We start from the raw sequence: 118,987 nt of genomic DNA, 5'->3' as shown, positions 1-118,987 counted from the left end.
TCTCCCTTCCACCATCCCCTGCTCCCTTCCACCATCCCCTGCTCCCCTCCACCAGCCCCATCTCCTCACCACCAGCCCCTGCTCCCCTCCACCATCCCCATCTCCCTTCCACCAGCCCCTGTTCCCATCTATCAGCCCCTGCTCCCCTCTATCAGCCCCTGCTTCCCTCCACCAGCCCCTGCTCCCCTATACCATCCCCATCTCCCCTCCACCATCCCCATCTCCCTTCCACCAGCCCCTGTTCCCATCTATCAGCCCCTGCTCCCCCCGCAGCCATTTCGCCCATCCTGGGAGCCACCGGCTGCAAGTCCGGGCAGGCAGGGCCGCCTTCCCTCGCTCGCCGTGCTGGTTAAACATTCTGGCGGTGTCCTCGCCCGCAGTGCTTGGCTGCTGCTCTCGCAGCCTCTCCCCCGTGCCCCCCTTCCCTCCCCGGCTGCCCGGGCTCAGCCCTGACCTTCGCTGCTCTGCTCTCCTCCAGAGCCGGGCAGGGGCTCCCGGAGCTCCCGGTGCCTGGGGAACGTGCTCAGTCTCATTGCAGGGAAAGGATACCGTGGATATTTTTTTTTTTCCAATGAACTTATTTAACGTGTTTCCTTTGGAGTCCCTGCCCTGGAGGGGCTCTGGGACCGAGCTGCCTGGCAGGGCAGATGCAGCTGCCCCGGGTCAGGTTTCACTGCTGTTGGATTTCGGGGGTGCTTTCTTCTCTTCCTTTTTAAACAAAGCCTTGAAGTGGAAGTGGATCCGATGTTTTTATTACTGTATTAACATTCATTTTAATTCACTTCAGAAACTAACCCATTTTTCTTCCTGATTAGAATGTCATAGAATTAGACATGCTGTAACCCCTCCTGAAGTGCCTTATTTTCCTACATGATATAAATATATTTATAAGAGTAATTATTCCACTTGTATCTTAGGGGTTTATTGCTGAGCAGGAGACAAGGTGGGAGAGGAGGGGTGGGAAGTGCCCTCCACAGACCCAGCCAGGCTTGGTGGATACTCTCAGGGTGCAGGGGGCTCCTCCCTTCAGACCAAAGGAGTTTCAGCAGTGAAACTGCTTAGAAAGAAGAAAAAAGGACGAAAAACCCCAAACATGTGAGCAAAATGCCATAGATCTATCAGGTTTGTTTTTTACCCCTGCAAAATAAACACTGCTGGGCCGGGCTCTGCAGGGAGGCAGTGGGGTGGGACCAGAGCCCGGCCCTCGTCCCTCCTGGCACCTCCCCGTGCAGGTCCCTGCCTCCGGTATTCCCGGGAAATGTCTGTGCTTCTTTCTCCTGTCGGTTGCTGTATAAGCCAGATTTCCTGCTGCTTTGTTTTGTTGTTTTTAATAATCAGCTCAGTAACCCCTGGATGAAGATCCCAACTGCAAATATTTTGTAATGTACATGTATAAAAAAAAAAAGTAATAATTTTTTTGATTCTTTTTTAAAACTTGATAAAACCTTTCTATCCACTCGGTGCCTGTGTGTGTCACTGGGGGTGTGAGCTGGGCCTGGCACAGGGGCTGCAGTGCCTTCCTGTGTGACTTTTGGGCTGGAAGGGACCTCAAATCTCATCTCCTTCCATGGCAGGGGCACCTCCCACTGTCCCTGGGTCCTCCAAGCCCTGTCCAGCCTGGCCCTGGACAGGAATGGGGCAGCCACAGCTGCTCTGGGCAAACCCAGCTCGTTCCTGGGAGCTCTGGGGCCACCTGAGCCGCCCGTGCCTGTCCTTGTGTCCTTAGTGCCACCAGGGTGTCCCTTGGGCAGCCTGTCCTTGTGTCCTCAGTGCCACCAGGGTGTCCCTTGGGCAGCTCAGGGTGTCCCTTGGGCAGCGTGTCCTTGTGTCCTCAGTGCCACCACGGTGTCCCTTGGGCAGCCTGTCCTTGTGTCCTCAGTGCCACCACGGTGTCCCTTGGACCGCCTGTCCTTGTGTCCTCAGTGCCACCACGGTGTCCCTTGGGCAGCCCAGTGTCCGTGGAGGCTCCTCCTGCCCGGGTGGAGGCCAAGGGGAGCTGGTGCATCCCGAGCTGCCTGGCAAACACCTTTGGCACCTTCTCCATGCCTGGGTGGGCTGAGGGCTGTTCACAGCGAGACTTTGAGGGTCACAGCACCGAGGAAGCCGCAGGCAGGAGCAGCCTCCAGCCTCCCTGCCATAGGAAACGAGCCCAGGCTCCATCTTGCAGAGCAGAGTGCTGCAGCTGGGCTGGGCAGGGGCTGCTGCAGCTCTGCCTCCATTTCGCAGCTCCAGGTCCCCGTGCAGTGACTGCCTGGCAGCGGTGGCTGCTGGCCCCGAGCTCAGGTGCCTCGTCTGGCCCCGCTCGGTGGGGCTCTGTGCTCTGGCTGGTTGGTGAAAAGCAACAAAAGGCTCTGTCCCTGCTGCTCCTCGCCCCTGCTTTTACCGCGGGCTTTGCTCTGCCAAATTCCCTTGGCTTTAGGAGACACCGGTGCCTCGCTCCGCAGCGCTGTGCCTTTCTTGGCTGACAATGGTCCCTGGCTGCAAAACCTCATTAGATTAATTGGCCTTGCCAGCTCCTGAACAAGCAAGGCCTTTAGTCATGCTGGGGCGCAGAGGGCAGGGGAAGGAGGGAGCTCTGTGCCTTCCACACTCCCTGGAGCCGCATGTCCCAGCTCCGGGCTCCAGCTGGAGCCTGGGGGAGCAACTGGAGCTGCTGGCTGCCTTGGATGGGTGTGGCTGTGGCCAGGTGCTGCCTCTGCTTTTCTGGGGCGCAGGACAGCACACAGCCTTGTGCTTTTGCAGTGACAGCCCTTGGAAGTCATCACCAGAGTTCAGGGGTGTTGGTGAGTTCTGTGCTGGTAAACAACAGGGAAATCTTGGTCCCAGATCCGCCTTCCTGGGCAGCCCCCAGAGCCCCACGCTCCCACCTCCAGGGAGGCAGAGCTGAGGTTCAGCTGGGTGCAGGGAGGAGAAGCCCAGCAGTGATGGATGGATGGATGGATGGATGGATGGATGGATGGATGGATGGATGGATGGATGGATGGATGGATGGATGGATGGTGTGAGCCCCAGCCTGTCCCTGAGCTGCCCTGTGCTGCTGCAGCTGGGGCAGCATCTCCACGGCTCCGCAGCCCTGGCACACCGACCTTGGCCTGGCCTTTGATCCCTCTCCGTGCCCGTCTGTCTCTGCCACAGCACTCGGCGCAGGATCACAGCTGGCCAGGCTGTGCCTTCGCAGGAGCCCCCGTCTCCAAAGACTTATTTAATTTTCTCCTTCAAGGTGGTGTTAGCAACACCCAGAAGATGCTGCCGGCTGCCTTGGACGAGTGGGCTGTGTGTCCTTTCCACCACTGACGTCAGCTTCTCTCCCTTAATTCCCCCTCTGGGACCGAAGCAAGTGCAGGCGCTGCCAGCTCGGATCAGCGTTAGCAGCCTGCTCTCCCAGTGTGTGGCAGCTCCGCCGTGCCAATGTCACCCCCGGCTGGCGCTGCCATCCCTGCCCAGGCAGCCATGGGTGGTGGGAGAGCGCTCCCCTCTTCTGCACCCCGGGAAGGGCCCCGTGCCAGCAGAAAGTCCCCGTTGCTGGCACGTAGGTGTGCTGAGATGGCAGCTCAGCCCCTCAGAAATGGCTGACTCCTCTCTCTCCTCTCTGCTGCCTGGTGGGTTTTTTCTCTCCTCCTCCCTGCCTTTGCCGTTGCCTACGCGGGTGTGTGGGGAAGGCAATCGGCTCCCGTGCTGCGGATGGCTTTATCTGTAACTCTTCCATCTGCTCACAGCAGCTCACAAATAACCACGGGGTGCCAGAGGAATTATGTTATTTGGAGCTCAAGTTTCTGCAGTCTGGCAGGGCAGCAGCTCTGCGCCGGGCTCAGCCGCTCTGCAAAGGCCAGCGCCGGCATGGCCGGGGCTTAAGGCAGGAGCTGGGGATGTGGCCAGGGCCGAATTTCTGTCCCCATCCACTTAGACAAAGCCCCAGCCCTGAGCCAGCATGGCAGCCTGGTCCTCTGGGAGCCTCCCATGCAGAGCAGAGGGTCCTGCTGGCCCCGGGTCCCTGCACAGCCTGGGCTCATGGCACGAAGCCCTTCTGCATCAGCAGGGATGGAATGGGAGGCTGCTGACCCCCTCTCCTTGAACTGTGCTGTTTCCCACCAAGCACAGCCCTTCAGACAGGCTTCCCTCCCTGGGAAGCACCATCTGATGCCGCCAGAGCCATGGCTTGGTGGTGGCTGGGGATGATGCTCGAGGCTGAGCTGTGCTGGGAAATGCCTCCTGCTGCCTCCGGCATTTGGTAAAACACTTACAGCAGGGCCGTGTTTTCTTCATTTCCTGCCTGCTCCTGCTTCCAAGGAAACAAAATCCCCCAAGCCAGGGCTGAGGTTTCTCATTTAGATGTAACCCAGGCCCATAGCTGGGGCTGCCAGCCCTCCCCACGGCCCGGCGGTCCCAGGGTGGGGCAGGAGGAGCGTCAGGACTCGTGGTCCCACCGTGGGCACTCCAGAAAGGCAGAGAGCAGAGACTGGGATGGGGTGTGGGGAAGGACAGCTCTCAGCTGTGCCCCAGGCAGGGAACTTGGGGTTCAGGGTGCCAGGGAGAGGTTTTGGGGTAGCAGCAACCTCCTTCCCTCCTCCCATCTGGCAGAACCCCGGTGGTTTTGGCACCAGGGCTGGAGCAGGGGTTCTGGAGCGGGAGGTTTGGGGCCAGCCCTGGCTCTGTGTGGGTGCTGCCAGCTCTCTCACCTGCACGGTGGCCAAGGGCAAGTGCTGGGAGCCAGATCTGGGCTCCACTGCTGCCAGCAGGACCAGGGCTGCTCACAGGGAGAAGGGGAGCAAACCCCAGCCCTGCCCCTGCCTGCACTGCAGCACGGGAGGCAAGAGCTGCCTGAGCTTGCGGCATCTGCTGGGAGCCTGGGAAGGGCTGGCCCTGCCAGATGTGCGAGCACAGCTGGGGTGAGGCCGTGCCCACGTCTCTCAGCTCATATTTTAACCCCAAAGTTGGGCTGAGCCTCTCCTGCACATCCCTGGCGTGGGGGTGGCTGCTCAGCGCTCCGGCTCCTTCTTGGATGGGTTTGACTCTTTTTTATAGCTTCACTTTCTGCATCTTTCTGCACCGGAAAAGGGAGCAGGCTGGGCCCTGCTGCATCTCCCCACCTGCTCCATCGTCCCCCAAAGGCCTGGAGCACCGGGAATGTCCCTGGGAGAGCGACCAGCACTAGCAGGGCCGGGGTCGTGGCTTCCCCCTTCCAGACACAGGTAGGAGCCAAAGGGGGCATTTCCCACCTGGGCAGGGGCACACGGAGCCACCGTGGTGGCAGCAGGGGATGGGGCTGCGAGGGTGACATTTTTGGAGTGGTGGTGACAAGAATTTACTGAGGGCTCAGCTCCCACAGCTCCCGAATTTCTGGTCCTGGGGAAATGCCTGGCTTGAGCTGTGATGGCTTTTGAAGCCACGCTGTCACCGTGGGTCACCGCAGCTGCTGAGCCCTCTGCATGATCTGGGAATCTCATCAACCACGGCACAGCCCTGCCAGGAGCTGGGAGGGGGGGCTGCAGCCCCGTGCCCACCCCCACGGCCGGCCCGGGTGGGTGGGAGCCTGAGCAGGGGCTGCAGAGACCTGAACCGTGCTGCCTTTGTGCCCTGCACACTCCGGTGTGTCACCCTGTCCCCAGGGGGAGTGACAGCCACCCCAGGGACGGGAGGAACTGGATGGGTTTGCTCACCGTGGAGAAGCTCCCTCTGAAGACATCAGCAGGGGAGGCACGAGGGACAGAAAAGCTGTTTCAGCTGCCATGTGATGTTGACATAAGAATCACCAGGTAAAACCTGCCCCTGAATACAGCAGAGCTGGAATTAGGGGATTTTTCACTGCTGGGGGAGGCAGGCTGGGGAATTATCCCATCTGAGCCCTGGGGTGGAATGAACACCGCCAGCCTCTGGCTTAACCTCGGTGAGGACAAGGGAGCCCAAAATTTGCCATCCCCAGCACCGAGCCCAGCCCTGGGAGAGCAGGGCACGATCTGTGGGTCCTTCAGCCCTCCCGGCCCCCTCTGCCCTCATCCCTTGCTAACACAGCCCCTTGACAGCGCCCAGCCCAGGGGAATCTCCATTTCCTTTGCAACAAACAGCCCCGGCCCTCGGGGCTGCCACCAGGTCCCGAGCAGGGACCTGCACAGACCCCCGGGCCCCGAGCCAGCCCCGGGCTCTCTACACCCCGAACTCTCTGCACCCCCGGGCTCTGCACCCCGAGCTCTCTGCACCCCGAGCCAGCCCCGGGCTCTCTGCACCCCGAACTCTCTGCACCCCGAGCTCTCTGCACCCCGAACTCTCTGCACCCCGAACTCTCTGCACCCCAAGCTCTCTGCACCCCGGGCTCTCTGCACCCCGAACTCTCTGCACCCCGGGCTCTCTGCACCCCGGGCTCTCTGCACCCCGGGCTCTCTGCACCCCGAACTCTTTGCACCCCGGGCTCTCTGCACCCCGGGCTCTGCGGATGCACAAAGCCTGGAGGGTCCTGCTGCTCCCCGAGCGGGGTGGGCAGCGGTGCGGGGGCTCTGGGGGTGCTGCTCCGGAGGGGCCGAACTGCCCTAATTAGCTCTGCCATCATTAACCCCAGCGGGCAGCTCCTGTGTGAGCGTGGCAATCAGTGTGGGGGTGCTGGGCACGGTCCCCCTGTGCCCCCTCACCAGGAGAGGACTGGGGGCAGGGATGGAGGCAGAGGGGCCGTTCCTGCTGCACGGAGCCCAGGCTGCACCCCCTCGGACGGGAGCCCACGGTGGGAACGAGTCCTCGCCATCCCGGGGCGGGGGGACGCGCCAGATGTCACCAGCAGCGCTGGATGCAGCCCCTGTGCCTGCTGGGCTGTGAGGATGAGGATGGCCGGGGCCTCGCTGCTGCTCCCCCCGGGCCAGCTCCTGCTAACAGGATGTGAAGGGTGGGGGCAGCGCTGTCACTCGGCATCTCCTGCCCGCAGCAGGGAAATGGAGCAGGGGGTGGCCCTGGTGGGGCTCGGAGCCTCAGCCTCGTCTGCCCCCCGGGAAACGCCGTCCCACCCCCTCCCCAGCATCAAACAGCAGCGCCTCGTACCACAAATTAATTTATTCCCCTACCAGACTTGTAAACAAGAAGCTCCCCCCACCCTGACCCAGAGGGGTCCTGTCCTGATGGATCCCATCCCAGGGATCCCATCCCAGGGATCCCATCCCGGGGATCCCATCCCAGGGTCCCCTTCTCATCCATTCCCCAGCCCAGAAATGTGCAAACCCAACCCCAGTGCAAAGAAAGGCTTTGGCAGGGGGAGCCCTGGGTGCCGTGAGGGGGTCCAGCACACAGGGAACCCCAGAAGTTGTGGGTTTGGGGGCGCAGAGCCTCCGGCAGCCCCTCCTGAAGGCAGCGAGCACTAGAGGGCAGCAGGGCCCAGCGCTGGGCGGCGGGAGGGAGGCATGGAAATCAAATAAAATAATAATTAAAATACCAAAATACCAATAAATAAATAAATGGATGGATGGCCAGGTGAAGGGGGCGGGGGGAGCAGGGGGTGTTGAGTCCCTTCTCCTCTGACAACGAGTCTCTCCTCCCCTACCCAAATGTACAAAATATATTTTGGCTATCTGAGGTAAATAACAAGGTAGTAAAAAAAACAAGAGAGGGATGAACGTTCCTGGTGTTTCCTCGCCCTTAAAAAAATAAAGCATCATAAATAGTTTTAAAGAAAATATGAGGATGTCCCCCCTCTCTCTCACTCATAAATATAGATTATATTATGGATAAAAAATACGTTTTTCTCTCTATTCAAAAAGTGGAAAAATAGAGGAAAAGAAGGGGTTGTGCCCAAAAGGATGAGGCTGGGAAGAGCTGCCTGGTTCCAGGAGCTCCTGCAATGTGCCTCTGGGAATGAAAAGGGAGAACCGAGCACACCCCCCTGCCATGGGTGAGTGAGAGATGCGGGGGGGGCACCTCAGACGTCACTGGGGGAGCGGGAGCGGAAAGGCAGCGCGGAGGAGAAGCAGCCGCAGCACACGGCCCACAGCACTTTCTGGATCTCCTGGTTCCGGAAGGCGTAGATGACGGGGTTCAGCAGCGAGTTGTAGGTGGCGGGCAGCAGCGTGGCGTAGGTGTAGAGGGCCGGGGAGCTGGCGTCGCCCAGCAGCCCGTACACGGCGAAGGGCAGCCAGCAGGACGCGAAGGTGCCCAGGATGACGGCCAGGGTGGCGATGCCCTTGCGGGTGGTGACATCGTGGGAGCTGGCCAGCAAGTGCCGCTGCACGGCGATCTGCTGGGCGTGCCGGCACACGATGCGACAGATCTGCACGTAGAGCTGGAGCATGACCGCGAACACCGCCAGGAACGACACGGACAGCAGCGCCAGGTGGCTCCTGGTCAGCGGCCGCACGATGCTGCAGGCCGAGGGCTCCTGCAGGCAGTTCCAGCCCAGCACGGGCAGCAGCCCGTAGCAGATGGAGGCTCCCCAGGTGAGGATCAGCATGATGTAAGTCCTGGTGACCGTCCTGTCCGAGTAGTAGGTCAGGGCGTTGCAGAGGGACAGGTAGCGGTCGATGGTGATGGCCAGCAGGCTGCCGACGCTGGCCGTGAAGGAGGTGACCAGCAGCCCCACGGTGAGCAGGCTGACCGCCTCCGACGGGATGAAGTACACGAAGGCAAAGTGCAGGATCAGCCCCAGACCTGCCAGCAGGTCGGCTGTGGCCAAGCTGCCGATCAGGAGGAACATGGGGGCGTGGAAGGCCGGGGTGTAGAAGATGACCACCACCACGATGGCGTTCTCACAGGAGATGACGGTCCCCGAGACGCAGAGGACAACGTCCCACGGGTTCAGGGCGAGGGGCTGCACCACGGACTCCAGGTCCAGGGAGCTGCCACTGCCGTTCCTGGCTGAGAACCAGCCCTGCTGGCCTTCGCTGGAGTTGGGGGGCTCTTTCTCCAACATGATGGCAGAGGGTGACCTGCAGTCCACGAGCTGCCCCTGCGCCACCCAGACGGGACAGGACTGCCTCCCCACAAAAGTTGTCTTCAGGAGGGTGGGCAGGGCAGTGCAGGTTGTTGTGCTCGCTGTTTGCTCCGAGGGGATTTTTCTGGATGAGATGGTTTAGTTTTAAAATAAATAGGTGAATAAAGGGGACGGAACACACACACACTCACACACACACACACACTCACACACACACTCTCACAGCATCCCTGCTCCTTCCTGCCTGAGCTGCTGGGGGTTGGGCACTGCCTGATTTTGATGGATAAATCCAGGGGAGCAGGTCTGGCAGTGGAAAACACCCTCCCCCGCGAGGAGTTCGGGGCCGAAGTGAGGGGATCCCAAGCCGCAGGTAAAGGGGGTGACCCAGCCCCCCGATCAGCCCCAGCGGGAGCAGCCACCCGCCCACCCCCACCGCGGCATCCCTGCTTACCTTGGGGGTCCGCCTCTCCCTGGACGGGCTTTGGGGGGCCCGGCCGCCCCTCGCCACCCTCCCCACAGCGCCAGAGCGGGCTGGCCCCGGTGCCGGTGCCCCCCCAGTGCCGGTGCCCCCCCGGTGCCGGTGCCCCCCCGGTGCCGGTGCCCCCTCGGTGCCGGTGCCCCCCGGTGCCGGTGCCCCCCCGGTGCCGGACACTCACCTGCCGGGATGCCGGGCCCGGGCTGCGCTGGGCTGCCCGGCTGGGGCCGCGCTGCCATGGGCGCTGCCGAGTTATAGTGGCCGGGGTCCGGGGGGGCCGGGGGCCGGGGGTGACTCACGGCCCCCAGCCCCGCTCGCCCCGCCGTGACGTCAATGGCGCGCCGCAGCCAATCAGCGCCCGCCCTGCTGCGCGGGAGCGCGCGCGCCGCATCGTAATCGCGGCTCATTCATAAAAACATCCCCCCCCCACGCCCCCCAAAAACTCCCACGCCCCCCATGGGACCCCCCCTACCCAGCCCGGGTCACCGCCGTGATGAGGTCAGGGGGAGGGGGAGCGGAGCGCCCCTGATCCCCGCAATGCGGAGCTGCCTTGGGGGCTGCGCTGGGGAGGGGGCGGCCCGGAATTTTGGGGGGATGTGGGGTGGTCGGGGGTGGGTCCTGTCCTGCCCCCGCACAGCCCGGGATGCGCTGCCCCCTCCCCTCTCCCGGTGGGTCCCCGCGGCCCGGCTTCCCCGCACCGGGCAGGATGAGTCACGGCCGGGAGAAGCGGGAATGCCCGGCCGGGGGTGCGGGAGGGGCTGCGGGGAGCGCTGGGGGCAGAGGAGGAGGAGGAGAGGAGGAAGGAGAGGAGGAAGGAGAGAAGGAGGAGGAGAGGAGGAAGGAGAGGGCTGCGCTCCCCGAGACTCTCCCCGCGCTGGTCCCTCGAAGCCCACGCGTTTTGCCGGCGACCTGTCCCCGCCGAGGGGAGAGGGGGTCCCGGAGAGCCCGGGCCGGGCTGCGGCTCTGCTGGGACCCGCGGGAGCCGGGACACCCCGGTGGTCCCGGGAACGGCTGCGGCCGCCCCCTCGGAGCCCGGGGGCTCGGTTCGGTTCGGTTCGGCCCAGCCGCGGCCCCGGGAAATGTCCAAGTGACCCGGGCCGGGCACTGGAGCGGGCAGTGAGCGCGGTGCGTGCGGGGTGTGCAGTGTATACAGTGTGTGCGGGTGTTATAGGTGTGTTCAGGTGTGTGCGGGTGTTACAGCTGTGTACAGATGTGCACAGGTATGTACAGGTGTGCACAGGTATGTACAGGTGTGTTACAGGTGTGTTACAGGTGCGTTCAGGTGTTACAGGTGTGCACAGGGGGTGCAGTGCGAGCAGCCCCGGGTTTCCCGAGGCCGATTCGGGGGTGTGCGTGTGACGGGGGGTGACGCAGCCCGGGGAGCCCCCACACCCCCGGCCGGGGCTGCCGGGGCGGGGCGGGGCGGGACGAGGCGGGGCCGCCCCCCCTCCCCCGCCGCCGCCGGGGCCGCCTCCCGCGGGCGCGCATCTGCTCCGCTCCGCTCTCCCGGGAGATCCGCGGACACACCTCCCGCTGGGACCGTGCCGAGCCGGGCCGAGCCGAGCCGGGCCGGGCCATGGCCCCGCCGGGCCCCGGGGCGCTGCGCTGCGCGCTCCTGTGCGCGCTGCTGTGCGCGCAGGGACCCGCTCCCACCCGCGCAGGTACGGCCGGGGGCGGGAGGGCAGCTCGGGCCTTCGCAGCTTTGGGGCACCTCAACTTTGTTGTGGGGGTTGGTTTTCTCCCAGGGGCTCCTCTCGCCCCCGCCGCGCTCGGTCGCTGTGGTCGGGGGGAGAGGGACCCCCTGCCCCCGCTCCAGCCGTGCTCGGGGGGCTGCGACCCCCGAGGGGCAGGGGGCTGCAGCGGGATAAACAGGGTCCCAGCTGCTCCCCAAAAAGTGTGGGGATCTCGTGGGGGAGAGGGAACGGAGCCGTCACCTCCTTCCCGAGGTGCTGCAACTCCGGGCATTAATTATGCAAACCCCAGGCTTCCTGCTGCTCCCCCTCTCCCATCCCCCGGCTGCTGCAGGGACACATTCCCACCCCGGCTGATCCCGGCGGGACCCACGCGTGTTCCCGGAGCAGCCGTGGGAGGGGGGCTGCCCTGAGCTGCCCCCTCCATCCCCCTCCCTCCCCACACCTGCCGCCAGCAGCGGGAGTTGACAGCGCTGCGCTCAAACGCCTGTTCCTGCGCCTGCCGCGATAAAAATAAATTATAAACCTGCCTAAACCCTTGCGAACAAAGTCCTACTTTCCCATTGGCTCCCGGCAGGTCTCCAAATGCCGGAGGGGGGGCCAGTGGCGTGCCCACCTCCCCCTCCGTAGCCATGGCAATGGGGCCGCAGCATCTCCACTTCCTCCTCCGACACCAGTTACCCCCCCGGCTTTTCCTGGAAAAGGAGGAAAGGGGCTTTTCTGCCAGCCGGGCATGGATTTTAGGGATCCCTTAAAGCTGGGGGAGGCTCCAGCAGGTCCCTCCAAAGGGAAGTGGTGGGGTGGGAAGCGCTGCCTTGTGCTCGTTTGGTGCCCTGGGGACCCAGCCCGGGGGAACGAGTGCCAGCCCGGGAGAGGAGGGTTTGCCCCCGAGAGCCTGGAAACGCACCCAGCGAGGGGAGCGGCTCCGGCTCTTCCCGGGATGGTGCGGGCAGGCCCGGCTCAGCTCCCCGCAGCCGACAGCCAGCGCTGTAAATTAATGATGAGCGTGTGTGGGGGAAGAGCAGCTCCGCGAACACCAGGGTGACTCACGGCCGGGGGGAGCGGGGGTCCCGGGGGTGGGCAGAGGGGCGGCACCGCTCAGGGAGCCCCGACCAGGCTGGTGCTGCCTCCTCACCTCATTTCAACCTCCACCAAAAGCTCCCAGCGCTGGGGCTGGGGATGTTTCATGTGCTCTGGGTGCTGGGTGAGCCCTGGGTGGGCGCTGGGGGCTGCGGGGTCCCCTGGCTGCGGGGCTGGTGATGAACACCCCATGGGGACGGGGCTGCTGGGGGTCCAGCCCCCACCCCAGTGCCCGAGGGACGGGTGCTGGCCCTGCCCTCATCGCTTTTCCCTTTTTGGCAGGCGAGTGCGGCAAGCTGAGGTCCTGCGAGATGTGCACGGGCAGCAGCCACCCCCACAACGGCACCGAGTGCGTCTGGGTGGGCTGCGGGACCCCCGAGGAGCCAGGTGAGGGGCTGGGCTGGGTGGGCTGCGGGACCCCCGAGGAGCCGGGTGAGGGGCTGGGCTGGGTGGGCAGCGGGAGGGGCTCTCACCAGCCCCCAGCCGCTGTCAGTGGCCCGGGGCCGTGCCCGGATGGTGTCGGCACTCGCACCCTTGGGTGCCCAGCCCCAGCTGCTCTCACTGAGCTGGTCCAGGTCCAGCTCGGCTGTTTGGGGCTCTGCCCAGCGGGGGTGCAGCTCTGAGCCCCTATCCCCGGGGTCTCAGATGGGTTCCCACCCCTGGGAGTGAAACCTCCTCATCCCCAGCCCTCGGGGCAGCCCTGGGCCTGGTTTGGGGTCCTGGGGACAGCTCTGCTCCTGTTCCCGCAGAACCCGGGAGCTGCGTGCGGAGAGGCTCGGCCGTGCGGGAGAGCTGCGCCCTCTTCAACAGCAGCAGCCTGTGCAGAGGTAACTGCAGAGACCCAAATACCCCCAGAGCCCTGAAACCCCAGAGCCCTGAAACCCCAGAGCCCTGAAACCCCAGAGACCTGAAACCCCAGAGCCCTGAAACCCCCAGAGCTCTGACCCCTCAGAGCTCTGAAATCCCCAGAGCCCCGAGCCCCCAGAGCCCCGAAACCCCCCGAGCTCCAAACCCTCCTGAACCCCGAACCCCCAGAGCCCCGAAACCCCCAGAGCCCCAAACCCCCGGAGCCCTGAAACCCCAGAGCTCCAAACCCTCCTGAACCCCGAACCCCCTGAGCCCCGAACCCCCCAGACCCCCCCCAGACCCTCTGACTGCGGGACAGGGGTGCTGCTGCGGGTGCCAGGGCCATGGCGATGAAACCCCAGCACCAGGGCAGGGCCATGGCTGCAGGGCTGTGTGGCACTGTCCCCTGACACCCCTTTCACCCCCTTCCCTCTGTCCTGCCCTCTCCAGCACTGAAGTCCCACACGGAGGAGCCTCCACGATCCCATAGCAAGGAGCCAGTGACACACCCCACAAGTGAGTGGGTCTGGGGAGGGGTGGGAGGCAGTGGGAGGGGGGTCCTGGCTGTCCCAGGGGTCAGTACTGTCCCATCAAGGCTCTTCCCTCTCTGTTCCACATCCCTTTGGGAGGGGTGAGCAGAGCTGGACCGATGGCTGTGCCCAGGTCCCAGCTCTGTCCCTGTCCCCTCTCTCTGCACTGGGCCGTGCAGTGACTCATGGCACGCATCCCCCTCCAGGAACAAGCCCTGGTTCTGTCCTTGCTGGGAATTGCCCCCTCCAGCCTGGCTGGGAGTGAAGGAGCCTCTTCCAGTAAGAGGGAACTGGAGAGCTCTGGGCTAATTGCAGCGAGTAACCGGACCCGGAGCCTGCTGAATTATTGATCCTGCTGGGATCCTTTTGCCACTGGCTCCTTTCCTGCAGCTCCAGCTGCTCTGGCATGGCAAGGGGCTGAGCCCATCCCAACATTCACTGGTGGGGACATCCCAGCCCCAAGCTGGGAGCTTCCATTCCTCCCGAGCAGCCGCTGGTTCCTTCACAGACCCCAGATCCCCTCTTTGCTGGGCACATCTGTGCTCGGGGGTAACTCCCCAAACCTGCCCTTTTCCCTGGGCCCCAGGGACCACCACCACCAGCGCCCCGCTGACGGGCAGCCCCGAGTTCCACCCGCCCGGCTTCGACACGGCGAGTTTCATCGGGGGCATCGTGCTGGTGCTGTGCGTCCAGGCCGTCGCCTTCTTCATCATCAAGTTCATCAAGTCAAAGGACAGCACCTACCAAACGCTGTAAGAGCAGGATCTGGGCTGGAGGGGCTCCCGGGGCAAGCCCACCCTTAGAGTCAGCACTGGGGTCACCCTGGGGTGTCCTGTCCCTGTCCCTGTCCTGTTCTGTCCCTGTTCCTGTCCCTGTTCTGTCCCTGTCCTGTTCTGTCCCTGTCCTGTCCTGTTCTTTCCCTGTCCCTGTCCCTGTCCTTGTCCCTGTCCTGTCCCTGTCCTGTCCCTGTCCCTGTCCCTGTTCCCTCTCCCTGTCCCTGTCCTGTCCCTGTCCCTGTCCCTGTCCCTGTCCCTGTCCCTGTCCCTGTCCCTGTCCTGTCCTGTCCTGTCTCTCCGCTGTCCCGTGGCTCTTTGTGCCAGCCCACGCTGCAGGGGATGATTTGGGAGATGGAGGGGTGGGTTCCTGTCCCCCTGCCTGTCCCCTTGTCCCTGTCTGTCTGTCCTGCACCTCTGTCTGTCAGTGTCCGGCCGGATCCTGGCTCTGACCCCGCAGGATGTCCCCAGGTTTGTCCCCAGGGCTGGCTCAGGGGGTGCTCCGTGCCCTGCCCGTCCCGGGGGTCGCTCTGTCTAACGTGGGGTCCCTGCCCCGTCTCTCTTTCCTTCCACGCTGCCAGAGAGGACAACCAGTAGGTTCTGGGAGCAGTGGGGAGGGGGTGTCCCCCCGCACCCCCGGAGCTTCGCCCTTCCCTGGCACCTCCCCGGGCACGGGGGGATCCTGGACCCTCCCTCCCGGTTTGCATGGCGGCTCTTGGGTGTTCCCAGCTGGTTTTGCTGTTCCCTGCGAGCTCTTAGGGATGGAAAGGAAGGGGATGCCCCCAGGAGATCAGGGGTGCAGCCCCTAGAGCCCCTCCTGCCACCTGGGTGAGGCGTCCCAGTGTCCCCAGTGTCCCCAGCCTCACACAGCGGGGTGCAGCCCCCTCACCCTGAGCCTCCTTGACAGCACAGCCTGCAAGGCTCCCAGTTTGGCCCCAGTTTGGCCCCAGTTTGGCCCCAGTTTGGCTCCTAGTTTGGCCCCAGTTTGGCTCCCAGTTTGGCCCCAGTTTGGCCCCAGTTTGACCCCAGCAGCCCCTGCCCCCCTGCCTGCCCACAGCCTTTGGGGGTCCCCTCGTCCCCTCAGGGACCCTCGGGTGCTTTTCCCTCTGGCAGAGCACCCACCCTGCCCTGCCAGCCCCAGCCCCCGGGGAGAGGAGCCAGGGCCCTGCTGTGTGCTTTTGCTGTGCCTCTGTGTGCTCTGGGGGGGTCCCCTCTCCCCCACCCTCTTTCCGTGTGCTGTTTTGGGGAGGGGGCTGCGTGTCGTGTGCCGTGGGGTGACACTTGTAGCTCGGGCTGCCCCCCATTAAACTCTGCGAGGTGGTGTCCGTGTTGTGTCCGGGGGGTTGCTGTGCTGGGGGGTGCAGGGGGGGTCCAGCGCAGCCCAACCCTCCCCCAGGGGTGGGTGGGCACTGGGACAGTCCCTGGGGGCTGTGAGGGGCTGGGACCCGCGGGGTGAAGCCCCCCAGGACCTTTCCTGCTACGTCTCCTCTCTGTCCAACGCACCAGGATCTGAGGTCCCCAGGCTGGGGTCGCTGTCCCCGCCCTGCCCCGGTGAAGAGGACACTGCTGGTGTCACCCTGCCCACAGCCGGACTGTCCCCCTGCCGGCCCCCACACCACGACTATGCAAAGCTGGGGACACCGGGGTGGGGCAGCAGGGACCGCACCCAGGGCTGCCCCAGCCCCGTCCCTGGGGTCGCTCCGGGGGTCTGCACCCTCGGGCAGGGGGATCCAGCCCTGAATTCCACCCTCAGCCCAGGGCACCCAGGGGTCACAGCACACCCGGCCATGGGGACCCTTTGCTGGCCCCAGCCCCACTCTGGGCAGAGCCCAAGCTGGAACAGGGGGGACAGAAAACAATAAAGGATTTTCCTGTAATTTCTGGTGTCTGTGTCATTGTCACCAACCTCCTGTCACCCCGGGGCCCCAGCAGTGGGTGCAAAGAACCCTCTGGGGATTTGGTGGCTCCTGCCCACAGCGTGTCTTGGGTGGCCCCAGTGCTCCCAGTGCTCCCAGTGCTCCCAGTGGCCAGGGAAAAGGACCCAGTGGGGGTGTCCCAGTGGGATGGGGAAGTGGGGTACCCAGTGTGGGGTATCCCGGTGAGAACAGGGGGATCCTGGCAGGGCAGTGACCCCCCCACCCCACCCAGAGCTGTGACAAGGCCCCTGGGGCTGGCAGGACGGTGATGGGGACACGGCCCCACACTGGGAACAGTGGGACACAGCAGCCCCACAGCGGGGGGAGAAGTCAGGGTATGGTGGCCAGAGCAATAAACAGCCCCCAGATGTGCCCCCAGCAATAAAAAGCTGCCAGATGTGCCCTCTGGTGCCACTTCATTGCTGCCGAAAGGGGAGGGCACAGACCCCAGCGCGGCGCCCCAGGTCTGCACCCCTCAGGTGCCACAGTCCCGCCGGCCCCAGCCTCTCCCGGGGGGCTCGGGGCTATGCCCGGGGCACCAGGTTGGTCCGCAGGGGCAGCAGAGCCTCCACCCAGTGCCCGGGCTGCTGCAGCAGCTGCCTCCACACCCCCTGCTCCTCCGCCGTGGAGTCCATCCAGCCCACGGGCAGCCCATAGCTGCTCCCTGCAAAGACAGCGCCCTGTCACCCGGGCTGTGACAGCGGGGACAGCCTGAGGGGCTGGGGGCCCTCCTCACCCCATGAGGGGCTGGGGTCCCTCCTCACCCTCCAGGGGCTGGGGTCCCTCCTCACCCCCCAGGGGCTGGGGTCCCTCCTCACCCTCCAGGAGCTGGGGTCCCTCCTCACCCCTCCAGGGGCTGGGGTCCCTCCTCACTCCCCCGGGGCTGGGGTCCTTGCTCACCCCCCAGGGGCTGGGGTCCCTGCTCACCCCCCCAGGGGCTGGGGTCCCTCCTCACCCCCCAGGGGCTGGGGTCCCTCCTCACCCCCCAGGGCTGGGGTCCCTCCTCACCCCCCCAGGGGCTGGGGTCCCTCCTCACTCCCCCGGGGCTGGGGTCCTTGCTCACCCCTCAGGGGCTGGGGTCCCTCCTCACCCCATGAGGGGCTGGGGTCCCTCCTCACCCCCCCCAGGGGCTGGGGTCCCTGCTCACCCCCCCAGGGGCTGGGGTCCCTCCTCACCCCCCAGGGGTTGGGGTCCCTCCTCACCCCATGAGGGGCTTGGGTCCCTCCTCACCCCCCCAGGGCTGGGGTCCCTCCTCACTCCCCCAGGGCTGGGGTCTCTCCTCACCCCATGAGGGGCTGGGGTCCCTCCTCACTCCCCAGGGGCTGGGGTCCCTCCTCATCCCTAAGGGGCTGGGGTCCCTGTTCGCCCCCCCGGGGCTGGGGTCCCTCCTCATCCCTAAGGGGCTGGGGTCCCTCCTCACCCCATGAGAGGCTGGGGTCCCTCCTCACTCCCCAGGGCTGGGGTCCCCTGGCCCTCACCGGTGCCCAGGCTGAGCCGGATGCCGCCCAGCTGGCGCTTGGAGAAGGCTTCGTGGTGCCAGAGGGTGAACTCTGCGCACGCCTCGCCCAGGTCCTTGGCCTGGAAGCCGTCGTACACCATGGTGTGGTTGAAGAGGGGGTTCAGGCTCCGCTTCACCACCCGCGTCTTCTGCCGGCTGGCCTTGCTGTCGTCGGGCAGCACGTAGCTGGGGGGCAGGGGGTGAGCGGGGCACGGCCCAGAGCCCCTCGGGGGGCCCAGGGTGTGACCCACCCCCCCTTACCACTGCACGGAGGCGTCCACGGTGCCGCTCTGCAGCGGGACGAGGCTCTGAGCGTCCTTCACCCAGATGTGCAGCTCGCCCGTGGGTGGCATCCCCGCTCCTGCGGGTCACAGGGGTCAGGGACACCCACCCTGCCATGCCGTGCCTCCCCCCCGCTGCCCACGGGCCCCTCTCACCTTCCGAGCCCGCGGGGATGAATTTCAGTGCCAGGTTGAGGCTGCCCCGGCTGGCGAGGCCGTCCGAGGGGATGGGAGTCTGGGGGGACAGGGGGGTTACAGGGGGGGCACGGCACCCACGGGGGGCTGGGGGGCGAGGAGCTCACCCGTGGCTGCAGACTGAACCACTCAGGGCGCGTGTTGGCCCAGTCCCAGGTGCCCAGGGCCACCTCCACCTCCCCCAGGAACAGGTTCCTGCCCAGGCTGTCGTGGTGCCACACGGAGAGGTTCAGGGTCCGGCCCTGCAGGTCCCTCTTGTCCAGCTTGTACTGGTGGGGAGGGGACACACGGTGAGACCATCCACCCCCACCCACCCAATCCGAACCCCCCTCCCAATCCACCCCAAAGCAGGGTCAGGAACCTTGAGGGTCTCGTTGAACACGGGATCCAAGCTCCTCTTCCTCACCGCGGTCTTGCGCTTGCTGCGGTTGGACTTGTCGGGCAGCAGGTACGTCTTGATGTACCTGGGGCCAAAAACCGAGCTGGGGGCAGTGGGGGCAGCGAGGGCACGGCCTGGGCAGCGCCTCGGGGCCGGGACACTCACGGGTCCGAGCGCTGCTTCTTGGCCTCGGCCAGCTCGCGGCAGCGCAGGACGTGCACCTGCAGCTCCTGCTGGGCCGGGTGGTAGCGCAGGGAGAACTGCACGCAGCCCCGCACGGGCACGCTGCCCAGCTCCCCCTCGCTGTACAGGCTCATCAGGCTCCCGCTCAGCTGGGGGGACACGGTCAGGGGGGCTGCGGGTGCTCCTCACCACCCTGACCCAGCCCCAGTCCCAGATCTGGCCCCAGCCCCAGTCCCAGCCCCAATCCCAGTCCCAGTCCCAATCCCAGCCCCAGACCCAGCCCCAGATCCGGCCCCAGTCCCAGTCCCAGTCCCAGCCCCATTTCCAGTCCCATTCCCAGGCCAAATCCCAGTCCCAGTCCCAGTCCCAGTCCCAGCCCCAGTCCCAGTCCCATTCCCAGTCCCATTCCCAGTCCCAATCCCAATCCCAGCCCCAGTCCCAGTCCCAGTCCCAGTCCCATTCCCAGTCCCAGTCCCAGTCCCAATCCCAATCCCAGCCCCAGTCCCAGTCCCAGTCCCAGTCCCAATCCCAGCCCCAGTCCCATTCCCAATCCCAGTCCCAGTCCCAGTCCCAGTCCCAGTTCCAGTCCCATTCCCAGTTCCAGTCCCAGTTCCAGTCCCAGCCCCATTCCCAGTCCCAGTCCCGTACTGTGGAGGAGCTGAGGCTGGACACGGAGGAGCTGGTGCTCAGCAGGCTCGGGGCGGTGTGGCCATTCTGTGGGGACAGCGGGTCTGGGGGAGTTTCATCGGTCTGGGGGGTCTCTGGTCTCTGGAAATGCAAAGAGGGGTCAGCACCTCCCCCTTGGGCCCCCAGACCCACTGAGGACACCCAGCTCCCAGCAGATGGTGCTGGGTTGGCTTTGTTCAGCCCCCCCCAGACCCCCAAAACCCCACACACACCTCCAAAACTCCCTACATCCCTCTCCAGCTCCCCTAGTCCCATACAGAGCCCCCAAATCCATACAGCCCCCCAACCCCCAAATCCATACAGCCTCCCCCAACCCCCAAATCCACACAGCCTCCCCAACCCCCAAATCCATACAGCCCCCCAACCCCCCAGAGCACCCCCAGTCCCCTCCCACCTGCCCAGTGCTGTGGCTGTTCTGTGCTGAGTCCGGCTCCTCCTCATCCTCCTCATCCTTCTCATCCTTCTCATCCTCCTCATCCTTCTCATCCTCCTCCCTGCTGGATGATCCGAGGCCGTTCCCCTCTCCTGTGTCACCTGCAGGGACAAGGGGGGCGTGGGGGTCCCATCCCAGCAGCGCTGGGCAGGAGGGGTGGTCCCTTTTTTGGTCACCATGGGGGGCAGGAGGTGGCTGGTGAGCAGGGCTGGGGTCTCCAGCCCCCGAACCCCCAGAGCACCCCCCCCTGCCGGGTACCTGTCTGGGCCGGGCTGTGCCGCTCCCTCGCCGCGATGTCACCCTGCAGGGGTGGCTGTGACATCGGGGTCCCCTCCAGGGCCGCGGCGGGGGGGCTGGGCTGTGAGGGAAGGGTGAGAACGGGACCCCAGCGCCCCCTCCTCCCCCAGCCCAGCCCCCCGTGCTCCTGGGGACACCCCACGGGACATCCTGTGGGACATTGCCCCTCTCTCCCCAGCGCTCAGGGTCACTCCAGGCACAGCACAGCCTTGGGGCGGCACTGGGGCTGCTCAGGGGGTCAGGCACTGCTCACCCCCACACCGGGCACCCACCTGGGGCTCAGGGGGCTCCTGCACCTCCTCCGTGGGGGAACTGTGGGGAGAGACCACCGTTAGTTTGGTCTGGATGGTGGACAGACAGACACTGGGGTAATGCACAGACAGACACTGGGATAGTGGACAGACAGACACTGGGATGGTGGACAGACAGACACTGGGATGGTGGACAGACAGACACTGGGATTATGCACAGACAGACACTGGGATGGTGGACAGACAGACACTGGGATACTGGACAGACAGACACTGGGGTAATGTACAGACAGACACTGGGGTAATGTACAGACAGACACTGGGATGGTGGACAGACAGACACTGGGGTAACGCACAGACAGACACTGGGGTAATGCACAGACAGACACTGGGGTAATGCACAGACAGACACTGGGATGGTGGACAGACAGACACTGGGATGGTGAACAGACAGACACTGGGATGGTGGACAGACAGACACTGGGGTGATGGACAGACAGACACTGGGGTAATGTACAGACAGACACTGGGATGGTGGACAGACAGACACTGGGATGGTGGACAGACAGACACTGGGGTAACGCACAGACAGACACTGGGATTGTGGACAGACAGACACAGGGATAGTGGACAGACAGACACAGGGATAGTGGACAGACAGACACTGGGATTGTGGACAGACAGACACTGGGATGGTGGACAGACAGACACTGGGGTAATGCACAGACAGACACTGGGATAGTGGACAGACAGACACTGGGATAGTGGACAGACGGACACTGGGGTGATGCACAGACAGATACTGGGGTGATGCACAGACACTGGTGGGCACATGGTGGAAATCCAGACCCTGGAGTGACGGGCAGGCACCAGCCCTGACTGCACCTTCCCCTTCCCCAGGGGTTCTGCTCCCCCTCCAGCCCCCTTGTGCCACCCCCGGTGGTACCAGGGAGATGTCACCACCCCGGGCACCCGTGGGGTGACACCCTTCCTTCCTCCCTTCCTCACCTCTCGTCCGTCTCCAAGGCACCATCCTCATCCTCCCTCTCCTCTGCCAGGGGCTCATCGATGGCCTCCAGCTCGCCCAGACCGGGGTCATGTTCCAGCTCCCCCGTTCCTGGGGACATCGGGGAGCTCAGCGGGCCCAGCCCCGTCCCCGCCGATCCCCGGCCCCACCGATCCCGGCCCCACCGACCCCCATCCCCACCGATCCCCGGCCCCGCCGATCCCCATCCCCACCGATCCCCGTCCCCACCGATCCCCGGCCCCACCGATCCCCGGCCCCACCGATCCCCGGCCCCGCCGATCCCCGGTCCCCGCTCCCGGTCCCGCGTACCCCGGGGCCGCCTCCTGCGGCGGATGGAGGCTCGGACCAGGTCGGAGCCCAGGGGCTGCTGGTGCCGCTGGGCCCGCGCGTCGCAGAACCAGTCCCCGGTGAGGCTCCGCAGCAGCGCCGGGTCCGACACCGACTTGCGGAGTTTGCTGGTGAGCGGGAGGGGACACTGGGACCGCCGTCCTGGCACTGCCACCGGCCCTGTGCCACTGCCCCAGAGCCTTCCCAGACCACGGAACTGCCCCAGCATGGCCTGAGGGACACAGCCACCCCCTGCCAGGGCATGGGGGACACCGCCACCCCCTCCCAGGGCCTGGGGACACAGCCACCCCCTCCCAGGGCATGGGAACACAGCCACGGCCCTGCCAGGGCCTGGGGGACACAGCCACCCCCTCCCAGGGCCTGGGGGACACAGCCACCCCCTCCCAGGGCATGGGGGACACAGCCACCCCCTCCTAGGGCATGGGGACACAGCCACCCCCTCCCAGGGCATGGGGGGACACAGCCAGCCCCTCCCAGGGCCTGAGGGACACAGCCACCCCCTCCCAGGGCCAGCGGGACACAGCCACCCCCTCCCGGGGCATGGGGACACAGCCACCCCCTCCCAGGGGCTGGGGGACACAGCCACCCCCTCCCATGGCATGGGGGACACAGCCACCCCCTGCCAGGGCATGGGGGGACACAGCCACCCCCTGCCAGGGCATGGGGGGACACAGCCACCCCCTCCCAGGGGCTGGGGGACCCTCGGTGCTGCTGTGACAAACCAGGGGCTTGCCCCTGGCTGAGCCCAGTGAGTGGCCCCACCACCAGGTGAAAAGGGGACCTGGCTGTGTCCCCAGGGGTGGTGGCTGCTCCTGGGGGTCCCTGCTGTCCCCAAGGGACCCCCGGCCCACCTGATGCGCCCCTGCTCTCTCCGCCGGAGCTGCCAGTCGCGGCGCAGCACCTCGGCGATGCAGCTGCGCTCCTGCTCGGTCAGGAAGCTCAGGTCCAGCAGCGCCCCGGGCTCCAGGGCCATGCCGGGCAGCGGGGACAGCGCGGGGACAGCGGGCGGGGCTGGCCCGGCGGGGCACGGCGGCACGGGGGGCTCAGCGCGCCGGGCGTGCACCAGCGATGCCAACATCGGGGGAGGCTCCTCGGGGCCGCTGCGCTGGGTGCCCCCCGGCCATCCTGCTGGAACGACAAGGGGGGAGCTCAGCGCGCCCCCAAACACCCCCGAGGAGCGGGAAGCGGTGCCGGGGGTGCCAGGGCAGGGCACAGCCCGGGGGGCTCGGGGACACCGCGCGGCTCCTCCCGCTGCCGGCTCCGTGCCAGCCCAGCCCTGCCCGGCACCCTGCCCGCGGCCCGTGTTTGCCCAGCGTGTTTGCTCAGGGCTGGCTCTGCCCCTGCCCGCTTTCCCAGGGCTTCACCGGCTGCAGGACAGGTGGCAGAAGGGGCTTGGCTGCCCCCACGATGGGCTGAGACCGAACCGCGCTGAGACCGAACCGCGCTGAGACCGAGCTCAGCTCGTCACGTCTCCCAGAGGGGTCTTGCCCCATGCCCGGCGTTGCCTCACGGCCCTTCCTGTCCCCGGGGTTGGGAAAGCGCTGCCTGGTGCCACCGAGGGCAGGAAATTGCAGCAGCCGTGGGGCAGAACCAGCCTGGACCCCCCCGGGCACCCCCCGGGCACCCCAGAGCCCAGCCCCGGCACGGCTGGCGTGTCCCACCTCCACCAGTGGCCCTGTCCCCAGCCCCAAAGGTGGCCCTGAGGCCTCCCCACGGGTGGCCCTGTCCCATCCTGTCCCCAGCCCCTCGGGGGGTCCCATCCCTGCCCCACAGGTGCCCCTGTCCCAGCCCAGTGGGTGCCAACCCCGACAAAACAAACCAGCACCAGGGACCCCAACACCGCAGGGAAACCCCAACAACCCCTCGGGACAGGAACCTGGGACACCCCCCAGCCCCCTGTCCCCACATTGGCCTGGGAGGGGGCTCGGGGGACACGAACCGGCTCTCCCCGGGCTGGGAGGGGGCTCGGGGGACACGAACCGGCTCTCCCCGGGCTGGGGTGATGCTGCCGCTGTCTCGCCGCCGCAGCCGCTCGTATCCTGTTTACTGCCGGCACACGGGGGGGTCCCCCCACCCCGGAACAGAGCCACCACCTAAAAATGTCACCTAAGTCTGAGCCAGGCGCTGCTGCGGTCCCAGCTCGCTGCGGGACCCCAAAACCGAGCTGTGAAGCACCAGAGCCCCGCGGGTGCGCAGGGGGGTGCTGGGCACCCGGCCCCCCACCCTGCACGGGGGACCAGTCAAACCAGTTAAACCTCCCCAGCAAGCCACAGCTGGGGGTTGCTCGTCCCCCTCTTTTCACTGCAGAAGGTGAGGGGGGATCCGGACGGCGTGAAACACCCCCACACCCCCTCCCCAAAATGCACCCACGCCCCCAGAGCCCCCAGGACCCCGCCGATCCCTGCACAGCCCAGCCTGCCCCACAGCCGGGACCCCCCCGCCGCCCCCATCACGGGGGGACAGAGACATGCCCCTGTCACAGTGTGGGGACAGCAGAGCTCACCCTGGGATGGGTGAGCGCCCCCAGCCCACGGCTGTCCTGGGGAGCAGGGCGGGGGCGGTGCGGGCTGTGCAGCCCCCCAGGAGGGGCGAGAGGAGCCGGGAACCCCCCCAGGGCCCCGGTGCAGCCCCCCCTCAGCGGGCTCGGCCCCACGCCCCCCTTACCTGCCCAGGTGAGGGGGTCTCCGGCCCCCCCAGCACCGCACGGGACCCTCGCGGTGCCCCCGGTCCCACCCCGGCCGGGTGCTGCGCCCGGGGTGACTCAACCGCAGCCCTGCGAGCGCCTCCGCGCCCGGCGGCACGAAAGCAGGGACTGGAGCCAGCAGCACCCGCCGGACGGGACTGAACTGGGCTGAACTGGGCTGAACTGGGAGGCGTCAGGCGCCTGGGAAGGGGTGGCGCAGTGGGGATGCGCCCCGGGACGGGGGGACCCCGAGCTGTGGAGACTCGAAGCCGAGGAAAAAGGGACGGGAGGAAGATGTCCCAGCCTGGTGCCACACGGGACTGGGGGCAGGATGCGCCGCTGGGCTTCCTGGGAGAGCGACTGGGCTGCACTGGGAGAACTGGGGGGACTGGTCCGTGCTGGGCATGGGGGATCAGTCTGTCTGCCCCCTGCAGCCCCCCACCCCAAAAACCCAGCGTGAGCAACACCAGGGCCCTGGGGCTGTGCAGGACCCCCATCCCCAGGGTGTCCTGGGCTCCATGACCCCCATCCCCAGGGTGTCCTGGGCTCCATGGCCCCCATCCCACAATCATTCCCATCCCACAATCATTCCCAGCCCCCTCCTCAAGCCGTGGCTCCCCCGTCCCCTCCCAGCCCCCATCCCGCTGGGAACAGCCTGCATGGCCGGGGGTCCTGGGCGCCCAGCACCGCCCTGGGGCTCAGCCCCACGCAGGATCGGGCCAGCAGCGCCAGGCAGGGACAAACCCGGGCAGGACACGGGGCTGGGTGGGGGTCAGGCTCCCCCCGCCTTTGGTGTGAGATGGCAGCAGCTGCCGAGCACAGGACCGCAAGAAAAGGGGATTTATTTTTAGCCTGGTTTCTCAGGAAATGAGAGTTCAGCGGTGGCTTGGTGTGTCTGTCCGTGGGCCACTCTCCCCTTGCAGGGTGCTCAGGGCTCAGCTCTGCTGGGGGAAGGGGGTCCCTGCTCTGGGTGAGCTGGGAATGGAGCCTGGAACTGCAGGGGAACGATGGTGTGAGGACACTGAGACCCCCCCAGGGCTCCTCGTGGGCTGGGGGCTCAGCCCGGGCTCACCCCGGGGGGCACCAAGCCCTGTCTGGGCTTCCTGGACCCTTTGTTCCTGCCACACCAGAGTGAGGAACAGAGAAGGGTGTGAGGAGAATTGGGACACGTCCTGCAGTCCCTGGTGACCCAGAGTTTGCTGGGGCTCAGCCACAGCTGTGCCTCGGGGGCTGGGGACAGAGGCTGCACTGGCCCAGTGGCAGCTGGTGACACCCAGGAGCACCCTGGCCACCAGCACACCTGAGCCAGGTGCCAGGCCAGCCCTCGGGGATGGTTTTCCTTCAGCCAGCTCCTGGAGCAGCTCGGAGGAGCAGCCCCCGGTGCCCCAGGCAGGTTCTGTCTCATTTTGGAGCAGGTTCTGTCTCATTTTGGAGCAGGTTCTGTCTCATTTTGGTGCTGCGTGGGCAGCCCTGGGCCAGTGCTGGCCAGGAGCAAGTCCCAGCCTGCTCCCAGCCCTCCTCCCCCTCCACAACTCGCTCCTCGGGTCCGGGAGGTGCAGGCAAGTCTGGTTCTCCTGGGGGAAACTGAGGCAGGAGCCTGAGCTGGAGCATGGGTGGAGAGCCAGCAGTGGATTTTGGGGAGGTGGGGAAGCCCTTGCAGCACAGCACCCCGGCTCTGACCGTGCTCTGTCCCCCCAGGGGGACGGAGGGGCCACCTGGCCCTGCTCCTCTCCTGGGATCTCAGCTCCCCGTGCCCTCTGCCCTCCCAGAGCCTCTGATGTGGCACCCAGGAATACCCATCCTGTGCCACATTCCATGGGGACAGAGCCTGGACACCCAGGAATATCCATCCTGTGCCACATTCCATGGGGACAGAGCCTGGACACCCAGGAATATCCATCCTGTGCCACATCCCATGGGGACAGGGCCTGGACACCCAGGAATATCCATCCTGTGCCACATTCCAGGGGGACAGAGCCTGGACACTCAGGAATATCCATCCTGTGCCACATTCCATGGGGACAGAGCCTGGACACTCAGGAATATCCATCCTGTGCCACATTCCATGGGGACAGAGCCTGGACACTCAGGAATATCCGTCCTGTGCCACATTCCATGGGGACAGAGCCTGGACACCCAGGAATATCCATCCTGTGCCGCATTCCAGGGGGACAGAGCCTGGACACCCAGGAATATCCATCCTGTGCCACATTCCATGGGGACAGAGCCTGGACACTCAGGAATATCCATCCTGTGCCACATTCCATGGGAACAGAGCCTGGACACTGAGGAATATCCATCCTGTGCCACATTCCATGGGACAGAGCCTGGACACTCAGGAATATCCATCCTGTGCCACATTCCATGGGGACAGACCCCAGCTCTGGTGACAGTCCCCAACTCCCTCGGGTTGGGGCCCTTTGCCTGCACCCTCTGTGAATTTTTGTTTATTGCAAATCCCTGCAGCAGGGCAGGGACCTCGAGGCGTTTCCAGCTGTGGCTCTGGCTGGAATCACATCCAAGGCCTGGCTGGGAGGCCAGCGCTGGGTCCTGCACCCCTTCCCCTCCCCTGCCTGGGAAACAGCGGGACAGGACGAGGAGGATCCAGAGCCTGGGAGGCCCCAGAGCCCCCGGCAGCTTCCAGAGCTCCCAGTGCTCCTGGGGGAGCCCTCTGACCCTGGGACCCCCGGGACCCCTCCCCTCCGGCAGCTGCAGAAAAGTGACCCCACTTCAAAGGCGGCTGCAGGGGGGGACATTCCCGGCTGCAGGGGGGGACATTCCCGGCTGCAGGGCAGTGACATCCCCACGGGGAGGGGGCTCGGGGACCCCCAGCCCTGCCCCAGCCCCGGTGACACGCAGGGTCGGTCACGCTCGGGGCTGCGGGGAAGCAGCGGGGTCACCGCGGGATGAGCGTTCGGCCATGTGGCAGCTGGGATGGATCCTGACATTCCATCCTGCAGCATTCCTGGCTCCCGGGGCTGGGCTGAGAGCCGGCACAGGAAAACGAGGGGAGCGGGGCTCGCACGGCAGCCTCACCCTGGGCTGGGGCTCGGGGTGTCCGAGCGGGGCCACCTGGGCACCTCGGACCCAAATTCCCTGAGCTGAACCGCGGCTCGGCTCCCGCACATCCCACCCCGAGCCCCTGCAGCTCCCGGCAGCAGGAGAGGGTTTGGAAAATCCTGCCAGGCTCGGGAGGCGGCCCCGAGGGCTTTGGCATCCTCAGCTCCCCTTGCAGCGACAGATGTGTGCGGGATAAACCCCGGGAGCCGCTTGCCCTCCTGCAGGAGGATCCAGGTGGTTTTCCATAAAATGGCTGCACCATGAAATCCCCTGGCCTCGGACACAACCTAATTTTAAGGCTGATGTACTCCCCCCCACAGCTCAGCCTCTGGATATCAGATGGAACAGAAAATCAGTGGCTGCATCTGCAGTCAGCAGGCACAGCTTTCCTGCTCCCAGCTCAGGCAGATCCTGCTGGGAGAGAGAGGGGAAAACCAGGCTGGCTCTTTGCTTCGGGCAGCCCCAGGGCCAGGACAGGCGTCCCCTCCCCTGGGGACAGCGGGGACTCGGGGCTGCGAAGGGGAAGGAGCTGGGAAAGCAGTGCCTGCCAGAAAAAAAGGACACGGGAGAGACAAAAGGGAAGCTGCTCGCACTGAAGGGAATCAGCCCTGGAAAAAAGCATCTCCACTCGGCTGGCCCTGCCCAGGCATCCAGACCCCGCAGTAAATCCCACAAGCTCTTCCTGCAGTGCAGGGATGAATCCTCCTGCCCCCCAACCTCCTCCCCAGCAGCAGGGCTGAGTTTTCCCTGGAGCAGGGAAAAGGGCGAGCTCATAAAGCCAAAGGTGTGGGAGCTCCAGGATCCGGCTCCTCTGGGCAGGAGAGGAGCCAGGGCAGACCCTGATCCCAACCCCGCTCTTGGCTGAGGGCTGGGAGGAGAGAAGAGATGCAGCACTTGGAGATATCCACAGAAATCAGTTTATTTCCCTGCCGTCGGGATTATGAAACCACAGAAGCAGAGTTTAAATATTTACAAAGAAATCCAGCGCCCCGCAGAGATGAAGGGAACAAAGGATGAGGGACGGGGGCTCGCCCTCGCCATTCCAAACTCCGCTCTGGTAAAAAGCATCAGGAGCAAACGAGAGAGAATTTCACAGTGGGGATTTGGAAATCTGGGGGCCCCCTGACACCCCCGAGTCTCAGCTTTGGCAATTCTTGCAGAGCTCACGGATAAAACACGGACGGGAGGGGCTCGAGGTTATTGCTGAGGGTGGGTCCAGCCCCGGGCCGGGCACCCCAAGGAACTCAACACAGGGAAGTGTTCACTGCCCTCTCCCACCCGCTGGGCAGAGAGCAGAGCTCAGAGCACTCCATCCCTTCACCCAGGCTCTCTGTGACTGGGATTTCGTGCCCAGCAGCCCCATCCCACACACTCCCCAAGGAGCTGCTCAGAGCAGCCCCTGCAGCTCCAGCTCCAGGGATGGGGAAGGCACAGCGGGGTGACAGGGACAGCAACGAGCAGGAGGGATGATTTAAAAGTGACTGAGGAAGGGGGGAAAGCACAGAAATGAGCTCAGGAGGAGGGTCCAACCCTCCCACACGGCTGGAGGGTCGGGAGGTGGGAGAGGCACACGGGGAGGGGTCTGAAAGCCAAGGGCTGACAGCGAGTGGGCTCCAGAGGAAGCTGCAGACACGGCTGGGACCCCAGGAAAGCTTTTCCTGCTGCACAGGCACTCCTCAAAATGGATTCCTTGGAATCCTCCAGGTTCTGGGGTCATGAGCTGGCTTTTCAGGTGTGGGTGGAAAGGCTCTTCTCCCACCTCTGCAGGCAGCAGGGCCCTGAACGTGACCCCTCAGTCCAGGCTTGGCTTTAAACCCCCTGGCTCAGAGCCCCCCAAAATCAGCACCTGCAGAGCAGACCCAGCTCTAGAAGGGGCTCCAGCTCACACCCAAACCCCCTCCCACAGCCCACCCTGCCCGAGCTGTGCTCTCACACCGATCCCTGTGCCCAGCTGTGCTCTCCAGAGCTCCCTAAACCATTCCTCAGTCACCAGCCAGGAGAAAGCCACCGCCCCAGCTTGCCAAGCCCAGCCAGACTGGCAACTCCAGCCCCTTCCCCTCCTCCTCTCAGCTCCAGGCTCAGGTGCTGCTCCCACTGAGGCTTCCCAGCCCCAGGCTCGGCCTCTGTGCTCCAGCTGCACGGGGATCAAAGGGGAACCAGAGCCTTGTGAGGGCTGCAGCGCCAGATTCAGACACTGAGAGCCCGAGGAGAAGCAGGGGAGTGCTATTTTCTCTGGCACAAGCTAAAAGAGACAAAGGGCTGCCTCCCAAAGCTGCAGCAGGCTCCTCAAGGGGGGCACGGTGCCATGAGCCCATCCCAAGGCAGCCCTTCGGCTTTGCTCCTTCCCAGGCTCACCAGCAGCACCAGGGGAGCTGGCCCTGCCACAGAGCGTCCCTCAGGCTGTCCCAGCTCACCAGCCTCCTGCCACTGCTGGGGGGCCATGGCTGAGTGCTGGGGCACCCCCCCCTCCCAGGAGAACCCCACCCTTCCCTCTGGAGTGTGTGCTACGGGGAGATGTGCCACAGGGAAAACAGCAACTCCCAGCTGGAACTGGAGGAAGCGTCTGGTGAGGAGGGGGAAGCAGAGAGACCCTCCCAAGGTGCATCTGCTCGTGCCACTGCGGGAGGCTGAGCCTGCCTCGAGGCTTTTCTTGGCACTGAAAGCAAAGGTGCCCACCCCTCGTGTCCTGATCCCACCCCCACCTCCCCAGCTGCAGGAAGGGAGAGCAGAAGGTTCCAGAACCCCGGCACTGGGAGACACCACCGACAGAACAGAGCAGGAGGAGAAGAAGCCAGCTCCAGGAGACAAAGACGAGCTGGCACGATGGAGTGGGGCTGCCACCTTCCCTGGGACAGGCTCCCAGAGCCCCAGGCCTGGATCAGTCCCAGTTCCTTCCTCTGTGTGCCCGGGGGCAGGGCTGCCATCACCGCAGGTGCAGGGTGAGAACCACGGTCACAATCACCCCCAGCAACAGCACAAAGGGCAGCCAGGTCTTCACAAACCCCCCTATGCTGCAGGAGGGAAAGGGGGAAGGTTTAAATGTGAGGAACCAGCAGAGACTAAAGGATGGGAGAAAAACTGGAGAAATCAGAGGCAGACAGATGTGTGACCTGTTGCAGTGCCACGCACCCATCCTGGAAATTCAGTGTTAAAAACTCAGACTCCATCATAAATCTATCACAAACAACAGGGCTGGAGTCTCCTTCCAGCTTCAATTAAGTCAAAGACAAGCCCATTTCATACCTGCACAGACAGGAATGGTGACAGGAGGCCACAAAAAGTGAAACCCCATTACCACAGGGCTTGTTATTGCGACTCTGGTGGATTTAACCAAGCCAGCTGGAGCCATCCTTGCCCAAAAGCAGCTAAAGAAGCTCCTCCAGAACAGGGAAGACTCCACAGAAGTGGAGCTTCACACAGGGCAGCCCTCACAGAATCTCCTCCTCAGGCACAAGGAGCTGAAATGGAGATTCAAAACCCTTTCCTTGAGGAAGGCTCGGGGGTTCCCTCCCCACTCCAGTTGGAAGCTCCACAGCAGCTGGAAATCAGACCAGTTTTTATGTAAACAAGATTCAGGAGAGGGGAGGGAAACCAGTAATCCTTGGAGAGAAGCCATCCTGTGACCTTATGTTCCGACCTAACCCAGCCAGAAGACAACACAGAATGAGATTTGCTTTAGCCAGCATTTCCCAAATTCCAGGCACTCCAAATTAGCAGCCAAACAGTATTTTGGGAGCAGCATCTAGTGCAACCCAGCAAGCACTCCTGCTGCTCCTGCTGAGCACAGGCAGTGACAGCACCACCCACCCACAGCCTGGGGAGATGTCTGCCCCTTCCCCATGGGCCAGGTGATCTGCAGAGGGCTCAGGAGAAGGGAGGAGCCCCTTCAGCTGCTGAATGCAGGCTGTCCCTCAGCTCACCTGACGTATTTCCCATAGAGCAGTGTGAAGAAGCACAGTTTCACCATGTTCCACGAGGTGCTGTTATCGTACCTCATCAAGTTTAAGGCCAGAGCCACGTGGGAATGGCAGTTGTCACAGCAAAGGTTGTGCTGGAACACAAACAGGGATTAGGAACCCCATCCCTGAGGTTTCCCAGCCCTGGTGGAGAGCCACAGGTCTCACTCCCAAACACTGGGGAGGGATTCCCTCAAAGCCCTGCAGAGATGTGGGGTCATGGAATGCTCTGGGTTGGATGGACTTTAAAGCTCCCTGCTCCAACCTGGCCTTGAACACTTCCAGCAGGGCTAGGGTATCCAGGGAATCTCTGGGAGCTCCCTGGAGGCTCTGGGGGTCCCTCCCTCCCTCCCTCCCTCCAGGGCAGGGCTGTACCATGCGGTGCTTGTACTCCTCGGACGCGTCGTGCACGGCCGTGTCCCACGCGTTGGCACCCGTGGCAAAGACCTTGCTGGGATCCAGTTTCCAGTACCTGCAAGGGTGACAACAGTTTCCTTTGCACTGTTCCAGTGCTTGCTCCTCCTAGGAGGATCATGGAATCAGTCTCCTGAGCTGCAAGGGACCCACGAGGGTCACTGAGGCCAACTCCCTGCCCTGCAGGTGATTGAAGGGCCTGGATAAACACAGCGCCTCTGAAACGCAGAGCCCAGCTCTCAGGGACAAGCAGAGGCAGCAGAAAGGCTGCTCAGCACCCTCAGCACCCCAGAGAGAGAAATCAGAGCTCAGGGCACAGCCCTGGACTGCTCCCACATCCCAAAGGAACCTCCTGGCCCTTCTGAACACAAACCTGTCCTGAGACACAAACCCAGGCCCTTCTCCTCCCCAAGGGATGTGAGTGCCACCAGGTCACCAGCACAGCCAGGCAGTGTTTGCTCAGAGCATTTAACATCATCCTAGAATGGTTTTAACATCATCCTAGAATGGTTTAGCCTTTTCTTTCCCTTTCCTCTAACAAAGGCCCCACACAGCTCTGGTTATTAACACCACCACGTCGCTGTCATGCTGCTAAAAAGATTTAATTTAACATGGTTTCCTGAAGAGCAGAGACAGCAGCCACCAAGGTGAGGCAGGGCAGCTGAGCACCAGGAAGAGCAATGTCACAGCAGGTCTGTCCCCAAGAACTGCAGGGTAATTTAACACAAACACACAGCACTTACTTCACAGGTTTCCCAAATGCCATGTTGTCTTCCTACAAAAGAAAACAGGAAAACTGTCTCAGGAGGATGAAGCCAATGCTCAGGGCATGGATGGTGCTGGCTGGCTGGGTGATCCCACTGCCCCAGACACCAATCCTGCTGTGCCTGCCTTGGATTGCCATGGTTTCCACACTCTGCTCTGACCATATTTACACTCCACACAGTGACACCCCTTACCTACAAAGCCTAGGCACTTCTGATACCCAGAATTAAGAGAATTTAAGTCCCAAACTCCTGATTTAGAGCCTAGAATACATGATTCTTTTTCCCCTAGTCCTCACCAAACCAGCCATTATTTATCACACCCCCAAACCCAGTGTCCAGGTGCTCAAAACCAGCTAAAGGTGTTAACGGAGCTGGAGAAGGCAGGGCTGGATCAGAAGTCCTCAGGGCAGGGGAGCAGCAGAGGAAGCAGGAGCTGTGCTGCTGCCCCGGGTGCAGCAGGGGAAGCAGGAGCTGCAGCAGGAGTTGCAACAGGAGCTGCAGCAGGAATCGCAGGAGTTGCAGCAGGAGCCGCAGCTGCAGTAGAAATTGCAGGAGTTGCGGCAGCAGTCGCAGGAGTTGCAGCAGGCACTGCAGCAGGGGAAGCAGCAGTTGCATCAGGAGGTGCAGCAGGAGGTGCAGCAGGAATTGCAGGAGTTGCAGGAGCTGCAGCAGTACTCACAGACACGAAGTAGGGCCCCGCGAAGTCGCGGATGACGCCGGCCGAGGTGCAGATGCCCATGTGCCCGATGATGGGGAACAGCCACCTGCAAGGGACAGAGGGGATGGGCCCTGCCCAGCACAGGGACACAGGGCTGGGAGGGCAGAGCCAGGCCAGGGCTGGGAAGGAGGCGGGAAGCAGGAGAACAGCTGGGACAGCCCCAGCCGAACGCAGGAGGGTGGGAACAGGAGGGGCAGGAGAACAGGGCACTGCAAAGTGCCCTGCACACATCCCTGGCACCTCAAAGTGCCCTGCACACACCCTGGGAAGGGAAGGGCGAGCCCCAGCCCAGACAAACCCCTTTGTGCAGCCAAGCACAAAGATCAGATCCTGCAGGAGCTGCCCCCAGATAAAACCGGACTTTCCACTCCAGCAACCAAAAACCAGGTCACCCTGCCCACCTTCCATCACGCTGCAGCTTCCCACTGCAACCCAGATCTGAGCTCTCCAGACAGAAAACAGAGCTCCTGGCTTTGGGAAGAGCATTCCCTCCCCTAAACGATCCCGTTGTTTCACAGTCCTTCTCCCTGGCGGATATTTACAGCCCCAGGGAGCAGCAGACCTATATCCCAACCCTGTTCCATCATCAGATCTATATCCACACATCTGTATCTGCACTCTCAGACCCACGTGCAGCCTCCTTCCAGCCCTGTCACGTAGCACTGAACACTCCAGCTCACATTCCAGTTCTCCCACATCCCCAGCACCCTCAGGTCTGCTGATCTCCCTGATTTCTCTCTCCCTGAGGGACTGAGTGGCTCTGGCAGCTCCCAGCTGGGGTTAGGAATGTTACAAAGCTCTGGAAAAATCCTCCAGGAAAAGGCTGAGATGAAAATTTTAAGCAATCAAAAAAGAAAAGAGATAAAAGAGGCGGCAGAGGGGCAGTGCAGCCTGTCCCGGGCGAGGAGAGCTGCGGCCGCTCCCGATCCCGGCACAGCCCACACCACATCTTGTACCTGACTGCGAGCCGGCTCAGCAAACATCACCTGACGGGAACCCGGGGGAAGAGGAAGGTGGAAAAACAAGCCTGGCTGTGCCCGGGCAACCCCCACAGCCGCAGCTTTGCACGCTCCCACGGCCAGAGCGCAACTCCCGAGCTCTCCCTGGCGAGCCTGGCGCGGCAGCTCCGCTCCCGAGACACGAAAAGCAGCGCACCGAGACTGCCCCGGGGCACGGGCCGGTCCCAGGCCCAACCACGGCTCCAAAACACGCTTCCCACGTTCCCGGGATGCCGGCAGGGACCGGCCCGGCCCGCAGAGCCTTCCCCACACTCGCCAAGGCTGCGAGAACGAGACGGGCACCGGGACGGGCACCGGGAACTCGGGAGGGGCGAGGGGAGAACCGGGAGAAGGTCCCGACAGAGGCGAGGGGGGAGCCAGAGGGGCGAGAGGGGACCCAGAGGGGCGAGGGGCCCGGGACAGGGGAGGGGAGGCCCCGGGGGAGCGCGGGGGTCCCGTCCCGGGCCCGGCCCCGCCGCTCCGCCCGTGCCCGGCTCGCCCCGGCGCCTCGCTCACGTCAGGACGGGGATCGGGGTCCACACCACGCAGTGCGGGAAGCGGCCGCGCTCCGCGTCCGGCGCGGCGCCACCGCCGCCATTGAACTGCTTCATCCCGGGCTCCGCCGCCGCCATGCCCGGGGCGCGCCCGCAGCACGTCACTTCCGGCGGGCCCGCGCGCTTCCGGTTACCGGGGACGGAACAGGGCCGGGAACGGGAACTGACCGGGAACGGGACAGGGCTGGGAGCGGGATAGGAACGGGAACTGACCGGGAACGGGACAGGTCCCCAGACCCCAAACCCAGGCCGGGGCCCCGCAGTCCGGTCCCCCCGGTCCGGGCCGGCCCCTCCCGGTGCCCTCAGCCCCGCGGGGCCGCAGCCCGGGGCTGTCCCCAGGGCAGGAGCCCCCCGGAGAGCAGAAATCATCACCCACAGAGTCCCCGGGACAGGGCAGGAACTGCCAGAGCAGCAGCGGCGCTCGGAGGGAGAACACGGGGGTAGAAAAACAACAATCGCTTTATTAGGGAGATAAATTCAAACGACACGAGGAAGCTGTGAAATGTGTTTATTGCAGGTTTGCACCCAGCAGGACACACTGGGAGGCACAGGGAGGCCAGGCTGCCCCAGCCCAGCCCAGGTGGGATGTTCTGCCCGGGGAGCAGAGCTGCAGTGCCCCCGTTCCAGCTCTGTGTCCTGCCCGCTGTCCTGGACGCCGCTCGCTTCCCCCTCACACAGCCCTGTTTCCCCTCAAGGGAGAGCTGTGCCAGCTGCTGTGCCAGGGCTGGGAATCAGAATAAACAGCCTTGGCTCCTTCCTGAGCGTGGCACAGCGGTGACACAGAGCCCAGGTCTGGAGTTGGGGACTGACAAACCCTGTTCCCAACACTCACCATGAGCTTACAGCTCCCTCTCTTACCGACATTCCTCTCCTTCAAAGGCTTCTCCCTGCTCTGTGTCCCCCTTGTCAGGCTGAGTGTAGCCCTGGCTGTTCTGTTTTCCAGGACAGAGCAGCCCTTACACACCGAGCTTTAGAGCCCTGGGGCCGGCAGGGGAATCTCAGGAGCTGGGTGAGCTCTGCCCACCTCAGAGGGGCCACTGGGACAGCAGAAAACTAAAAACTAAAGAAAACTGAAGTTTCCTGTCAAGGTGGCCTCTCCCCCTGCAAGCCACAGCAACTCACCTTGAGCACTCGGCTGTCTGATGGAAAAGGAATCCACAAAATAGTCTCCAAAAGAGAGAAAGTTCAGGAAATCAAACTCTCGAGAGCGAAGCCATGCCTGGGGCTTTGGTTTCTGCTTTCCTATTTTAGGACAGAGAGTGATGGGTACAAACTGAAGGAGGGGGATTTAGATTGGATAGGAAGAAGAAATCCTTCCCTGTGAGGGTGTGAGGCCCTGGCACAGGGTGCCCAGAGCAGCTGTGGCCACCCCTGGGTCCCTGGCAGTGTCCCAGGCCAGGCTGGGCAGGGCTGGGGCAACCGAGGGAAGCTGTGCCTGCCCGTGGCAGGGCTGGAATGAGATGCTCCTTCCAGCCCTTAACTCTCTATGATTCCATTTTGGCACCTGGGATGGAAGATGCACACAAAGGTTGTGTTTCAGTGAACACTTTTTGTTCGACGAAGAAAAAAACCCCTGGCATTGATTTGCTCCAGGCCAACATAAATATCAGAGATTGTGAAAAAGCCACGAATGAGGGCCAATGTTCACATCAGCTAATGTGGTCCTGGCACGTTTGTCGGATTAGGCAATGGATTTGCTCTTCCTGCTCATGGCTGGGAGGCTGCTAAGCAGGATATCACCAGGGAGCAGCTCCTTGGCAAAGCCACACAGCAGGGACAGCAGTGACAGCCTCGGCAGGACGCGTCCCCGCAGTGCCACCTCCCGCCTGGGCGAGGGGCAGCTCAGACACTTCCCTCCCTCTAAACCGAGTGCAGGAAGGCAAACCCAGCTGCTGGAGCTCGGGAAGAACACAGCTTTCCCCAGGCTGCATTAAAAAAAAAATAATTAAACCCCAAATCAATAGAGCACTGGTTTGCTGTGCAGCTCTTTGTGTCTGTCAGGGAAGCACAAGGGCTCTCCAGCCCCGGCAGAGCACGGCTGAGCTGGAGCTGACAGCAGGGTCCTCCTGGTGACAACTGGAAAGCTGCTGCTGTTGTGCTGCTATTGATCTAAGCAGAATACAAAACACCTGAAGTCAGCAGGGAAAAATAGCTGCAGTTGGGAAAGGAGCTGTGGGGGGGAGGACAGGGAGGGGAGAGCAGGTAAGAAGTTCTCCATGCATAAAATTAAAGGCCAGGGTTTTATTGCAGCTCCCTTGCCTGACTACAGCACTGGATCGATGTGCGGAGCAGGAATGGTGCCATCATTGTTTGTGCAAGCTCTCAGTGAGGAGAAACAAAAGGGTTTGCCAGGGCCTTGCCCGGTGGCTCCTGTGCCTCCCCCAGGACACGGGGCCGTGTCCCCGCTCTGGCAGGTGCCAGCGTGGCCCTGGCACCCCGGGGACCCCGAGGGGACAGCGAGGGGCACGGAGGGGCTGTGCCACCCTGCTGGAGCCCAGCCCGGGCAGGATGGGGGCAGCTCCCGCTGCCAGGCAGGCTCAGGGCAGAGCTGGAGCCGCAGGCGCTCGGCCAGCTCCGCTCAGCAGCGCTTCCTTGGGAGCCTTCCCTGTTGTGACAGCTCCAGCGTTGGAGGGGCTGCCAGAACCAGGAGGAGATCCCCTCCCCCTCCTGACATTGACAGCCCAGCAGCAGCAGGAGCTGACTGGAAATGTCACCGAGGCTGGGGCTGCTGGAGGACACCGGCCCCGCGTCCTTCCCCGGCCCGCAGTGGGGCCTGCGCTGGGTTTGTGCTGTGCTGTTCCCCTGCTCTGGGTTTGTGCTGCTCCCCTGCGCTGGGTTTGTGCTGCTCCCCTGCGCTGGGTTTGTGCTGCTCCCCTGCGCAGGGTTTGTGCTGTGCTGTTCCCCTGCCCTGGGTTTGTGCTGTGCTGTTCCCCTGCCCTGGGTTTGTGCTGTGTTGTTCTCCTGCTCTGGGTTTGTGCTGCTCTCCTGTGCTGGGTTTGTGCTGTGCTGTTCCCCTGCTCTGGGTTTGTGCTGTTCCCCTGCACTGGGTTTGTGCTGCTCCCCTGCTCTGGGTTTGTGCTGTGCTGTTCCCCTGCACTGGGTTTGTGCTGCTCCCCTGCTCTGGGTTTGTGCTGTGCTGCTCCCCTGCTCTGGGTTTGTGCTGCTCCCCTATGCTGGGTTTGTGTTGTTCCCCTGCTCTGGATTTGTGCTCTGTTGTTCCCCTGCTCTGGGTTTGTGCTGCTCCCCTGCTCTGGGTTTGTGCTGTTCCCCTGCCCTGGGTTTGTGCTGTGCTGCTCCCCTGCTCTGGGTTTGTGCTGTGCTGCTCCCCTGCTCTGCTCTGTGCAGCCTCAGAGCCTCTCCTGGCTCAGTGAAAGCCAAAATCCTCCCTGGGGCTGTGCTGGTGCCACTCACACACACGGCCAGGACACACCAGGCTCGGCCACCTCCCCAAAAGTGGCCCTGACCCGCCTCGGCTCCAGCCTTGGGGCTTCTCTCTCCCCCTGTCACTGCATTTCCTCCTCTCCCTCTGACACAGACAATCCACAGGGATTCGCTTCCACCTCCAAGGAAAAGCCACCAGGGACAGGGCACCCGTGGCAGCGCTCCCAGAGCCGAGTGCTGGTCATGGTGATTCCTCAGCCATGAAATCCAGGACAAACCCAGCTCCTCTGCAGGCCAGCCCTACAGAGGGTCCCCATCGGTCTCCGCTCCTGCAGCAGCGAGGGCTGAGCTCCTCCCAGCACCCAGAGCACTCCCAGCACTCTGCTCCCTTTGTGCTCACACACAGGACCCATCTCGAGCAGTTTTGTTGCTGGCACTGCCAACAGTTCCATCAGAGAAAAGTGAATTTGTCAGTCAGGCTGCAACTGTTCCTCCCCCCAGAGCATATCCCTCCTCTGCCTCCTCAACCCAATCCTCTCATCCAAATGACAAATAAAACTAATTTTCTGGGTCCTTCTACCCATTTCCACCCACAATTCAAACACTCAGCTTCCAACCACTCACTCCAAGAGCTGACCCAATTAGCTGATTGCCAATTCCAGCTATGGATGCTCATTGCTTTGTTACAGCAGAGCTGCCTTTTAAAGCAATAATTTATATCAGGATTTGAAATGAAGAGGCCTCAAAAGACCTTCGGCTGAAAGGTGTCCAACAGGAATTTTTAAGAGGAGTTCAAACGGATTCTGCAAATAACAGCCTGGTTTTCCAGCTCTGCCTTAAGGCCTGCAGCTTCGAGAGCAAGGAAATGTTTGGGAGCAGGAGCCTGGAGGGAAAAGTGAGTTGGTGAAATCCTTTAGCAAAGAACATCTCTGGGTGCAGAGGTTGGGGCTGGACACACCAGGAGAGGCAGGAAAAGCACTGCTGCTGGCACAGAACCCCTGGAGGAAGGGGCTCCAGCAGGATGGGCTCTGCAGCTCTGCCTCCGCTTGCCCCTCTGGCTCTTGGGCTCTGCAGGGCCCTCGCCAGGATTTCACCTTTTTGCTGTGTCCGAGAAAGCCCCTGGGGCACAGGAGCAGCTCTGCAGGACCTGCTGCCCTTCCCTGCCCTCCTCCCATCCCCACCCCAGCGCTGGCAGCTCCAAACCCTCACCCACTGCCAGCTCCCAATCCCAGATAAATTCACCCAGCCCTGGCTCTGGGGCCGCATTTTGGGCTCCCCAGCCCCGTCCTTGCAGCCTCTGCTCTCGGAGGGACACACAGCACCTGGCCCAGCCAGGCCACCCCCACACCCACACAGAAAGGTAGAACAAAGCCACAACATCCCCCAAACAAAACACACCAAGAAAGAACTAGAACAAAGAATTGTTTAATCGCTTAACCCTTTCTCTTCCAGGGACCAGAGAAACAAGTTTTCTGCTCCTTCTAATGAGGGCAGTAAGGCTCGTGTGTTACCTCTACAACTGCAGGGGCAAAGTTTACGAGATGATCGTCTTTAGTACTCAAAAAAGCGAGAAGCAATGGTCACTGCAACACTAAGAGAATCCTAGAGTCTCCCAACGGAGAGCCCATTGCTAGAATACAAAAATAAAGGAGGCATCCCTGCATATCCCAGGCTAGAAAGAGTTAACCAGAAAGAGCAGGAAGAAGCTTTCCCAAAGAGGGGGTTGAAGTAAACAGCAGAGGTCAATAAAGCAACATCTTCTCCTGACTTCCCCAGCATGTTTTTTTCCTTCACCAATAAATACAAATTCCTCGTTAACAAGCGACAAGCAGGTAATCTGCCCACAGCAAGGGGAAAAGGGGCTCGAGGCAGAAAGATTTTTCTCTCCCCTTCTCTCCTATTATTATTAATCTTTTTATTTAACCAAAGCAGCCATTAAAAACAGCAACCCACTGCAGAGGCAGGGAATCTGGTTGCTTTCACACTGCAACTGGCAGGTAAAAGAGCTGCACTGTCTCACAAGGGTAAAAAAAACCAAAAAATAGCTGCCACAGCAAAAGGTGAATGGGGAGGGAGAGGTCTGTTCTCTTCAGAGCTTTCCACCTCAGTCTCTCAGTTTAAAAATCAAAGTCTGCAGACGTTGTCTACTGAAAGCTGAAAAAAAAGTTTGAGTGGGAGGAGAAGAGGGAAAAAAAAAAAAAAAAGAAGAGGATGCATCTAGTAGGAAGCCTTAAGCAAAAAAGAAAAGGGCAGACCATGTCAGAAAGCCACCCAAGTGAGGAGAATTTTCTGCTGCCTCTGGGTTTGGAAGAGCAGCAAATGCCGGGGGTGCACCTGGCTACGCCCCCAGCCAGGTGAACCCAACAGTCACAGGTACTGCATGGAAACAACCAAAGCTGCCCCAGGAGCTCAGGGACACCTGGCCCAGGTGAGCTGGGCCCCAGCAGGAGAGGGGAGGCTGATCCTGCCTCCAGAGCTGGGCTCAGCACGGGGGAGCTGCTCCCTGAGGGGCTCCCACGGCGCCGGGCTCAGCCCCACCCTGGCACAGAGTGTGCGAGGGGCAGCCTCACCCCAGCTCTGCAGGGAGCAGAGGCCTTGGAGAGACGCTGCCAGCTGCCCTCTCTGCCTGCCGGTGTCAGGATTGTTCTGGAAGGCAGAGGCAGCCCCGCGCAGCTGCGCTCAGCAGTGCCTGGCACAGGCAGCAGGGGAGCACAGGGAGGCCTCTCATCTTTCCACGGCAGCAACAGGAAGACCAGGGATTGCAGCACATGGAAGAACAGCACACACACATGCACACACGCTCCCAGACACACACCTCACACCCCTGGGACCAAGGCTAACATGTTCAGACCTTCGGCAGGAAGAGACACGGGACAGCGCAGAGCGGTGCAGATCTCCAGGGGCTCTTTGGTCTTAGTTGATAGTCCTAGAAAAAAACAACCTCCAGAGGTGGTTGTAGCACAGCTGTGTAAGATCTGGGGGTATTTAGTGTTTGGCAACTGCAAGAGGGGAATCAGGGCTGTGTGTGACGGGAGGGGAGGGATGGAAGTACAGTGCTGTGTTTCCAGGTGTGCTCCTGGCTCTGCAGCCAGTCAGGGCGTGGGGAGAGGGACAGGGAGGAGGGTTCCTGAGAGGACCACGAATCCATCTGATGTTACACCAACAAAGAGGCAGGGAAGGCCCACCTTGGCCAAGACAGAGCAGCTGGCTGCGCAAAAATGCTGCTCCTGACAACTCCAGGCTGCAGCTGTATCATTCCCATGGTGACAATGTCCCCAGCTCCCGCACAGGTGAGGCAGAGAGGAGCAGGAGAACACAGCTACACACCCTGGGCAATGGAGAGGGGCTGGCACCTGCCCCTTTCCTCAGCAGCTTTAGCTACAAGTCCTAGGCCTCTGATCCAGCCCGTGCCCGTTGCTGTCACCTCCCTCCACGGCTCAGGGACCTCAGGAGGGAGCATCAGAACTGGGCAAGCTCCTTCTGTCCCGTGGAGCTGCACACCCAGTGCCTTCACTGATCCCTCAGCTAACACAGGGGGACAAGACAGGCAACCTCCAGTCCTCAATACAGCACAGCCACATCTGCTGACGTGTCTGAGATGGAAACCAGAAGATGTTATGGGACGAAACAGGTGTTTCATGGCCAACAACCGTAAACCAGGGGCCTCTAGACAGGCTGGTAGCACAGTCAAGCCTTCCAAATCACTGCAGTAAATTCATTCCATAACCCCTGCCCTAGGTTTGTATTTTATTCAGGAATTTAACATCCCCCCTGCAATGCAGGCAACAGCCCCTGTACCAGATCATACAGCAGCTCTGGAAAAATAATCACCAGTTACACTGCTCACAGACAACTCAAAGACCCCTGTTGGGACTAAGCTCCACTAAAGGCAAACCCCAGACTGCACTGCCCTGGAGGAGGAGGAGGAGGAGGAGGTGATGGTTTAGAGACGGCCGCTCCTGCCCCTGCCAGCTTGTCCTACCCTGTGCATAGTGCGAAACAGTGCAGTCATTCACCAGAGAAAGTTCAGGACCAAGGAAACTCGGTTCCCTTTCAGCCAAACATTTAGAGGAAGGAGAGGCAGTTCTGTTTTAGCTGGGCCGGCACTGCACTTGCCCCTCTGAGCTGTCTTCATCGTCTGAGCCGCCGGCCCCAGCGCTGGTCAGTCCTGTGATCCTGTAGCCCATGTTGAGCAGCATCACCTCCAGCGGGTCGGCGTTCATGCGCCGCTGGTTGGCCTGGGAGGCGCCTTCCATGTCCACCACCACGCGCCCGTTCAGGGTCTCGCTCTGCAACACAGCGGGGACAGCGCTCAGCGCCCAGGAGGGGCTGCTCTGCTGCTCCCAGTGGGAAATTGCAGCAAGAAACACAAGCAGGGGGGCTCAGAGAGCAGCTCCTACCTCCGGCCTGGGGTTCCAGAGCCGCACGACCGGGTCGATGCCGCTGGTGGCCAGGAAGCAGTAGCTGGGGTGAGGCTGCAGACAGTTCACAATGGACTCGTCTCCCTGCAGCACACGCACCAGGTTGGTGGTTTCCTTCTCCCAGATGAAGAAGGAGCCGTCGTCCGAGCCGCTGACGATGTACTGGGCGTTGCTAGGGCAGAGCAGCACAGCCTGGGGTCAGCTCAGGAGCCGGGCTCCAGCAGGCTGAGAGCCTCACGTGGCTTCCAGCACCAGCAGGCTGGCACCCCCCACACTGACACATCCTGATGAAGCTCCCCATGCTGGTTCCCTGCATCCCCAGGAGCCCTGTTTTCAGTCCCAAATGGATTTCTGGAATCCAGCCCAACCAGCTCCTCTGTGGATCTGCTCCCCACCAGCAGCTTGTGCAGCACCAGGGGAGGAGAGTCCCTGTCCCAGCCCTCCAAAACAGCGTCTGTGAGGCTCCCACAGAACAGATCAGCCTGTCCTGCAGCCCTGCAGCATACCTGCCAAAGAAATTGGCCTCCTTGATGTCGGTGGTGGTGTTGCAGTGGCCGCAGTACCGGAATTTGTAGTCGTAGCTGCGCTCCCTCAGCACCATCTCGTCCTCAGAGATGGAGTCCTTGCGGCCCGTGGCGCGCAGCCGGATGGGGCCACCCCCCTTCTTGTCCTCAGCTGCAAGGACAACACATTTCCCTCAGCACCACCGGGGGAGTTCTGAGCAAAACACACCCCAGGAGAGCCCAACAGCCGCAGAGAGGAGCTAAGGATGACTCCAGCAGGGAGCAGGGCTCAGAGCAGGAGCCTCCTTCCTTCCAGATTATCTCCTGGCTACATCAGACTCCTTTTATCACACTCTCACTCAAGAGCAAACCAGGAGCAGGCACAAGCAAAGAACAGGCTCAGGCCAGTTTTTGTGCACAGCCACAATCAATCTCTCTCAGAAGTTGGAGCTTTACTTCAGAGGGGCAGTTTAAGGAGCAAAGTCCTTGTGTGCTCATTAGATTTCAGTTCAACCTTGGAGAAGCCCAGCAGCAGCAGCACTCACCGTTATCACTCTTGGAGAAGAGGGCAGCATTGATGTCCCTGTCTAGTGCATCGCAGGCACTGCTGTGTGCTTGTTCTGGAAACTTCCCTTTAAAGTCATCCAGACACTCCAGTGCTTCTGCCACGTACTTGAGCTCAAAGAGGCAGCGGGCGAGGCGGAAATGGGCCTTGAGGTGGCACGGGTTTAGGGATATGGCCTTCAGGCAGTCCCTCAGAGCATCGTAATGGTCCCCATCCCTGAGGGAAACACAGCTCTGCGTTAGCCAGCCCGAGCAGCGACAGCAAACATTTTCCACTGCTGTTTCCCAGCCCTCATTTCGCTCCACAGCTTGTTGTTTCCAGCTCTCCACACAATCCCACACCCCAGGAGCTCGCTAACAGCATTTGCTGTGACTCGGGGGCACCACCTGACCCAGCCCAGGCTCCCCAGGGCTCTGCAGCCGCCCACAGGCAGCTCTGCGATGTGACCACACCAGGCTGCCCCGCCAGCCCTGACCTGCCATTTTAAATCCGGCACAGCAGAGCTCCCTGCTGCAGCACATTTCGGGAAGTCCTTTGAAGATGGAGGATGCAGCAGCCCTCTGGGCAGGCAGCACAGCCCTCCCGTGCCAGCCGGGCTCCTGTCACAGCTCACTCGTGCCCCTGTGTGGACACACGGCACAGCTCCGGCCACCAGCCCGGCCAGCACCTCCCTGCGGGGACACTGCTCCAGCAGGACCCTTCCTCACCTCCACAGGAAAAATACGTGGGCTTTTACAAGCCTGAGTTCTAAAGCCTTGGAGTTTTAGCTGTGAGCATTATAGCAGATGGGCTGTAAAGGGTATTTGTGTCCTTGTACAGCCAGATTTCCCTGAGCTGGGGGCTCTGGGACTGAGCCTGGGCTTGGCCGTGCCCTGGGACTGAGCCTGGGCTTGGCTGTGCCCTGGGACTGAGCCTAGATCTGCTCTGGGACTGAGCCTGAGCTTGGCTGTGCCCTGGGACTGAGCCTGGCCCTGCCCTGGGACTGAGCCTGGGCTTGGCTGTGCCCTGGGACTGAGCCTGGGCTTGGCTGTGCCCTGAGACTGAGCCTGGCCCTGCCCTGAGACTGAGCCTGAGCTTGGCTGTGCCCTGAGCCTGTGCCTGGCCCTGGGCTTGGCCCTGCCCTGGGACTGAGCCTGGCCCTGCTCTGAGACTGAGCCTGGGCTTGGCTGTGCCCTGGGACTGAGCCTGGCCCTGCCCTGGGACTGAGCCTGGGCTTGGCTGTGCCCTGGGACTGAGCCTGGCCCTGGTCCTGCTCTGGGACTGAGCCTGGCCTCGGCCCTGCTCTGGGACTGAGCCTGGATCTGCTCTGGGACTGAGCCTGGCCTTGGCTGTGCCCTGAGACTGAGCCTGGCCCTGTCCCTGCTCTGGGACTGAGCCTGGCTTGGCCCTGCTCTGGGACTGAGCCTGGATCTGCTCTGGGACTGAGCCTGGCCCTGGCCCTGCTCTGAGACTGAGCCTGGCCCTGTCCCTGCTCTGGGACTGAGCCTGGCCCTGCTCTGGGACTGAGCCTGGCCCTGTCTCTGCTCTGGGACTGAGCCTGGCCCTGCTCTGGAAGCAGGAGGGCCTTGTTGAGCCCTATGTTGTGCTCAGCTCAGGCTGGCAGGGCAGACACACCTGGGGTCCCAGCACTGAGCCCAACTGCTCAGACACCACGAGCTGCCTGAACAGAGTGCCAAGGCTCCACTGGATGGTTAATAACAGCACTAATTATAATGGTAATGTTTCACACCTGTAACCTACATGCCCCACTGTGGCTGCCCCATCCCTGGAGTGTCCAAGGCCAGGCTGGACAGGGCTGGGAGCAGCCTGGGACAGTGGAAGGTGTCCCTACAGCACACTCCTCAGGATGGATTGTGTCTCCCCAACCCTCTGTGGGCAGCCTGTCCCAGTGCTCTCAGCAGAGCTCCTCCTCACACACAGGTGGCACAGGGCACAGGTGTCCCAGTGTCTGGACTTACTAAGGAGAGTTCCAAATCCTGCAGGAGCAGGTTTCACAAACCATTCACCTGCAGCTCCCTCCTGCCCAGGTGGCCACTGGCCACTCCCCAGCACAGCCCTGCCCATGAGATCTGCAGGGCTCTCCAGGCTGCCCGTGCAGCACTGCCAGGGCTCGTTCAGGACATGCAGCAAAGGCCACTTTTAGTCAGAGAAAGAGGGAATGCAAGTTGGGATGTCACCTGTTAGGATGACAGACAGGTGTCTCACATTCACACACCTCAGGGCTTTCAAACTGCTCTGCCACCCTCAAACATCCTTCCAGCTCAACCACCAGCGCTGGCAGCCCGACAGCCTGGTGTGGAAATGGGCATGGTGGGATGTAAAGCAGGCTCTGACTTCTCCCTTTGTTACAGGATTGACTCTGCTTGTTCAAAACTAGAAATCTGCTCAGTACTGCCAGCGTGGACTGCTGAAAGCAATCCAGAGGGGGATGCAGTTGGCTTTTAGGAGCAAAATTTCAAAGGACAGCCTTGGAAGTGCTGGAAAATATGAGCAGCATCTTAAGGGAGATGAACAAGGGGAGGTTAGGAAATTACAGACCTTCCTTTTTTCTGGCTCTCTCTGTTATTCAGAGAATGAGGCCAAAGCAGGACCTGCAGGGTTCTGAGGGTGGCCTGTACCTGCTCCTGCTCCAGACATCAAGAACCTCAGAGACACGTGGTGGTTCAGCCTGGGTCACTGTCTGCCTCTCCTCCTGCTCAGTGACATCCAGACACCTTCTCCACACTCCACAAACTGTTCCTAGCAGAAAAATGCCCCTTTTCTGCACCTGGAAGGTACCACCTCAGTGCTATTTAAATCCTAAACCCTGCATGCCACAGAAACCCACTGTGTGTATGTTTTTCACATCTTCCTGCTACCCAAAACTGTGGCAAAGCAGTAGCTGACACACTGAAAGGTTCAGATGTGCCAACACCCTTTGGGAAAAAAAGATTCCTATAAGAAAAATGTCATTCATGAGATCAGCACTCAGCTTCTGTGTTCCATCCCTTAATCCCAACCTATTGTTCTTCTCCTTCTGAACACTGAGGTCTTTTTGAGGCAGCTCCCAAATCTCTGCTGTTGCAAAACAGCCAGTAGGCCAGTTACCAACAGTCACAACAACTGCTGGCTGCTCTTTATCTTGGCAAGAAGAGAGGAGAATTCATACTGGGGATTTCAGCAGGGAGAGGAGAAGGATATCCTCACAAAGCAAATGGAGATGAAGGACCACAGCTATTTTAAATATGTTAATGGCAAGTCATGGTGCTCAGTCTCACTCTGCTCAAGGGGACAGGCACTAAAATAACTCAGCTGTATCTTGCAGATGCAGCTCTGGCCACTGGTCAGAGCAGACATTACCTACTGCAGAGGCTGACAGGGTGTTTTGCAACCAGCAGGGCAGGATCCCCTCCAGACTGCAAGGATCTGCCACCTCCCCAGACCCCTCCCAGAGGTGTTTTTGCAGTCAGAGGAGTGGGCTAACACAGGAACCACCAGGCCTGAGTGTCTGCAGTGTGAGGTGCTTGGATAAAGCAGCAGCCAAAGGCACCCCAGCAGCCCCAGAACAACCTTCTGTCATGAGCTGTTACAAAGCACAGCCACCATTACATCATGTGTTGACAGCAGATTTAAGAGCCCTCCTTTAATGCAAATCAGAACCACCCAAAGAAACACAGACACCCAGAATGCTGTGAATCAATGTGGATTTTGGGTTTCTTTTTAAACAGGAAGGACCAGGATTTCACACAGCACATCAGGAGCTGAAACAATGAGCTGCTCACCAGCTGGGCCTGCCCAGAGTTTGTCCAGCACACCCTGCTGAGCCACCCCTTTGTGCCAGAGGCGCCCAGGTACGTTTCAGTGTGACAGCCCCAGCCCTGGCTGGGTTGGAGTCCCTGCAGTGCCCTGCCCCTGTCCCTGTCCCTTACCACTTGCGCTTCATGTAGGCAGCAGCTCTGTTCCCGTAGAGCATGGCGTTGTTGGGGGCCTTCTGCACAGCTTTGCTGTACAGCTGGATGGCCTGGGTCCACAGCTGGCAGGCAAAGGCCTCGTTGGCTTGCTGCTTGATCCTCTCCAGGTACGGGGGCAGCTCCACCTGGGGGCTGCAGGGGAAGAAGGGAGCGGCACAGGTAAGGGCACATCCTCCACTCCAGGGCAGACTGCAGGGTTTCAGCTTAGCTAATGTTTGCCAGGCTTCCTAATAAAAGATTCAGGAAAAGGCAGAGGGGACTCTGCACCTGAACAACTGAAGTTTAAGGTTTTGATCACAGAATCCCAGCACAGTCTGAGTTGGAAGAGCCTTTAAAGCCCATCTCATTCCACCCCTACTGCCATGGCAGGGACACCTTCCACTGTCCCAGGCTGCTCCAAGCCCTGCCCAGCCCAGCCCTGGACACTTCCAGGGCAGCCAGAGCTGCTCTGGGCACCTGTGCCAGGGCCTGCCCACCCTCTGGCAGTCTCACCACATCAGTGGGACCATCATTTGACTGCTTCCATTTTTTCTTCATCTGCAGAGACACACTCCAAATTGAGCAGTGGGTGTTTTAAGCATCAGACTTCACCAATGTGTCTTTGTTTCTGCATAAACAACGTTTCCAATCCCCTTTTAGCAATGCACAACAATGCACACGCAGAAGCATCTGAGCTCACCAGGCCCCTGCTCTGCAACCCAAAATTGCAGCCCGGTTCCTGCAGCTGCGGTGGAGGGGCCATCTAGAGGAGAGGAGCTGGAACAGCCCGGAGCGGCTCTGGAGGAACCCAGACTACCCATATAAGGTATTAAATAAGGGTCTTGACTTGGAACCAAGTCTCATCAGCTGGGAGAAAAACAGCCACCAAGATGTGCTGCTGCTCCTTCACCCCAGCTGCATTCTGCTCCTCAAGAGAGAAATCAGCAGGAGCAGAAGAGGCTCCATCCAGTCCTGGCTCCCAGGCTGGGAATGGCAGTGATGTTCAGTGCTGGTGTCACAGAGCAATTCTGGCTGTTTCAGCTCAGTCTGCAGCAGGCAAATGCCCAAAAGGTGGCAAAGGGAAGCGAGGTTCCTTCACCTGCCACTATCCACACACAGCTCCTGCAGGCCAGGGAACAACCCCTCAGGGCACTCTGCTTCCAGGCCTGAGAAATCATTTCTTAGTTCTGTCCACCTTAATTCACCATAAGAGGAAAAATCCCCGTGGACAATTCCTCCCAGGACGCTCTTGCCTGCTCTGACCCCTGCTCACAGCCCAGGCACTCCAGGAGCAGGGCAGGGGGTTTGCCCTTCACCTGATTTTGGCAGCACCCTGCCCTGTGGAGAGGCAGAGGACAAGGACAAAGCCACAGCAGGGCTGGGGAGCTGTGCCCTCACCTGACATGTGCCCTTCCCTCGGCCAGCCGGAAGCCGTTGCTGTGCAGGTGGATCCCGTTGGACACTCCGTTGGTGGAGGTTTTTCCATTCTGCACTTCTGAAGATCAGAAAAAGATACAAACAGCCATGCTAAGCACCAGTGGAGATTACACAAACTCAGGGTTTGTTTTACAGCAGTCCCATTCAGAGCAGAAACAAAACTCCCCTGATTCCACCTACTCCAGCACCTGGATTTGGTTTGGCCTCTCACATTTACAAATCTCTGCAATACAATTCTAGATCAGAAAACCAAGCACACACAGCTCTAAGTGCTCACACACAGCAAGGGCAGCCTCAAGGGAATTACCTCTGGCTGCTTCCAGGCCATGGCAGTGTCATGGGATCCTGGAATGGTCTGGGAGGATACCAGGACCTCAACCCTGCCAAGTCTGCTCAGTCCTTGAGCACAGCTTTAGGCACTCCCAACTCCCACACACCCCTCTCCACAGGTCACTCCTGCCCTCATGTTCTGTCCCTCTGCAGAAGGATTTTGGAACTCAGGGTATGAACTGCAGTGCAGAAACAGCCCAGCACCACCCACACCCTGCCTCGTTCTCCTGCTGCACCCTGAAAATGAGAACTGCACTCTGCTGTTCGCTCCCTTTGTGACAGCATCACACTTACCCCCTGAAGTGTGGCACTTCTTCGGGAGGAGAAAAGTGTACGGTCGCTGTTTGTATGTCAGATCAAACAAATAGACCTGAGGAAAAGAAAAAAGAGCCTGAGACAAGCCTGCAAAACAGAGATGCTCAAGTCAGAAATAAAAGAGGGCTCAGTAGGTACACAGTTCCATGTTTGTGTTTGCTGCTTCCAATTTTCTCACTGGGAATCTTTTCTGTAGATGGACACACAAGGGATGGCAGCAATAATTGGGGTGTGTCCCAGTCCAGCCCAGTTCAGAGAGAACTGAGACACAGGAACCTGGTCAGACTCCACACCTGCAGAACCTCAAAGATGACCTGACCTCTGACCAACCTGCTCAGAAAGCTTCATCTTTCAATCAAACAACTAAGATACTTCAGTTAACACAATGACAAGGAAGAAACCAAACACCTATTGACAGAAAAGAGGTGGGACACTGAGGCAAAGTCCAAGATTAAAACAGTATTTCCCAAGAAGCTCCCAGGCTGCTCTGTGCAATCCAATTTCCAGCTGTACTGGGACAGGAATGGGCAGGGCTCACCTTCTCCTAAAGGCAGAGAGTGCACGTGTGAAAAGAGCTGCAGAGCACAAGCACAGAGCAACCTGCCCACAAGCAAAGGGCCTGTTTAATCCACACCCATTAATGCTGTCAGGAGGATTTTCTCATTCCATTGACAGGCTTTACAAAAGATCCATGAATATCACCCAGAGCTCAAAATTAAAGCAATCAATATTCCAGGTGAAGGCCTTTGCTTCTCCAAGTTCCTTACTCACTACATTCTATTACAGAAGCAGTTTGATGTTTCAAGAATGAGTTATGAAATCCTTTCTAGGTCAACAAAGGTCAGTTCCAGAGCTGGTTTTGTTTATTTTCCTTCTCCTCTTCCAGAGAGTGAAATGTGAATTGGAAAACCACAACAGAACGTGGTTTAACTTTGATCAGTGACAGTGCAACAAATATATCCCTAATCCACGTATTTAGCCTGAATTAATCAGAAAGCAGTTTAAAATCAATCACATCACCCCCAGAGAAGTTGCTGTACCTATTTTCAATAGCACACAACAAAGTGCAGTGACCAGTGTGAAGCTTTTCTGCCTCCTCACCTGCTCCCCTCCCATGTTGACCAAGAGCTCGGTGCCATCGGGGCTGAAGGTGACGTAGGTGGCCACCAGGACCCTCAGCCGGTTGTTGTAGTCTGGCAGCTTCACTGGGAGGTGCCCTGAGGAGAGGACAGGCCCATAACCATTGGGTTAACTCTGAACTGTTGTCTCTGTCCTACCCCAGCTGCTCCTTTTACAGAGCAAAGCCACGGAGCACCGATGGGTTTCCATTGCCCACTGCTCACTGGATCCTCCCACGAGGAACCACAACAGGCACAGGAGGCTGTCCAGGCTCTGGGGGTTGATGCCCCATCTCTGGGAGTGCCCAAGGCCAGGCTGGATGGGGCTTGGAGCAGCCTGGGACAGTGGAAGGTGTCCCTGGCATGGCACAGGGTGGAACAAGGTGTGTTCTAGGGTCCCTTCCAACCCAAACCATTCTGTGATTCCATGACTGCAATTTTGCACAGCCACCTCCACATGGATATCAGAATTTTCACTGCCTTGCTCACAATGAGCCTGCAGAACCCAGCAAATCTCAGTTTTAGGGATTCACTAGGATTTGGCTTTTGTGATTTGTGGCCATCTGCAAATACCTCCATCCTCAACCCCCTAATTAGGTTTCCTTAATAAAGCCCTCAGCACAAGGAAACCAAAGCTCCTAAATATTCAGCTCACACACAGGTTCTGTTCTTCAGACAGCAGATGTGTTGCATGACCAATTCAGGGGACCTGAGGAATCCTCTAGTGGGACTCATCAGGAACAGGACTGTCAGAACTAGTCTGCTGAACATGCTGGTCTGAGATATCAAAAAAAAAAAAACCCACAACATTTTGGGGTAAAAGATAGTAAATAATGAGCACTGGAGAAAAAAAAAATGTCATCTGGATTGTTCAGACACTGCATCACTGATTCTTCATCTGCAGGATGAGGACAAGTCACTTGTGTGCCAAAAAGATTTTGAACAGCAGCTTTGCTGGGACCAGTTCCAGGAAAGCCTATAGGGCCCAGGTTCTATCCAACCCTTCACTTCCAGCAGCAGTGACAAAAACACATCCATGCTGGACACAAAGCAGCAAGGCTAGCTCACCACCTAGTGAAATAACCTGCAATTCCATGGACCTGCCATGGAAGAGCCCCTCTGAGCAGGGGGTTTTGTGTGAAGGGTTTCTCAGGTGGAGTCCCCCAGTGCCCCCAGTCCCCCCATACCTGCCACGTAGTACTGGGCTGCCCCGTCTGGGAGGGGTTTCTGCCGGTCACAGAAGGTGTGCACTCCAGCTGAAGGACTCTGCTTCATGCTCTTCCTGCCCAGAGAGAGAGCAGCCCATGGCAACCACAGCACACAGCTGTGCAGCCCCCTCCACGCTGGCTTCTCCTGCCCACCCACCAGGACACGTCCTGCTGCCCACAGCACCCCATGCACTCATCAGAAAGGCTCTGGGTGATGGAAAGAAGGGAGCAAACCCGCCCAGGAGCAGGTGAGTGCTGGCTCCCTGCTCCCAGCAGAGCCCCCAGCAGCAGGAGGAGGGCAGGAGCTGTACCTGTGGTTGTGGATCATGCGGATGTCGTAGAGCCGCACGAAGGGCCCGCTGGCCCCCACGGCCAGGTAATTGTTGTCCTGGGGGTTCACTGTCAGGCACTTGGCCTCCACCAGCTGCCCACAGTACTCAGTCAGGTCAATCAGCACCTCGGAACGCTTGCTGTTCTCCCGCAGGTCGTACTGCCTGCAGAGGGTGGCAGGGAGGGACAGGGGCTCACAGAACAGACTCACAGCACTCCTGAGCTGGGACAGACCCACAGGCAGCAGCCAGCCCAGCCCCTGCTCCTGCACAGACACCCCAACAACCCCACCCTGTCCCTGACAGCATGGTCCAAACGTTCCTGGAGCTCTGGCAGCCCTGGGGCTGGGACATTCCCTGGGGAACTTTTCCCAATATCCAACCCAAACCCTTCCTGACACAGCTAAGAGAGAGGACACCAAGGACATGGACAAGAGTCATTTGTGCCACAGGTTACTGGGAGCACCTCAGTCCAACACACACCAGGCCTCAGCAGCTGGATAATCATTAAAAGCAGATCTATAATGTCCACAGACTTATTCAAGTTCCAAATTAAACTCCCAAGTCATCACCTATTCCTTTCCTGGCCTCCCTTTGCAGTAGTGAGGAAAGTGGAGGAGCTGAGGAGAGTATTTATGACTCTACAAGATAAATCTTTCCAGTTTTAGGAAAGGGAGAGATGAGCTAAAGCTGTTCAGCACAGAGACAGCCTCTGTTCAGGTCTGTGCACAGCACACACTGTGATGGCTCCCACAACCAAAGCAGCTGGGACTCTGTACCTGATTAAGCCATCTTCTGCTGCACTCCAGAAGGTGTTTGGCCACATGGGAGCCGTGGCAATCCGCTTCACTCTGTTGGTGTGATCTCCAAACATGTGCACGGTCTCCTTGACAGTCAGGTCGTGCACGTGCACCTTGGAGTCGGCAGCTCCGGTGATGAGGATGCGATCCCCCGAGTGGGGCAGGAACTGCAGGAGGGCATTGGGCACTCAGGCTGCAGCAGCTGACACAGGACACCCCAGCAGGAACAGAGCAGGAGCTGTGGGCTGGCCCGTGCTGCTCCCAGCTGCACAGGTCACTGTGCACACTCCAGCCAGCAGTGACAGCAGCACAGCCTGAGTGTCACACACACCCCAACCTGCTGCAGCCATTTCCTTCCAACTCAGAGAGAACAAGCATAAACCAAGTGCAATATTAGATTTAATTCTCTCCCCCATAATTAGAAATATTAAACTTTCTTGGGGGGGAACTGCTTACAGGAAAACATTTCCCAGCAAGGATTTATCCTTTCACTGTTTCTGTTAGCTGCTCGTTCCTTCTGAGCACATACCTTGACAGAAAAGATGTTTGCAGTGTGTCCTGTGTGCATAGAAAGGAGTTTCTTGTGGTGCAGAGGATCCCACACAATGGTATGCTGGTCATCAGAGCCAGAGGCCAACAAGCTAAAAGGAACAGGAGACAAATATGCACCATGAATTCTTCTGTCCCTCACCGTGCCTGGTCTGAGGAGCTGTCTGACCACAGACACACATTAAGTTAACTCAGCCCTGAGCAGCCCATTTCCTCTCTTCCCTCAGCTCTCTGCTCTTGCTGCTCACCGTGCACCCATCCCTCCAGCCAGCTCTAGGAGCTAAAGCACACAAACAGCAATTCCCCAGAAAACACAGCGGGCTGAAGCATCCCAGGAGTGTTTGGTCAACAACAAAGAGCAGGGCCCCTGCCTTCCTGTTCCCCCTGGCTGGGTTAACTGCTCCCCACCACCTCTGAAGCCCAGCCAAGGCAGTCCCTGCCAGGCTCCAGACGTGCCCAGGCAGTCCCAGGGCTCATGGGGTGAACCACAAACTGCCTCTGAAGTGTGCAAGGTGCTCTTGGCCTGTCCATCCCCCTGCATCTGCACCAAAGGAATCTGACATCTGCAACACTCAGCTCTTTTAAACTCACTTTCCTTGCAGCCATTCTCTTTCAAGCACATTAAATTTTCACTGGCAAATAATTCTGAAGAGCATCAGAGGTAGACTGGATGTTGTGAGAGGCAGCTGCAGAAATACCCACTCTTGCTCCAGTCCACTCATTTCTCACATAGAAACTCTTCATTCCACTTGGTTACCGCAAGTTGCTCTTTAGTTTCCCTCTAAAATTGCAGAGGGGTGAATTCTCTACCTCCTTCCCTTGGGTATTTGCTCCCCACAGCAGCTTCTAACAGCATGGTGAAGGGGGTGGGGAAATGTCACCACCAGCTGGGCAAATCCCAAAGATCCATTATAATCCATAATACCACTTAAGAGAAGAGAAGCAGCCTTCAATCTCCACTTCTTAGTATGACCATTTCCCTTCTGAACTCACTAAAGGGGCATTTCTAATAATATCCAGATATATTTAACAAAATAAAGCTTCTTTTGAAGCGTGAGCTCTACTACAGCTCAAAATTTGAGCTTGAGCTCCACTTTACTAGAAATGGGAAGCAGCTGCTTATGATAACATGACCTACATCCCACTCCTGGGAAAACCTGGGGTTATGGCTCTGCTGATTCCCCAGATGAAGCCACATACTTACTCTCCTTTTTCATTCCATTCCAGACAGTTGACACACCCAGAGTGACCCTGAGGGAGGGAGGCAAGGGAAGATGGCATTACTCAAACCTCAGATGGATCAAACAGAGCTGTCCTAAGACAAGGACACAGTGAGCCCCTCACAAATAACAACTTCTTCCAATAAAAGCAGGTTTTTTTATTCCAATCCTGCAAAGAACTCCATACTTGGTAGATAAGCAGCTCCAGAAAAGACAGACATGCTAGAGCAGTTGGGGTAGAAAAGGCAAAATGAAAGAAATAGAAAAAGGAAGTGTTGAATAAAATGGCAGTTTAGTCTCAGAGGCTACAGCTGAAATCCTGCTGTACACAGGGAAAGGTGACTTTGCCTCCAAAGCCTTTGGCTAGGCTGACAAATTACATGTACAGGCACTCTGGGAACACAGGGAAAATGCACTTTTGATAGCTCTGTTAGAAGCACCTTGCTGCTGGGTGACTGCATCATCCATCTTCATCCACATTAACCAACACTGCACCAGGAAGTGGGGGAGTGCTGAGCAGCATTTGATGTGGGAGATGTGACTGAAAAGGGGGACAGAAGAATCCTTTTCTGCCCCAAACCAAGATAATTGATGTGTTAGAGGTTGCCTCAGCTGGGTACAGCAGGGTGTTGATAATGCCAAGGTTGGGGCTTTGACCCCAGGTGGGGCTGCTCACTTTGGACTTGGGGGATCCTTCCAACTCAGAACAGTCTGCATCCTCTTAAAATCTTTTCTAAGGTATGTCAGAGTGCACTGCAAGCTGTTCCTTGGGGATCCCATTAGAGTTGAGTATGTTCAACAGCTGCCAATTGTCTTCTCCAGGCACCAGTGCTGAGACTGGGTGCTGCCCACCCTGTTAGAGGCTCTCTTGTAGGTGCACCAGGCAGGGCAGAAAGCTCTCACTGAGCTACTCCTGACTCTAACACAGTTTGGGGGACTAAGAAACCAGCATTTACCTCCTAGAACAGAGAAGTTCACACTCTCACCTGCAGCCAGGGGCACAGCCAGCAGCTGGACACTCACCTGCAGCCAGCAGCTGGATTCTCCCTGCCACTCACCTGCAGCCCTCCCTGCCACTCACCTGCAGCTCAGCCTCCAGCCCCAGGCGCCGGATGAAGGGGTCGGTGACGTGGTAGTGGCGCTCGAAGCCCAGCGCTCCCCTCTCCTGCAGGGACAAACAGACACCACAGTGACACAGCAGCACAACACAAACACTCCTCTGACCTTCCACAGAACATTCCTGAAGTTTGAAAATCACACCACAGGTCCTGTATTGCAGCAGGGAGTCACAGAACACAGAATGGGCTGGGTGGGAAGGGACCTTGAAGCCCCTCCAGTGCCACCCCTGCCATGGGGACACCTCCCACTGTCCCAGGATGTCCAGCCTGGCCTTGGGCACTGCCAGGGATCCAGGGGTAGCCACAGCTGCCCACCTCCCAGGGAAGGATCTCTTCCCAATATCCCATCTAACTCCATCCTTCAGCTCAAGGCCATCCCCCCTTGTCCCATCACTGCACATCCCTGGGACAAGTCTCTCTCCAGCCTTCCATCCTTTGAACATCTCCAGGTGGGCAGGTCTTCATCTTTGCCCCTGAACTGATTTTAAATGCTGTGTAGCTCAGTGCCAGGCCCCAGCTGGGGAGCCAAAAGCAGCTCTGAGAGGCCCAGGCTGAGGCACACTGAGCTGGCCCAACTCTGGGCCTGAAACAGAAGATGTGCAAGAACTTGGGAATGCCTGTTATGATCCCTTGGCAAGGACTTCAGCAGGATTTCAACCCTGAGCACAGCAGTGCTGGAACCCTGCCTTGCAGAGCCTGCCCCAGGGCAGCAGGATGGGGTGAGACCTGGGGGTGTGAGTGGCCAGCAGCCCCCAGGGATGGGCTACCCCAGCCAGGAGCAGGGCACAGCACAGGCTGCTCCAGAGGGAGGGCAGCAGCTGCCACAGCACCGCACAGAACAAATGAAGGTGAAGGAAAGCAGGACAGTTGTTTCCCCTGTGATCTCCCAGGGCTCACAGATGCATCAGCAGATGGCTCTGATGAAAGAAGGCCAACTGCAGAGGCAGGAATGAAGCCAGATTTTGGATGGAACATCTAAATGTCCATGGAGATTCTTCCCTAGGACTTGACCCAGCTGTGGTCCCATTCCATGCCACACTTGTCAGTGCAATCCTCTGCCATCAGCATTTAGAGGTGGGAACACCAATGTCAAAATCAGCTGGTGGTGCCCAAAAAATCACCCTAGTGGTGCTCAGAGCACATCAGCAGTCCCAGAGCAGACACAGAAGTGCTGAATTCCCTTCCCAGCCCAACGCTCAGTAATGAACTCCACACACCAAAAGCTATTTGAAGACAAAATGGAGACAGACATGAAAGGATTGGAGGCAAAACAAACCAGGCTTTTTGTAGGAGCTTCCATGACAAACTTCAAACCCCCTGACATGCTTTTGTGGAGAGCATTCCTAAAGCACTGCAAGGCCCATGCCAGGTGCTGCAGGTAGAATTCTGTGCTACTGCAGCCTCAGGGGCTCTGGGAGGGCTGTGGGGTAGGATATTGCTTTTCCTACAAGGAACTGCCTGACTTAGCAATCTTCCCAAGGTCACACATCAAAGTCTGACAGAACAGACGGTCTGAGACAGTCCCAGGCTAAGGCTCAAACCACAGAACCAGCCCTTCCTTGTTAGGGCAGCAAAACAAATCTTTGCACATGGATTAAATTACAAGCTTATAACAGAGTTTGGTACCAAGTGCGGAGTGAGCACTCGAGCTCCCAGTTCCTTATTCTGGCTACTCTCAGATCCCTTTCCTGAATGCTGATTATCAGCAAAGCTGCAAATGATTTCAGGCCTCTGAGTCCCAGCAATAATTGCCTATTGTGTCTGCTGCAGCCAGTCCTTTCACGTTGATATTCCACAAATGCAGCCATCAGATGACTGATCCCACCACTGCACAAGTTTTTTTTCCCTACACAAAGGAAGCAACACAGCACTCTCTAAAGAAAAGGAGACAGAGAGGCTGTGACAGAGATCATTAGCTTTACTGCAGTCAGAAATACCTCTGATGGCAAGATCACACGGGGAGAACACAGAGAGCAGAGAGGAAAGCTGGCTAAGGGCCTTTGTGGTGCCCAAACACAAGCAGCTCTATTTCTCTCTTCAACTCAAAAGGAACAGAGCTGCTGATGGCAAACCAGCCCAGGGAAGGGAACTGTGCTCCTGCCAGGCCAGACTTCATCCCAGCTCTCCATCAGGGACAGTGACCGGTCCTGTGTGTTTGTTCTCCTCAGCTCCCTACAGGGTTTATCAATATGTAACCAACAGAGATCTCCTTCCCAGGAAAAGGCAGCTCCAGGAGATTTTCCCACCCAGCACCAGGGAGCACAGGGCTCACACAGACCTTGATCTGCCTGTGGATGATGTCCCTGGTGATGTTGGCTTTTGCCATCTTCTTGCAGTGGGGCAGACGAGGAGAAGCCGTGGGAAGAGCTGCAGTGCATCCGAGCATTCCAGCCGAGGCAGGATCCACACCCAGGGCTCAGTTACCTGCAGGACAGCACAGGGGGGACAGGGACAGAGACAGGGACCACTGTCAGGCTGCTCACACAGTGCCAGCCCTGCTCCCCACAAACAGAACTGAAAAGTTTGGAATTAAGGCTCCTGAGGAAACTCAAGGAAGGAACAGCACAAGAATGAATGTCTGACTCAAGGCCATTCCCAGTTTGTGGAGAAATTCAGGATGAGCAGGATTCCAGGACTATGCCAGCCTGGAAATTCCGTGTTTCTATCCCAGCAAAGACCCTGTGAACCCAGAGCAGTGTCCTGTGCCAGCCTTCCCTCCCACATTCCATCACCACTCACGTCCAGTGCCATGCTTCCCAAAGTCCACAACCAACAGTGTTATACTGTGAATAAACACAGCACTGATGCTTTTGGCCATGGCTTCTCTACCATTTACTACATTGGATTATCAGCAGAACACCCCTAAAATACCCAAAAGGGCATAAACATTCCTTGGAAATCACATCAGCCAACCACGAGGTGACACCTGAACACCTAATTACCTCAGCCAGAGAAAAGGGGTGACCAGTTAAAATTTAATTTCCAGGAGAAATTAAGAGTTTTGCACACTCTTAATGGAGTTTAATGTACTAACCTAAATAATTGAAACCCCATGGAATTGGCTGCTCCTGCTAAAACACATTCAAACTGCAGAGTGATGGTCACAGCCCTGAGCTGGACAGGCTGCCTAGCAAAGGATCAGTCAGTCCCTGAGAAATGCTGCAATTCCCCCAGTTTCCATCCCACAGCCTGGCCCATTTCGATGTTCCTACAGCTCTCTTTAAAATAACAAGAAGAACAAAAATTAAATTTCAAACACCCATTTTGTCCTGTGTAACCCTCTAGCTTAAAATGCTCTTTAAAAACATTTCCAAGCACAACAAGCCAAAATTTTCCTCTTCTAAATGAGGAAATGCTGATTCATTGAAACGAGCATTTCACAGGAACGCTGCAACAAACAGGAGTCCTGGCAAAGCTCATCTGATCCTCTGCTGCCCCTGGCCCTCCTGTCCCACCCTGCCAGGGCAGGGACACCTCCACCCTCCAAGCTGGCCCTGCACCTTCCAGGGATGGGGCAAACACAACAACTGCCCCAGGAAAGGCTCCCCAGGACAGGAAGGGGAGGCAGCAGGGCTGGGCACAAGGGCAGGTGGATCTGCTGACTCTGCAGCTCCTGAGAGGTGCCTGAGCTGCTTCCCCAAACTTCAGGAGAGACTGAGGAGCAGGAGCGTGTCCAGGGAAGGGAAGGGAGCTGGGAAGGGGCTGAGGGGGCTGGAAAGGGGCTCAGCTGGAGAAAAGGAGGCTCAGGGGGGCTCCTGTGGCTCTGCACAGCTCTCTGACAGGAGGGGACAGCCGAGGGATTTGGGATTTCCCCCAGGGAACAGGGACAGGAGGGCAGGGGATGGCCTGGGGCTGCTCCCAAGTCCTTCCTCCAAAGGGACAATACCCCAGCACATGTCAGCACCTCAGCCTTGTCTGCAGCCTTCCACTCCTCCTGTGCTCCCCTACAACATTCCCAGGCTCTGTCCACACTCTCCCCTCTCCAGCTTCCTCCTCCTCCCCCATGCCAGGCAGATTCCTTGTCTTCCTCTCTGAGAGCAACTGAATTTGGCTCCTGGGAGCCCACCCTGCCCGTGCCAGCCAGGCTGTCACCTCCCAGCTGACAACACCCCACTGCCCTTCGAGGAATCTTTTTGTCACATTTCCAATTCCTAACCAGCTCCTTTCTCTTCCAGCAGCACCTCAAGGACACACAGGGAAAAGGCACGTGCATGGAAAGGTCCAGATCTCCCATGCACAGCCATAAATAACCACACCAAGAGGACAATTTAGAGCTAAATAATTCACTGCAAACCCATTAATCCCCTGCAACCCCTCTGTGTGAACAGGATGCCCAGAGGGAAGGAATATCCAAACCCCCCAAAACCAGCACTCCTTAACAGACCCAAATTCCCTGGATTTTCAACAAACACTCCTCTGTGCCAACTCTCTGGACAAGTCACTCCCCAGCAGAACACTGTAGTGCAGGTCTCAGGAGATCCACACACCTCAACTTTACTTCTTAAAAAACACAGGCAAGGAAAATCATCCAAGAAATCAGCCCCTGGGTAAGAGGCTTGGGTAAAACCCAGTCAAACAGAAATGCAGGAGCCCAAGGTGTCTCTCCAGGAAAGGGCTCAATTTGGCAGCTGGATGCTGTAAAATGCTCAAAGGTCTCCCAGATCTTGTGCCCCTGCTTGGCCAAGAAGGCTTCAAGAGCCTTTCCTCCTCTCCCTTTGCTATTTTTTGTTGCTCAACAGGTATTCCACAACTACAAAGGCTCTGGTGACCTTTCAACTACCATAGAATCACAGACAAAGGATTAGGAAGCCCAAATTCTCATTCCAGATCACATTTTGAACATTAACCACAACTGATCACAGCCCCAGACTCCCAGTCCCCATGGATATAGCAGTTACCTCATTCTAATATTAAATAAATTAAAAATAAATAAAATAAATACTAATTGTTATTAATACTAAAGGCTATTGACCCCCCCACTGCACAGGTAGATCCAGCCTCCAGTTTCAAACTGACCCTGGAATAAAACAAAAACTTCCAAGGTTTGTAGATCTCCTGCAAAACATATATAATAGAAATCAGACAAAAATAAATTGTGCCTCCCAATTTCTTAGACACAAAGGCTTCCAAACATGAAGTCCCTCCAAAGAGTCTGAATTTGTAACCACCAAAGGGACTGGAAATTTCCACCATGGAAATTGGTAAAGAATGTTCCTTTTTAGGCAAAAACCACTGTGCAAATTCTGCTCTAACCCTTTTGGCTTTTAACTAACCCTGCACAAGCAACTCCTGGTGGAATGAGGGATCAGCCCCAGAGTGAGGGACAATTCAGGATAAATCTGCACTGTTGTACCAGGGCTGACTCCACAAGCAGAGCTCACCCTCCCTGTCCCTGCAGGTGTCCCAGGACATGGGAGCAGCCTGGGCTGTGGGAGGGCTCCTGCACTCCAACAAAAGCATCTTTAAGGTCCCACTCCACCATCCCATGACCTCTTTGGGGTTATTTCTGGATGACACCAGGGCACGTTTCTCTATCACCCTTCAAGGACAACTCCCCCTCATCCCTCACTGCTCCAGACCTGCCTGGAACACCCCAGACAGGACAAAAGCCTGGGATGCAGCCACTGCTGTCCCCTCCTGCAGTGAGGATCACAGAGGATCAGCCACCTGCACCTTCCTGCTGCCACACACAAGCCCAGGGGCACAAACACAACTTTCGCAACGCTTGGCCTTTAAATCCACAGTCAAAAATTAACAAGGCACACATTTCCCTGGGCTCCAAATCTGGCAGGCTCTGTTTGCACTGACAGTCATTTAAAAGCCCCCTAAGCTCCTGGGAAAGTACACTTCCAAAGGGTGCTCCAGGGCATGGAGAGAACCTCACTCCCAGCCTGGAAACAAAACCTCGACACTGATAACACAAATTATTCCACCAAATTAGCATCAAACGCTCCCAACACAGCTTGGATTTGGGGGATTGCTCCTTTGCTGGATTGTATTTCCCCCTCATGGAGCCACCTGAGCTCCTCCCACCCACAGCACCACAGTGACAGGCTCTGCACAGGGGGTCACAGCCCCAGCCTTGGCACCAGCACCCTTTGGGAAAGCTCCATCCACCCCAGGGAGCTCCACAAAGCAGCAGGACTGCTGGAAGCAGCACTTTTAAACAAGCAATCCCATTCCTAGCTGCTTGGATGTGCCCAAGTTTCTCAGGCTCCAGACCCAAGGTCATTGGGAAAAAGCAGCACTGCACACCATGAGCCTCTGGAAACACCGCTCACCCCAAGGGAGGATCCCTTAGACCCCTCCCTTCAGCATCTGTGAATTATTTCACCACCCAAACCTGCCTCCAGAGGCTTCTTTATCCCCACAACTTATTTCCCTGCCCTCTTTACCTTGACTTTCCAAGAGGTCACAGATCAAATTAAAATATAAAAGTGCAGACAGGAATTTTTTTTTTTTTAAAGAAACCTGAAAACCCAAGAAGGAATGAGCTGGTTAGCAGCAAACACCTTGCTAAAAAAAGGTTTTGCTGCAGCTGAAGGAGTTGTGAGGAGCAGCAGTGGCTCCCCAGGACAGATGGCTGGAGCAGGGAGCCAGGAGAAGAGGTGAGAAGTGAGTCCTGACAGAGCCAGCACGAGGGGACAGTCAGGGAAACTCTGACACACTCAGGGCACACAGCTCCTCCAGCTCAGCCCTCCCACCCAATCCTGCCTGTCCCCTGGTCCCCAGCTGGCATGGGAGAAACAGAAGATGCCAGGGAACCCTCAGCCCAGCACAAGCAACACCCAGTGCCCAGTCCCAGCGGCCCAGAGCTCCAGGAAGGAGCTGGACTGGCAGAGGAGGAGAGGCTGATCCCCCTCCAAGGAAAGGGGCTGCAGGACACCCACCCATCAGGGCAGGGAAAGTTTCTGTGAAGGCTTCAGCAAGGGGACAGGGAGCAGAGGGAGCAGGGCAGGGTCCCAGCCAGGAAAGGGGACAGGAATGTGAGGGCAGGGCAGTGCCAGGCAGGGAGGGGGAAAGGGAAGGCAGAAGGCAGGAGCTGTACCTGGCAGGGGAGGGCACCAGCAGATGCTGCAGGGCTGGGGGGAAGAGGGCCTGGGGGGAGGATGGATAAAGGAGAGATCCTTGGAAGGAGTCAGACCCCTGGTAAAGAGAAGGGGGTGACAGCTGGGGGAATGAGGGGACAGCTGGGGGAATGAGGGGACACCTGACAGAGCTGGGCTGGGAGGAAATGTCAGGAGAGGGAGGCAAGGGGGGACAGAAGAGAGGGAAGGGGGAACATGGGGATGGAGCTGTCAGTGAAGGGGTTTGGGGTGCATAGGGCAGGGAGCTGGCAGGGAATAGGGTTCAGGGGCACAGCCCACAGGGAATGGGGGCACAGCCCACAGGGAATGGGGTCCAGGGGCACAGCTCACAGGGAATGGGGGCACAGCTCACCAGGGAATGGGGTCCAGGGGCACAGCTCACAGGGAATGGGGGGCACAGCTCACAGGGAATGGGGGCACAGCTCACAGGGAATGGGGGTACAGTTGGCAAGGAAGAGGGTCCAGGGGCACAGCTTACATGAAACAGGGACACAGTTCACAGGGAATGGGGTCCAGAGGCACAGCCCACAGGGAATGGGGTCCAGGGGCACAGCTCACATGAAACAGGGACACAGCTCACAGGGAATGGGGTCCAGAGGCACAGCCCACAGGGAATGGGGTCCAGGGGCACAGCTGGCAGCTCACAGGGTCCAGGGGCACGGCTGGCAGGAAAGGGAGCAGGGCTGGCAGGGAAAGGACACGAGCTGTGCCTGACTGCGGAGCGAACGGGGGGATGCAGCTGATAGGGAAGGGGGCGCAGGGGGAAGAGCGGCCGGGAACGGGGCAGCGGGGCCCGGCAGACACAGAAGGGGCCCGGCAGATGCAGCTGCGAGCGAAGCGGGTGCGGGGCGCAGCGGGCAGGGCAGGGGGGCCGGGGGGAGGCGCCTGTCAGGGCGGCAGGGCCCGTCCGGCCCGCGGGGGCCCGTTACCTGTCAGGCCTCCCGGGCGCGAGCGCGGCGGGCAGCGGAGGTCGCGAGGCTCCATCCATACGGCGAAGAGCGGGACGCAGCGCAGGGGCCGCGGCGGGGCCCCGGCCGTGCCCCCCGCCCCCGGCCCTGTTTACCCCCGCCAGCTGTCCGGGGCTGCGCTGCGCCCCCCGCCGCCGCGCGCTGCGCATGCGCCACGCCAACTGCGCAACCGCCCCCCCCCCCGCGCTGCCGCGCCCCGCCCCGCGCAAAAGGCGTAAATCCCGTTCGTGAATTCCGCCCCTTCCTGCCCGCCGCCGCGCCGGAACTGACAGCTCACGGAGCCAATGGGAAGGGAGGAAATTGATCATGAGGGATCCGCCAATCGGCGCTGAGGGGGCGGGAGCGTAGCGGCGCGAAGGGGCTGCTGGGAGGTGTAGTCAAGGGGGGAGTGATGGCCGCTCCGCCTCCACGGGGCCCGGGCGTGCCTCTGGAGGGGCGGCTCTTGGTTCTCGTCGTGGGTCTCCAGCAGCGACTGGGACACACGGGGGAGTCACCGCGCTGTCCCGCAGGCTGACACGCGACCGCCACGCGACAGCCACGCGAGCCCCCCCCGCGAGCCACGCCCCCCCGCGAGCCCCGCCCCCACGCGAGCCCCGCCCCCCCACGCGAGCCGCGCCCTCCACGCGAGCCCCGCCCCCCGCGAGCCCCGCCCCATGCGAGCCACGCCCTCCACACAAGCTCCGCCCCCACGCGAGCCCCGCCCCCCACGAGCCCCACCTCCCACGCGAGCTCCACCCCACAAGCGAGCCCCGCCCCCCACGCGAGACCCCCGCTAGCCCCCCGCCCCACGCGAACCCCGCCCTCCATGCAAGCTCCGCCCCCGCGAGCCCCGCCCTCCCCGCGAGCCCCGCCCCCACGCGAGCCCCGCCCCCACGCGAGCCCCACCCCCCCGAGCTCCGCCCCACACGCGAGCCCCGCCCTCCCCCCGAGCTCCGCCCCACACGCGAGCCCCGCCCTCCCCGCGAGCCCCGCCCCACACGCGAGCCCCGCCCCACACGCGAGCCCCGCTCTCCTCACAAGCTCCGCCCCCGCGAGCCCGCCCTCCCCGCGAGCCCCGCCACGCGAAAGCACTCCACGCGAGTTTATTCCACGCGAGTTTATTCCACGCGAGTTTTTTCCACGCGAGTTTTTTCCACGCGAGTTTTTTCCACGCGAGTTTTTTCCACGCGAGTTTTTTCCACGCGAGTTTTTTCCACGCGTGTTTTTTCCACGCGTGTTTTTTCCACGCGAGTTTTTTCCACGCGAGTTTTTTCCACGCGAGTTTTTTCCACGCGTGTTTTTTCCACGCGAGTTTTTTCCACGCGAGTTTTTTCCACGCGTGTTTTTTCCACGCGAGTTTTTTCCACGCGAGTTTTTTCCACGCGAGTTTTTTCCACGCGAGTTTTTTCCACGCGTGTTTTTTCCACGCGAGTTTTTTTCCACGCGAGTTTTTTCCACGCGAGTTTTTTCCACGCGAGATTCTTCCACGCGAGTTTTTTTCCACGCGAGTTTTTTCCACGCGAGTTTTTTCCACGCGAGATTTTTCCACGCGAGTTTTTTTTCCACGCGAGTTTTTTTCCACGCAAGATTTTTCCACGCGAGTTTTTTCCACGCGAGTTTTTCCACGCGAGATTTTTCCACACGTGTTTTTTTGCACACGTGTTTTTTCCACCCGAGATTATTCCACGTGAGTTTTTTTCCACACGACTTTTTTCCACATGAGTTGTTTTCCACGTGAGTTTTCTGCATGCGTGTTTTTTCCACACGTGATTATTCCACCCGAGATTATTCCACCCAAGATTATTCCACGCGAGATTATTCCACGCGTTTTTTCCACACGTGTTTTTCCACTCGAGTTTTTTCCAGGCGTGTTTTTTTGCACACATGTTTTTTCCACCTGAGATTATTCCACGCGAGTTTTTTCCACGCGTGTTTTTTCCACGCATGTGTTTCCACCCGAGATTATTCCACGCGAGTTTTCTGCACGCGTGTTTTTTCCACACGTGTTTTTCCACATGTGTTTTTTTCCACACGTGTTTTTTCCACGCGAGATTATTCTACGCGTTTTTTCCACACATGTTTTTTCCACCTGAGATTATTCCACACGTGGTTTTCCCACACGAGATTATTCCACGCGTGTTTTTTCCACGCATGTTTTTCCCACACGTGTTTTTCCCACACGTGTTTTTTTCCACACGTGTTTTTTCCACACGAGATTATTCTACGTGTTTTTTCCACACGTTTTTTCCACCTGAGATTATTCCACACGCGGTTTTTCCACACGAGATTATTCCACGCATGTTTTTTCCAAGCGTGTTTTTCCCACACGTGTTTTTTTCCACACGTGTTTTTTCCACCTGAGATTATTCCACGTGTGTTTTTTCCACCTGAGATTATTCCACGTGTGTTTTTTCCACCTGAGATTATTCCACACGTGGTTTTTCCACACAAGATTATTCCACTCGAGTTTTTTCCACACGTGTTTTTCCACGCGTGTTTTTTCAAAAGGGCGTGCCTTATAGTCGTGAATTTACTGTAATTTTTAATTGTTGCCTCTGCACCAGTCCAGACTCTTTAATTAAACAAATGATAACCGGGATCCATCCTCACTAAAGGGCTTTATCTGCTTTTCTCAGATGCCATCTCCATGGGGATCCAAAGCTCCACACAGACAATCAGGCAGGCTTCAGATGCCCTTGACATGGAAATTTTCTCGCTGATGGAGAGAAAATTGGGGCACGGGAGCCTGGTTTTTTCCCGGGCTGATGACAGGAATAACAGGGCAGGAGCCAGGGAGGACTTGCTGGTTCTGACTGCCTGGCCTGGAGTTTCCTGGTGCAGGCTCAGGGTTGGGAAATGCAAACAGGGTGTTCTCCCAGCAGCACAGCTCCTGCAGGACAGCCACACCTTGGAGAGTATCCCCATGGAACAGGGCTGGGGCCTTCCCATTCAAGGAAAGTACAGGGAGCACGGAACAAATCTGCCCAAGAGCTTGCCCTTCTTACAGGGCTGAAGGGAAAACGAGTAATACAAAAGGCATTTTTAACTTTCGATAAACACCTGTCTCCTTTTCTACCCTCAACCTAAGAAAATTCAGCGTAAAAACCTCACAACACGCACATAAAGTTCAGTTTCACATAGCTGGGATGTCCCAGGGTGCAAACCCAGTTTCACAGACACAGATCTCACTCTGTAAGGGGTTTGTCCTGGAGCTGCACTAGGATTTGTTTGCAGGTTAGAACAGTCAAGGAAATTTCCTCTTGACCAAGCATCTGCACCAACCAAAATCCTTTGCAGAGTTCCACAGGCTGAGACAAGCAGGAACCTGCTGGAACTCGTTCCCAAAGCCTTCCCTGGATGCTGCACCCCCTGGCAAACACCCCCAGCCCAGCACAGCTCCGGCTGATCGGGCACCATCGGGGGAAAGCCCGACCCGGCCGTTTCACAGGAACATTGCACCTGTTTTAGCTTCCAGGAACTGTTCCTGAGAGCAAAGCAGCCCCCGTGTTTTCGCCTCAAGGAGTCTCTCGTTGGCAGAGCACAGTCCTGCCTCAACCCAAACATCACCAACTGCATCACTCCGGCTCAGGCTTCTCACCCAGATATGACTAAGCCCTTTCAGCATGAGAAATATTCAGGATTTCTTGTTTAATTGCTAAAACAGATTAATTTGACCATCCAGCACATAGCCAAGCGGAAAAGAGGAATTGACACACCTAGCAGGTTCCTGCTGAGGCTGATGATCTGCTTTAATTGACGGGTCACGTTTGGGGATGATTTCCCACCACAGGGCTGCTGGGCTCCCCTCCTGCCCTCCACATTTCCTGCAGCCTTCTGACCACTGGCGCTTTGGGAGGCTTAAATCAAGAATGTAACTGATGCAGACCAGCAAACGTCACCTTCAAAGCTCGAGGTTTGGCTGCCACATGTCATGGAAAGGGCCCGTGCCTTCACCACATGCAGCTCTCCCAAGAATTAGGGGCTGCATCTTTACCAAAAGGCCCCTTGGCTCCTGAAGTTTGGGCAGCAAACCAGTTTGGATTGCTGTGGTCACACACATGTGACAGTCAGGATGCTGGAGGAGAGCCAAGAAATCAGGGTGGCCGAGCCCGGCCGCAGTGCCAAGCAACCCCCCCACGCTCCTCCAGAGGTTTTATTGGAGCCTTATCAGATTTCCTGGTGACTCAGAGCAAACGGTCACCAGGCAGAAGGGCACGGCAGCAGGCAGCAGGCAGAGATGGGGTTACAGCCGCATGCAGAACAGCAATCAGTGCCCGCCAGGCCTGTCCCCCAGACCCCAGAGCTGCGCTGCCCAGCGAGGACGGGCCGGGCTCGGCTGTGCCTCTGCAAGAAGCCGGCACAGAGGAGGCAGCGGCTGCCCAGGGAGCTGTGCCAGTGCCCCGTGTCCCTGCTGTCCCTGCAGGGCCGGGCACTGCCCCGTGTCCCCGCTCCTCCTGCAGGGCCGGGCACTGCCCCGTGTCCCCGTGTCCCTGCAGGGCCCGCACTGCCCCGTGTCCCCGCTGGTCCTGCAGGGCCCGCACTGCCCCGTGTCCCCGCTGTCCCCGCTGGTCCGGGCACTGCCCCGTGTCCCTGCAGGGCTGGCACTGCCCCGTGTCCCCGTGTCCCTGCAGGGCCGGCACTGCCCCGTGTCCCCGTGTCCCTGCAGGGCCCGCACTGCCCCGTGTCCCCGCTGTCCCTGCAGGGCCCGCACTGCCCCGTGTCCCCGCTCCTCCTGCAGGGCCGGGCACTGCCCCGTGTCCCCGTGTCCCTCCAGGGTCGGGCACTGCCCCGTGTCCCGCTGGTCCTGCAGGGCCGGGCACTGCCCCCTGTCCCCGCTGTCCCTGCAGGGCCGGGCACTGCCCCGTGTCCCTGCAGGGCCGGGCACTGCCCCGTGTCCCTCTGTCCCTGCAGGGCCGGGCACTGCCCCGTGTCCCCGTGTCCCTGCAGGGCCGGGCACTGCCCCGTGTCCCTCTGTCCCTGCAGGGCCGGCACTGCCCCGTGTCCCTCTGTCCCTGCAGGGCCGGCACTGCCCCGTGTCCCCGTGTTCCTGCAGGGCCGGCACTGCCCCGTGTCCCCGTGTCCCTGCAGGGCCGGCACTGCCCCGTGTCCCCGCTCCTCCTGCAGGGCCGGCACTGCCCCGTGTCCCCGTGTCCCTGCAGGGCCGGCACTGCCCCGTGTCCCTGCAGGGCCGGGCACTGCCCCGTGTCCCCGCTGTCCCTGCAGGGCCGGGCACTGCCCCGTGTCCCCGCTGTCCCTGCAGGGCCCGCACTGCCCCGTGTCCCCGCTGGTCCTGCAGGGCCGGCACTGCCCCGTGTCCCCGCTGTCCCTGCAGGGCCGGCACTGCCCCGTGTCCCCGCTGGTCCTGCAGGGCCGGGCACTGCCCCGTGTCCCCGCTGGTCCTGCAGGGCCGGGCACTGCCCCGTGTCCCCGCTGTCCCTGCAGGGCCTGGCACTGTCCCGTGTCCCTGCAGGGCCGGGCACTGCCCCGTGTCCCCGCTGGTCCTGCAGGGCCGGGCACTGCCCCGTGTCCCCGTGTCCCCACAGGGTCGGGCACTGCCCCGTGTCCCTGCCAGCCCCTAGAGCACGGCCACCCTCTGCTCCCCTACACCTGCTCGCACGTCCCGTTCTCCTCCTTTCCTTTGGCGCACCTGCCCTTGCTTTGGGGCTTTTTGACTCCTGCACAGCTCCCCTCTCTGTGAGCCCCTTCTGCTTCCCTGCCGTGCCAGCCTTGCATGAGCATCCTCTGCCCCTGCAGCCCCTTCCCCTGAACCCGGCCCGAACCCTGCACCCCTCACACACACACAGAGCCCCTTCCCCTGAACCCTGCACCCCTCACACACACACAGAGCCCCTTCCCCTGAACCCTGTCCAAACCCTGCCCAAATCCTGCACCCCTTACACACACAGACACCCACACACACCCTGCAGCCCCTTCCCCTGAACCCTGCACTCCTCACACACCCCGCAGCCCCTTCCCCTGCGCCCCACCTTCCCCTTCCCTCCTCTGCCATCACCACCCCCAGCTCCCGTTCTCCCCCTTCCCCGCTCTCCGAGCTCCCCTCGCACATCCCGCAGCCCCTCACTCTGCTCTCGGCCCATCCCCTCACTGCCGCTGCCCTCACTCCATTCTCGGCCCCATCCCTCCGTCTCCCGGCCCCATCCCTCCCTCTCGCCCCTCACGCCGCTCCCGGCCCCATCCCTCCCTCTCCCCCCGCCCCGCTCCGCTCCGCTCCCGCCCGCCGCCGGCACCGCCCCCGCCGGTCCCTCCCGCCGGTTCCTCCCGCCCGCTCTGTGGGCCGAGCCCGGCGCCGCGGCCGCCCCAGCTCCGCTCGGGCTGTGGCGGGGCGGCTCCAGCCCTCGCCGCCGCGGCGGCCCCGCCGCCCCCCGCCCGCCCGGCCCGGCCCGGCCCGCGCCCCCCGCCCGCCGCCATGGGCGCCGCGGCCCTGCGCGCCCTGCCCTGGGCGCTGCTGCTGCTGGGGCCGCTGCTGCCCGGGCAGGTCCTGCAGGCCAACCCCATGCTCACCTCCGAGGGCCAGCCCGCTCCGCTGCCCGGCGGAGACGTGCCCGGCTTCACCGCCGCGCCGCCCGCCGCCCCCGAGGTGATCCACCCGCTGAAGGAGCAGCCGGCCAACGGCTCGGGAGAGGGGCACGCCAAGCCCCGCAAAGCCTTCCCGGTCATCGGCATCGACTACACGCACGTCCGCATCCCCTTCGAGATCTCCCTCTGGATCCTCCTGGCCTGCCTCATGAAGCTGGGTAGGTGGGCGGCGAGGTGGGGGAGTCCGTGGGGAAGGGCCTGGAGAAGGAGGGACCCCCCTGAGCAGCCCAGAGCGGGATGGTGGGACAGACACCCCCGAGCATCCCAAGGAGCGACCCTCGTGAGCTTCTAGCACGAAGGACCTGCCGAGCATCCCAGGCGGGACCCCCTGAGCATCCAGGGCAGGACCCCCTGAGCATCTAGGCGGGACCCCCTGAGCATCCCTTGCAGGACCCTCTGAGCATCCAGATGGGACCCCCTGAGCATCTCTTGCAGGACCCTCTGAGCATCCAGATGGGACCCCCTGAGCATCCCTTGCAGGACCCCCTGAGCATCCCAGGTGGGATCCCCTGAGCATCCCTTGCAGGACCCTCTGAGCATCCCAGGTGGGACCCCCTGAGCATCCCAGGTGAGACCCCCTGAGCAACCAGGGCAGGACCCCCTGAGCATCCCTGATGGGACTCCCTGAGCATCCAGGTGGGACCGCCTGAGCATCCCTGGTGGGACCCCCTGAGCATCCCAGGTGGGACCCCCTGAGCATCCCTGGTGGGACCCCCTGAGCATCCAGGTGGGACCCCCAGAGCATCCAGGTGGGACTCCCTGAGCATCCCAGGGCAGGACCCCCTGAGCATCCAGGTGGGACCCCCTGAGCATCCCAGGTGGGACCCCCAGCTACACGGACAGACACCCCCAGCCATCGCAGGCAGTGACTCCTGTGAACATCCCAAGGAGGGACCCTCTGAGCATCCTGGGGAGAGACCCCTCTGAGCATTCCAGGGTGGGACCACCCCAGACATCCCAGGGCAAAGTCTCCTGCACATCTGCAGACCTCCCGGGCTGGCTGGGCCGGGGTGGGCACTGCTCTCCCCACGACCTTGTCTCTCTGTCCTGGCCTGGTGGACAGCGGCATCGCGGTCCCTGCGCTGCCACAGCCTGCTCCGTGCTGGGAGCGCGCCTGGAGATGCTCCCGACCTCTGCTTGCACCGGGGCTTTCCTCCCTTGGACACTCGGGGAGGAGGCATCCCGTTTGCTCACTTCCTCTGCACGCCACACGATGCCTTTTGTAACCTTGGAGAAGTCACTCAAAAACCTCCCGGTGCTTCGGCCTCCCCTTCCTCCCCCTCCGCAGCACACCGGGATGGGTTTGCCTGTGCTGCAAAGCGTCCCGAGATTCCCGCATTAAAGAGAACGGCTCAGCGCTGGAAGAGTCACCGGCTCTGGGAAAGCATCACTGCCGGGGCGGGGGTTGTTGACAAAGTGTTTTCCAAACTTCTGCAGCTGGATCAATAGCAGCAGGATTGCCCCCGAGCTGTGATGTAACCGCTCCGCTCGGCCCTGCCGTGCTGTCCCCGGCCTCGGCAGTGCAGAGCTGGAGCTGGCCCTGGTCCCATCACTGGTGACAGAGCCGGGGGACAGGTGAAATGTTTGCCTTGCAGCAGGTGAGCAGGGAAGGGAGCTCTGCCCTCCTTCATTTTGCTCCTCGATCGCCATCAGTGGTTTAGTAACACTCGCTTATGGGGCGCTCCAGCTTGCTGAGGGAATTCTCGCTTTGGGAGCTTTTTAAAGCCGGTTCCTGTTGTGAGCTGTGCCCTGCCCTGGTCTGGAGGGGTCTGAGACCCCCAGGAGCTCAGATCCCTCCTGCCCAGGTACTCCTGAAAATGCCCTGTCCCCTCCTCAGCGCTGTGAGCGTGCGTGGGCAGGTGAAGCCCCATTTCCAATTCCATTCAATCCCTGCTGAGTGTTTTATTTATGTGCAGGCAGAGGAGTGAGAGCACTTCAGACCCGGAGGCTTGTCTGGGAGACAGACAGGCAGTCAGGGCAGGGTGGAACCAGGTGGGAACCACGGGGTTTGTGCCTTCCTGGCCTTGCCCAAAACCACCTCGGGCACGTTCAGCTCTCCCTAGGGAAGGCAGATCTCCTTTGGCAGGGCTCTGCTGTTGCACTGCACCTACAGCCCTGCTCGGGGAGCAAAGGGTGAGGAAATCAGGAGTATCTGTGCGGAAGCTGGTGGAGAAAGGAGGGGCCAATGGCCTGCGGGCCTGCCGGGGAGCACGGGGAAACTGCGCTGGAAAACACCAGAATGGGCAGAGGAGAGCGGCGCTGGGGCTGGATGGACGTGCTGGGGACAACTCCCTGCTGTCATTGGGGCTGGGGACACCCACCCTGTCACCCTCTGTCACTGGGGACACCCACCCTGCTGTCACTGGGGCTGGGGACACCCACCCTGCTCTCTGTCACTGGGGACACCCACCCTGTCACCCTCTGTCACTGCTGCTGGGGGAAGCTGCTCTGTCGCCCTTGCCTGGAGCCAGGGCTGGTTTGTGCTGCAGGAAAAGTTGTGTCTGCCAGCTGTCAGCTTTGATGCTACAAATATTGTGCAAGACTGTGTGTTTTAAGGGTGTATTTTAGGAGAGGCTGCCCTGCAAGTTTGGCAAAGGTCTTTGGAGGGGGCAGGTGCCCTGCAGAGCTCCAGATTGGCTGATTATGCCAAAACCCACACCTTAGCTTACCTACAGCTCTGACAGGGCCTTGACAGCAGGGTTGCCCTGGGACACCCTTTTCCTTGGCCTCCTTTCCAGGGTTTTGCATTTCTTGTTCGTGCTGCCTTGGCAGGTAGTTCCCAAGTTGCTGGTACAGCTCCCTCTGCTCGTGAGCTGCAAAAAACGTCTCACTGCTCCGTGTCCATATCCCAGCCTGGCCTGTCCCGCCCTGGATCACGGGGTGTTGTTCAGCAGCAGCAAAATTGGCTTTTTCCACCCAGGGATAGCTCCGACACAGCTGGGCACTGCTGGCAGTGCCACCTGGGCTGGCAGGATGGGGCTCACACAGCCCCAGCCCCCTGAACCGGGCAGGGTCTGCACCATCCCATTTCCAGGAAAAGGGGAAGGGGGCTGATACACAGAGCAGGAGCTTGCAGTGCTTCCTCTTTCTCCCCACCCTGTCAGTGTGCATTTATTGTTGCATCAGGGTGATCTGCAAAATTCTGAGGGGACCAACATCTTTTTTCCAAGAACGGGAATTCCTGTGGTGTGGGCTGTGCGTGGCAGCTCAGCACCTCCTGCCTGCCCTTCCCCAGCTCAGAGCTCCTCTCTGCTGGGCTGAAGCTGGTGATTGAGCCACAGGTTGCTACAAAACCGAGTCTCCAATGCTGTGAGTTGCTTCCGGGTGTCACCCTCAGGGTGGCCGTGTTGAGGAGCTCAGAAGTGCTCACAGGGCTCTGCTCCAGGCCAGGGGATGCACCCTGACCTTGTCCTGTTGCTGCTCAGTTTCCCTGTGTTGCTCTTGAAGTTTAGACAGTTCCCCAGACTTTAATGCATCCTCCTGCTGTCCCATCCAGGGGACTTGTCCTTTCTCCAGCAGCTCTCACTGTGGCTTTGTTTGGGGAACCAAAGGTGTGAGTTGGGCCTTTCCCCTCTGGTGCAGTTTTTGTGAAACACCTCGGAGATGTTGCTTTCTGGAGGATCCTCACCTGACAGGGCACAGAGGGATGAGTCTCCCCAGCACGTCCTGCAGGCAGGGGCTGTTCTGCCCAGTGGAGAAGGGGAAGGTGGTGCAGGCTGCTTTGCTGAATGCTCATGGTATTTTAGGGCTGTGTAGGGGAAGAGGGAGTGAGGGGCAGCTACAGCCATGTGCAGGACAGGTCTGGTGGTGGCCTGGCTTTGCCAGGAGAAAGCTTTGCAGCTGCAGCCTGCAACCAGGTGTTGTCTCAAGCTGCTGTATTGTTGGAGAAGGCCAGACCTTCACAGAACACCCCAGTCAGGAGCCCAGGGTTTTGCAGGGATCTCATTAGGGCTCCTTCACACCGTGCCAGGAGTGGTTGGGAGGCTGAGGGCTTTCCCAGCCTGCTTTCCTCACTCTGAAGGTTGACCTTTCAGCTCCCAGGCTACCAGACACGTTATGGGGAATTCAGGTTTGACTGTAAATACTTGCTGGTTTTGGGGGAAAGGGAATGAGTGAGTCAGGAATGCAAATAACAGATTGTGGTCAGCAGTGCCTTTGCTGGCTGTGCTGGGGCCCAGCAGGCAGAGCTCTGTGGTGAGCACCAGCTCTTACCCACCTTGGAGAAGAGCTGGGGCTACCTGTGTCTACAAAACCCTCGCTGGCTCTTCCTTCTAAAGCCAGAAATCAGAGACATATTCCACTAACCACCCTGCATGGGGCATGTCCTGTTGTCTGTCTGCACCAAATGGCTTCCCAGCCTCCCTGGAGCATCCTGGCCACCCCACCAGCAGCTCAAGGAAATCACAGGGTGTGGTGGGTTCACCTTGGAGGGAAAGGAGCCTAAAATTCATATCTTGAGCCCAGGGTTTGAAAGTTGGATGGTGCCTTTTCTTCTTTTCTCTGGCAGATGGAGGGAGGCTTCATACCAGGGCCAGGACAAGGGGAAGTGGTTTTATGAAGGCAGGTTTAGATTAGATTATAGAAATAACTAGGTTACTCAGAAGGTGGGCAGGCCCTGGCACAGGGTGCCACAGAAACTGTGGCTGCCCCTGAATCCCTGGCAGTGTCCAAGGCCAGGTGGGACAGGGCTGGGAGCAGCCTGGGACAGTGGGAGGTGTCCCTGCCTGGGGTGGGAGGTGTGGAACTGGATGGGCTCTGAGGTCCCATCCCACCCAAACCATTCCATGGTTCTGTGGCTCCTGGTGCCCACCAAGCTGCTCTGTCACTTCCCTCCTCTGCACGAGAAACTAGGATGGAAAAAAACTCATGGCTCAAGATAAAGGCAGTTTAATAAAGCAAAAGCAAAGGTCATGTGTGGAAACAAAGGGAAACCAAAGATTTATTCTCAACTTCCCATCAGCAGATGATGTCCAGCCACTTCCTGGGAAGTACCTTCAGGAGCACAGTGGCTGCTCCGGAAATCAAATGTCGTAATTAGAGCTGCCCACCCTCTCTTCCTCTTTACTCTCTGCTTTTCTGTGGTGTGGAACATCCCTTTGGTCAGTTTGGGGCAGTCCCAGCAGTGTCCCCTCCCAGACTGCTGCCCACCCCCAGCTCCTGGTGAGGGGCAGATGTTGGGGGCAGCTCTGGTGCTGTGAGTGCTGCTCAGCAGAAACTCGGGGTGTTATCAACCCCTGCCAGGCAGGGCAGGGTGAGAGCGCTGAGGGCTCCAGCTCAGCCAGACCAGAGCACTCTGAGGGCTTCAGCTCAGCCAGGCCAGAGCACTCTGAGAGCTGCTGTGGGGCAGTGAGCTGAGCTCAGCCAGAGCACTCTGAGAGCTGCTGTGGGGCAGTGAGCTGAGCTCAGCCAGGCCAGAGCACTCTGAGAGCTGCTGTGGGGCAGTGAGCTGAGCTCAGCCAGACCAGAGCACTCTGAGAGCTGCTGTGGGGCAGTGAGCTGAGCTCAGCCAGACCAGAGCACTCTGAGAGCTGCTGTGGGGCAGTAAGCTGAGCTCAGCCAGGCCAGAGCACACTGAGGGTGCTGTGGGGCAGTGAGCTGAGCTCAGCCAGGCCAGGGCGTGGGGACATCGTTCCCTGTGTGCACAGCAGTGACTGCAGGGTCCCCACAGCTGAGCTCCTTCCTCCCCAGACACTGCTCACTGCACTGGGAGCCTGTGGCTCTCACTGAGTCACTGCTCTGTCTCTTCTTCCCCCTGGCAGCCCTGTTGTGTCTGGGGGGTTTCCTGCCCCTCCAGACCGAGTGACAGCTGCCAGTGCCAGCCTGGCACTCACAGAACTGTCCCCACTGTGTCCCCACTGTGTCCCCACTGTGTCCCTTCTGTGTCCCCTCTGTGTCCCCACTGTGTCCCTTCTGTGTCCCCTCTGTGTCCTCACTGTGTCCCCACTGTGTCCCCACTGTGTCCCCTCTGTGTCCCCACTGTGTCCCCACTGTGTCCCCTCTGTGTCCCCTCTATGTCCCCTCTGTGTCCCCTCTGTGTCCCCACTGTGTCCCCTCTGTGTCTCCTCTGTGTCCTGTCTGTGTCCCCTCTGTGTCCCCACTGTGTCCCCTCTGTGTCCCCACTGTGTCCCCTATGTGTCCTCACTGTGTCCCCTCTATGTCCCCTCTATGTCCCCTCTGTGTCCCCTCTGTGTCCCCTCTGTGTCCCCACTGTATCCCCACTGTGTCCTCACTGTGTCCCCTCTGTGTCCCCACTGTGTCCCCACTGTGTCCTCACTGTGTCCCCACTGTGTCCCCTCCGTGTCCCCTCTGTGTCCCCACTGTGTCCCCTCTGTGTCCCCCTCTGTGTCCCTTCTGTGTCCCCTCTGTATCCCCTCTGTATCCTCACTGTGTCCCCACTGTGTCCCCCTCTGTGTCCCCACTGTGTCCCCACTGTGTCCCCTCTGTGTCCCCTCTGTGTCCCCTCTGTGTCCCCACTGTGTCCCCTCTGTGTCCCCTCTGTGTGCTTCTTGTGCTGGGGTAAAACGAGCCGGGACAGGGTCTGTGCTCAGAGCTGTGCCAGGGTGGGTCAGGTGGGGACACGCTGGTGCCTTGGGGAGCTTTGGTGTCACACCTGAGCCCCCTGTGCCAGCACAGCCCCAGGGCTTGTGGCTCCTTTGGAGAGCACCCGTGGGCCCCAGCCCTGCTGCTCCTGGGGAGGAGAGAGATTAAGGAAACTCTCAGAGCCTGTGAGCTGGTGATAGCTGGGGGAACAGCTGGGTGCAGGTGGGGCTGTGGAGCCTCACAGGGCAGGGAAGGGGGACTCCTGCACCTGGAGAAGAGACAATTTCAAAATGGCCAGAGAAATGTTTGTAGAAGCTGGTAGTTGGCAGCGAGATTTGGGTGCTAAAGCTCTTGGGTGCTAAAGCTCTTGGGTGGTTTTCAAATGTTTTTATCAGCCCACATGCCCTGAAATCGTGGCTTTTGGAGGGGCCACCTCGAGGTCTGACAGAGCCCTGTGAGTTGAGGAACTTGGATTCCTTTGTGTGAGGGTTGATAAGCAAGGTGGCAAACCTGCTGTGGTGGCTGTGGATGGAAGAGCTGGATCTTGAGAGCAGACCCAGCAGAAACACCCCAGAGCAAAGCCCTGGCGTGGGGACACCTCTGCCAGTGCCACCTGCAGGGATGGGGACGGCACAGCAGGGAACATTCCCAGGGAATTCCTGTGTGTCTGTGGGATGAGTGTGCTGGAGTTGTGTCTGTGGCCCCTCTGCCACACAGGGTGGCCATGCTGGGCTGGCTTTGCTGGGCTGGCTTTGGCTTTGCTGGGCTGGCTTTGGCTTTGCTGGGCTGGCTTTGCTGGGCTGGCTTTGCTGGGCTGGCTTTGCTGGGCTGGCTTGGCAGAGCCGGGCTGGTGGAAGGGGCAGTTCCTGCTGGATCCTGGCCCTGGCTGAGCCTGCTTCCCTCACTGAGCCCCAGGGAAATGTTTGTCTTATTCCTGGCAGGAATGTTTGTCTTACAACCTGGCTTATCACGTGTTGGCTGCAGACCCCGTGCTGGTGAGAGCTCTGAGGTCCCCCCAGTGCCCCCACTTGTGTCAGGAGCTGTTCAGGGGAGCTGGGCCCTGGTGAATGACTTGGGAAAGGATTTTGGAGAACTGCTGCAGCTGGTGCCACGGAAGTGTAAATTGTCGTGACAATGAATTTAAACAGTCTCTTCCAATGCAGACTTGTTGCATTCCCACTCCCTTATTGGGGGATGATCCAAACACATGCTCTGGCTCCCTCTTCCCCTGCTTTGCCATCTCAGATAGAACAGCCACGACATTTATTTTTCCCTCTCTGATCTGCACATTGCGGGTGTCTGAGCTAAAAAACATCCAAACTGTTCCCTCTGTGGATCTGAGAAAACCATTAGTTTAATTATGGCTGGAAGAGTGAAAGGTTCCTGCTGTGAAATACGGGATGGTGATGGAGTGGGGAAAGCAGAACAGGTCTGTAATCACAGCCATTCCTCCCTGGTGAGCCCTAATGTCCATTAAGGCAGGATTACACTCTGTGGCAGCCTGGCTTTGCTCCCTGCAGGGACCCTGCTGCCTGTGGCAGCTTCTGGACCTCAAGGCCCTCAGGATCCAAAGCTTTTGTTTCATCCCAGTTATCAACAAAGGCTTGGAGACCTGATGCCAGGGTCAGGGAAGGGCTGGCTGCCCACACAGGCTGCGGGTGCAGTTTGGGATGTGGGTGTTGCTCGTCCTGTGGCAGCCAGAGCCCAGGCTGGTGCTGGCCTGGCTTCCAGGGACATGCCATGGAGCTGTTCCTTCCCTGAGACCTCCAGACAGGGTAGTTTGTGGGCTAACAGCAGAACAGTGCCAATGTTTGGACTGTTGGGTTCACATCCTTCCTCCCAAAACTGCCCAATCACCCAACCACAGCTTGTCCACAACACCCAGAGATGCTGAGTTCCCTTGGGAATCAGTGGCATGCAGGACAAGTCTTTGTCTGCAATTAATGCAGCTAAATACTCTGCTTTGGGGTTTGGGGAGGGAAAACCAGGTGGTGGTGGAGGGCAGAGTGTCGTTCTTGGGGTGACAATAATCCTGTGGCACAGGGGGCTGCAGCCCCTCCTGTGCAGAAGAGACACAGATAATTTGTACAACCAGATGCTCATTAGGCTTGCAAGTAAATATTTAAACATAACCCTTCCTGTTTTCCCTCCTGCCAGCTCCTGGCTGTAGGTGCAGAGGGGTCTGAGCCTGACCCAGGTCAGGCAGGGCTTGGTCCTTTGCTCCAGCATCGTTGGGCACCGACAGAGGAACAGCAAAAATGGGGATGAGTTACTGCAGCTGCCTTGTAAACATTTAGTTTCTTTTATTTTTTCTTCTGTTTTGGGTCCCCAAGGCCTAATTTGCTGAGATAAAACCTGAAATCCACACGGAATACGCTGTGAAAACACAGCCTTGCTGGGTGGAGCTGGAGCTGGGTTACACCTCAGCCCTGTCCTCACTGGGCTGCCTGAGTCTGCAGCAGCTTTTCCTCACCCATTGGGGCTAAAACTACTGGTGTAGGTTTGATGGGAGCCTCAGTGTTTTGAGATTGGGGCCAGCCAGCTTCCAGGGGAGCAGCAGAGGAGCAGGGGTGGTCTGAGCTGGACCAAGGACTGGTGGTTGATGCTCTCACTCCTCTGGTACCACCAGCTGTGCTCCAGGATATCTCACAGACCACTCTGATCCTACAGTGGCTTCCAGTTGTGTGTTCAGCCTTGTCATGTTCTCTGGCTCTTTCCTGGGGCAGCAGAACTCGTGTGTTTCTGCTGGGAAGGAAGAAACCAGATGAAAAGCTCAGCAGATGGGCGTGCACACACTCGTTGCTGCCTGTTTGTTGGGAGAGGCAAGATCCAAGGCTGGTCCTTGCTTGGAGGGCAGCAGTGGGAATGATCTGTGGTGTGTCACCTCTGGGGTACACAGACCTACTGTGACATCACCCTGTGTCTGGGGGCTCCTTCCCAGAACCTGCCTGTGTCAGAAGGGCTCATTTGAAGCTGGGAGGGTGTTTTGAGTAGAAGGCTGAAGAATGCAAAGTACTTTTTTAGTCAGAAGAGAACACACGCATTTTTCTTGGAGTGACTCACAAACATCTCAGCATCCGAGGTCTTTGTCTCCAGAAAGTTGCAGCACAATCGACCTCCAGGGACAGCACTTAAATCCCACTTGGCAGAGGGTGCTGCTAGGGAAATAGTTCCCCTCTCTTGTGCAAGACACGCATTTGCAGAGCAGACACCCCGTGGCCGCAGTTTATTTCCAGTGCCTGGAATTATTCTGCGTTTTGGAGTCACGACATGCTAAATCTTAATGAGGGATTTGGAGAGAGGCAGCTTCCCACCCCACTGCTGGAGATTTAACAGCACACACGCCAGGGGCACAGATTTAAGCAGAGAAGAGCTGGTGTTTCCAGCCCTGTCAGTGCCTCAGTTTCCCTTGGGAACACTTTTCCACAGCAGCCTTGGTCCCCTGGGAGCTCCTCTCCTGTCTCAGCTGCTGTGGAGGGACAGCAGCTGCTCCCAGGAGCTGGGCTGGGTGTGAGAGCATCCTGGCTGGGGCTGGTGCTGGGAGGCTGCCGTGGTGTCTGTGCGTGCTGGGAGGAGCTGGCAGTGGCCGTGTGCTCGTGCTGGCGTGTGCTGAGAGCGCTGTCACTTTGGCCTTGCAAAGCCCGGTAGTAATCAGTGCTAATTGCAATTCCTCCTCCCTGCTGTCCGAGTGGAGACCAACAGGTTGTTTCCTGAAAAGCTTTTGTTTGTCTTTCCTGCCCGTGTTCCCGGCAGGAAGTCTGCCCTTCCTGGGAAGGGCGGTTGGCATCGCTCTGCCTGGGGGCTGTGCCTGTGCTCACCTCAGGCTGGCCCAGGTTTAACTCCCCCCAAGGGCCAGCAGGAGCTGGAATTAAATGCTGTGTGCTGTGGTGAGGGTGAGGAGCTGGGAGAGCCTTATTTTGGGTTTGAGGCACTGTCCCTTTGCCTCACCCTGAGTCCCTTCTGCCCCAGAGCATCCATCCGATCCAGCAGTGTGAGGGTTCCCTTTGCACCACGCAGATGTTAACTGGGAGGGTTCCACTGCAGAAATCCCCTGGCACTGACCCCTCCTAACCCAGCTATTCATGGCATCCAGCGCCTTGTAGCAGCTGAAGGAATCTGGGAAGAGTGTGGCTGCTGAGAGTGAGTTATGTTTAGCTGCTTGTCCCTTTCCCTGGAGCTAAAGAAGTTTTTCTAGACCTTAAACCTCCTCAAAACACACAAGTCCAGCTGTCACTGTTTTGAAGGACATAAACCTGGGAGAGGATGCTGTTGCCCTGTAGAAAACTCAGTTTTCAGTGTGCCAGGAAGGTCCCAGCCTTGCAGGCCTGGCTGTGAGCTGCACCCATCCACAGCTGGTGGCAAAAAGTCAAAAATGAGTCTTGAGACAGCAGCAGCGGAAATGTGGGTGGCAGTTTGTCCCCGAGTGCCTCCGTGCCCGGCTCCTGCTGGGTGAGTGCCATGGGCTGGTAAAGGTTCATGGTCCCACCCTAGCAAAGCTGTGTGGAGCCTGCCCAGAGGCTCTGAACAGGTTTGGTGATTGCAGGCTGTGTTTGGGAGTGGCTCTGGAACATGCCCGGTGCAGGAATGCAGTCGCAGGGATCGGGGTTACCGGGACTCCGGAGCCGCCGGTGACACCAAACCCTGGGCTGCTCCCCAAGCTCTGGGGGAAGGGAGGGGTTGGCACCTTGGCACAGGGCAGCTCTGGACCTGGAGAGAGGTGGAGGAGAGCTGCTCCATGCACAGCTGTGCACAGCTGGGCAGGGAGGAGGATTTTCCAAGATGTGGTGGCACCAAGCCCTGAAGCCTCCCAGGCCATCGCTTGGTTCTGTGTTTTCCTCCCTACCTGGAGTGCTGCAGCCATGGGATGACAGCCCAAAGGCCCTGGTCTCTCAGTCTTTATTGGCAATTAGATCTTTCTTAAACCGTGCTTTTCTTGCAGAGTGTCCTTGGCTTCCCTTCTGGTGTGAAGGAGAAGCATTATCTAAACACAGGACTGGAAATTGGGAGCTGCTGGCTTCTCACGCCATTCACTTGGGGACTTGGGCAAGTCCATTTAATGTCTTTTGTCTCTCATTTCCTTTTTACAGCTGGGAGAAAATTAATACCAGCTCTGTAAAAGACTCCCAATTGATCTCTTAATTTCTTGTGAGTGCTTCAAGATAAAACCAGGGTACATGCTCTTGCTGCTCTCAAAAAAAAAAATGTGTTCAAGTGTTTCTGCTGAAGGTCTCTGCCCATGGATTGTTCCCAGGGCATGTTGTGGTGTGTGTGGGCACCTTCTCCTCCCTGCAGGCTGCTCCAGGTTTTCCCAGGGTCAGAGCAGTGAGGTTGAGCTGGGAGGAATTGCTGGCTGCAGGCTCAGCAGTGTGTGCTGGGTGGGAACGCCAGGTGCTGGATCCCACAGAGCTCCCCAGCCTTCTCTGGGCTGTCCCACGGTGCCTGGAGAGAGAGGGCTGGGGGAGAAGCAGAGCAAGGAGCCCTTTGCTGTGCTGGAGGGAGGAGTGGGTGCTGAGGCTGGCAGGGCCCAGGGAGGAGAAGTGGGTGTTGTGGTTAATTCCCAGTGTAAACAGCTCCTTTCTGAGTGTACACAGGGCCGCCCATCCTGGCAGGCTGCAGCCAGGGTGCCTGTGGGTGATTCAGAGGCAGCATCGCTCTCTGCAGCACTGCAGCGCTGCCACGGGATCCCAGCACACCTGCACACCCACACAACCCCTCTGGAGGGAGGGAGATGGGCTCTGCCCTTCAGGGGAGCGTGTTCTGGAGGGTGCCAGGGCAGGGGGGAGCTGGGCTCATCTGCATGCGGCTCCTGGCTGCTGGCAGGATGCTCTGATGCCTTTGGTCGTGTTCTCCAGGCTGCTCAGCTTTTTGGGGACCTTCCTGCATCTCCAGCTCCAGCCCTGGATGGGAGGGGCAGCCTCGGGGTTTCCTGGTAGTGCCATCCTCATCCTCATCCTTGGGAGTTTCTGTGCTGGTGCCCCTGGCTGGGAGGGGGCTGCACCTCCAGGGTCTGCAGTGTGGCACTCCTGCATCCCTGCAGGGCCTGCAATGTGGCACTCCTGCATCTCCAGGGTCTGCAGTGTGGCACTCCTGCATCTCCAGGGTCTGCAGTGTGGCACTCCTGCATCTCCAGGGTCTGCAGTGTGGCACTCCTGCACCTCTAGGGTCTGCAGTGTGGCACTCCTGCATCTCCAGGGTCTGCACCGTGTCACTCCTGCACCCCTCTGCAGTGTGGCACTCCTGCATCCCTGCAGGGTCTGCAGTGTGGCACTCCTGCATCCCTCCAGGGTCTGCAGCATGGCACTCCTGCACCCCTCTGCAGCGTGGCACTCCTGCTGTGGCTGGCGTGGGCTCAGGGGCACGGTGCTGCACGGTGCTCTGCAGTCACTGAGCTACCAGAACAGACCTTGTCCTTGCACACAGTTGCCAGAGGAAGCTTTGCCCTTGCCCTGCTCTTGCTGTGTGTGCCAGGGCTCAGCTGCTTGTCCTCTGTTCCCAGCTGTGTCGTGCCAGGGGCTGGTGCTGGGTGGGAAGGAGCTGTCCCCCCTCCCCTGCCCCAAGTGCTGCTCTGACAGCACACCAGACCCCATCCCATTATCACCAGTGCATGAAATGCTCTGAAGAGCTGCTCTCCAGCAGGCTCTGTGCACAGAACAGCCCAGGCCTGTCCCCCTGGCCATCTCTGACCTGCCCTTGGCACCTTGACCTGGCAGAGCCATGCCAGCATTGCTCCTGCTGCTGCCCTGGCATCCATCCCCTCTGTGCCTGGAGCATGGGAAGCTCTCAGCATCTTTCCAAGGAGAAAGGCTCTGGCTGCAGCTTCTTTGTGTTTATCCTGCCCTGGGCTGTGGGCTTTGCTCCCCAGAGATCCCCAGGGAAAGGCAAGTGCTGCTGCCTCCAGCTGCCTCCCATGGGGTGTCTGCACTCGTCTCCCCTTCCATCAGAGGGTTTGGTTTATTCAGGGCCTGCCAGTGGGAATTTCCTGGGAGCTGCTGCTGCAGGAGGAGAGTGAAGCTGTCAGACATCACAGCCCCTGCACCTGCCCACAGCCCCTCCTCACAGTGCTCAGGGGAGCATCTGCTGTTCCCCAGGGCTGAAGGGCTCTGCCCTGGCCTGCACTCACCAGGCCCCTGCTCTGCTGATGTGCTGTGCCTCGAGGGCTCAACCAGGCCATTCCTCACGAGTCCTGCTGTGTGGAGCCTGCTCCAGGCGTGGGTTGTGCTGCAAGGCTGGTACCTGGCAGTGTCTGCTTTTTGTCCTGTGGCTTTCAGGTTTTGAGTCACCCAAGGGCTGGCCTGGTGCCATCAGCCCTGTTCTTATCTTCTGCAAAGCAGGCAGGGTCCAGCCAGGTCACCTTCCCACACACACCTGCCTTGCCTCAGGCACTGGGGCTGGACCCACAGGGCTGGGGGCTGGGGCTGTACCAGGCAGGAGCTGCTTCCTTTTGTGCCTGGGGTGTTTGCTTTAGGTGGGAAAAGGGGTAAAACCAGGGGCATCCTATCACAGGAGCTGCTTCCATTTGTGCCTGGGGTGTTTGCTTTAGATGGGAAAAGGGGTAAAACCAGGGGCAGTTGGGTGGCTGTGAGGTGGGGCCAAGCTGGGTGAGCAAGGTCTGTAGGCACAGGGGTGATAATGTCACAGCAGGGGAAAATAAAACAGTCCCTTTGTCACCTGGCAAGGGAGCAGCGTGGCTTTTGGGGACATGGTGTGCAGTCCAGCTGGTCAGGGTCACAGCCAGGCTGTGCTGGGCACCTTGGGCAGGCAGACCCTGGGGGGCTGTCCCATCCCATCCCATCCCATCCCATCCCATCCCATCCCATCCCATCCCATCCCATCCCATCCCACCCCATCCCATCCCATCCCATCCCATCCCATTGATCCCATCCCATCCCATCCCATCCCATCCCATCCCATCCCATCCCACGTGGATGAAGTTGATCCAGACTCCCCAAAACGCCTGCAGGCTGTGGGGCAGTGCTGGGGGCTGATGGATTTTTTTAACCCAGTCCTGGCTGCAGCCCCTGCCCACCCGAGTTTGGGGTGCAGGAGGGACCCCAAAATCAGGGCTGGGTGTTTTGCTTTTCCCTCCTCCCTGTGCTGGCTGTGCACGCTGTGTCCATGGCGAGGTGGCTCTGTGGCCCTTGTGTGGGATCTGCATTCACTCAGTGACTCACAAAAAGCAGCATAAATTAATTACCTTCCTGCTTCTTGGCTTTGCTTCCTAATTAGCGACAACAAAATAATGAGGCTTGAATGAAACATTTGGTTTGTTCTGGAGGAAATTGTTTTGCTTAGAAGCACTTTCTGTACCTGTGCCTTAACACAAAAAACAAGTCACCTTCTCACCAGGAAATGGCATTTAGGGTGGAAAATCAACGCTTTTCCGTTCTGGACATCGAACCCACTGGGTGCTTTTAAAGGTTGCCCAAATCAACCCAAGCTGCTGAAACCAACCCAAAAAGAGCTGCAGGGGAGCACTGGGGTGACCTGGAGCTGCATTAAAACCCTGCCTGCTCCCTGGTGAAACAGAACAGGTTTGGCAGAGCCCAAACTGCGTCATGGCCCCACTCGTGCCCTCCCATGGGATGCTGCGGGAATCAGCCAGGTTGGAGCTCTGTGGGGCTGGAATTCCAGGGCACGTGGTGACGTGTGAGCCTGTGAGAGCGCTGAATGTAATTTAAGCACGGTGGTTTTACCCCCTCTCCTGGCAGGGTGACACCAGCCCTGGCCTCGCTCTATTTATAGGTGTAAATCACCAGCTATTTAATTCCTTTTGAGCAAGTTCAATTTTCATCCCCTTCCCTCGAGGCTTCCCTGTTCCATCTGGTGCAGCTCTCTGCGCTCTCCTTGCTCCCTGTCTTTGCAGGGAGCTGCTGGGTCTGGCTCCATTTTCCAAGGGGGAAGCACAGCAGGGCTGAGACATCCCCTGATGGCCCTGCTGGGCCAGCAGCACTCAGCAGAGCCTGGCTGATCCTGCTGGTCAGGCCATGGAAGGGAGAAATCCAGCGTGGTGTTTTCTGAGGTCAGAGGACAAATGGGAAGAAGCTGAAGCCAAGCTCTGGAGGGCTGGGATGGATTTTCCCCTGGGAGCCAGTTGCAAAGTGTTCTGTCACTGCATCCTCACAGGGCTTTAACCCTGCTGGGGTCTCACCCCATCCCTGAGCCTCCCCCTGCCCCAAACACAGCGAGGGGAAGGCAGATCCAGGGGCTCGGAGCTGTGCAGCCCCTGGAGCCCAGCCCAGCCCTGCTCCCCTCCATCCCTGCTGCCTCTCACCAGCAGAAAGGAGGGGATGGTGCTGAGTCACGGCTCTGTGGATCGCTTGTCCCCAGGGCTGGTGACACATCCCTGGGTTTGGGGTTCAGCCAGGAGTGTCAGTGCGTGGGGGCTCTCCCTGTGTTTGTCACAGGGGGACGTGGGAGGGATCCACACCTGCCTGCCTCCCTCCCCCGGGGCTGGGCACACCCTGCCCCTGCCAGCCCGCTCTCCTGAAGGGTTAACGTGGCCTTTGGGGGCCTGGTGCTGTCACACACGCGTGGCTGCTCCAGCCCTGCTCTCTGCAGTGTCCTTCAGAAGGACAGCCCTTCTGAGCATGCCTGCTTCCCACACCCTGAGCCTCCTCCAGGGATTCCCCAGCTCTGCAGCTCCACACCCAGCCCAGAGCAGCCCCTGGGTGCCCAGGGCTGCAGAGAGCATCCCCCGGGGGGCTCCAGCACCCCCTGCCCACACTGACCCTGCACCCAGCACCAGCACAGTCCCGGGGTGGGAGAGCTCCTAACCCTGGTTAATAATTGAGGGATTGCTCTGTGCCTGCCTGCTGGAGCCTGCAGCTGCTCCAATAAACCTGGAGGATGGGGTTTGTGTAATCATTCTCCTTTCTGTGCCTCCTCTTGGCTGACAGGGATCATCCTGGGAGCATCCTGGCTTTCCCAGGCCCTGTCCCGTGCGTGGGTGCTTGGGAATCTGGGGTGAAGCCTCAGGAGCATCCGACTTAACCACGAGCGTGCCGAGCCCTTCCAGCCGTGCTGTGTGCTCCCTCCCCGTCCTGACAGCAACCAAGTGGCTTTTCTTCCCTCCTCCCTCCTATTCCTTTTCCTCCCCTGGCAGGAGGGGCTGTTAATCCCACCCAAACCTGCAGAGGATGTGGTGTCTGTTGGCCATCCCCAGTCGCAGGGACTGGCTCATGGGGACAGTCCCCTTGTTCCCAGGGCTGGCACACGGTCTCCTGGTGCAGGCTGGCTCCAGCATCAGCATTATATATTTTTTTAAATTATTTTTCTTAGTTTTATCCTTTATTTCTCACATCTGAACAGCAGCATTTTTTCAGGCCCGTGGGAATTGCAGAGCCTCTTACAGCTGCAGCTCCAGGAATGTCCCAGTGCTGGGAGCCAGGTGGGAGATGTTGACATCTCCCCGAGCTGGCCTGGATCAGGGAAGTGCCTGAAGGCTTTGCCTCCTTTCCTTCACCAAGGATTTTATTCAAACATTCTTATAATGTTGTTTCCACAGGGTCTGAGGGAGCTCTTTAAAACCAGAGCTCTGACTAAGCCTGACCTTGGATCCCATGCCGTGTGGAGCTGTAAGGGCCATGGGAAGCTGCCAGTCATTCCCTGCTGGCCTTGGGAGAGGCTTTCCAAGGGCTGTGAGCCCCTCAGGGCACGGAGATGCCTCGGCTGCAGAGTGGGAAGTGTCACCTCAGGCAGGTGCTGAGCGGGGTCTGGCTGGTCCTGACACCTGCAGGGTGGGAGTGCCAGGAGTGGATTGGTGCCAGCCCTCCCCTCCACATCCCCTCAGGCTCCTCCTGCCGGGCTGAGGGTGGAAGCAGGTCAGATACGGTGGGGTTTGAGTCATCAGGCAGGGAAGGAGCTGCTGGATGGAGTTTGTGTAACCCCAGGCACAGCATCCAAGAGCCCAGGAAGGAAAAATCCCCAGTGGGACAGAGTGTCCCAGGCTGGCTGGTCAGGAGTAAATATTTCCATGGCACTGCATCCCCCAGCAGCCTGAGCCTTGCAAAAAGCAGCCCAGCTCCCCCTTGGAGGGATGGGGGTGAACCTTTAGCAGCCAGAACAGAGCCCTCACATTTAAAAAACCTCTTGGGGGAAATTCCTGATGTTGCCCTCAATTGCCCCGTGCAAATCTGACCCCAAGACAGAGACCAGAAACGTTCAGAAACTGCAGAACAGACTTTGTCAGAGCCAGCTTTCCTTGCTAAAATCTCTTTAATTTGAAGGACAGCATTTCCTCCAGATCTTCAAGTGCTTGGTCTGTGGTTAGAACTGGGATTCCCATCCCTGATTCCTTCCTGCCCCAACCCAAGGGATTGCTGAGCACCAGTGGAAGGTGCACCCTGTGTGTGCCTTGCTGGGCACGTGGGAACTGGGAGCGTGATGTGGGCAAGGAACTGTTCTTGTAGGAACTTTTATCTCCTGGATTTCCTTTTCCGTGTTTGCTCAAGCTCTTGGGGTTCATGTTTAACTCCCTGTTAATGGTTCTGGTGGTGTTTGGTGCTGGTGAGAGGGAGCTGCTCCCGTGGAGTTTGTTTTCCAAAGGAGGAAGTTTGAGTGACTGTTCTGGGGATTTCGGGATCAGGGGTCACATTATTATTATTTTATTATTATTATTAGCATATCATCACCATCTTTAAAGCCATTATCAAGGTTTATTCCCCTTTTTGCAGCTCCTGGTGTGCCCATGGTGGGGCATCCCCATCTCCCAGCACCCTGCCACAGCCTTCCTCATCTTCCTCATCCTCCAGGAGGGAGGTTCAGGCACAGGGCTGGGATCAGAGCAGTTCACCCTTTCCTGCCCATCCCAAAGTGGGATGCATGCAGCAGGATCCCACCAGCAGATTGGTGCCAAGGAGCTCTGGAATGCTCTAAAAATACTGAGCAGAGCAAGCAGGGAGCAAAAAATGGCTGAGATTCAGTGAAATCAAAGGCATAATTAAAATGCAGCCCGTGTAAGTGTATTTTTAGGGCCCTACAGAAAGGCTGTAAACCACTGAATTCCCATCAGCACACGAATGTTCCAGTTTAATGGAATCCTGGGGGCCTGTGGGGAAGAAGTGAGAGATGCTTAATTGTCAATGTTTGTGTTTTATTCATGATTGAACATACTTAGCAAGCAAAAACTGATCTGCTGTTGGCTTCTCGCTGCTTGTGTGGCTTTAAGCCTTATTCCAGCCAGAAACTGCCTGCTGTGCTGGAAGGGTCGGTGGTTCCCGGTGTTTGCACGAGCTGTGCATGGAGGAGGGATTATCAGCTCCCCTCCCACAGGAGCTCCGTGCCAGGGCTGCCTGGGGGTGCCCAGAGCCTGTGTGGGCTCCAGGGGATCCAAGGAAGGAGAGAAATCCCATGGGGGTAAATCAGGAGCTGCATCCGGGCTGGGAAGTCCCTGAATGCAGGTGATGGGCGTTGGGGAGAGAGTTTGGATGTTCCCATCTCCTCCCAGCATCCCTCCAGCACCAGGGACTCTTTGGAGCAGCTGGAATGGTTCCTGGAGCCTGGGGGGTGCTGAATCCTCTGGGTTTGCCCTGCTGGAGCCTGTGCCTGCAGCTCAGGGGGAATTTGGGGAGCTGCACGGGGCTGCAGGTCTTTGGGGAGGCACTGTGGAAGTGTGGGCTGTTCCCTTGGAGCTGGGTCGGTGCTCGGAGCAGGTGGAGGAGGGAGGAGCTGGCCATGGCACAGATGTGGCCCCTGCAGGCCCGGGGGGATCTGGCTCCTTCCGAGGGGGTTGGATGTGTGGTGGAATTGCTGCAGATGGCACGGCCGGAAGGAACGGAGGAACACGGCATGCCAAGGCAGGGCTCCTTATTTTAAACTGCTTCCCTTGCCAGGGAACAAATATGCCTCGCTTCAAAATAATAATTATAAAGCCTGGGAGAAGATCCAGGGAGCCCAAAATCCTTCTGTGGGTGTTGGTGTGCTGGCAGATGCCCGGCTGGGGGTGCTTGGTGGGAATGTCACCCCTGGGTCATGGCTGGCTCAGAGACCGGTGTTTGGAGTTGTGCTGTGACTGAAAAATGGGGAAATGTGTTCCCTGCACCCCAAGGATGCCACCAGCCATGTAAGACCTCCAGGAAGGAGAATTGCATCCCAAAATGCACCAAGCAGCAGCTCGGGTTCTGGCCTGAGACCAGCAGTACCACGGTCTGGTTCAGCTGCAGCTTCCACTTGGCAGAGCGGGGCAGGAGGGGAAACTGAGGCACACAAGGAGTGTCAGACCACGAGGAGTGCAGGGAGGGCTGGCCCCTCACTCTGGCACTGTCCCTCTGCAGGCAGCATCCTCCATTCCTGCAGCCAACGTGTGTTGTGTCCTTCTCTCTGCTTCCCTACAGGCTTCCACGTGATCCCGTCAGTGTCCAGCATCGTTCCCGAGAGCTGCCTGCTCATCGTGGTGGGCCTGCTGGTCGGGGGGCTCATCAAAGGCGTGGGTGAGAAGCCCCCCATCCTCAAGTCGGACATCTTCTTCCTGTTCCTGCTCCCCCCCATCATCCTGGATGCCGGCTACTTCCTGCCCCTGCGCCCGTTCACCGAGAACCTGGGCACCATCCTCATCTTCGCCGTGGTGGGCACGCTCTGGAACGCCTTTTTCCTGGGGGGGCTCATGTACGCCGTGTGCCAGCTGGGCGGGCCCGGCCTCAACCACATCGGCCTCCTGGCCAACCTGCTCTTCGGCAGCATCATCTCGGCCGTGGACCCGGTGGCCGTGCTGGCCGTGTTCGAGGAGATCCACATCAACGAGCTGCTGCACATCCTGGTCTTCGGCGAGTCCCTGCTCAACGACGCCGTCACCGTGGTGAGTGCCTGGGCCAGGGGTTTGCTCTGGGGCAGGAGCGTCTCAGGGTGCTGGCAGCTGGCAGGGCTGTTCTAAGCTGCCAGGCGCCTCCTGGCAGCTCCACTTGGACCAAGCCTTGCCAAGGTGTAAAGCTAAAAATAGAGGCTTAGAACACGGCAGAGGTGGGTTGAGGTGAAGTGCTTCCCTTGGTGGGCTGGGGAGGGTGAGGGCACGTGCTGTTGGTGCCATGGGCTCTGGGAATCTGCTCTCCTGCTGTGCCTGTGCCTGTGCTGCCAGGGGAAGCACAGGGGGCTGGTGCTGGGTCAGGCAGCGCTGCCCTGTAGCTTCTGCTCTGTTTGTGTCCTTGCACGTGGTCACCCTTGCTGTCCTCCAGCTCCCAGGAGGTGGGAGGGCAGGACATCAGCCATGGCAAAGGGGACACCTGGAGGGGCTGAAGCCAGGCTGGCATCCCACCTGAATCCCCCCTCTCCAAGCAGCACCTTTGGGAGGTGGGGCCAGGCCTGCTCCCTTCCCAAAGGACATCACTGTCCAGGTGCTGGCTGGGCCAGCATGGCCTTCTCCTCTCTGCAGAGCTGACCTCTAAATTGACTTCTAACCCACTGCTTTTTCCTGGCTCTTTTCCCATATCCCAGCTGTTCATTTCGGAGCGGGCTGCTCAGCCCCTGCTGACAAAGAACACTCTGTCCCACCACGGGGCTTTTCCCAGGCACTTCTCCCCCGTTTCCAGCAGAGAGGTGCCTGCAGGGTCTGTGTCCTCACTCTCATCCCTGGGGGATGCTTTTGTCTGCCCCTGCCCCTGTCCCACCCGGGACCTGGCCCTGGCAGGCAGGAGCTGCACCTCGCCCTCCCCCTGCCTGCCAGTGCTGCTGTTCCTGCAGGATGCCCTAAATCCTGTTTCCCATCCTGACACATGCTTTAACATCTCTGCAGTGTCTGGGGGTGGCAGAAGGCAGCACAGCCCAGACCCTTTCCCTCAGGTTTCCCTCAGCTACAGAAGCTACCTCAAGGGTTTGGGCTCTTCCCTGGGCTGTGCAGGGCAGATGGTCCTCTGTGCATCTGTCAGGAGTCCCCCAGCCTGCTCCTTGGGAAAACAGGAGCAGCCTCTGGCTGTGACCAAAGGCCCTCCTGGGACAGTGGGGAGCAGAGCTGTCTCAGACACTCCTTTGGTGGCACCATGTCCCTGGGGGCACAGAGGAAAGGGAGGATCCCCCTGTGTCTGGCACAGCAAAGCACCAGCAGCTGGTTTTGGTGTGAGCCTTGGTCAAGCACAGGACCCAGCTCGGGGTCACCAAGCACTGACACAGCTCAGCTCAGGTGTGCCACAGTCCCAAGGGACATCCCTGGGCAGGTGTCCCCCGAGGTGAGGCTGTCCCACCGCAGGGACAGCCTGAACCCTGATCTCCTTTCTCCCTGCCAGGTCCTGTACCACCTCTTTGAGGAGTTTGCCAGCTTCGAGCAGGTCACCATCCTGGACATCATCCTCGGCTTCCTCAGCTTCTTCGTGGTGTCTCTGGGCGGGGTCCTGGTGGGCGTCATTTACGGGGTGATCGCTGCCTTCACGTCCCGCTTCACCTCGCACATCCGCGTCATCGAGCCCCTCTTCGTGTTCCTCTACAGCTACATGGCCTACCTGTCCGCTGAGCTCTTCCACCTGTCCGGCATCATGGCGTGAGTTGGGGCTGGGGCACCAGGGGCCCTCTGTCCCCAGGAGCTCGGCAGGGCCTGCTGGGCGTGACCAGCGTGTCCTGGCTGGTGTGGCCAGTGCTCGGCCAGTGGTGTGTCTGGGCTGGGATGTGCACAGGAGGGAGGTGAGTCCTGGGGGTGTCCCTCAGAGCCTGGGGTGCTCACAGCCTGTTCCTGTTCTCCTGGGCTCACAGGAGCAGGCAGGGCCTGCTGAGCACTCAGGACAACTGGGCTTGTGCCCCAGTGCTCACTCCTGCCCTGCCAGGGGAAGGAGAAACCTCGTGTTACCTTCTCTGGAATATTTGCTGGTGCTCCACAAGGCCTGTCCTGCCCTGAGTTTGGTGTCAGAACACAAAAAGCTGCTACAGGGCCAGGGCTTGGGGCTGTCCCCATGTCCCCATGGCTGCTGAGAGCCCTGACCTCCCCCCAGGCTCATCGCCGCCGGCGTGGTCATGCGGCCCTATGTGGAAGCCAACATCTCCCACAAGTCCCACACCACCATCAAGTATTTCCTCAAGATGTGGAGCAGTGTGAGTGAGACCCTCATCTTCATCTTCCTGGGTGTGTCCACCGTGGCTGGTCACCACTACTGGAACTGGACCTTCGTCATCAGCACGCTGTTCTTCTGCCTCATCGCCAGGGTGCTGGGTGAGTGTCAGTGTGCTGCCAAAGTCCTCGGGGTGGTAAAAGAATGGTTTGGGTTGGAAGGGACCTTAAAGCCCATCTTGTTCCAGCTGCCATGGGCAGGGACCTTCCACCATACCAACCTGGCCTTGAGTGGCCATCTGGGTCACAGTGAGCTGTCAGGACCGTGGTGGTTCCCCTTGCTGGGGAGACTGGAGGTGACTGGGTGGCTCTGCTCCACCCTGGGCATCACCCATGCTGGTGGTTGGTGTTGTGGGGAGGGGGCACTGAGGCCCTGCTTGTGCCAGCCGTGGGGTGGAAGCTGCTCAGGGATGTTGAGGTGAGCAGACAGCTCTCACCTGCACCCACGGCAGGGCAGGCTCTCTGGGGCTGGAGGGGATCCTTGACCATTCACACAGGACTGTGCTGCTCCCCCAGGTGTCCTTGTCCTCACCTGGTTCATCAACAAGTTCCGGATTGTGAAGCTGACGCCGAAGGACCAGTTCATCATCGCCTACGGGGGCCTGCGGGGAGCCATCGCCTTCTCCCTGGGCTACCTGCTGGACTACCACCACTTCGGCATGAGGGACATGTTCCTCACTGCCATCATCACTGTCATCTTCTTCACCGTGTTCGTGCAGGTTGGTGGCTGTGCTTTCAGAGGGGAAGGGGGCTCTTCATGGCCCTGAGCAGAGTGGGGAGCCCTCCACAGGGCCATCCCTGACTCTGTCACTGCCCCACGTCCCCAAAACGCTGCACAGTGACACCAACAGCAGCTTGGCTTTGCTGAGCCCATCCCACTGCCAGCACTTGGGCAGAGGTGTAACCCCCTTCCCCTCCCCAGGGCATGACCATCCGGCCCCTGGTGGATCTGCTGGCTGTGAAGAAGAAGCAGGAGACAAAGCGCTCCATCAACGAGGAGATCCACACGCAGGTAACGCGCTGCCTCAGCCCTCTGCTCTCTGTGCTTCTGCCACTCCACTGTCACTGGGACCTGCCCCTAAATCAGTGCCCAAGGTAAGGGGGGCAGAGCGAGGGCTCTCCCCTGTCTGTGTCGTCAGTGCCCGCTCTGACCCCAGTGCCTGTAGAGCCAAGCCCGCTTGTGTGGGTCCATCCTGCCCTCCCAAAGCCATCCTGGACCCACAGCCCAGATTTTACACACCTTGAGTGCTCTCCCCACGTGTCAGTGTGGGTGTCAGGGGAGGGAGAGGGTGGGCAAGAGCCCTGCGAGCTGCTCACGCCTTGGACAATCTCTTCCAGTTCTTGGATCACCTCCTGACAGGGATTGAGGATATCTGTGGTCACTACGGGCATCACCACTGGAAGGACAAGTGAGTGGGGAGCTTTGGTGCCTGGGGAAGGGTTCCAATCACCACCCAGAAGGTTTCACAGCTCTGTGCCAGGGCCATCCCTAGTGGGCACCAGCAGGTGCTGGGTGTTGTGGAGAGATTCAGGGAAGCCTGGCCTGAGCCATGCTGGTTGAACTGGACCCAGTTCTGAGCCCAGCAGCTGTCCTGGGCAGGGCTGGGCAGTGGGGAGTGGGACTGGGGTGAGGCCAGGCTGACCTGTGGCTGCTCCTCCCCTCCCACACGCCCTGAAGGCTGAACCGCTTCAACAAGAAGTACGTGAAGAAGTGCCTGATCGCGGGGGAGCGCTCCAAGGAGCCCCAGCTCATCGCCTTCTACCACAAGATGGAGATGAAGCAGGCCATCGAGCTGGTGGAGAGCGGGGGCATCGGCAAGATCCCCTCTGCCGTCTCCACCGTCTCCATCCAGTGAGTTCCCTGCCCTGGGCACCCTCCCGTGGCACCCTGAGGGCTCCCTGCTGGTGGCCACAGGGCAAGCAGCCCTTGGGTGGCCATCGTGGTGTGGCTCTGAATCCTGCCTGTCCATGCAGGAACATCAACCCCCAGACCCTCCCTTTGGAGCGCGTCCTCCCAGCCCTGTCCAAGGACAAGGAGGAGGAGATCCGGAAAATCCTCCGCAACAACCTGCAGAAAACCAGGCAGAGGGTGAGGTGTCCCCTGGCACTGTGTGTGTCCCCTTTGCCACCCCCCAGACTGTGTGTGTCCCCTTTGCCACCCCCCACACTGTGTGTGTCCCCTTTTGTAACCCCCCACACTGTGTGTGTGCCCTTTGTGACCCCCCCACACTGTGTGTGTCCCCTTTGCCACCCCCCACACTGTGTGTGTCCCCTTTGCCACCCCCCAGTCTGTGTGTGTCCCCTTTGTGACCCCCCACACTGTGTGTGTCCCCTTTTGTAACCCCCCACACTGTGTGTGTCCCCTTTTGTAACCCCCCACACTGTGTGTGTCCCCTTTTGCCACCCCCCACACTGTGTGTGTCCCCTTTTGTAACCCCCCACACTGTGTGTGTGCCCTTTGTGACCCCCTAGACTGTGTGTGTCCCCTTTGCCACCCCCCACACTGTGTGTGTGCCCTTTGTGACCCCCCCACACTGTGTGTGTCCCCTTTGCCACCCCCCAGTCTGTGTGTGTCCCCTTTGCCACCCCCCAGACTGTGTGTGTCCCCTTTGCCACCCCCCAGACTGTGTGTGTCCCCTTTGCCACCCCCCAGTCTGTGTGTGTCCCCTTTGCCACCCCCCAGACTGTGTGTGTCCCCTTTTGTAACCCCCCACACTGTGTGTGTCCCCTTTGTGACCCCCCACACTGTGTGTGTCCCCTTTGCCACCCCCCACACTGTGTGTGTCCCCTTTGCCACCCCCTAGTCTGTGTGTGTCCCCTTTTGTAACCCCCTAGTCTGTGTGTGTCCCCTTTGTGACCCCCCACACTGTGTGTGTCCCCTTTTGTAACCCCCTAGTCTGTGTGTGTCCCCTTTTGTAACCCCCCACACTGTGTGTGTCCCCTTTGCCACCCCCCACACTGTGTGTGTCCCCTTTGCCACCCCCCACACTGTGTGTGTCCCCTTTGCCATGCTGGGAGTGGCAGGGACATTGCCCACCCTTCACCCCTGCTGTCCCTGCCCTGCTGTGCCTTGTGCTCCTGGTCTGACTCTTCCTCCCCTGGAGGCTTTTCCTGCTGGGATAGTCCGAGGGAAAGGCTGGTTTGGTGCCAGTGCCTGAGCTCAGCCTTTAAACCCCGTTTGGGCCAGGGTGGGCCAGGATCAGGAATCTCATGGTGGCACACAAGGGATGAGCCACGAGCCTGCCTGGGCCTGCTCTGCCCACTGCTGGCTGTTTCATCCATCTCCAGAAGAATGGGGCTGGGACCTTTCCTTCCTTTCCCTGTGGGATTTTAACATCTCCTTTCCGTGGGATCTCTTCCAGCTGCGATCCTACAACCGGCACACGCTGGTGGCCGACCCCTACGAGGAAGCCTGGAACCAGATGCTGCTGCGGAGGCAGAAGGCCCGGCAGCTGGAACAGAAGGTGTTGGGGGAGCTCCAGGCTGGGCAGGGAAGGCACAGGGAGGGGGCTGAGGTTCAAGTGACAGAGGGGTGACCCCAAGCCCTGAGAGTCCTCTGAGTGCCCCAGGCTCCAAGCAGGTCCCTGGAGGGTGGCTGGAAGGATCTGTGCCCTTGTGCCCTGCATCCCCCTGCTGCTCCCTGCTCATCCCTGAGCCCAGTGCCCTCCCCAGCTGGCCTGGGCACGCTGCTGACGCTGCCCTGCTCTGTTGCAGATGAACAACTACCTGACAGTGCCAGCACACAGGTTGGACTCGCCCACCATGTCCCGGGCTCGCATCGGCTCAGGTAGGTGGGAGGGGAGTGCAGGAGGAGCAGCCCTGCCAGCAGCTGGAGCGCTTGGAGTTTGTGCTGTCCTGCACCTCCTCAGCTCCCCGTGGCTCTCCAGCCCCGACCATCCCCATCCCACACCCATCCCAAGCCCCAGAGGGTTGCTACTCCCAGCAGAAGCACCCAGCTCGCTTCCCAGCACGATTCCTTCTGGGTATCAGCTCGGGCTGTCCCTGTGGAGCTCAGCTCGGGCTGTCCCTGTGGAGCTCAGCTCGGGCTGTCCCTGTGGAGCTCAGCTCGGGCTGTCCCTGTGGGGCTCAGCTCGGGCTGTCCCTGTGGAGCTCAGCTTGGGCTGCCCCTGTGAAGCTCAGCTCGGGCTGTCCCTGTGGAGCTCAGCTCGGGCTGTCCCTGTGGAGCTCATCTCGCTCCATCCTCGCCTCCCCGGCCCTGTCCGTGCCCCTCCCAGATCAGCAGCGCTCAGCCGCAGGACCTGTTGCCCCTGGGTTCCCAGTTTGTCCATCGCGCATTTGCTTTGACACCCGCGGTTCCTCCTGTCCCGCGTGTCCCCTGCTGCTGCGGGGACAGGTGTGGGTGTCGGGCGTGGCTGCGGAGCCGCCGCTCCATCAGCAGAGGGCAGCTTCGCCCTTCGCGGCGGGGCCGGGCTGAGGCAGCTCCGCGGCGCTGCGGGATCGGGAAAGGGAATTATCCAGCTGAATTGGAAACCAGCGGGACAGCCCGGGCACCCCAGCCCCAAACAAACATCTGGGGTGCATCACCGGGGGTCCCTGAGACCCCCCCTGCCCTGGCTGACCCCTCTGTGCCCCCAGACCCGCTGGCCTACGAGCCCAAGGAGGACTCGGAGAACCTGCCCATCATCACCATCGACCCGGCCTCGCCGCAGTCCCCCGAGTCCGTGGACCTGATGAGCGAGGAGCCCAAGGGCTGCGGTGGCCTCCCACCCTCGCCCGAGGAGGATGAGGAGGGGCTGGTGATGCGGGTGAAGGAGCCTTCCTCCCCGGGGACTGACGACGTCTTCACCCCGGGGAACAGCGACAGCCCCAGCAACCAGCGCATGCTGCGGTGCCTGAGCGACCCCGGCCCGCGGCCAGAGCCCGAGGAGGGGGAGCCCTTCATCCCCAAGGGGCAGTAGCTGCTGCCACAAAGCCTCCAGATCGTTTCTCTCTCTCTCTTCACCCATTCGTTCTTTGCTCTCTTTTTGGTTTCTCGTCACTACACACCGGGTTCAGGAAGGGGAGACTGTCCTGGATGGACTGGGATTGCCAGGACAGCTCTGCCCAGCGAGCCCTGGGCTGGCCCCAACGAGCAGGGAAGGAGGCCTGGGATGCCCCGGGCTCCTTGGGCCGCGTGCCCTGGGGGTGACGGACAATTTTCCGCCCGGGATTGGGATTTGCAGGTGCCTCACGGCCCCCGCGGGGCTCTCCAGAGGTGCCCACCCACTCAGGACCTGCGGCCGGCTCTGACCAGGGGTGTCCACATGGCACAGCTTCTCCTCTCCCCACTTGTGCTTTATTGCCCCTGGCCTTGCTCTGGAGCAGAGATGGGACAGCAGGAGCTGTCGCGGGGCTGGCACACACGCACACACGCTCCCCCTGCACCCTCCCAGGCACCGCGGGCTCCCTTGCCTTGGCAACTCCCCCATGGGACCGGCTGTGCCTGGGGTCCTCCCTCCTGGCCTCACATTTCATGCCAGGTCTTTTCAAATAAATATTCTAGAGCCATGCAGGGGTGCAGCTGGGACCCGCCTCGCTTTGAGCAGCCTCTCCATCCCTCCTGGAACTGCTGTCCCCTGTCCCCACGGGGACCCTCCGCCAGCCTTGGCCCCTCGCCCTGTGCCAGCGCCGCAGCGGCCGCTCCTTAACCAAAGACGGGGCCCGGGGTGCGCCAGGGGATCGTTTGTCCCCCTGCAGCCGAGAGGAGCTGGGGGAGAGCCGAGGGCCAGCTCCCCCAGCCTGGGGACACGCTGGATCGAAAGGTTGGCAGCAAGGGGACATTCTTTCCCCAAGGCTTGGGAGGATCGCTGGGTGTTGCGGTGACCTGCAGCCCTGCCCGGGCTCAGGGGTGCCCTGTATCTGTCACCTTGTCCCCCGCGTGCCACCTTCGCCGTGGGTGCCACGGGGTGCTCCCCACGCCCTGCCCAGCGACCCCGGCCGCTGTCCCCTCCCTGTGCCGTGCCTTGCCACGCTCTGCCCGCTGCCTTGGTGGGCGCCTGTCCCACGTCCCACCGCTCCCACCCCGCCGGCTCCGCGGGGCTCCGTCACCGGGGCGAGCGCCCACGTCGCTGCCTGCGCCTGCCTGCTGCCCTGCTCTCTTTCCAGGAGGAAAAAAAAAAAAAAAAGCAATGGAAATTTCTCTTGTATAAAAAGGAAAAAAAAAACCAAACCCACATGTAAAGAGATTCTTGGTTTTTATCATAAATATTCTAATAAATTAATGTTAATTTTTAGTGGGGGTTTTTCCAGCTGTTCGGACTCCTGCTGCTGCCTCACGGTCCCGGCTGTGCCAGAGGAGCAAGGTGGCTGTGACACCTCGTCCCCGTCGTGGGGATGGAGAGTTTACCTCTCACCCTCCTGCCGTGGCTCAGGGACAATTGAAGCCCCACCCCGGGGAAACATTTTAAATAATTTCCAGCTTTTAGCTTTTGATAAAGCCCAGGCTCCCAAATCCTCCCTGGAGGGAGAGGTGTGAGGATGTGTTGGAGGCTCTCCCGGGGGAAGGTTCTTTTCCAGGGGGATGGATCACCCAGCACAGCCCTGGGTGTCCCTGCACGGCTCTGCACATCCCGTCTGTGCGTTATCCCGGGAGAAAGGGGCAGCACCTGCCTGGTCCTGCTTGTGGGGGATGAAGGTGCCATCCCCAGGGGAGGGGCCTTGGGAGCCTCTGAGCGCTGTGATTTTCTCCAGGAGCCGAGACTGGAGCTGAGCCCTCACTGAGGAGCCAGTTCAACCAGCATCCCAGGGCTGCGGAGGGGAAAGAGGCTCAAGGCAGCACCTAAATGAGGAGCACCACAGCACAAAAACCCCCCAGGATCCCCTTTGAGGAGCAGCACCACAACCCAAAAACCCCCCAGGATCCCCCTTGCATCCTTAGCAGGACTTACCTACCCCGGACACTGCCCACCCCGGACACTGCCCACCCCAGGCACTGCCCACCCCGGACACTGCCCACCCCACACACTGCCCACCCCGGACACTGCCCACCCCGGACACTGCCCATCCCAGGCGTTTCCCACCCCGGACACTGCCCACCCCAGACACTGCCCATCCCAGGCACTGCCCATCCCGGACACTGCCCACCGCAGGCACTGCCCACCCCAGACACTGCCCACCCCGGACACTGCTCATTCTGGACACTGCCCACCCCAGGCACTGCCCATCCCGGACACTGCCCACCCCAGGTACTGCCCATCCCAGACACTGCCCATCCCGGACACTGCCCATCCCGGACACTGCCCATCCCGGACACTGCCCACCCCGGACACTGCCCATCCCAGGCACTGCCCATCCCGGACACTGCCCACCCCGGACACTGCCCACCCCAGACACTGCCCATCCCGGACAGTGCCCACCCCAGGCACTGCCCACCCCGGACAATGCCCATCCCGGACACTGCCCATCCCGGACACTGCCCACCCCGGACACTGCCCATCCCGGACACTGCCCACCCCGGACACTGCCCACCCCGGACACTGCCCATCCCAGACACTGCCCATCCCGGACACTGCCCACCCCGGACACTGCCCATCCCGGACACTGCCCACCCCAGGCACTGCCCATCCCGGACACTGCCCACCCTGGACACTGCCCACCCCGGACACTGCCCACCCCGGACACTGCCCACCCCACACACTGCCCACCCCAGGCACTACCCATCCCGGACACTGCCCATCCCAGGCACTGCCCACCCCGGACACTGCCCATCCCGGACACTGCCCATCCCGGACACTGCCCACCCCGGACACTGCCCACCCCGGACACTGCCCATCCCGGACACTGCCCATCCCGGACACTGCCCACCCCGGACACTGCCCATCCCGGACACTGCCCATCCCGGACACTGCCCACCCTGGACACTGCCCACCCCGGACACTGCCCACCCCGGACACTGCCCATCCCAGGCACTGCCCACCCCACACACTGCCCATCCCGGACACTGCCCACCCCGGACACTGCCCATCCCGGACACTGCCCATCCCAGACACTGCCCATCCCGGACACTGCCCACCCCGGACACTGCCCATCCTGGACACTGCCCACCCCAGGCACTGCCCACCCCGGACACTGCCCACCCCGGACACTGCCCACCCCAGGCACTGCCCATCCCGGACACTGCCCATCCCAGGCACTGCCCACCCCAGGCACTGCCCATCCCGGACACTGCCCATCCCAGGCACTGCCCACCCCGGACACTGCCCATCCCGGACACTGCCCATCCCGGACACTGCCCACCCCGGACACTGCCCATCCCACACACTGCCCATCCCGGACACTGCCCATCCCAGACACTGCCCACCCCAGTCATTGCCCACCCCGGACACTGCCCACCCCGGACACTGCCCACCCCGGACACTGCCCATCCCGGACACTGCCCATCCCGGACACTGCCCATCCCGGACACTGCCCACCCCACACACTGCCCACCCCGGACACTGCCCACCCCAGGCGTTTCCCACCCCGGACACTGCCCATCCCGGACACTGCCCACCCCGGACACTGCCCACCCCGGACACTGCCCATCCCGGACACTGCCCACCCCAAGCGCTGCCCATCCCGGACACTGCCCACCCCGGACACTGCCCACCCCGGACACTGCCCACCCCAAGCGCTGCCCATCCCGGACACTGCCCACCCCAGGCGTTTCCCATCCCGGACACTGCCCATCCCAGGCGTTTCCCACCCCGGACACGGAGGGAGCCGCAGGATTGCAGCAGCCCCGGGCAGTGCCCAGGTAACTCACCTGCCCACGTGCCGGGGAGCATCACCTGCAGCCTGATTTCAGTCATACCTTTAGAGCGAGAACTCCCCAAACCGAGGCATTTCCAGGATATTCTTGTTTCTGTCTCAAAGGGTGAGTAACTTTATTTAATGAGGGAGGACTGATGATCCCTCCAGGGCTGGGCTGTCACCGCTGAGCCACTGCCAAAGCACACCCAGTGCTGGGGCTGGGGCTGGATGGGCCCCAGCGTGTCCCCCACGGTCCTGGCAGTGCTGTCTTTCCCTGTGCCCCATTTCCCAAAGCGTGTTTGGTGGTGGCACCACGGACAGGGAGAAAAGGGGCTCTGAGCAGGATGACCTTGTCCTTCCAGTGTGTGCCATGGTGTTGATGCCCCTTCCACAGCCCCCGTCTGTGAGGGTTAAAGATCTGCAGCCCCAGCCAGGAGATGGGATTTCCCGTGCCTCAGTTTCCCTCTGTGGTCCAGCACGAAGCCTGGGGTGCAGTGGGTGGCAGGAGGGACCGTCCCCATGGCCCCAGCACGACCGAGAGCCCTCGAAACACCCGTAAGGTCACTCCACGAGTCACCGAGTCAGCTCAGCAGCCTCCAGAGCGGAGCTCCCGGCTCTCCCAGGGGTGGGACGGGGTGTCCTGGAGCTGCCACCACCCGCAGCTGCGCTCAGGTGTCACCCGGGGCCCAAAATCCCGAAGCGAGGGAGCGGCTGTGCTCCCTGCCAGGCCCAAATTAGTGGCACTGAGATGGGTCATCCCCGCCACGGCTGTAAAGACACAAGTCATGCCAAAAAAAACAGCACGTGGTGTCACCGGGAAACCACCGAGCCCGGGGACACACAGGTCATGCTGCCGGGGGACAGGGATGTCCCCAGCCAGTGACACCCCAGGGGACATTCAAGGGGGGCCACATCAGTGCTGGGGCTGTGTTGTCGCCGTGTCGCTGTCCCCAGAGCCTGGCGGTGCCGTGTCCCCCCCGCTCCCCGGGCCGCATTTTGCAGCAGCCGGGGGAGGTGACAGGTGCCATTCCCCAGCTCTGTGTCACCTGCAGTAATGACACCCTGCGCTCCCTTTCATCTCAGCGCCTCCCGAGCGGCCCCGCTCCGGCGGCATCGCTCACATCCCCTCCAGGATGGGACGGGGCCGAGTCTGGGGGTCCGGGCTGGTGACACAGGGACCCCAGGCTGAGAGCAGGGAGTGGCAGCAGTGACACCCCTCGGGCCATGCAGGGGGTGCTCACAACGCCCTTTATGCCAAACCCAGCCTTGCTGCGGCCTGCATGGGCAAAATACCTCTTTGGACACTGCGGCCACCACGGCAGGGGTGGCACTGCCCGGGGACGCGGGTGACCAGCGAGCCGTGGGATGGGCTGTGTGGGAGTGAGCGGGGCTGGACAGTGAACCCGAGTGACTGGGAGGTGTCCAGGAACTGTGTTTGCCGAGGGAGGATTTGGACACGGCCGTGGAGAAGGACTCCACCTCCTAAACCCACAGCGGGCACGTGGACACGGGCAGATGCGTGGGGATGGCAGCGTGGGCGTGGGGACAGTGACGAGTGTGCGGGGACAGCAGCAGCTGTGCATGGGACAGTGCGTGTTTGCCCGGCGATGGTGGCTGGAATCTGCCTGGGGACACTTGGTGTCTGCCTGGGGACAGTGTGTGACTGCGTGGGGACAATTCCTGTCTGCATGGGGACAGTTTGTGTCCACCTGGGGACAGTTTGTGTCCACCTGGGGACAGTTCCTGTCTGCCTGGGGTCGGTTGTGTCTGCCTGGGGACACTTCGTGTCCACCTGGGGACAGTTTGTGTCTGCCTAGGGGCAGTTCGTGTCTCCATGGGGTCAGTTCGTGTCTCCATGGGGTCAGTCCGTGTCTACCTGGGGACAGTTCGTGTCCACCTGGGGACAGCTCGTGTCTACCTGGGGTCAGTTCGTGTCTCCATGGGGTCAGTTCGTGTCCACCTGGAGTCAGTTCGTGTCTCCATGGGGACAGTTCGTGTCTCCGTGGGGACAGTCCGTGTCCCCGTGGGGACAGTCCGTGTCTGCGCGGGGCAGCCCCGCACACGGCCGCTCGGTGTGCGGGGATCAGGCAGCGCCCGCACGGTGCCAGCTGCCGCGGGCACGGCGACAGGGACAGCCCGGGACACGGGTGACGTGAGCACGGCCGAACGCCCCCACCCCGACAGCAGCACTGCTGTCCCCCGGGGCGGCTCTGGGTGACGTCGGTGGCTCCGGGAGCAGGGCTTGGTCCCTGCTGCTTGCTCAGGGAGTTGGCAACGCCCTGCGTCATGCCGAGTGGGACGGAGCCGGTCCCACGCGAGTCACGGAGTCCCCGAGGTCCCTCCGGGCCGGAGACTCTTTCACCCACTGCCCCACTCCTGCAGCTCCTCTGCCCCAGTGCCCCCAGGGACCGGCCCGGCGGGGCTGCCAGGGGTCCCCAGTGTCCCCAGGGACCGGCCCAGCGGGGCTGCCAGGGGTCCCCAGCGCCCCCAGGGGCTCCGCTCAGCTCGGGGGGCTCCATCCGTGCCCCCACCCGCTCCTCCCCGCGCCCCCGGCCGTGCGGTGTCCCCGATTTCCCCGGGGCACGGAGCGGTGTCCGTGGGGATGCTGCCAAGCCCAGATCCGAGGGGCAAGCGGGGTCACGGCATCCCGAGCCGCCGCCCCCTGCCCAGCCCCTGCCCCACCCCCGTGTCTCCAGTGGGGCTCCGCCACCCTCCTGCCACCCCCGGCAGGCAGGATCCGCCCGCGTTTCACCCCAAGACGATGATTATTCCTTAATTGCCGGCAAAACAAACGAATGAAGCCTGGGCTGGCCCTGGCAGGGCTGGAAGGAAGCGGCCCGGGTGCCGTTCGCAGGGCCGGGCTCGCTGCCCGCGGCTCCCCGGGATGATGGCTCGGGGATGGAGGTGAACGAGCGGCTCAGCCCGCCCGCCCGGAGCGCGTCTGCTCCTTCCACTGCGCCCGGGTCTCCTCCGGAGCCAGCAGCGCCCGTGTCCCCTTCGGCCCGGGCAGCCCAGAGTCCAGCCCAGCTCATCCCAGGAGCATCTGCAGCGCCTTGTCCGTGAGATCTCCGTGCCTGGATCCTGCCCCACCGCCCGGGGCTGCCAGAGCTGGGGGTCCCCAGGCCCCACATCCATGGGGTGCTCAGCCCCTGACCAGCCGTTCCTCCTGCTGAATCCCCCGGCTGGATGGATCCTGGTCCCTAAAGCCATTTGGGCCCTCTCATCCTCTTGGGAAACCTTTCCTGATCCAACTCTTCTGCCGGCAACATCAAATGGGTTTTGCCATGAGAGGCAGCTGCCTGATTCATGAATCAAGTTCCTTGGAAAATCACTTTCCAGCAGGGCTCCCCGTGTGCTGTGCCCCAGTTTGGAGCCTCACGGGGAGCACCCAGGAGCATCTTTATCCCGATGGAGAAGCCTGGTGGAGTCATGGATGGACACCAGGGAGCAAAACCACAGCAGCAGGAGCACCCCACACAGGGACCCTGGCAGAGGGGACTCCAGCCCCCTGGGACCCCTCTGGCTGTCAGTGCATTGGGGAATGGGGAGGATTCAGAAGGAATTGGGGCTCAGGACACCACTGCCCTTCTCTCCCCTCCAACCCCGGCTGTGGATGCTCCTGCACACCCCAATTCCCCCAGCTCCCCTTTCTGCAGCCAGCTCCAGCTCCCAGCAGCAAACCCTTGGGATGTGGCAGAGGCCTTGGCTTCTCAGACGGACTTTGCATCTGAGAGGAGCTCTGCAGTGCCTTCCCTGAGGTGGAAAGTCCCGAGGTGGATGTTCGGGAGTTTTTGGGGAGTTCTTGCAATAAAACCCGGGGAGGGTCTGAAAACAAATCAGCACTGGCTCATCTCCCAGAGGGGCTCGTGGCATCCAAGGATGGATCCGAACTCCAAGCAGGAGCCACGGAAATGGGAGTGGCCAGTGCAGGTGAGGAGCTGGAGCTGCTCCGTCCGTCCCCAGGACACCAGCTCAGCAGGGAGGGCCCTGCTGGAAATGTCTGCAGGGTGGAACGCTGCGCAGAAATGAGCTCTGCAAAGGGATGGGAGCTGTTGGGATGAAAGCAAATGGGTGGCCAGAGGCCGGGAACACGTCTGGCCCCAGGAGGAGGTGGTGGCTCAGCGGAGAGCTGGGCCACGCTCTGGGATTTACTCTGGGATTTAGGGGCTGGGTCTGAGCTCCTGGAGCTCCATCACCCCACGGTGTGACCCTGCATCTCCTGGGTGCCCTGGGGACTCTGCTGGCCAGGACCAGGGGCCTGGGTGTCAGGATGGGGACACTGAGCTGTGGAAGTGACAGACCATGGTGTGTCAGACCGTGAGGATCACTCCAGGGAGAATCAATGGGGCGCCAGCCTGCAGAGCATCACTGGGGGAGCAGATCACAGGGCAAGTGTGGGGCACCAGGGTATAAACGGGGCATCACTGGGGCATCACATCCTGGGGCACTGGATCACGGGGCATCGGTGGGGTACCAGTGGGGTATCAGTGGGGTATCAGAGAGGTATCAGTGGGGTAGAAGTGGGGTAGCAGTGGGGTATCAGTGGGGTATCAGAGGGGTATCAGTGGGCTATCAGTGGGGTGTCAGTGGGGTGTCAGTGGGGTATCAGAGGGGCATCAGTGGGGTATCAGTGGGGTATTGGAGGGGTATCAGTGGGGTATCAGTGGGGTATTGGAGGGGCATCAGTGGGGCATCACTGGGGTATCAGTGGGGTATCAGTGGGGCATCACTGGGGTATCAGTGGGGTATCAGAGGGGTATCAGTGGAGTATCAGTGGGGTATCAGAGGGGTATCAATGGGGTACCAGTGGGGTATCAGAGGGGCATCAGTGGGGCATCACTGGGGTATCAGTGGGGTATCAGTGGGGTATCAGTGGGGCATCACTGGGGTATCAGAGGGGTATCAGAGGGGTATCAGTGGAGTATCAGTGGGGTATCAGAGGGGTATCAGAGGGGTATCAGAGGGGTATCAGAGGGGTATCAGTGGAGTATCAGTGGGGTATCAGATGGTACCAGTGGGGTATCAGATGGTACCAGTGGCGTGTCAAAGGGTCAAATGGCACCAGTGGAAGCCAACAGGAGGGCACTGCTTTGGGATGAGCGTGCCCAGCGGGACACCGAGGGACACCGAGGGACACCGAGGGACCCCCGGGCACCGCAGGGACCCCCGAGCCCGCCAATCACCGCCGGGATTCCCGCGCGCGGCGGGGGCGGATCTGCCGCGGGCCCGCCCCCCTTCCGCCCCGCCCCCGCCCCCTGCTCGCCGCTCCGATTGGTCCCGGTGCAGCCGCGCTCCTCCCCCTGGGCACGGGCTCGGGCCGGGATTGGCGGGGGCGCGGGCCAATGGGGCGCGCCGCGGGTCTATATAAGGCGCGGCGGCGCGCGGGGGGGCGCAGCGCTCGGCGGAGCCGGTGGCGGGCGGGGGGCGGCCGGGCCCGGTTTAGTGCGAGTCCCTGCGGGCACCGACCGCGCTCCCGCCGCGCCCCGCGCAGCCGCCCCTCGCCGGCGCCACTCCTTTTTTTTCTTTTTTTTTTTCTTTTTTTCCTTTTGTTTATTTTTTTTTTTTTCCTTTTCCCCCTATTTTTAAATCTTCCTCCCGCTCCCCCTCCGCACCCGGCACTTCCGGCTGGTTTCCGGGCGGTTTCCGGAGCGGCTCCGGCGGCGGCGATGCTGGAGGCGGCGGCGGGGCCCGCGGCGGGCGGCGCGGAGCAGCGCGGGAGCCGCTTCAGCGTCCTGACGTGGGAGCAGGTGCAGCGGCTGGACCAGATCCTGGGCGAGGCCGTGCCCATCCACGGCCGCGGCAACTTCCCCACGCTGTCGGTGCGGCCCCGCACCATCGTGCAGGTGAGCGGGGCTGGGGGCCGGGCCGGGCCGCGCTGGACTCTGCCCCGCTCCGCCGGGGGTCAGGCGGCGATCAAAGTGCTGAGGCGGCGATAAGCGGGCCCGGCGGGCCCCGAGCCAGCCCGGCCGGGCTCCCTGGGCCTCCCCCCGCGGGGCCGTGCTGCTGATGGCTCGGGGAGGACGGGGCTGAGCGCTCGGGGAGCTGGACGGGGATCCGGCCGTGCCTCTGCACGGGACACCCCAAATCCCCCTGAGCTCCCTGCTCGGCTTCTGGCAGGGTCGGAATTCGGGAGAAGCGTCTCCTTCCAGCCCTGCACCTTCCCTGGAGCTCCGAGCCCTGCCCAGCCTGGCCTGGTGGCTCCGGGGGCTGCTGGAATTTTGGGGGCTGCCCCCAGGGGCTGTTGGAATTTTGGGGGCTGTCCCCACCGTGCTGGGGGTGCTGTGTGCTCAACCGGCCCCGCTCCCCTCTCTGGGGGTCCTGACCCCTGCAGCAGCCCTGCCTGGGGCTGCGGGACCCTCCGGAGCCCTCACCCCATCCTGGAGCTGCTGCAGCTCCTGCCTTGGCTCCTGCTTGCCTTCCTCCCCTCTTACCCTGTTCCTCCTCTTTTTGAGTTGATTCGTTGCCCTAAAAAGCAGTGAAATGTGTGTGGCCAGGGCAGAAGTGGCTTTTTTTGGAGCTGCTTCCACGAAATGGCTTCGTGCTGGTGGACATGTTGGGCTCGTGTTGAAGAGGCAGAGTTATTAATTCAAAGGCCGGATCAAATGTCCGTGTCCTTTGATTTCTGGGCACCCGTGGCTGAATCCTCCAGAGCCTGCCCGAGACTTCGGCTTGTTCACGAGCTCCTCTTAGTTTAACTATCAAGCAATAACTGTGTTTAATATTAAACTAACAATGTAGCTCGAATGAGCTGATGCATATTCATATTTGGGAGGCGACTTCATTCCTCAGTAATGACTCATCAAATGTAAAATCGGGCATGTTGGCTTCTAATTAAAAAGCCTATTCACGGCGCTAAGACCCAACTGGCTTTCACAATAACCGGGATTTTGGAGCCTCAGCTGCTTGAGAAAGAGTCAGAGTTAAGCCTGGGAGATGGAAAGGTGACATTTGAAAGGCTGCTTCGGGATTCCTCGAGTTCCTGTCGGGTTTGGCTGCTTGGAGCTGGATGGCAGATGGGAGCTGCGGGCAGGAGGCTGGGGCAGCACCACGGCACTGAGCAGCACCAAATATTCCAGTGTATTCCAAATATTCCAGCGTATTCCAAATATTCCAGCGTGTTCCAAGTGTTCCTCCCTGGTGCCCAGAGGATGGTGCCGGCAGCAGCCCCAGACACGGATGAGTGAGGGCTGTAATTGTGCTGGCCGTGCTGCAGACCCTGTGTTTAGGGCTGACTAAGCTGCACCAGTAACCCAAAAGGCAGTTATTTATCCTGTTGTTGTTGTTGTGGGAGGGGGAAGCAGCAGGTCAGGACGCTGCAGGATTTGCTCCTGCCCGGCTGTCACACTCAATTATCCCAACCACACGGAAGGTGAGCTGCTCTTTTGGGAAGCAGGTCAGCAGCTGCCTAACCCTGGAAATATCCAATCCCCTGGGGAAAAATGCAGCCCTGAACCCACTGCCTGCAGCCAGGGGGGACGAGGTGGAGGCTGGTGAGTGGCAGCTCCCAGGAATGGCAGAGTGCTCTGCTCACTGCTGCTCTGCAGGTTGGAGATCTTTGGGACGATTTGGGACAAGGCTGACTTGAAAATTGGTTTTTTTTTTCCCCTGCTTTCTGAGTATATCTCACACAGCCAGACCTGGGGAATCGAGTGAGCTTGGAGCTTGTGGCTGTGGAATGCTGCAGGTCCTGAGCCCTGCCCAGAAAGGGGTTAAGCAGGTGTTCCTTGGGGTTAGGAAATTAATCTGGAACAAGATCTCCTCCAAGCACTGGGCCCAGCTCTGCACCTCTGTGACCTATATCTTGTCTCCCTGAGCCTGAGAGCACACCAGTCTCCAACTCCACGAGCAGTGCTGGAGCTGTGCCCTGCTGAGCGACTCCAGCTGGCACCAGGCACAGCCCAGGAGCTCCCCGGGGTCTCCTGTGCCGTGTTGGTTCAATTTGGGGAATAACCCTGTGTTAATCTGGGAGCAGATTTATTTTTTTCAAGCTATCTGCCTTGGTAAAATCTTCTTTCTGTGTCTGTGCTGGGGTCCTGGGGCTGCTGTGTGAGTGCTGGCTGCCATGTGACTGTCACCACTGCCTGGCCACCAGCCCAGCTGCCATTCCAGCCACAGCAGGGGTGGCTGGTGGCAGGGACACGGGGAGCTGCCTGCTGAGCCTGGGCTGCAGCACCTTCCCCAGGTCTGAAACACCCCTGGGTTTGTTCTGGGATGTGATGGGGGTTTCGTGCTGCACTCCCTGACCTTCTGTGTGCTCTTCCTTCCAACAAAACCCACGGAGGGGCAGCTTCACTGCTGCTGAGACCAGAGCTGCAGCGCTTCTGATCTGCCCAGAGTGCTCAGGACCAGGCAGCCAGGAGGATTTGGCCCTTGTGGTGCAGCTTTGAACTGAAATTCGCATTTTGGGAGTTTGTGGGGCCCCTCAAAGTAGGGCAGGGCCAAGGGCCCAGTCAGACTGGCTCTTGTGATCCCATTTGTCCATCTTGTCCCAAGCTCTTTCAAGCCATGCCTTTGCCCTAGGCTGGCTGTTGGGACTCCAGGAAAATGGGAAATGGCTGGAGGGGAGCAGGGAAGCAGGATGAGACGTGGGAAGAGCTGCTGCTGGAAGGTGCAAACCTAATCTGCCTGGGATCTCTGAGCCGAGTTAAACTCAAATTATAAGCTGGTGTCCAGATAGTTTATTTTATGGTCTTGGGGGTTATTTTAGCCTCCTGCTTGTTAAGTAATCAGGCAGGTGATTCAGCTTCCCTGTAAATGAACAAAGCTTTGGAGGGGCTGCTGGGTGTGCCAGGACTGGGCAGGCAGCATTAAAATCACCGGAGTAACACCCGTAAGATGAAAGCTGCCTCCTGTGCTTGATAGCATGCCAAGCTCAGCACGAAGCTCTGACACACTGGAAATTGTTAGGATACACTTACTAGTTGGGACATGAACTTGCATACGCCTGGCTGGGGCCTTTGAGCTGCTCTGGCATCTTGATTTGCCTTTAATGGATCTTGACAGGCGAAGGGGCGGCTCAAAGGAGCGAGCCACCCTGATTAAATCCCCGGGGACTGCTGAGGACCGCGCTGCCACCGCGGGTCTGGGGTCACTCTGGGGTCGGCTGCTCTTGGCTCGGTCTCTGGGACTGGGAGGGGATGGAGAGGGCAGAGACCACCCCAAAAAGCGGGGCCAGGAAGGTTCTCCAGGCTGGTGTGGGGCAGGCAGGGAGGGCAGACCCTGCCCTGGGAGCAGAGCAGCTGATCATGTGCAGTCAGATCTCTAATGCCAGCAATAAGTGAAGGAGAGGCACCCCCAGCTGCTTTCCAAAGTGACCTATTTCCAATGGATTAGGTTTTTATTTGAGTGTCTTGCCCTGGGGTGACCCAGATAGGCGCTGGGAGTGAATCCTCCTGTCCCTGCGCTCCAGGAGTTCCCTGCTGCCTCTCACCACCTCTGTCTCTGTCCCAGGTTGTCCGCAGCCGCCTGCAGAAGAAGGGAATCACCGTGCACAACGTCAGGCTGAACGGCTCAGCAGCCAGCCACGTCCTGCACCAGGACAGCGGCCTGGGCTACAAGGACCTGGACCTCATCTTCGGGGTGGACCTGAAGAGCGAAGACGTTTTCCAGCTGGTTAAAGATGTGGTCATGGATTGCCTGCTGGACTTCCTCCCCGAAGGTGTCAACAAGGACAAGATCACGCCCATGACCCTGAAGGAGGCCTATGTGCAGAAGCTGGTGAAGGTGTGCAACGAGACCGACCGCTGGAGCCTCATCTCGCTGTCCAACAACAGCGGCAAGAACGTGGAGCTCAAGTTCGTGGATTCCCTGCGGCGCCAGTTCGAGTTCAGCGTGGACTCCTTCCAGATCATCCTGGACTCGCTGCTGCTCTTCGGGGAGTGCTCGGAGAACCCCATGGCCGAGAGCTTCCACCCCACGGTGACCGGGGAGAGCATGTACGGGGACTTCCAGGAGGCCATGGAGCACCTGCGCAGCCGCGTCATCGCCACGCGCAACCCCGAGGAGATCCGCGGCGGGGGGCTCCTCAAGTACTGCAACCTCCTGGTCAGGGGCTTCAAGCCCAAGTCGGAGGTGGACATGAAGGCCCTGCAGAGGTACATGTGCTCCAGGTTCTTCATAGACTTCTCGGACATCGGCGAGCAGCTGCGCAAGCTGGAGGGGTACCTGCAGAGCCACTTCGTGGGCATGGAGAGCAACAGGTATGACTATTTGATGACCCTGCACAGGGTGGTCAACGAGAGCACGGTGTGCCTCATGGGACACGAGAGGAGGCAGACCCTGAACCTCATTGCCATGCTGGCTGTCAGGGTCCTGGCTGAGCAGAACATCATCCCCACCGTCACAAACGTTACCTGCTACTACCAGCCAGCCCCTTACGTCAGCGAAATAAACTTCAACTACTACGTGACCCACGTGCAGCCCTTCCTGCCTTGCAATCAGTCCTACCCCACGTGGCTTCCCTGTAACTGAGCCAGGACAAGCTCCAAGGGTCTGTCCTCCAAGGTATTTCCTTGCCTTGGGGGGGTTTGGGAGGGTGGGCAGGGGGAACAAAATAAAAACCTCCCGACCTTCCTAGGACTGCGACGAAAGGAAACTTCCTGGACTCTTGCTCGAGTGTCTTGTTCCTGGGATTGTTGGAGCGAGGCTTGTCTGCTGTACACTGTGATGGGAAGTGCAGTGTTAGGGGGATGACTCCTTGTGGAATTGTGGAGGCAGTGGGGTGGGTGGGGTGTGTGAGGGGAGACTGTAGAATTACGCTAAGGTAGAGCTGCACTGCCCTGACATGGATCTGAATTGTGGTTTTTTTTTTAGTGCAGGAGGTGTTATGGGTGTGCAAACTTGTGGTTTCTGCCGAGAGAAGCCAGAGTGGCTAATTCCTTTGAAGGACCAAAGAATCCTGTTTAAGTGCCTGTAACAATAGAAACACAACTGTACTGTAAACCTTTATTATTTTTTTGCGGGGGCTGACGGCCCAGAGCTTGAGTGGGGAATGTCTGAAGAGGAAAACGTTTCTGTCGTGGGTGGGGAGGGTCGCAAGATCATTTCTTATCCTGGCTGAGGCCAGAGCAGGTTCTGTGTGGCTGAGGGGTTTGGGCAGGACCAGCTGGAGCCAAGAGCTGCCCAAGTGGGGCTGCATAACCCAGGGCTTGGAAAGGCTGGAACTGGGAGCACTGGGGAGGGGAGGGTGCATGCTGGAAAATGCTGTGCAGAACTTGCTGGAAAAAAAGGCAGCAGGGACCTACACATGGATTTCTTCAAGCTCCCGAGTCTGCAGTGCCAAAATAGAGTTGAGTTCCTAAATGATGAGGCAGGTGATTTGTCCAGGAGCCTGCCCCAGGCTGCCATACCCAATCCTGTGTTTTCTAGGGGAATTTGAAATGCTGCTCTTCCTTTTTTTTTTTTTTTTGACATGCAGTGTGATTTTAATGCACAAAGCCAGAGGCCAGCTGGGCTCTCGGGGAAGGTGAGGCTTGTCCTTTGAAGCACAAATCATCCAGGTCACTGGTCAGTCATTTCCAGCTGTCCCTGTGTCCTCCAGGACCTCTTCCATGCTGGAAATCATCCCTTGGGCAGGTCCTGTCTCCAAAGCAGAGTTCCCAGCTCTGATTCCCTGTGTGATAGCATTTGAAATTCATCCTCTAGCTAGAAATGGAGCCTGGGGGAGGAAAGTGGGGTGAAGTTAGTTGGCCTTAGGAAAAAAATGTCTTCTAAACAGACCCTGTTGTGTTTTGAGGTTTGGCTCTCTGTCCAACGTGGCGTTGGAGTTGTTGGGTGTCCAGAGCAGAGTTTTTGTGAGGTGCCTGGGCTGCTGTGCCTGCAGCCATCTCAGAGGGATTGAGGGTGCAGGGAGCAGAGGGGCAGGCTGCAGGCATCCATCCTGGAATGCTGCTCCGGGATCACCTCGGCTCCCTGCCGGGCTGGGGCTCGAGGACCTTCACTGACCTGTGGGGTTTTGGTTTTTTTGTTTTTGTGACAAAACTGTAATAGCTGGGCAGATTGAAATAAAGACTAGATCCTTGGAATGTGCATAGCCAGATTGGTACCTTTTTTGGGGTAGGGGCAATGTGGAGGGGGAGTGAGGGGTGGGGGGTGGCTCTGGCCCCTGACATGACCTGGCCCTGCCCTGCCCCTCCTGTCAGAGCTGGGTGAGAGGTGCTGGCCCTGGGGCCACTGCAGGGCTTTGCCTTCATGGCCAAGTCCCCCAAACTCCCTGTGCTGGGAGCTTGGGATTTCCAGTGCAAGGGAAGTCTTTAAGGGCTGCTTTTGGGAGCCCCAGAGTGCCACTGCTGTGGCTTTGAGGAAGATGAGATTTTTTTTTCTTTTTTTCCCTTGTATTTTGAACTGTAGATGCCCTGTAGCAGGTTTTTTACAGGCTGCTCCTACCCACAGACACACTAAACTGAGATTTCCTCCTTCCTTCCCTTTGAGATGCCCAGAAAGATCCCCTACAGCCAACAGCTCGACAGGGCGACCTACCAGTGAGGAGATTGCACTTTGGATTTATGGAGTGTGTGTGCTGGGGCTCTTGTGAATGGGTTGAACCTGAATTTTTCTAGACCTTGCAGTGATACTGTGCTGCCTCCTGTGAGGGGGCAATTGGAAGATTCCAGTAGCTTGAATGGCACTTGATTTCTTTATTTTTTTTGTTGTTTTGTTTGTTTTAAATGTCTTTTTTTTTTCCTACACCTGTATCACTTGTCATGCATTGGGCTTGACATAGACTCACTAGATTCTTTAGAATCTGTTACGAATAAATACAGTGTATTCAAATTTGTTGGGTTATTTTTATTTGCTTGTCCATGTGGGTAGTGTGACGAGGAGATGACCCTGACCCTGCTCCCACCAAAATCCAGGCTGGGAACCAGCTGGGCCCCTCCAGAGGGGCAAGCTGAGATCCTGGCTGGACCTGCCCAGGTGTTCCCCCAGCCCGGGGCAGCTCTGAGTCCTGGGCAGGGCCATCCCTGAGGTGGGGGTGGCACTGGGAGCCCCTCCCTGATGGTTTTCCCTGCTGGTTTTCCCTGGCTGTGTCCCTGCTGGTTTTCCCTGGCTGTGTCCCTGCTGCTGGGAGCTGAGCTTGGCTCTGTGAGCCACCTGAGCGTGGCTCCTGCAGGAGGAGAGGCTGGGAGGGTTCCTGTCCCAGGAGAAGCTGTGTGCTGAGCTGTGCTGCTGCTGCTCAGCTCCCGGGGATGGCTGGCAGGGGTGCAGCTCCTCCAGCCCTGGCTGCCCTCCAGCCTGAGATGAAGTTTCACTTCCCCCTGTCAAGCTCCAGGCAGTTCTGGTTCCACTGCAACAATGGAGCTGACGATGTGCCAGTCCCTCTTTGGGACAAACTCGCTGGCTCTGCACCTCCGAATTTTCACAGTCCAGGGCCAGAGCTTCCCTCTGACAGCAGGGCTGGGATGTTCGTGCTGGGCTGGCACTGCCAGGGTCCCTGTCCCTGCTTGGGCAGGCTCTGCCTTTTGCAGGGCTCCTTTCTCTCCACCCTGCTGGGTTTGGAGACGTTTCCCTCTTTCTGGCACAAGCCCAGCACGATCTCCTGCCTTTTCCCAGTGTGTCTCACGTGTGGGAGCAGCTCTGAAGTATCTGAGTCCCTCAGCTGTCTTTGTGTGGGTGGCTGGTCCTGCTGGTGGTGTGTGGTGAATAAGCTGCCTCTGGATTTGTGACCCTGAGCAGAGCAACAAAAGCCCTGACAGAGTCGGCTCGGCATTGTTGGAGTGGATCAGAGCATACAAAGGGATGTTGGTGGAAAGTACTCGTTGTGATCAGAAAGGAGCTATCAATGTTTACAGCCGAGATTCCCATCCCTCTTTTGTTAATTGTCAAATAAAAAAAAAACAGCTCTATATTTTCTCACAGCCTGTAGTCTGTCATTATTTTCCTCTTTGAGCAGAGGGGGTGGTGGGTAAGTCAGGGTGTGCCTGAGGCTCTGGTGGGTGAAATTCAGGCTCTGGTGGTGCTGCAGTGCTTCCCTCAGCGCTGTGTGCAGCAGCTGTCGGTGCCTGCAGCCCCTGGCAGGGCCAGCCCGGGGCTGTGCTGGGACAGGAGATGGGGCAGGGGGTGCTGAGTGCTCCAGGCCTGCAGCAGCCCCCAAAAATCCTCCTTGCAGCAACAGGCTGGCTCCTGGAGCTGCTGCTGTGGCTGCTGCAGCTGCAGCTTTTCCTCTTGGCAGGACACCTGGCCGTGCTCCAGGCTCGCTGAGACGGCAGGAATTTGTCTTGACTGCAGCATGCGAGGAGCATCCTGCTCCAGCCCCTCTGCAGCCGTCCCTGCACCACCGGCGCTGTGCAGGCGGCTCGCTAGACCCAGCGTGGTTCATTTTATTTTATTCTGAATCTCTCTATTTAGCTTCTTCCTTGCAGCGTGCCAGTGTTTCTCCCTGGCTGCCCTTCTCCTCCTCCTCCTCCTCCTGTGCCCGGGGCAGCGCGGGTGTGCAGCTGCTCGGGGAGCTGCTGCAGTGGGACAGAACGGCACGGAACGGCACAGAACAGCTGGGAACGGCACAGAACAGCGAGCCTGTGTGGCAGCAGCACAGCACAGCCAGCCTGTGGCTCCTCTGGCCGTTTATAGCCGCGCTCCTCGTGTGCCAAGCACGGCACAAACGCTCCGTTGATGCCGCGTCCCTGCCCCAGGGATGGCACAAACCCCCCTGCCCTGAGCCTGGGGGTCCGGGACGGGCGGGGGCTCTGTCACTGTGTCACTGCCACCCTGCCAGCTCTGCCGGGTTTGTGGAATGCCCCGGCTCGGGACAGCAGCGAGGCCAGCCCCAGGTGCGGTTTGAGCGCTGTCCAAGCTCTCCCTCAGCTCCGGCACATTCGAGTCGTGGCCCCATCCCTGGGGAGCTGCTCCAGTGCCCAGCCCCCGCTGTACAGGTGGAGGAACCCTTAAAAAAGCTTTTACTCCCTCTCACATGGAGTGTTTGCTCTGTTCATCTCCAAATACAGGTTGCCACAGACTTTTTGGCCAACAGCTCCGTGATTTCCCTGACAACCACCCTCTCTCAGCTCTGACTTTTTGGATCCAGGCTGGAAGGAGCAGCTCAGGCGTTCCCTGAGCCAGCCCGTGCGGAGCCTCTCGCCGGCTCCGCAGCATTCCAGCTCCCCCAAGCCCGAGGTGCCGGATGCCGGCGCTTCCCTCTCCCCTTCCCTGCAGGACGAACCGCACGTGGCCGGGCTGGAAGGCGCTGCGGGTTTGCGCTCCCCAGCCTGGGTGGGTCCCCGAGCCCGGACACACATTCCAGCTTGTAGAAACACGATGGCTCTGACAAATTTGATTGAAATCCTGCGCTGGCATCCCGAGGTGTTCTGGGGAATGATTGACGGCCACGGCAGAGGCGTTTCCTGAGGAAAGGAGGAAGAGAAATCAATTGCTTCGTCACCCAGCCTGGAGGTGTTGCACAAGGGAGCCAAGGACGGGGTGTCCCTGCCCTCCTGTCCCCCGGCCCGGGGTGTCCCTGCCCTCCTGTCCAGCGTCCCCAAGCCATGCCAGGGGAGCAGTGACATCCCCAGGGTGGCTCTGGAGCCTGCGGGAGGCTGGAGCGGCGCCCGGGGAGCGCAGGGCGGTGTGAGATGAGATGTGAGGGTGTGAGAGGTGAGGCTGTGATGTGTTATCTGTGTGTGCAGGTGAGAACTCGCGTTTTCCCCGCCAGCAGTTCGGGTCTCTCCGCCGCTTCTGCGGAGGGGCCGCGATGGGGACGCAGCCCCGGCTGCTCGGGGTGGTTGATCCTTGCCCTCTCCGCCACCAGGCGTGTTTACCCTTCTTATCTCGCTGCTATCGGGCCCGGGCTCAGCTGGAGCAGTGTCACCCTGCCTTCAGAGGGGAAGCCAGCGCTCCCCGGGCTGTTTGTGTGCCCTATATTTCTGCCTTGTAATCCAAGGAGGGGCTGGAGGCACGGACACCCCTCCAGCCCTGCTCCCTTCCCCCTCCCCGGCGTGGCTGGAAGAGCTGATTACCTGGAGCATCCCTCCGCTAATGTGCAATTACAGTGCTGAAATCCCGGCTAAATCCGCGTGTCCGTGCCGTGACTCACCGAAGCGCTGCTGCCCTGCTGGATCCTGCGCGCATTCCTCAGGCACTGGACACAATGGTTTAGCACGCCACGCACCAGCCACCCTTCCCAAATGTCACCAGTGTGACCAGTTCGGCCAGTTTGTCCCCCTGCTCCTCCTTCCCTCAGCCCGGACGGGGCCTGGGGTGATCCCCGTGGCAGGGGGGTTTTCCAGCAGGATCAGCCCCTCCAAAGGAGCCGGTGTGCCCGGAAAACCCAAAACCCCTGAACTGTGTGCGGAGGGACAGCGGGACAGGCACGGCCCTTCCCCACGGACACGGAGGGATGGGGAGCACACGGCGCCTTCTCCAGAGCCAGGATCGCTCCCAGGCTCTGGGAACGTGCCCTTCCAGGGAAGGAGGGAGCCTTTGAAGCCGAGCTGCTCATTCGGGACAGGTGCTGCTGCTCCGGCTCGTGCCGACTGAGTAAGAGCATCCTCAGAGCGCCCCACGTCAGCGCTGAGCTCAGCCCGGGAGGGGCCGGGCCCTCCGCCCGCACTAATGCCCAGGGAATTGGAGACGGTCGGCATTGCTAATGGCTCTAATTGCACCTGCTCATTTAGCTGATGATTTGTTTAATCCAGGCAGGCTGAGTTAGGTCTGACCCATCCGCCCCGAGGCCATCCCGGTGTGCCAGGAGAGACCGGGGCTGGACAGCACAGGACAGCAGCCCTGGGGAGGACACTCGGGGCTGGACAGCACAGGAGAGCAGCCCTGGGGAGGACACTCGGGGCTGCTGGGGGTCAGAAGCTCAGCAGGGCCTGGGAGTGCAGCCCAGAAATGCAGCAGGGCCCTGGGGCCATCCCACGGCAGGGGAGGGGGATTCTGCCCCCGTGCCCCACTCAGGTGAGACCTCAC

General features: G+C 60.0%; 7 protein-coding genes and 1 long non-coding RNA gene across 11 annotated transcripts; 4 read left to right on the top strand and 4 right to left on the bottom strand.

The window, feature by feature from the left end:
* The first annotated feature begins 7,015 nt into the window (after nt 1–7,015).
* CD164L2 (CD164 molecule like 2) lies at nt 7,016–16,171 on the top strand. Of its 4 annotated transcripts, none has more exons than XM_033080941.2 (6): nt 7,016–7,864; nt 12,428–12,532; nt 12,895–12,972; nt 13,442–13,507; nt 14,108–14,273; nt 14,876–15,619. In XM_033080941.2, the coding sequence occupies exons 1-6, from the start codon at nt 7,828–7,830 to the stop codon at nt 14,889–14,891; spliced, it is 468 nt and encodes a 155-aa protein (XP_032936832.1). In that variant the 5' UTR covers nt 7,016–7,827; the 3' UTR covers nt 14,892–15,619. The 4 variants fall into 4 exon arrangements, with proteins under 4 accessions (XP_032936832.1, XP_032936831.1, XP_032936830.1 ...); XM_033080940.1 differs by lacking the exons at nt 7,016–7,864; nt 14,876–15,619 and adding exons at nt 10,850–11,035; nt 15,801–16,171; XM_033080939.1 differs by lacking the exon at nt 7,016–7,864 and adding an exon at nt 10,931–11,035.
* On the bottom strand, nt 7,018–9,663 carry GPR3 (G protein-coupled receptor 3). Its single transcript, XM_033080938.2, has 2 exons — nt 9,556–9,663; nt 7,018–9,023 (listed from the first exon to the last, which is right to left on the bottom strand). The coding sequence occupies exon 2, from the start codon at nt 8,876–8,878 to the stop codon at nt 7,892–7,894; it is 987 nt and encodes a 328-aa protein (XP_032936829.1). The 5' UTR covers nt 8,879–9,023; nt 9,556–9,663; the 3' UTR covers nt 7,018–7,891.
* A 383-nt stretch (nt 16,172–16,554) lies between the features above and the next one.
* On the bottom strand, nt 16,555–24,571 carry SYTL1 (synaptotagmin like 1). The gene is made up of 16 exons (XM_033080788.1): nt 24,454–24,571; nt 23,770–23,882; nt 22,641–22,914; nt 21,751–21,896; nt 21,423–21,531; nt 20,436–20,475; nt 20,125–20,224; nt 19,828–19,967; nt 19,395–19,514; nt 18,729–18,895; nt 18,546–18,648; nt 18,292–18,453; nt 18,146–18,224; nt 17,970–18,069; nt 17,689–17,894; nt 16,555–16,874 (listed from the first exon to the last, which is right to left on the bottom strand). Exons 3-16 carry the CDS (start codon nt 22,865–22,867, stop codon nt 16,735–16,737), a joined length of 1,839 nt encoding a protein of 612 aa, XP_032936679.1. The 5' UTR covers nt 22,868–22,914; nt 23,770–23,882; nt 24,454–24,571; the 3' UTR covers nt 16,555–16,734.
* A 3,862-nt stretch (nt 24,572–28,433) lies between these two features.
* On the bottom strand, nt 28,434–35,024 carry TMEM222 (transmembrane protein 222). The gene is made up of 6 exons (XM_033080931.2): nt 34,902–35,024; nt 33,349–33,433; nt 32,646–32,677; nt 31,864–31,960; nt 31,453–31,583; nt 28,434–30,543 (listed from the first exon to the last, which is right to left on the bottom strand). Exons 1-6 carry the CDS (start codon nt 35,015–35,017, stop codon nt 30,456–30,458), a joined length of 549 nt encoding a protein of 182 aa, XP_032936822.1. The 5' UTR covers nt 35,018–35,024; the 3' UTR covers nt 28,434–30,455.
* Nucleotides 35,025–37,641: 2,617 nt separating this feature from the next.
* On the top strand, nt 37,642–39,909 carry LOC117007530. The gene is made up of 3 exons (XR_004420154.1): nt 37,642–37,721; nt 39,044–39,215; nt 39,773–39,909. It is a non-coding gene; the product is annotated as an uncharacterized LOC117007530 (long non-coding RNA).
* Nucleotides 39,730–64,291, bottom strand: WDTC1 (WD and tetratricopeptide repeats 1). Its single transcript, XM_033080772.2, has 16 exons — nt 64,180–64,291; nt 58,441–58,586; nt 56,126–56,209; nt 55,029–55,075; nt 53,805–53,916; nt 53,255–53,442; nt 52,458–52,640; nt 52,126–52,220; nt 50,922–51,037; nt 49,800–49,875; nt 49,137–49,233; nt 47,718–47,891; nt 43,790–44,025; nt 43,248–43,416; nt 42,721–42,913; nt 39,730–42,609 (listed from the first exon to the last, which is right to left on the bottom strand). Exons 2-16 carry the CDS (start codon nt 58,546–58,548, stop codon nt 42,412–42,414), a joined length of 2,076 nt encoding a protein of 691 aa, XP_032936663.1. The 5' UTR covers nt 58,549–58,586; nt 64,180–64,291; the 3' UTR covers nt 39,730–42,411.
* A 6,333-nt stretch (nt 64,292–70,624) lies between these two features.
* Nucleotides 70,625–99,588, top strand: SLC9A1 (solute carrier family 9 member A1). The gene is made up of 12 exons (XM_033080859.2): nt 70,625–70,952; nt 90,666–91,126; nt 92,544–92,794; nt 93,240–93,457; nt 93,872–94,074; nt 94,278–94,367; nt 94,694–94,764; nt 95,034–95,207; nt 95,330–95,444; nt 96,718–96,819; nt 97,070–97,142; nt 97,952–99,588. The coding sequence occupies exons 1-12, from the start codon at nt 70,625–70,627 to the stop codon at nt 98,272–98,274; spliced, it is 2,409 nt and encodes an 802-aa protein (XP_032936750.1). The 3' UTR covers nt 98,275–99,588.
* Nucleotides 99,589–107,644: 8,056 nt separating this feature from the next.
* Nucleotides 107,645–115,941, top strand: TENT5B (terminal nucleotidyltransferase 5B). Its single transcript, XM_033080871.2, has 2 exons — nt 107,645–107,928; nt 111,536–115,941. The coding sequence occupies exons 1-2, from the start codon at nt 107,752–107,754 to the stop codon at nt 112,553–112,555; spliced, it is 1,197 nt and encodes a 398-aa protein (XP_032936762.1). The 5' UTR covers nt 107,645–107,751; the 3' UTR covers nt 112,556–115,941.
* The last annotated feature ends 3,046 nt before the right edge of the window (nt 115,942–118,987 follow it).

The sequence above is a fragment of the Catharus ustulatus genome, chromosome 26, assembly GCF_009819885.2.
Source record: "Catharus ustulatus isolate bCatUst1 chromosome 26, bCatUst1.pri.v2, whole genome shotgun sequence".
In the NCBI taxonomy this organism is placed as follows: Eukaryota; Metazoa; Chordata; class Aves; order Passeriformes; family Turdidae; genus Catharus; species Catharus ustulatus.
The sequence above is the reverse complement of the archived record's forward strand: the minus strand, read 5'-3'. Positions and strand labels throughout refer to the sequence as shown.

What these genes read in the sequence shown, in the direction of transcription:
- SYTL1 (XM_033080788.1), bottom strand. Translation starts at nt 22,867, where the DNA reads ATGTTGGCATCGCTGGTGCACGCCCGGCGCGCTGAGCCCCCCGTGCCG. An exon ending in AGAGAGCAGGGGCGCATCAG is followed by an intron (nt 21,897 to 22,640) that starts GTGGGCCGGGGG and finishes CCCGCTCACCAG; the next exon opens with CAAACTCCGCAAGTCGGTGT. An exon ending in CATCCCCGCGGGCTCGGAAG is followed by an intron (nt 18,070 to 18,145) that starts GTGAGAGGGGCC and finishes TGTGACCCGCAG; the next exon opens with GAGCGGGGATGCCACCCACG.
- CD164L2 (XM_033080939.1), top strand. Translation starts at nt 10,951, where the DNA reads ATGGCCCCGCCGGGCCCCGGGGCGCTGCGCTGCGCGCTCCTGTGCGCG. An exon ending in CGGGACCCCCGAGGAGCCAG is followed by an intron (nt 12,533 to 12,894) that starts GTGAGGGGCTGG and finishes CTGTTCCCGCAG; the next exon opens with AACCCGGGAGCTGCGTGCGG. An exon ending in GCCAGTGACACACCCCACAA is followed by an intron (nt 13,508 to 14,107) that starts GTGAGTGGGTCT and finishes CCTGGGCCCCAG; the next exon opens with GGACCACCACCACCAGCGCC.
- WDTC1 (XM_033080772.2), bottom strand. Translation starts at nt 58,548, where the DNA reads ATGCTCGGATGCACTGCAGCTCTTCCCACGGCTTCTCCTCGTCTGCCC. An exon ending in CAAACATCTTTTCTGTCAAG is followed by an intron (nt 53,443 to 53,804) that starts GTATGTGCTCAG and finishes GCCCTCCTGCAG; the next exon opens with TTCCTGCCCCACTCGGGGGA. An exon ending in CTTCTCCAAGAGTGATAACG is followed by an intron (nt 43,417 to 43,789) that starts GTGAGTGCTGCT and finishes TTGTCCTTGCAG; the next exon opens with CTGAGGACAAGAAGGGGGGT.
- TMEM222 (XM_033080931.2), bottom strand. Translation starts at nt 35,017, where the DNA reads ATGGCGGCGGCGGAGCCCGGGATGAAGCAGTTCAATGGCGGCGGTGGC. An exon ending in ACCCCGATCCCCGTCCTGAC is followed by an intron (nt 33,434 to 34,901) that starts GTGAGCGAGGCG and finishes TGTCCCTTGCAG; the next exon opens with GTGGCTGTTCCCCATCATCG. An exon ending in GCATTTGGGAAACCTGTGAA is followed by an intron (nt 31,961 to 32,645) that starts GTAAGTGCTGTG and finishes TCACCCTTGCAG; the next exon opens with GTACTGGAAACTGGATCCCA.
- GPR3 (XM_033080938.2), bottom strand. Translation starts at nt 8,878, where the DNA reads ATGTTGGAGAAAGAGCCCCCCAACTCCAGCGAAGGCCAGCAGGGCTGG.
- TENT5B (XM_033080871.2), top strand. Translation starts at nt 107,752, where the DNA reads ATGCTGGAGGCGGCGGCGGGGCCCGCGGCGGGCGGCGCGGAGCAGCGC. An exon ending in GGCCCCGCACCATCGTGCAG is followed by an intron (nt 107,929 to 111,535) that starts GTGAGCGGGGCT and finishes TCTCTGTCCCAG; the next exon opens with GTTGTCCGCAGCCGCCTGCA.
- SLC9A1 (XM_033080859.2), top strand. Translation starts at nt 70,625, where the DNA reads ATGGGCGCCGCGGCCCTGCGCGCCCTGCCCTGGGCGCTGCTGCTGCTG. An exon ending in CACCTGTCCGGCATCATGGC is followed by an intron (nt 92,795 to 93,239) that starts GTGAGTTGGGGC and finishes ACCTCCCCCCAG; the next exon opens with GCTCATCGCCGCCGGCGTGG. An exon ending in CCCGGCAGCTGGAACAGAAG is followed by an intron (nt 96,820 to 97,069) that starts GTGTTGGGGGAG and finishes GCTCTGTTGCAG; the next exon opens with ATGAACAACTACCTGACAGT.